General features: G+C 38.0%; 2 protein-coding genes across 2 annotated transcripts; one reads left to right on the top strand and one right to left on the bottom strand.

Moving 5' to 3' along the window:
• The first annotated feature begins 24,300 nt into the window (after positions 1-24,300).
• Positions 24,301-93,487, top strand: col8a2.S (collagen, type VIII, alpha 2 S homeolog). The gene is made up of 4 exons (XM_018249496.2): positions 24,301-24,515; positions 57,085-57,133; positions 81,064-81,238; positions 90,172-93,487. The coding sequence occupies exons 3-4, from the start codon at positions 81,076-81,078 to the stop codon at positions 92,076-92,078; spliced, it is 2,070 nt and encodes a 689-aa protein (XP_018104985.1). The 5' UTR covers positions 24,301-24,515; positions 57,085-57,133; positions 81,064-81,075; the 3' UTR covers positions 92,079-93,487.
• A 25,905-nt stretch (positions 93,488-119,392) lies between these two features.
• Positions 119,393-131,595, bottom strand: trappc3.S (trafficking protein particle complex subunit 3 S homeolog). The gene is given in 5 exon segments (NM_001087052.2): positions 119,393-120,216; positions 122,040-122,222; positions 123,938-124,037; positions 127,524-127,621; positions 131,453-131,595. Coding segments are annotated over 5 exon segments (543 nt in total). The 5' UTR covers positions 131,495-131,595; the 3' UTR covers positions 119,393-120,096.
• Between the last annotated feature and the right edge of the window lie 12,584 nt (positions 131,596-144,179).

Raw genomic sequence — 144,179 nt, 5'->3', positions numbered from 1 at the left:
AATTGTGAGAAATGTAAGCTAAGAAGGGGCTGAAGGGTGCTAGCCTGGGCACAGCAGTATCATGTCTGAATCAGAGGAAGTTGGGATTAAAAACCCAGAATGAAAAAGGATTGTTAAGAATTTGTTTAGGATGTGGAACCAACCCTTCCTTTCTGAAATACTGGCTTAATAATCACCTGTTGTTAATAGTAGCAGATATTCCAATGTTGGAGTTTTCAAAACTAACACAGTTCCAGCACTCATAGATATCACATCATATAATATTGGAAATGCCACCTTCCTTCCAAAATTTAACCCCTCGTCATTCAATGAATACCAAAAAAAACCTCCTGGAATAGACAGATAAGAACTGCTAGGTTTGGAAATGTAATGTTTTTTAAAAGTGTTAACATGAGACTGACAGGACAGATGGTTTTTAGTTGTCAGTGGTTCACCGTGATTAATGAGTCTAATAATTTTTATGTTATGTGAGGGAGGTCTGAGTGAAAATGTGTACAGTATACAACAAAGCCAAGAATTCAGAATGAACTAAAACATGTGTCTGTTTTCTGCTGAGCACAGCCTATCTATCTTCCTCACTTTGCGGCATTTTTTCAATGAGTGATTGAAGTGGGATAAAGTTCCCTGTGGAAATAACGTTAAAGTTGGATTGGTTAAGCGAAAGAGGAAAAAAACGAGACCAGAAATAAATGGTGGTTGAGAAATGTCATGTTTTCCAGGCATGCTAAATTCGGGTCATTACTGAAATGAAAGAAGCAATGTATAAATTCCTAATTCTTTACGTGGAGAAGCCGCCCTAAGGCAGTAAGGAGGATTTCCCTCCTGTTTATATTGCAGCACAAAAAGAACTTTCAAGATTATCAATGAGTGCACAGAATAGGAAAAACAGAAGAGAATTGTTGATAGCTGTGTTAAATGTTAAATACATTTTCCCTGCCTGTGTAAACCTTTAGTGTGGTAATTTGCAACAAGCCCCAAGGGAACCCTTAGTAGGCAGAGCTTTGTAAACATTCCTGCTGAAACACAGGTGGGTAAATCAAAGGTCAATCAAATAATAAACCTACTGACATCTATGCATGTAACGTCTACAATCTAAACTGTATCCAGTCCCCCTAAAAGTGAAATCATTTCTCTATAATGTCTAGTTCACCCATGCAACCTGAGTCAGCATGAGGCTAGGAAGTTAGGGCTAGCAGTCAACTATTATGTTGAAAACGAACAAGAATTATGTGGTGGATTTCAATGTTTTATTGCCATTGAGGGGATTGGCATCTTGGTAAATATATTGTTGCCCAATTGGGGGTTCATTAAAAAGTAATGAGAATGTATGTGAAAAAAATATCACAGGTTATACAAGATCATTGGAAAGTATTCTTCGATCAGGAGTGTGTAACTGGTGAGACTGATGCAGAAAAGCAAAGATGGGCCTTGTCATAGATTTTGATGACTTGATGTCAAAAGGTAAATTATGAAATGATCTGTCCTATCTAGAAAGTGAATATTTCAATGACAATACAGACTTATTTTTCTGAGTTTTATCATAAATGATAGATGTGTCAGTGAGCCAAATAGATGGGCCTGATTCAGATTTATTGTGCAGCTGGAGCGTTAATCCGCCTTTAGCCTTTAGTTTCTAACAATCATTCTAACACAAATGTTTTCCTTCTCATGAGATCTTCAGTCTTGTGCTTTTTTATTAAGCTTGGTTCTGGAGTATGTGGACACATTTGCGTCTGGGCAGTAAACCATAGCAACCAATCCGTGTTTTTTTAGCCAGCTGCAGTAAAATCAATCATCTGATTGGTTGCCATGGGTTACTGCCCTGGTGCAAATTTGCCCATTGTTTATAAATGACCACCACTGTCTTATAAACTTAATGCCTTGAGCAAATTGGACCAGCCAGGCTGGTGACAGGGGCTCCACACCAATGAAAACAGATGAAAACAGACAGTTGGTCCTTCTTGGTATCTTGTGTAGTCCAGGATGTTGCTTTAGCAGATTCATTAGATACAGTAGCTTCAAGAATGGGGTTGGATGGCTTTTTGGCAAGTAAGGGGACACAGGGCTATTGAATAAAGCTCTCAGTATAAGTTGATCTAGGGAATGGTACTAATGCCACCTTGGCTTTTGGATCAATTTTTCTCCCCCTGAGGAAATTAGAGATGCTTTAGATGGGTTTTTTGTGCCTTCCTTTGGATCAAGTAGCAACTAGACAGGTTTTATTTAGACATAAAGCTTGATTATGATGGGCCTGTGCCTTATTTCAACCTAACTTAGTATATTGCTATGTTTAGATATACAGGGTGAGTTTTTAAGTTAAGTTATTATATAGAAATACAGTAGTGTATGATTGAAGCACTTTGTCATTTTGGGGAAGAGTTATTACAGAATTATTTCTGTTGTTGTACAGCTTCATACGATTGACCAATGGGTGACAAAAAAGTTGTTGGTTTGGTTATTTCAAAGCATTGGTTAAGAGTGATCGAGATTATTTATTAACCCTACTCTAGGCGATCTGTGCTTAAAGTCAGGAGTCTGCAAATGAGCTGAAATCAAGGCTAATAATAAAAGGGCCAGTATTATTTATTGTTATGACAACAGCCTGCCCATCTTTTTCCATGCGGTGGCTGATTTTCCAATATACTACTTCAACCTCATCAACATTATCATTATCTTAGTGAATTCATGGTAAACTACAATAAAGCCTATAGAGCCTAGCCTGGACAGCTATTGGTACAACTTAAGCAGCTGCCTAATAAATCAAAATATACATACATATATATATATATATATATATATATATATATATATATATATATATATATAAAACTGAAGGATGGCACTTCGTTTCCACTGTATGCCCAAGTGCAAGGTAAATTTCATACATTCTCCATGAAGACCAGCAACACCGGGACTTTTGTGCAAACAATGAAGATTATATTTCATGCGAGCATATAAACAGCCAACGTGACGTTCCGGTTCATTCCAGGACCTTTCTCAAGGCAACCACACCCACATTTCATCAGGTATAAATAACCAATGATAACCAACCAAGTAAGGAATCACATCACCACATTAAAGTGACTAGTGCATTATAAATTACAATAAAATCCATATATGAAAGTGCTAGCCATTAAGGCAGGGGTGTCCAAACTTTTTGCAACGAGGGCCAGATTTGGTGAGGTGAAAATGTGTGGGGGCCTACCCAGAGCTGGGCCAGAATGCCCAAGCACCCTAGGCAACCGGGCGGGAATGCACGAATTGGTGAGTTGGCACTTGCGTGCATGCGTGAATTGGCGTGTACGCATGGGCAGAAGCACAGAATGATGGGAAAATACCACACAGTCGGGGAGAGAGGGGACCGGACATGGGGGTAGGCAACAGACCAGGTACATGCCTGGCGCCCCCCCAGCTTTGTGCCCTAGGCACATGCCTACTCTGCCTACCCCTTATTCCGGCCCTGGGCCGACCATTCAGCCTGACATCCTTTGAACCATTAACATCATTTAACTCATTTAAACAAGCAATCACATAGCGGTAGCAGTAATATTTGGGCACATTAGTGAAATGATCTGCCACTTGGTCTATACTGCTGCCTGTTTGCTGAAGGTGTTAGCAATAGACACGTACTGGCATGTAGTGACGCCATACTTCTTTAGTTTACTGTACTGGCACGTCAGTACGTCTATTGACACCTTCAGCCCTAAAGAAGTATGTGAGAGCGGAGCGTCACTACGTTCCAGTACGTGTCTATTGCCAAAACCTTCAGCACACAGGCAGCAGTATAGACCAAGTGGCAGATCATTTCACTTATGTGCCCAAATATTACTGCTACAGCTACACGATTCCTGATCGTACTGTGCTGGGGGGGGTGACATATTTTATTAATTCACGGTGGAGGCTGAGGGCCGCTGTAAATTTGAAAAAGGGCCGCAATTGGCCCCCGGGCCTGACTTTGGACAAACCTGCATTAAGGTAATTAGGATACAGTCTAATGTTGCTCCTAAATTATCCTCTGTAAATAAGTTCATATTTTAAAGGTGCAATAAATAATAAAGTTAAAAACATATGCTATCCACAAAGCAAGTAAGCATATCATTTACAACTACCTCCTAGCTCTCTAGCTCAATATTTTGCCCCCCCCCCGTCTGAGTTAGTTGCTTATTAATTAACCTCTATATTACATCAGTCATATAATTACCATTACTATTATTAACTCGATCATTCCTAAACATAGATACATAATTAACTGCTTTGAGGTTCAGATATATAGCAAGGTCGCGAAAAGCGGTATATACATCATCCCTCCCTGTCAGTATACCATATGATTCAATCTGTAGACAGAAAGCAGTTTAGCGCTATTTAGACCCCTAAGGGCTACACAGTCCAATTCAAATGTCCAAAAGCCTCTCGTTGGAGTAGCATGCGATCAATATTTCCCAGCCACCTGAAACACCTCCTGGACTCGCTCCCTAGATCCCTAATTTTACGGGAGGTAAGAATAACGAGCGATGAGCAGGAGAGACGGATAAAATGGCCACACAAGTTTTGGAAAGGGGCCACACGATGAAACTTATAAGTGAGGTTAAACATTGGGCAAAGTCCCTTGATCGTGTTGAGGTATTAAAAGGTAATGTGAACCGGAAGGAGATAGCGTATTTTACCACCACATACAATGTCCGCTCCCCTCTTATTAAGAACTCTGTTTTACAGCATTGGCCGATCATAAAAACTAATATGGAATTGACTGCAATCAACATGAGTAAGATCTGTCTTGGTCATAGAAGGAACAAAAATCTTTAAGATCTACTATCACTTGCAGATCCGGTAAGCAAATACAATAGCCCGCAGAAGGGAATACAGAAAATGGGATTGTTCAAATGTGGAAACTGTGTAATGTGTAATACGCTTATCACAGGGGGCAGAATTTTTCATCCACATACAGGGAGGAATTATTTCATTAGACAGAGACTCAGTTGTACGTCCCATAATGTTGTTTATATAATTAAGTGTCCATGTGGACTAATTTATTGTGGTAAAACTAACAGGCAATTGAGAAAAAGAATAAGCATGCATCGAGCCACAATTAGAGCTGCTTTGGACCCAAAACCATAACAGTATGTCAAACAGGACATATCCAAGCAACCTGTAGCACAACATTGGTTGCAGGCTAACCATCCGGCATCATCCTTTAAGTGTGTGCCAATTGATTGTATTCCGGGATACCCTAGAGGGGGAAACATTGATCGCTTGCTACTCCAATGAGAGGCTTTTTGAACATTTGAATTGGACTGTGTGGCCCCTAGGGGTCTAAATAGTGCTTTACAATTGAACTGCTTTTTGCCTACAGATTGAATCATATGGTATACTGACGGGGAGGGATGATGTGTATACCCCTTTTCGCAAGCTTGCTATATATCTGAACCTTAAAGTAGTTAATTCATACCTATGTTTAGGAATGTTCAAGTTAATAATAGTAATGGTAATTATATGATTGATGTAATATAGTGGTTAATTGATAGGCAGCTAGAGAGAGAGGGGGCCCCCAAAATATTGAGCTAGAGAGCTAGGAGATAGTTGTAACTGATATGCTTACTTACTTTGAGGATAAAATATGTTTTTAACTTATTATTTATTGCACCTTGCACTTTTAAAAGATTAACTTATTCACAGAGGATAATTAAGGAGCAACATTACACTGTATCGTAATCATCTTAATGGCTAGCACTTTCATATAGGGATTTTATTGTAACTTATAATGAAATAGTCACTTTAATATGGTGATGTCATTCCTTAATTGGTTGTTTATCATTGGCTATTTATACCTGATGTCCAGTGCCTGCTAAATTCTGCTGATTCAGAAGCCAACTAAAGTCAGCTTTTGGAAAAACTGCCAGTATTGATGGCAATATGTCTTACATGATCATGTACAGTATGCATATATTACTATGCATATCTAAATTCTTTAAATTAATATATGATGTGCTGCCAAGCAGTCTGTTCTAGTTACTGCTGCCCTAGTACATGATGTATTTTAATAGAATTGTCTTATTTTAATCCATTATTCTGCTGTGTATCATGTAAATCATGTAAATTCACACATTAAATCCACAAAATAAAACCCACGAAATCTGTAGTTGAACTGTATAAACATTAGGACGAAGGATAAAGAGGTTAAGTGAGTCATACATTTTAAAGCAGTTCAAAGTGTGGGATCAAAGAGGTGATGTAGATATGGCCAGTACATACAGCTTAATTTTGTAAAATATCAGTTTCATGTCATTAAGCATTTGACAGTTAGCAATAGATGGCCTTATATTACCAAAAGTTAGGCAATATGAGTTGTCAAAACGAAACCTGTTCTAGACTGTTACATGGTTAAATGTCATGGCACTGTAATTATAAAAAGTAGGGTAACCTGTATAAATGAATTTCCTCTAAAAGAAACCTGGCATCATCCACGCACAAATGGTGCCCACAAATGTGTGCCTTTGTTACTCTCTGTTCTCTGAAGAAAGCAACCTTCAATTAGCAATTATGATAAAGAACAAGGACACCTTTCTCTTGCACCAGCCTATGGAATGTTACATATGTTTTACATATACCAGTTGACATTAAGTTGTTTAGCTGACTGCTCTCCAAGACAAGGTAATAGCTCACTGTTACATGTAAAATAGCCACTAGAGGCAAAAGACTAGATACTAAATTTACACCTTTGCTTTTTCACCTGCAAATGACACACGTCCTATGCAGTCAGCAAACACCTGCGGTTGCAGATTTAACTATGGCAACAGTCTTAGTCCAAGAAACTGCTGGTAGGTAGTGATGGGAGAATTTGTCCCGTTTCGCTTTGCCGAAAAATTCGCGAAATGCTGCCAGCTCATTTTGGACACTGACGTCCGTTTTTTTGGACGCCGGCGAATTTTCACGGCAGTTTCGCAAATTTTTCCACCAACGGCGAAATGCGGGAATCTGCAGCGAATTTGCACCTGGCGAATAAATTCGCCCATCACTACTGGTAGGCAAAGGGTTGAAAATGTTTCTTACAGAGTTTGTTTGATGCACTACACATGCACCTGACTTAGTGAATCATATTTTAAAGGAGAACTAAAGCCTAAAAGTGAATGTGGCTAAAAATGCCATATTTTATATAATGAACTTATTGCTCCAGCCTAAAATGTCAGCTTCTCAATAACATCAATGATCCAGGACTTCAAACTTGTCACAGGGGGTCAACATCTTGAAAAATGTCTGTGAAACTGACATGCTCAGTGGGCTCTGAGCAGCTGTTGAGAAGCTAAGCTTAGGGGTCATCACAAATTATCAAGCAGAAAATTAGGTTGGTCTGTGATATAAGCTGATGGTACAGGGCTGATTATTACATGCTGATGCTAATTGTACTGGTTTCTGAGCTGCCATGTAGTAATTATCTGTATTAATTACTAATCAGCCTTATATTGTGCCATTTATATTCCATGTGTACTGTATATTGTGAGTCTGCCCCTAAGCTCAGTAACTGACAGCAGCAAAGAGCATGTGCAGTGAATCAGCAGAACAGAAGATGGGGAGCTAATTAAAAATAATTTTAAAAAGCTATAAAAATTAATAATGAAGATCAGATGAAAAGCAGCATTGAATTGATTATACCGTAATAATACTCAAAAGCCATGAATAATTGTAAATGATATCCGTTGACTAGTGATGTCATCAGTTATAAACGGTGAGTAGTGATGTCATTTTTGTCATATGACTCACTAAAACTTGTTAGTTAAAACTTTAAGTTAACTTTTAGTATGTTATATAGTGAATAAAGTACCCCTTGTTGGAAAATATGAGGATATTAGAAATCACCTCGGAGTGCCAAGACCTGTATAAGGTATATGGTATATATGGTATATATGGTCATGGAACTTCTCTGTGACTTCTAATATCCTTATATTTTACAATAGGGCTACTTTATTCACTATATAACATACTAAAAGTTAACTTAAAAGTGAACCGCCTCTTTATTGCTGTTTCTGTCTTCTCCCAGAGATACACAATGACACTGACATCGACTGACTAATTAGTAGATAGTTAGTAGATAGTTCTGTCCATTGTGTCTGATTTACCAACATACAGTAGAATTTATAAATGAGCCATATGATTTGTAAGACAAACTAAAAGCAGAGAGGATCGTCATCATCTCCATATAATATACAGTGGATCTTTCAAAACTTTTTAGTGGCATATACTTTTTAACAATTCAAAAATTAAAGTTCAGAAATATACAGTGCATGGGATAAAGAGGACATGGGAAAGCCAGGTGCACCACTTATGGCACCAGATATCTGTTGCTCTTCTATCTGTGTTTCTAGCACACTTTCTTGGAAGTGACATATGGCACAGGTACCTTGCTAGTTTTAATTAAGTTGTTAAAAGAAATAAGTTGACTGGTACTATCTACTGTATATATGGTGTATCGTTCTGATTATACATATACTATTTTAAAAGTTGGATGAAGTCTGAATGGAGGCTTTACTGTAAAATACTACCAAAATACTACTAGGCTTCTCTTTGCCCCTTTATTATTGGCCCATTTATGAATTCATGTCTCTATGTGTGATAAACTACTTGGCTAGTGGGTTGAATGATTCTGATGTGTTAGTTCAGGTGAAGCAGTCAGACAACAACATGAACTTTTGGTACATTTATTAGAACATGGCAGGTAACACTGGCCTGCTCCATGCTGCTCTCGGCTTAGACAGGAAGATGAGTAAACAGGAATAAGATTCATACAGCAATGGCAAAACAGCAGGAATGCCCTTAACCAAAATGTCCACACAAGCAGATTACTACACCATGCATATCACCGTATATGGTCAGGACTGACATTAATCAACCTCTTTCATGTACCATTTCTAACATTCATATAGACAACATACATCAAAGCTGCTGAATGGACCAAATGCATTTGAGAAGATATTACTGTATGTTTTACTGTATTAGGACTTTTTATTCTAAGTAGAATAAATATTGTCATGATGCTTCAGGTATCAGCATGCAGAATATGCTTTTACTACTGTGAAATTCCATCCTTATTTTTATATATACACTATTCCTACCTACCTTTAATCCTACAGTTGGGCTTAAATGGATTTATAAGGCCTTCTTCAATTGAAACAAAGTTTGTGAAACATTTAAGTGAGGATAAAGGAGAGTATGCAAGTAGAACAGATGGCTCACATAGAGGGATTGAAAGCCCCTAGATCAGAACAGCATATAAGCCAAGTATTATGCCGATAAATAATTACATTAAAGAAGTCTTTTATAAAGTTGTCTAGGCAGCCTATATAGGTGGAAGCCAATATTTTTCCTATGAAAAACACTTACAGTCTTGACTTAGCAGAGGCAATGTACAGTTCAGGATAAGCAAAACAATATGAATTTGGGATTGTAGACTGGAAGTAAACAAGAGCTGTACTTTGCCCAAGGTCTTATTTTATGGAATCTAAAGCTCCATGGTATAGACATAGATACTGAGAAGTGTTTCCACTAGTTTTCTCAGCTTGTGTAAAGAGCCCCAGAATGTGAAGCACGTAGGAACGCGCTAGAGGCCAAATACCTGTGTTTCCCTCCAACCCACAACTTGGGGCTGATTCCTCAGGGTGTGTCTAACACCTGAGGCATTTCAAGGAAAGTGCTATTCTAGCAGTCTTTCCTCTCTAGTGTGGTTCATCTTAATGAAGTGGCAGTGATAGAACGAAGAGATATGAAGTTTCATTTATGATTGCTCCTAGCAACATGTGGCTTAAGCCTGTTTTGAATTATACGCAATCGCACTCATTGGCAAAGAGAACCCTGGAATTACAACAAGCTTGGTTGTGGCAGAAATCCTGGGGTTCCGCTAGTGACTTGCATCAGTGGCAAATACTAACTTGCCCCAAATTGGACACTAATGCTTTTATCACTGATACTCCCAGAAGTGTAGCTACTCAACACAAATACTGTGGAACTTGGCAACAACTTGTCAAACATATTTTTGTTAAAGGGATTCTGTAACAGGAATACATGTTTTTTTTTAAAAAAAAGATGCCCGTTAATAGCGCTGCCCCAGCAGATTTCTGTACTGAAATCTGTTTTTCAAAATCATGACATGTTGTTGGTTTCCCAGGTGCCCTCAGTCGTGTGACTTGTGTTCTGATACACTGCAAGTTTAAATTATATCAACACCCCTTCCTTTCCTTTCTTCCTTCCCCCCGCCTATTGAGAGAATGGTGGGAGAGTTACAAGATAACAACTCCCTGGTAATAATGAGAATAGCACAAAATAGTAAAGATTCAAGTCCCACTGCAACTGCTCCAGTTACATTGAGTAGGAGAAAAAGTAGCTTATTGTGACGTGCTGGCTCAGAAAGCAGAGAATTAGGCAGAATGATGTGAGATGAGTAAATTATTTGTAATTTAAACAGTGTAATTTAGAAATAAAAACTATAGCATAAAAATCTATGGGTTGGGAACAAATACCTTTGTCAATGGAATCAATGCACACTCATGGTGCATGTAATTATGATGGCAAGGTTTAGGCACCTTACCTAGAATGACAATTCTTTCTACACCGATAGCGCCACTAAGATGAAAAATGTACCATCTGGTACTAGCATTAGCAATGCTCCTCCCTGCCTGGTGCACATCATTTGCATTGCATTCCCACCTGTCCACCCACTCGCCATTCATTTGCGTCAGGCATCAAAACATCAGCTGACAGAAGGGTCTAGGGAGAGGACTGACTACCATGAACCTGACTTAATTAAGATGGCATGTCATGGAAAGGCACTGAACTTATTATTTTAAAGGGAGGGGGAGGGAGTTGTAGCTATGTGTGTGTGTGAATTTTTCCATCCACATTACAAGTCCATGATCTGGTGCTACTTTTTAGCTCTTATAATTTTTAATTGCAGATTTTATAAACCAAATAAAATTTTTGTTGCATGTGTAAAGGGACTCATTACTGTTAGCAAGTTTTCATGGGCCAAGATACCATACATATGTCATTTGCACCAATGTCTTCTCGTATTTAGTGTCAATACACCCATTACAATGATTATTACTGAGACCGATTTACAACTGTTTGTGTTTGTTACAAACCTTGTGCCTATTGTCTCATGCAAATTTTGCAATGGCTCTCAGTAACATAATTAAACCAGAATCCCAGGAAAACACTGCATTGGAGTCAAAAAATAAATATGGTGAATTTTTGCACTCATTACTTTATCCCCATTGATTAACACAGGCTCAAAGGCCCAAAGTTTAAAGCAAAATGACTGAATGCTCTTAACCAATGTGTTCATTAGGAGAGTAGAGAATGAAGATGGATGGATGGAAATTTTCACATGACAACGAGGTTACATATGTTCAAGGAAGGAATTATTATAGGAAAAAATTAACCTTGATTGGTGTGTGCCTTTTTTAATTCAGCTGGCATGTGATACTTTAAATCTCTTCTCTATGTCCAACAAATATCATTTTTTGCACTGGCAGCAGAATGATAGATATTCCCTAAATATGATAAAGTTCACAGGCAACAGACCAAGGAGGAGATAAGATGGATAAGTTCCTAGTGAAGAGTCAGCCACAGGTCTGTAATAAATACAGGCCAAAGTCATCTAACAGATGTAGCAGACACTAATTGAGTCATTAGCTGTCATTACCTGCTTTGCAGACTGCTCATTGCAAATGAATACAGGGGTTAATACGGAGTGCATTAAAGAATGACAGATGTGTGTGTATGAGGATATCTTTAATACCTGCAGTCCTGCCGGAGTTTGACTCATTTAAAAAAAATCACTGGTCTTTGGGGACAAACAATTTCCTACAGTGGAGGCATTGCAAAATGACTAAAACAACAGTGCAGTCATGATGATAACATTTCTGGAAGCTTTGTTAGGAGCCCATATGGCTTCTCACCATTGGATGAAACATCAATGGGCTTAGGAGTTTCTGACCACATGAATATGAGATGGTGAAGGATTAATCTACATGGACAGCTTGATCCCACAACCCTCCTGCACGTGCAGCTACGTCCTAGACATTTTATTTTATGACTGCCATGAATTCCAACAGTAGAGTTGGACTCATATTTCTCTTGATTAGTGAGTTTGTACCCAGGGGAGGTTTCAATCAACGAGAACAAGAGCCAACTCCTCGCAAAGGCTGCCAAGACCTGTCTGTGGAGGAAATCGGACTGAATTCCCTTACAAATTAAAGCCGACAATTAAAGAACAATGGGTACTATTTAATAGTTAACCCACTGGTTTTATAACTGCAGAAATGTGAAAAGTGCTTTTATTCTTGATCATAAATTAGAACCCTAATTTCGGTGACAGTATTGTGTACCAGTGATCTTCCTAAAGCATTGTGCTGTCCTGCAGTGGTTTGGTGATAATATCTTACAGTGAAAATTGATATTTAAAAAATTTACAATTTATTTACTTAAAAGGCATACTTTCCAAGCATAACAAACTAGCTCTTACAAGAGATGCAACACTAATTAAAAACATCTTCTTTTTCCTCCTGTTTCTTTGTATAGCATTTGTGTTTCTTAAAAACGTATAAGAAACAAATGGTGGCCCACAGTGTTGCAACACAGTAGTTCAGTACAGCTGCCATTAGGTGGTGCAGATTACACTTCTTTCCAGGCTAATATGAATGCATCTATTGGCTACCTAAACCTAAACTGGATGCTACTGTATATACATTTAAAACGCTTAAAAAACTGCAGCCAATAGCGTTTATAACAATTATAGCCTTGAGGTGGCTATTTGGATCCCATAAATATAAACTACCTAACTAGTAAATTATGCTCATGACACTATTATACTTTATATTTGCAATAAGAAATCCTCCCCTAAATATAAAGCAACCAAGTTCATTTGACAATGAAAAAGTATGGCCTTGACTTATAGACTTGTCGAATAAATTTATTCAGAAACTTTTGATAGGGAGGATCAAATACATTTGAGATGACATTTAATATATAAACATTTGAGATGACATATTAATAACATATAGTTTAAAAGCAGATGTTTGAATAAGAAACCTCAGTAAGATTATTCAGTCTTAATAATGTAACTGGGACTAATATACAGTCCACATAGACAATCTGTGGCCTAAGCCATTTTTTCAGTTTTTGTAAGCTGTGAAGAAAACTCCATCCTATGCATGTGCTCATTCAGACATACAAATAGGTATTACCATGGGTAGCGTTGTACATTATTAATTTCTCTTTGGGTGGCAAACAATATGTCATTTAGCCATCAGTATAGCAAATATAAGAAATCCTACCATTCCTACCCTTTTTACATGGAGAACCTACCATTATATCAGTTCTGTAAGAATCATGGTAAATTCGACAACAGGCAGGCACCACTCCAGAACACCAATCGTGAAAATAGTAGAATCCAAGAGCCAAAGTTCAAGTATACAAATAAAACATTTCTTTATTTTACATTATGTCTAAAATATAAAGCCTTACGCGTTTTGTGTCATCCAGGGACACTTAATCATAGGCACAGTGTCCTTGGATGACACGAAATGTGTAAGGCTTTATCTTTTCGACATATACTATATTCGGTATATTTATATAAAATCCCATTAGTAAATAATATAGAAGCATGTTACATGGTAGCTTAGCAACCAGTGCCTTCTGCATTAGAAGTGATTAATAATAAACTCGGTAGCATCTACTTTCTGATAATGTATTGATGATTTCCCACAAACCCTAAGCATAGTTTCTCCAACAAGAGTTCAGAGCACACTGTGCAGCGTCGTTGATACTCAAGAAACAGGAACCTTTCTCAAATCTTTCCTAACCAAAAGAACATCAGAGCAGCCTCTTTCTCCTGACAACTTCCTTGAATATTTGATGGTCAGAATGGTCAGAAAATGACCAGCAGGTGGTGCTGTTGTAACAAAATTCATTCATGTTAACCGTACATGTTTGCCTTAATATCTTGGAATGAAAATAAAATAAATAATGAATAGAAAATACAAAAGTGCTTAATAGCACTCTCATCAATTTTACATTCATTAAAGGTTTACTTATCCTTTAAGGCTATAATTGTCCTTTAATGTCATTGCTAGTACGCAAATAAATATTAATTCTTATCAATTGCTAAATTTAGCATCAACTGGGCAACAATGTTTGCTTGATAGCTGGTCTGCAAGGTTGAATACAATGTATCACAATCACCAAAATAACTGAAGTGAGAGTGGCTTCTTCAGGGGCATAGGTGGCGCAGGGTCGTGGTCCACAAGTTTAAATAGCCACAGTCAGTACCGCACGACCTCGCACTTCCGGCGATCATACGTCACATACGATCCTATTTTCATTATCAATAGTAGGCTGCTTCTATCGCTAACAATTTTTAATCTGAACTCAAAGAGGCTATTTATTAACCCTATATATATAAAAATACACCATAAGCAATTGTACATTATAGAAATGGGGAGAATGTGAACCCCTCATTGAGGCCCACTGGAGATCTACTATTCATTGCATTTATCCACCTGGCCTCAGTTTGTAGCAATTTCTTATTAACATTGCCCACCCTCGAGGTTTGATTCAGTTGTTCCACTGCCATGAACTTCATTACAATTGTATTGCCATTATGGCATTCATTGATATGGACTGCCACTGATGCATTGCGTTTATGCTTGATGTCCCCTACATGTTCTTGAATTCTCCTGCGAAATTCACGTAATGTTTTGCCCACATAATGTTTTCCACATATACATTGCATGATATACACTATGCATGTGCTTTTACAGTTCATGTCATTTTTAAGTTTGTACTCAATATTGTCCCTTGTTAGGACAATCGTGGACGTTCTTTCAATGAGTGGGCATGCTATACAGTTTCCACATTTGTAGCATCCTGTCATTTTAGATGTTAGCCATGTAGGTTTAACAGAATGTGTATAATGACTGTGGGTTAACTTGTTATGTAAATTTTTGCTTCTCCTGTATGTGATCAACGGATTCATTCCAATTACAATATTCTTCCATCACTTCAGGACAAAGTCATACAACAAGCTGGCAAGTCACAGGGAAGTCAATGTATCCCAAATTTTGACCGTTATCAACAAATCACAAGGACATTCCTGCAAGATATAGTCATAAAACTAAGGACAATTTGGAGTTATTCTTTTCAGTTCCAGGCCATTATTGTTACTTTTTGAATATGCATGTGAGTCAAAGGACCCCAGAAAGTTATTTGTATTGACCTTTTAAGATGTTTGTGTATACTTATCGTATTTCATTTAAACATTTATTTTCCATTGACTATCCAGTTTCAACATTCTTTTTTCATAACCAGAATATTCCTTTCCCATTATTCATTTACAGACCGCCACTGAGGTTTTTTTCCACTTGAGCGTTACATTTTGTGAACTTTTTAGCATAATTGTACTTAATGTTCAAGGTGAGGTCTAATAAAAATTTTACAAAGAAACAAAATTATATTTACACATAGTAACAGATTTCTGGCCTGTGCTGCACATTTTTGTCACTGTGGACTTCTATAATACAATGCATATTAAAACATAATTTTAAACTGCTGTATTCTACAGTTTGATTTTATAGGGGAAAATATGATTTTTTAGAAGTTTGGTATGTTAAAATAAATGCATTAAAAGCACAAGTCGGAACTACAGGACTCAATTTGAAACGAACATATTAAAAATATGTGTAACATAGGGGTTGAACCCTCAGCTTTCATCAGTAAGCTGACAGAAGGTGACAATGGCAATATGTATGATTCAAATGTATGTCTTTGCATGGCCAGCATAAGCAGACTCTGCCACAGTATTAAAACTTGGCACCATGGGTTGATTTTCTCAAGAAAACAGGATCGTCCCTTTTTCTCGTCAATCCATTATCATGTACAGTGTACAAAGCTCTCAGTAGTAATGCAACAGCTTAAATTTTTTTGTGGTCAAGATGTCCTATGTTTCACTGCCAATCTGGGGCGCGCCGCCAACGAGGCGAGTTGAGAAACTCGCCTCAGGCGGCACGCCGGAGAGGTTTCCGGGGGCGGCAAAAAGCTTTACTAATGCGAGAGAGCGCAATTGCGCTCTCCGCATTAGAGTTCCTGCCTCCCCTCCCGACTGGTAAACCGGGGAGGGGGGCGGCATTGCAGGGGCTGCCTCAGGCGGCGTTTTCCCCTGAATCGGCGCTGCTGCCATTGTTCATATAGTATTGAATAAGTTTTTTGATATTTGCCTTATTTTTTTTTCATCTGCCATATTCTGAAAATTGCCCAATAATTTGCAAGACATTAAAGTGCAATCTTATTTATTATAATTGCCTTTTTTTATTTTTAATATTCACGTATTCTCACCCTTTATTATGCTTAATATTCACTTTCAATAACTTTCCACTAAATGGAAAAAAAAGTACAGTTATGGGACCTGTTATCCAGAATGCTCGGTTTCAGCATGTTCATGTGCTTTTTTCCATTACTATTAGGAATGCCATGGATTTCATATGCACAAATGTATATAGTCCTATCAGATTAATATGGAGTAGGGATGGGCGAAAATGACGCCCATAGACTTGTATGGCGGTGTGCTTCAAAAAGAAAGACACGCGTCAAAAAAATTTCGCCGCGTGACAAACTTGTTTTGACGCCCATAGACTTTAATGGGCATTGGCGACAATTCGCTAGCGCTAGACAATTCACCCATCCCTAATATGGAGGTGTCTCTCTCCACCATGTACTCTATGTCTATTCCCCAGGTCATATATGTCAGTTGTATTTTTTTAAACTTATTTTCTAGTAACAATACAGTATTTTAATTTCCCAGTCTGGAGAGCAGGAGAAACAAAAAGATAAATAATTTCATAAGCACAAGATAATGGTGATCAAAAAGTGACTTCTAACAAGAAAGTCCTCTTTAGGCCACAATTACTAATTATTACTAGTACTAGTATTAAATATGAAGATATTTACAGGAAGATCACTATGAAACATTGGAATTTCTTTTGTTTTTCTATTAAAATCAGTTACTCTAACTGAGCCTGTTGAGTGCCGTATTTTTTGCTACTATATATTTGCTAATATATATATTTCTATGTATATATAGATATATATATAATATATAGGTATATGTATGTGTATATATATATATATATATATATATATATATATATATATATATATATATATATACAAGAGCCACAAATAACCTGTAAATATCACAGTGCATAGTGATGTCATCAGTTAAATGGTGCTTAGTGATGTAATTTCTGTCACGTGGCTTTGTTGAACAAGACAGACAAAAAATAAATTATATAGAGTACAGTAGAACCCCCATTTTCAGAGGACCAGAAAAAAATGGTGTAAAATCAAGAAATTATATATACAACACAAAGAAAACTTAAACTAAGAGGTTGTAAAGGTTTCACTGTATTGTATACATTTCTAGCAGTAATCGTGGCCTAAAGAGGACTTTCTTGTTAGAAGTCACTTTTTGATCACCATTTTCTTGTGCTTATGAAATTATTTATCTTTTTGTTTCTCCTGCTCTCCAGATTGGGAAATGAAAATACTGTATTGTTACTAGAAAATAAGTTTCAAAAAACAAACAATTGCAATAAAAATGCTTTTTCAACCTGCAGCAGCCTAACACATTTTATAGTGTACAATGTGAGGCAAAGCCAAAATATACAGTATTTGTTCATCTAACATGGAAGCCAATTGAGTCGTATAGTGGCAAATTATTAATTGTGGGATTAGTTTTCATGATTTTTGGCAATACTAAAAAAGAAAAAAATGAACCCAACCAACACAAGAAACAAATACAGGCTTGTTTCAATTCTAAAGGCAAGATTTTACCTTTTCACTGTTAACAACTATGTACAGTATAAACCAGAAGCAGATGCAAATTCTAGCAGAGTTGGCTGGTGCTCTCACATATGTCCCAAAGCTCTAGGAGGCCCATTACTGTAGATCTAAACTCTGGTATGTTGGGAGTTCAGATAGTTGCAGGGGGTGATACCATGGCAGGATACAGAAGTCCTTCTAGACTTGGCAATTGAACACATTCCTGGAGAGCTACTGGACGCCCCCCTCAGCTCAGCCACAACTAGATTAGTCTTCTGAATTGGCATGCCTCTGTTACTGGCAACACAATGCTATATCTACAAAATGGTTTTAAGGACTTTAAAGGGCAGCTAATAGCAATTAATTGGAATGTATTTTCTATTTTGTGTAGTTTTAGATTTTAGATGTCTATTTGTCCTCTTTCCAAACTTCAATTGTAAATGCTATCAGGTTCAAAAAAACAAGGAGAAAGAGAAAGTACCCCGCTTAGACAATCTTACTTGGCAGTTACTTATATGAACAATTTCAATACCTGTTAATTGAAAACTTAATATATTTAAGTGCAATCCCTCTGATTGTCGTTCGACCAATCACATGAATTATAAATTCTAAAGTGCGGTGCTAAAAATTAATTACACAATTAATAAGAATTATACGATTAAAATGAATTGAAGATAAGGCGCAGTGCAATGAAATTCATTCAATTAAATAGATTTACAGAGTTTTTAAAAAACTATTTGATAATTTTGCCCACAGTAGAATCAATTATAAATTGTGGCAATATTATTTGATGAATGATTATACCTGTGTCCAAATTGGACTTGAAATTAATTAATAAAGGTTAAAGTGCTTTCCAGTGCTAAATCAATGATTTAATATAACTCAGGTGAATTGATTATAAATTCATTAAGGTAACTGCATTAACTAGGATAAATACTAAAAAACAATACTCAGGTTCATGAATTGAAATAGGAATATGGAAAAAGAGAGAGATGGAGTTGTCCCAAATCTACTGCCTAAATTATTTCTAATCCCTGGGATACCACAAAGGCAAAGAAGGCAGAGCAACCGGGACTGTGGTCTTGAATGTTAATCTAAGCCCTAAACTGTAGAGAGCTATAATGGCCTAAAACCCACAAATCCACGGCCTCCTGTAAGTTTAGTATTCATATAGAAGAGAAAAAGTGAACCGAGTACTTAATAAAACCTCCACCACCCCTTCAATTACTGTTTGACCCAATTTATAAAATTATTGTAAAAAGCTAAGATCAAGTGGATTCAAAACGCTGACGCGCGTTTCGCAATACTGGCTTTGTCAAGTCGTAATGTATAAATCCCCTAAGAGGCGTGGTTTAAATCACTTCCATGTTGTGCGTCATTAATTAGAGTATCGCAAGGCTTGATTCCGCACTTGTACCGGCTCCTTCCTAGAGCGTCTAGCTCTCGCAAGAGCTTGCAGCAGACAGATCTTGTTTATATGTTGCCATGGATACCGCGCAGTATTATTATATTCTTTAGAACGGGAAATCCACCAAATGGCCTATATTGTACATAATGAGAGTGTTTATATGAATGTATTCTATTTTTCATGATAGTAAAATGATTAAAAAGGATCTGATTTTGTTTCTGTTTTTAAATAAATTATGTAAATAAATTGTTCTAATTTATTCCATTTGGGGACACCGTGTTCATTTTAAATATCCAGTAACTCTCCCGTTTTAACAGGGCTTGTTCCAGGTTTCCTTTGCGTATTCCCAATTCCACCTTTTCCAATGCCCAGAATTTCATTCTCGCTGGATCCCTATTGTGTGATTTTTTAAAATGTTGTGCTACAGTAGAGATAGTTTTGTCATTTCTATTTTCATTTCCTGTATAGGGGATTTTGGAAGGAGTTATTGCAAGGGGTTTCTGGCACAAAACATAATGGTCAATGTCAGTTCCATTGAACTATTCAGGTAGGTGTTAGCTGAAACTGTGAAGGTGTAATGCAGTCTTTATGGGACCATGGTGACCAGGTGACACTTTCACGGTCACCCCTCTGTGAGTTTCAGGCAACGCTGACCTGAATAGTTCAATGGAACCATTGTGATTGGGTGGCTGCCTACCAAATAAATATGCCATTCTTTCTTACTGGAGTGCTGCCTTCATTTGTATCACATCTTAAACTGCAGCATACATGCCTTTACTGTATTTCCCCCTTCCTCTGGGTCAGCTAGCAGATCAGTTAGACTACTTTAGTTTTTTTTTTCAATCTCATCTACTATTATATTGTATTACTTTGATACTGCAGTGAAAAAAGCAGGACCAAAATATATCTGCATTATACCTTCTGTATGTAACATGTCTCATAAATGACACAGTTAGCATATCACTTGTGTTTTATGCGAAAGTATACCTGTTTCTCCAGCAGTGGAAAGTCGATGGTGAAGAAACTGTTAGCAGGGCCGGATTTACATAGCAGAAGCCCCAAGGCCCACTGCCATTTGTCGCCCCTGTCCCCTCCCCTTTATTCGTGCAAATTTTCATGGAGATTGTATCTCCTGTGCATCCCTAGTGTCTTTGAACCAATGTGGGTGTGGTTGGGTAGCATGCCGCCCCCCTAAAATCCTGCCACCCTAGGCCCGGGCCTAGGTGGCCTTCCCACAAATCCGGGCCTGACTGTTAGCCTACCCAAATAAAAAAATCACCCTCCGCCTATGTCTGTGCTGCTGTCGGTTACTGAGCTTAGGGACCAACTGAGCTAAGCTGCTAAGAGCCCACTGAGCATGTGAGTGTCGCAGAGGTTCCAAGATGGTGACCCCCTGTGACGATTTTAAAGTACTGAATCATTTCTTCTATTGAGAAGCTGAAACTTTAGGCTGATGCAATAAGTTCAGTATATAAAATATAGCATTTGAAGTAATATTCAGTTTTAGGGTTTAGTTCTCATTGAATGTGAATAACTTCTTGGAATGGAACGAATCGTGTCAAATCCATTTGTTGTGTTTACATAAAGTTAGGAAATCCTAATAATTCTGAACTACTCAATTTCATTGATGGTGACTGCACCCGCCAGAATTTTAAATGTGTGTTCCATGCTGGCATATTTAAATAATTGGCAATGCAAGACATGATAGAATCATGTGTAAGCCCTAAGGAAATATATTTAGCACACAGTAATATTTTTAAAAACGCCCGCTGCGTGGTTCTCTGGCCGGCGCCATCTTGAATTATTAGGGTGCGCGCAGCGCGTAAGGTACAGGCGCGCTGGCGTGATTGGCGCATTGGGCACATTTTTGGCGCAAACTTTGTCTGTATATGAGGCCCATTCTGACTCCCAGCCAGTGCCCGTGATAGAACTCTGTTTCTTGTGGTTTCTGATGTCTGATCCTGTTATTCTGATTATCTTGATTATCCGTGTTTGACCCTGCCTATATCCTGACTACTCTGAACTCTGTATCCTGACCCAGCCTGAACTTTGACCACTCTCTTGCCTGATCCCATCTGTTTGATTACCCAGTTTTGACCCTTGCCTGCCTGACGATTCTTGATATCTGCCTGCCTCGACCCAGCCTATCTGACGATTCTCTTGCCTGCTCCATTTGTACCTTTGCCAGCCAGAACATCTCGCCTTGCACCTCTCGATAAGTCCATGTGGCACCCAAGTATGCTGAGGGCTCCTCCCGAAGCCCAACGGTGGTCACACTACTGGTGAAGCCGAGCCAAGACCAGGGTGCTTGGCACTTGTTCTGGTATTGAGTGCCGGTCGTGACACTTTTGATTAGTACAATATAAGGTCATTACACAAGGGGGCACATTTACTATAGGGGCATTATGGATGTTTAGCGAAAATTCTCCAAAAAGAGAATTCACCACAACATCTCTTTTTTTCTATATGGCGAAGAGGACAATTAGCTAGCGGAAAAGCTCAGCGCTAGATATCATTCACGCTGTTTCGCCAAGCTAATTTTCACTCAGGCAAACAATAATTAATCGAAGTGTAAACTTTTCAATACGTTATCCTTTTTGCCAAAGCCTGGTTCTACCTGGCAAGTTAAGATGATGCTACATCCTTAACATTACTATGTCAGTGACATCATATCCTGTATTAAAAAGCACTGGCGTTTTTTTAAATATTTTAATTTGGGGTTATGTTTAAAAGTTGTAACTGTTAAATATATGTTATTTACAATTTTTAACCATTTGAAGCTCATGCCACACGTGTTTTAGGTTGGTCTTATGTCTAGTAAAATAAAGGATCTCTTTTGTCTTTATTTTGCTTCCTTGGACATTTAAATAAGAGTGGCCACTTCCAGCAATTTCCCCATCACTAATAAAGACATACATATGACCTGTTTGTAGTCACCATATTTAAATTGACATAAGCGAAAGTATGTTAACGAAGCAAGAAAATAATGCTGGCAAAAATTTGCTGAGAAACTTTCATCCTGAGGATTTTTGCTAGCGATATTACACCAGCATTCATTTACCAAGACAAATTTTCACATTTTGATGAATACGCGTTGTCGTAGCAAGATGATGTCCAAAAATTTGGACCTAAGTAAATGTGCCCCAAGGAGTACAAAATATAGTAACTCTATTCAATTGCTGCTGGGTAGTGATGGGCAAATTTATTTGCCAGGTATGGATTAGCGGGGAATTTTCACATTTTGCACCTGCAAATTTTTCGAGAAACTGCTGCAAAAATTAGCTGCAGAAAAAATTTGCTGTGACAAAAAAATTGCACGTCAAAATAATTTTGACGCCCATTGACTTGAATGCAATTGGACAAAAGAGTCACGAGTGCAAAAACTGTCGCGTGTCAAAATTATTTTGACGCCCATTGACTTTTATGCGTTTGGACAAAAAAGTGTAAATTGTCCAGCGCATAAAAATTGTCTTGCGTCATAATAATTTGGACGCCCATTGACTTTAATATTTATTATAAATAAGTAAGAACTGTTCAGTTCTTTAACCCTGTAAACAATATCTGCTTACGTGATGAATGTAAGTTCATACTTGGATAATTTGTTCCTTGACTTATTGCATAATAATTAATGGGTACATCATTTTTGATTGGTCATTATTATTGTCTTCACTTATTTAAATTGATTTACTTACTAATAAACAACAATCTTGATTATTCACTATTATTCATTCTATAAAGGAGCAATGTGGAAACGGATTAACTTTGTGTTGGGGTCATTTGGGTATTTCAGAAGGCTGACGTAAAATCTACCTACGGTTCAATTGTGTTGCCCCCAACAAGGTGTGAGTGACAAAAGTGACTTTCTGGCACAGGCAAATTAAGCCTGTTTCTACTGACAATAACATAACAAATTTTCAGTCTGACCTGTATGAAAACATTAAAGAATTGGTCATTCAACCATAGTTTCATAGTTCCAAAGAAGTATTCCACCTCATTTTGTTCTACTTGACCTCCAATCCAGGAGTTACTAGGAGAACAAATATTCTTTCCAAATCTGTCACTAACTTCAGGCTGGGCTAATCCAGCTACAAATCTGAGCTCCCTAGGGGGTAGAAGCACAGTTTTGAAACCACTGTATTAGTGTAACTAACATAACATACCTAATGAACCATCGTTTCATGGCTTTTTGTCTAAGATCAAGTGTAGTTGGGATGTACATCCTAGCTAGGGATGCGCCCGCCCCATGAGGCAGAGAACCTTTTGACCCTCGGACCAAAGGACTACTGTATGCAAGTAATTGAGCCCAAGTAAGGGCACACCTGGGATGTCTGATGAATGTGGGGAGCAGTAACACTGAAGGACACTGGCACATGCACACATTACAGAGGCACTATTTTTTGTACTATGTTCCTTTACCCTAGTCTGTTGGGCACTGGACATCAAGGATGTTTTTCTAAATCGGCTGATTTTTAGCTATTTATTTATATTTACTCCATGTGAGTTACCTTGCAATTCAGGCTGGAGGTGGAGACAAAAGACCTGGAAAGCATACAGAAAACAAGTTTATTTTAATATTGTTTTTCCCTCCAACAGCTTGGTAGAAGGAGACTGCTAATTGGGGGGGGAATAGAATATTTTTTTGTCTGTGGCGGTTCCAGAAACCTCTGCACCCTGCCCAGGGGGTACATACGTTAAGCACTGGTGTGGGACTAATCTTCTTTTGAAACATTTCAGATATATAGCTGTCTCTCTCCATATCTCTCTCTCTCTCTGTATATGACATTCAGTATTTAAGCTGAAGATTCCCTTTAGAATAAATTAAAATAGAGAGCTACTTACCATCCCTGACCCCCTGTGTGGCAATTAAAGTCTTCCCAAACACTGTTCTGCTGTTGCACGCCCCTTCAATCAAAGCACACCCCTCTGTAGAAATTGTAAAGAAGAAATGCTGAAAAGAAAATACACTTGAAAAGTAATCTGAGGGCTGGAATTCACTCTTGGTCTCTCCCCCTTCTCTCCTTCCACTCACCGCCCCTCTGTCTTAAAGAGAGTTTATCCATCCCAAATACTCACATGTAAAACTCTCCTCAGTGGGACTCTGCACAGCTGGCTGCTCGCTGCAAGGTGCAAACAGTGAGCTGCCTGCTGAAGTCAGCCAGCTGCTCCTTCACCAAAGAAGAACAGTATCTCCTACAGGAAAGAGGGACACATCACTGAACCAGAGACAAGAGCTGAAAGCCAAATAGTGAGTCATTTAAGGCAGTTTTTGGAACTGTTGTAGTTTTTGCTTCGCTTTGAAGTGCAGAATTACTAGAAACACAGGCTTCTATTTTATTTGGAGGGTTTATATTAATTTAAAATAATGTATAACTTGTAAGTAAAATCAAAATATGGCTGTCATCGTAAAACAAATAATTTCTTAGTGTCTAGAGCTAATGCAAGTAAAGTACTGCAAAGGGTTAATGTCAGCTGCCGACATCTTCTTGCCCAAGTATGACATTCTGATTTCTTTAAAGTGATACAGATACATGGCCGTGCTAAGTGCTTAAATGATATAATCCAGACTATAATGCAACAGGTGCAAATCTGTGCAGGGATGCTGAAGAAGTGATTTCTATATGTAACATGCCCAGATGTTTGTGTGCTAGGTGAGAGGGATATATCCTGCTGAATCTGTAGCTGCTATATGTGCCATGTGCATTCTGAAAAAGTCAACTGAGGTGTCTATGGATTTAAAGGATGAGAGATATAAAGTGATACTAATAACTCTGTGTTAATGAACTTAGAGCAGCAGGAACCCATGATAAGTATATTTCCCACTGCTATGGATAAGTTGTGGATCCTAAAATTTGTGTTGGTATATTTATACATATACATAAGCATGTGGAGATGTAGGTATCATATATGTTCATATATTGCGCAGAGGTAATTCTAGGATAAATATTCTTATATTTGTAGGACATGCAGGTTACAGTATACTGTATGTCCATGATGTCTGCATTTCCAACAGTGAATCAGGCACATTCCTTTGGGGGCATGCTCGTAATGAAGTATTACGTACATATCCTACAACAAATATGCTCTGAAGTGATGCTGACAAAAACAAACAGTGATGTGGAGTGTGTGTGTGGGGATGTTACCTGAGAATTATCATTATCATAGCAGATCCTTCTCACTTAAAAGGGGTCTGCACATATCTTATAGCTGAACAACTGATTGTATTACTGTAGCACATCTCATCAGTTCTTCTAAAACAGCAATACGGTTGGTATACAAAGCTCTCCATAATCACTCATGTATTAACAGGTAATATAAGGGCACAAGCACATTGAACCAACAGTGGTGGGGTGCTATTCAAGAATGACTTACCCTCTCCCTGCCTGACTCCCACTCCAATATTGGGGTACCTTCTGCCTCCTCAGTGGGACCTTCCCCTGTGAGGTGCCTCTCAATGCTTCTCTGGCCATGCTGCAAACTGTTTTTAACCAGAAATGATTTACAAGGGTTATTCACCTGGGCCTACTTTTGAAGTCCCTGGTGGACCTCACTAGGGCACTTACCCCACTGAGCTGCTGTATGAGCAGACTTGTTCCTGCCTCTCAACTCAAAGGTGTCACTATTATGACAGCTAGCCTTAAAGTAGCAAGACCTAGCCTTGTTGTAGGTGGTTGTATCACAGGGTCCTTAAATTGTGCTTTTTTTGGGCCTTTTGACTCCTGGCTTGAGCTCCTCCCACAAAGAGGCCTGGGGCAGTCCTTTCCCACCCACTTGTGGTGGGACCTCCCACTTTTAGAACCTTTTCACCTATGGGAACTCTTTCTTGCTACCTCCTACTGGCTAGGAATGCTCACTAAGTAGGATTCCCTTTACTACACTCCCCTCTAGTGACAGAAAGTAATCATTACATATACTGTAACTAACCCTCCCCCATCCCTTAAAAGTGAATACAGTGATTGAAGTATTTCTGAGGAGAAAGTGCATAAAACAATCTGTATTATTTGGGGTTTAATTGATTCATGAAAAAAGCTGAATTGGTTGCAGTCCAGTTTTAAAATGACAACTTGCCATCAGGGCAATTTTGATAACTATCCAATCTCATCAACTGATGATAAGTAGAAAAAGTAATACATACAAGCAGAGATGGTATGGATAAATAGCAAGGTGTTAGCTAGAGGTTATATAATAACAAATGTAGGCAGTGTAACAAGGTGTAGCTGTATTAAAGTGGTGGTTCACCTTTAAGTTAACTTTTAGTATGTTACATAATTTCCTATTCTAAGTAACCTTTTCATTGGTCTACGTTATTAATTTTGTATAGTTTTTTCATCATATGTCTTCTTCTTTCCAGCTTTCAAACGGGTGTCACTGACCCCATCTAAAAACAAATGCTCTGTAAGGCTACACATTTATTGTTATTGCTCTTTTTATTACTCATCTGTCTATTCAGGTCCTCTCCTTTTCAAATTCCAGTCTTTTATTCAAATCAATGCATGGTTGCTAGGGAAATTTGGATCCAAGCAACCAGATTGCTGAAATCGAAAACTCGAGAAAAAAAACTAAATAACTCAAAAAACAACAATAATAAAAAATTGAAGTCAATTGCGAATTGACTCAGAATATCATTCCCTACATCGTACTAAAAGTTAACTCAAAGGTGAACAACCCCTAAGAGTTATGGAGAGAAAAGGAAAAGTGAATGATTATATGGTTCAGTCATGTTGAACCAAAGCAGTCAGCATGTGTTCTACCTCCTGCAGTTTGAGTAAATAACAGGGGTCTTTAATAAGCAGCAGTCAAATCATATTGCAGATAACATATTTGCCTGCAGCAGTGCACCCATTTAAAAGGATTGCAGTGCTAAATTATTGCTTCAATGGAGTGGGAAAAGTATTGCTTGAGGTGTACTTTAGTGCTACTATCCTCTCAGTATATAATGTACTTCTGTGGTAATATCCATCTCTCACTTTATAATGTCCATTGAATGTTCAGAATTTTTCAGACGAAGGAAGTAATTCTTGCATCAAAGATACAAAGTATGTATCTGCCTACACAAAGCATGATACCCGTACAAAATGCTATGCTTTAAGGTGGGTGTGGTTTTAAAATATTGTGATATTCCAAATGGGCTTGTCAGAAAATTGCTGCATGTTCTGCATTACCCTTCCCTTTATTTGCCTCCAAATTTAAAAAATACTATGGCTTTTATTGAAATGTGTTCTGTACCTTATAGGCTTAATGCCTCCCCCCCCCCTTAATCAAAGTGAGAAAACTGGCAGCTAAAATGTAAATTTCTTCGGACTTTAAATTCAAATCAAATTTAATATTTCTTTTGAATTGTATTTATTTATTTATATTTTGGAGGGGGTTTCTTCAGTCAAGGTAAGTTTTTTCATTCTACTTACCAAAAGTGTGTTTTAAATGTGTGTATTTATTCCAAAATTGTTGCACGTTTGTGGCATATTCTATGGTTATAGTAGATATACAGTAGTTGCAATATACTCACAGTGTAACTAACATCCCAGTGCAGAGCAATCTGATTGGAGGACTATGGGCTACATGTGGCTCTCCAAAAAATGGTATGATCCCAAGCCTGCCCAAGAGTTCAACTGACTTTTGTGTATGACATAATTGCATTGATGTCTGGCTTCCCAAGATGTAGTATATATAGTGAATAAAGTAACCCCCTATAAGGATATTATAAGTCACCAAGGACCATATAAAACCACGAGACAGAAAGGCAGAGTGCTTTTATACAAGTCATGGAACTCTGAGGTTACTTCTAATATCCTCATATTTTCTAACAAGGGGTATTTTATTTATTATAATACACAAGTTTTAGTGAGTCATGTGACAAAAATGACATCAACACTCACTGTTCACTGATCACCATTTATAAGGCTATAATTTACAAGATATTCATGGCTTCTGTGTCTTATATAGTGAATAAAGTACCCCCTATTGTAAAGGAATTCCATGATCATATAAAAGCACAAGGCCTAAGGCAGAGCTTATACAAGTCATGGAACTCCGAGGTGACTTCTAATATCCTCATATTTTCAAACAAGTGTACTTTATTTATTATAATGCACAAGTTTTAGTGAGTCATGTGACTAAGCTCCGTTTATAACTGATGGCATCACTAAGAGCCATTTTTAAGAATATAATTTACAGTATATTCATGTCTTTGGAGTATTATGTATTATATATATATATATAATATAATACATATTCTGCTGCATGTGTCAGAAACCTCTCCCAAACTATTCCATATTACCTGCCCTCTGCCCTGTACAAATGTGTACACTGAGTTCCTGTAGATCCACATGCACCACCCCTGAGCAAGCAGTGATCAGCACACGGTGTGAATGCTCAATGAGCACTGATAGAGGAAAGTCTACACTGAGTAGAAGTTAAAGGGGGCTATTATATTACTATTTGGATATGTGATTGAAATCAGTTGTTCATGGAGGAAGGAGAATTAATGTGAACATTTCCTGGTGAAGCAGAATAAATAAGTGAATTTTAATATATAAGAAAAGGAAATGATAGGGGGCAGCCTGACAAATATTAGCTGCTAAATGCACAGTCCCTTTAGGCAAACTGAAAATTCAGTTACAAAGAGTCTGGCTGATCCATGGAAAGAAGCTTATCCCACATTTTAACCTAATCTTCATACAGTAGCTACACTGTTCACCCCAGACTGTATTCCATGTGTTTTCAAATCCACAATATTAGGGCCATCCAGTTTCTTGGGTAGCAGGCCTGTTAGAGCAAGAGATTCATTACGACGCTGAAAGATGTCCCACAAAAAGAAAGCAAGAAAGAAAGAGCAAAAGAAATCACAAAGAGGGAAAGAGAATAGAAAACACATGTAAAAGAGAGATGGAAACTAAGAGAGAGAGCGATCGAAAGGAGAACAGATATTTTGGGCAGACACAGTGGAAATGTGATGATATAAAAGTTTGGGTTGTTTATCCCAGAGTCCTGCTGCTCTCTGCTTGCCACGTGCTTTGGAAGTGGGTCTGGCACAGCCTTGGCAAGAACATGGGAGGAGTGTTCATATTCAGTCTGGCAATGACATGAAGACAAAGCAGTTATACTGAGGGCGCTCTGTGTTTAGACTAGGGGAAACATGGTAACTGCCGAATGAAAATGTAATACCTCAGCGTGTAATGTCACCAATGACTTTCAAGTAAGAGGGATCACTATTTTTGTTTTCCTGTGATCTTAGTTATATAATATATTACAGGGCTTTGCACTAGATGTGCAACTGGTGCCAGGGTGCAAAATGCTCAGCCACAATCTGGCCCACTGATTTATTACGATACCTCTAACTAACTATACAAGCCGTGTCTCAAGGAATATATCCTATAAGAAGGAGTAAATTGCACATTACATAAAATAATGTTCCATGTTAACTGCATGGAAGACTTTCCATTCCACATGTGATGCCATAATGATTTATCTCGTCAGATCAGTTCTAACATGGCAGGCCAGCTTTGTTTGAATTACTATTCTTTTATTCTTTATTTACCACACTCACAAATTAAGAGGGTCGGTAATTTGATCCCAATGAAATTGGCGAGGGACTAAATAATGTAACAGTATGCTGATACTTTATCAATAAAGCAAAATAATACTGTAGCAGTTAAAATTGGTGACAAGTACTGACAGAAAACTTATTGGGGAAGACAGAGGAGGCACATCACTGTGCAAAGCGGTAATACGACTATAATATATAACAAACTATGAATTTTATTAATAATCTTTCAGACAGGTAAAAAGTACTTTGGTACTGTTTGCTTGTGACTACTGGCAAGCAATATCCAATATATTTATATTTTCCTCTTAGTCTAAAAATAAAAGTAACATAAAGAAAGATCTACACATTTTTAGTACCACTATAACCCACTCACAGGTGGTACATGCCTGCCAGCCACTCTGCCTGTACTTTGCTGCCCATTTACCTGCATCCCCATCACTGGTCCCAGATAATCTCTTGTTAGACACTGAATGAAATCAAAACTCACATAGTGCAGCCCTTTAGATTAGAAGCCAGTGCCATAGTTTAAGACAACAATGCAATCACTTCCATACTGGAACAACAGTAGCACAAAGATATTGTCCTGTATGCAAACCCTAGTAAAATGATCAACTCATTGAAGTAATCAGGGTGGAGCTTAGTGCATGCATTGGCACCAGGCCAGTGCCACACTAGTTATATGCTATATTGCAAAAAAAATGGTAACTGCAATGGCATACTACAAAATTCTAGGTGCAAGTGAAATGTAGGCAAAGTAGCATTTAATTAAACATAATTCTTGTGCCTGGTGCTATACATTATACATTACTGCAGTGTAATGAAGCCCTGTACACAATATTCGAATTTCAAGCTATTTTTTGTGTACTTCGACTAGGGAATAGTCCAAATTCAATTAAAATTTGAAAAAAATTCAGAAATTAGAAATATCGAAATTTATGATGTACTGTCTCTTTAAAAATTCGACTTCAATGGACGGGTTATCACTGTGATATGGGTTAGAGGCTGACAAACACGACAGTTAACATGTTACTTATGTTGTTAAGTTTACACCGCAACATACTGACCATTTAACAATTTAACATCTCGTTACATGCGAGACTGACTGGTGACTCGATTTATGCATCCAATTAAATTAGCGGCATTCTGTCTATACCTTATGTCGTGACCTATGTATGATTATCTTACCTTGTATTATTGTTGCCATGTACTCCTGATTGATACAGTGTACCGAGTTGTACAGGAACTATGTGTCACCACCTTGAGATGGATGTAATTGTATCTGAATGTTGCTCGAATAAAAAAATGTTTTAAAAAAAAAAAAAAATTCGACTTCGACCATTCGCCATCTAAAACCTGCCGAATGGCTGTTTTAGCCTGTTGGGGACCTCCTAGAACCTATTTGGAGTCAGTTGGTGGACTTTGAAAAATCAACGGTTTTTTGGGAAAAACTTTGGATTAAATTCGATTGAATGCTCTATTTCTTCAATTTGTACAATTCGAATTTGGCTGAATACGGACCTACTCGATTGAAAATGGACCTATTCGACCAAAAAAAACCTAAATTTCGGTTGGTCTTTTTGAATTCGAATTTCGACGTTTTTTCAATTCGAAATTTGACCCTTGATAAATATGCCCCTTAGTATATCTTTATAAGAGTATATATTCATAAGAATATTTAGGGGCATATTTATCAAGGGTTGAATTTCTAATTGAAAAAGACCAACCGAAATTAAGTCAAAGTTTTTTTTTTGGTCGAATATGTCCGTTTTCGATCGAATAGGTCCGTATTCGGCTGAATTCGAATCATACAGTTCGAAGGAATAGCGCAATTGATTGAATTCGATTCAACGTTTTGCCCCCAAAAAACGTTGATTTTTCAAAGTTCACCAATTGACTCCGAATAGGTTCTAGGAGGTCCCCCATAGGCTAAAACAGCAATTCGGCAAGTTTTAGATGGCGAATGGTGTAAGTCGAATTTTTAAAGAGACAGTACATGATACATCTAGATATTCGAATTATCAGATTTTTTTCAAATTCGAATCGAATTTGGACTATTGCCTAGTCGAAGTACACAAAAAATAGCCTGAAATTCGAATTTTTTTCATTCGAAAATTCACCTCGACCTGTGATAAATCTGCCCCTTAATATTTATATCTAACTGCATATGGAGTGATCTACATTTCAGTTTATTCATAGAACAGGAGGGCAATATAATTAATTACAATATAAATCAATATTTTTACAAATACATTCAAAATTCAGTGTTAAGGCATACAGGGGGGGGAGGTCTCTGTTCTGTAGAGCTTACAATTTAAATGATTCAATATCAGATACCTTTATCTTTAAATGAACTCTTGGTATTATGCAGACAGTGAAATTCTCGTATAATTTGTAATTTCTTTTCATTTTTTATTTTTTGTGTATTCTGAATTATTTAGCTTTTTTTCAGTAGTTTCCCAGTTTGGAATTTCAGCAGGTATGTGGTTGCTAGGGTCAAATACACCCTAGTAACCAGGCAGTGATTTGAATGGGAAACATGACCAGTATTAAGAGAAGTAATAAAATGTGACAGTAACAATATTGAAGCCTCATAGAGCAATGGTTGCCAAGTCAGTGACATGTTTGACAGCTTTTAAAAATGAAATAAAAAGTGCAAAGGATAGGTGCTAAGGATTCTTTAACTACAAGTTACTAGCCTTTAAGTATTGAACTTTGCCAGGAGGGGTACCATGAATAGACTGAGGCTGTATTAATGCTTATGAGAGGACTGTGGTGTTGACAGTTAGCCATTTTTATTGACCCACTTGACTTTCTCACCAGCTAAAAGTAATTCAGCTGCAGGTTGATCTTGAAGACTTTACTTCTGATCTCACGGTATTCCCTGAATTCATGTGTGCCAATTCCTGCCCAAATTAACTTTTTCATTTCTTTCTTTTGCTTAAGGGAAATCTTAAAGCATGGTCATTAACATTTTCCTTCAGCTCAGACACGCTGTCTGGTATAAGCCACGGCGTTCATGAAATAAATTTCATTTTAACGGCTTGTGTCACAAGAACTTAGAACTATTTCTTCGTGTACATGTTGCAAACATTTTCCATAGACTTAAACCCAAAGGAAAACATCTGCTCAGTGTTCTAAGCATTAAGATTGCATGGGCAGCCAAAACATATAAGTTATGTCTGCACTAAAATATCCCCTTCTGTGCGTAAATACCATGACGGGGGGGAAAGGTCAGTGCAGAAATACACTAGCAGTGGTGGGTATTTAGCAGTGAATAAATCAGCATGGAAAATAAGTTCAGATGTGAAGAATTGGAACCTGTGGGGCAATGCATATAATATGTGTTTGATGAGGCGCGTAAACCCAGCATGCAGCACTGTAACTCCATTTGAAAACTGCCTTGAACAGGCAAATTACATATACAGGGAGTCCTTGAGCTACATACACCAACTTGCATACAACTCACACTTGCAAACAGAGGCTTTTACAGTAATGTACTGTGGTTTGCTTGGCCTTTATTAGCATTTTGCTTTAATAAATCACCTGCCCCAATCTCCTCTGGTGTGTGTTGTCTACTGTAAAGCCAAGAAAGGTAAAAATACATATGCACAGAAAGGTAAAAATAAATACTATGTTAAGACAAACATCTGTCTTGTTGCATTTAATAAGTAAATGTATATGTTGTAACTTACATACAAATTCAGCTTTAGAACAAACCTACAGACCCTATCTTGTACGTAACGGCCCAGGGTTATACCAGTGAGCACCATGGAGTGCTTCTCTTCCATCTTCCGATTTCTTTGCGCAGCTGCGCATACGCAGTAGAAAGAAAAGCTGAACTTTAACTAAAAAGTTGGCTATTTCTTTCAACTACGCATGTGTCTGCAGTGGGAAATTCAAAGCAAGAAGAAATCGTAAGAGGATTAGGGATGGGTGAATTAGATCCGTTTCGTTTCGCCAAATATTCGCCGGCGGCAAAATATCGCAGACGCCCATTTAAGTCTATGGGCGTCGAAAAAAATTGTCCCGCGGCTTCTTTTTTTTTTCGCGCACAACGCCATACAAGTCATTTTTGTGGTGAAAGAAGGCGAAAAAATCCGCCCATCCCTAAAGAGGATCGCTCCATGGTGCTCACTGTTATAACCCCAGCCAGTGATAGGAGCACCAGCCTGGGGTTTCAGGGAAGTCAATGCAATCACTTGGGGGTACCTAACATTTGGCAGCCCCAAGTGCAGGATGCCTTTCCTTCTCCTTTAAGTACAGGACTTTGTTGTGCCAGACAATTCTGCATAGATCAATGCCCAGTTTGCTGCTTACACTTTGCAGTGACACAGTGTGTGCTCCTCTGATAATGCCTATATTACTGGTAAATAAGGCAGGCTTTAACAGTAGGGTTTCCTTTTGCCTGATAGCATTGATTATATCATTGATACATTGTATCATTGATACAATTGAAAAGGCAGAAATTAAAAGCAGAGTTCTGTTCCATGGCGCTCCCCAGTTTGCAAGTTCTGAATAACACACAAGCTGGAAGGCATTCCGGGGAACTCCCCCAGCTCCCTGCCCTTCTTTAGGTAATGCTGAGTGAGTTACAGATTTGAACCTCAGGGCACAACCAATATGTTTTAATGGGACAAAGTGGAAGAAACATGGTGTTCTGCACATGGTAGCAACAGGGCTTGATGGAATGTAGTTTTAAACTGCAGGCAAACTATTAAATTGGGAGCAGCATTTAGTATTATGTGACTGCAGGTCTGTTTGAGGTCACATATGTATGTTGTAAATGGAGCTTAATCTAAAGCATGTAAGAAATAAGTCGAAGTACAGATCATACACAATTAAATGTTATTCAGCGGCACTATAATGTTACACTGAAAACCTGCACTGTTGGGCTGTTGAGGAGTAGAGCTGGGAACTACTGATCATTTGTTTACAGGCAGCTCTGTAACCATGCCAGCTGCTGCGGTATTTGCTCTAACTAATAGAAAGGGACATTGCACGTTTCAGTGTGTCAGGTTGACTTTTGCAGAATAACACCTCAAGCACAATAACACCTATTCTCACAGGTTTGTACTGTAAGTCCACTTCTTTGAAATATTCATTGCAACTTTCAGAGAAGATTTTTAAAAAATATATCCAGTTGCTATACAGGTTAGTTATCTGCAAGATAAAAAGGGGAAAGATATATATATATATATATATATATATATATATATATATATACATATATATATATATGTTTAGTTAAATAATAAAGCTAATATCACTTGAAATGTATACAAAATCATGATCAAAACCTTAAATATGTTACAAAAAATTAAATAGCTCTCTATTTTTTAAAGACTTTGTCTACATGGATAAATTAACATTTTGTTTTAGTATTTTTACATTTATTTTTCTGCATATTATCTCTTTAAAATCATGAATAGGGGAAAAGGTTGTAGCATACAAAGCCACATCTCTTTTATATTACATTTACATTTTAAGAACCAGCATCACAGAGTTCGATGATGGTTAGACCTTGAGAGTAATAGGAGTGTTTATTAATAGAAATAAATCAAAGAGAGACTTTACTTCCATAGATGCACAATAAGAAGAAATCCACGTGGATAGGTTTAAGAGACAATGAGGCAACTTCAGACCAGGCGAAGCGCAATAAAGTAGATAGGGATTGCTTCAAAAAAAGTAAAAAAATTTTCTAAGTCCCAAAAAACGCTGGCGTTTTTTCTTTATTATGGGTTATAGGCTGAAAACTATCAAAACATTTTTTTGGGGCTCCCCTCCTCCCCCCACATTTCCTAACTCATTGCAACTTAACTATACAGTAGGCACATGTGTAGGGCAAAATAAAAATTTTATTTGCTGTTTTGAAGGTTTCCCAGGCTTGTGTAGTTCTGCTACAAATACTTCCATTGGAAATTGAATTTGGCGCCGTATGCAAATTAACCATTGCTAGCGTAACTTTGCTTCGCTTGGCGAATTAATGCTAGCACAACCTTACGCTACCCCTGAGTGCAACTTCGGATTTTAGGGAATTTGCGGAGTGCTGACGAAAATACGCCTGGCGAAGGCCGGCGAAGGGCGGCGAAGCGGAGGCCAGCATAACTACGAATCTTAGTGAATGTCCCACATAATACGATAATGTTCCAAATATACAAGGTGCATAACTTTAGGTCATTGTTCACATTTTCTCTGCTCATATACCTAACAATGCCTGGCAAATCAAAAGTGGAAAGACTCCATAAGGCAAAAACTAGTGAAAACCATATAAGACCTTGTAATATTGATGGGATCATCTGCTGTTCATTTTAGTTTAAATATAATGGTTAGAAATGCTTGGAGTTGATGGGTCTCAGGTTATGATTTTGAGTGCAGGGGAGATAGAGGAGGGGCTTGTCTGTTCCAGCCTGTGTGTACTGTTTTTTGTTATTCAGTACCATGGACAGGAGCATATTTGTTGAAGCTCTTTGCATGTCTCAGCTCCCCCAAGATCTCTTTCTATATAGATACCTTTTCTTTACATTCTGATTTTTGTCTAACAATTGCTGACCTGCACTAAACCCTGTAACAAATCACAAAAGTACCCTGTTTTAGACAGTTTGTTTTCTTGACAGAAAACCCACCAGCCTATACTGGCCCAATTTAACTTTATGTGGAAATTATTATTGGATATTACTTGGCATATTTAACAAAGTATAGCATTTTAACATTACAAAATCCATACACAATATGATAAAAGATGTATACAGATATGGGACCTGTTATCCAGAATGCTTGGCACCTGGGGTTTTCCAGATAAGGGATCTTTTTGTAATTTGGATCGCCATACTTAAATCTACTAAAAATAATGTAAGCATTAATTAAACCCAACAGGATTGTTTTGCATCCAGTAAGGATTTATTACATCTTAATTGGGCTCAAGCATAAGGTACTGTTTTATTACGACAAGAAAATAATTTTTAAACAAATGAATTATTTCATTATAATGGAGTCTATGGGAGATTGCCTTTTGTATATTTCAACTTTCCGGATAATGGCTTTCCGGATGCCATACCTGTAATAAGAGAAATGGGTATATAGAAATGTGTAAAAATAGATAAGCATTGAAGAAATAGCAGACAGAACTTGGCAAAGTTTGTTAGAATAAAATATAATATTTAGGAAGATAAAAAAGAACAAAATGGGTGTATAAACTAAGGAGATATAGTTCACTTTTATAAAACATAAACCGAATAACTGTCAAAAAAAGGGCTGTGCATCTTTTGGTTATTCTGACAACAAAACACCCTTTAGATTATACTAATATGCTTTTAGTTGAAAACAGTGCTTATTAGGATATCTGCCTTAGTCAATGCTCATTATCCTGTTGAAATACCCAATCCAGCATGTGGGTGGCCTAATCAGACTTAAGCGAGCAGATATTACAGTGTATGGCCAGTTTAACTGTATTATTTGTGCATTCACAGGATTTGCATAAGATACCAAACAAAACACAAGGTTATTTTGAATTCTTTCATAACTGTCTATAATTTAAAGAGTATTTTTTTTTTTAAAAAAACTCCAGCCTGCTCTCTGAATTTACATTTTGACTTTTTTAAACAAAGCTAGCCAGTAGTGATGGACGAATTTGTCCCGGTTTGCTTTGCCACGAATTTCGTGAATTTCCAGCGAAATTGAGAAAAAATGGCAAATGTTCATGTGGACTAAGAGTGGACAAACTTATTATTAATCAACTTTTTAAAGTAATGACAGCAGGAAGACATGTACAACAAATGTCCTTTAAATGTGGTTGGGAAAGGGGTTAACATAATGACAAGAGTGTAGAATTGATGTTTATGCATTCTGTTAGCTAGGGGAAAGCTGCATTATTACTGGAGTGGTTTAGTGGTTTGGAAGGCAAAGGGTTAAAAGATAAAATCATCCAAATAGAAGGCATGATAGTACAGCACTTACATTGTGTGGAGGAATATGCAATGGTGGGCTTAAAGCAGAATCAAAGACAGACAGGAGAAGGAAGCTTACTGATGGAAGGGGCAGAGCTAAGATGGAACTGCATGAGAATAAGCAGGAAACTTAGCTGAATAGATTTGCGATGGTCCATTTTTGAAGGGGTGCTAACCCCAGGATATATGCCTTGCTTAAACTTGTGGCAGCTCTTTAATAGAAATCTTGAGAAATGTACTTATATAACAAAGAACAAAACAAAAATATATATATATGGCAAGAGAATAAAATGTATCAATAAGCACAAATCTAGGGGGGAGCAAGTGCCCCCCTTGCCCCTATTTGTGGACGTCCATGGATAGGAGCCTGAATTGCAGACTATAAAATGTAACAATAACAATACAATTGTAACCTTGCAGACCAATAGTCTTTTGGCTGCATTTAAAAGATGAAAAGAAGTAGAAGAAGAAGGCCAATAATTCTAAATTTATAATAAATAGAAAATGAAGGCTAATTGAAAAGATGCTAAGAAAATGGCATTCTATAACACATAAGATATTGTCTGATTTTGGCTATCTACATGGCTGAATTGAACCACTCATCTGGGCCACTGACTAGCAGTGGCAGAACTACTGCGGACTAGTTGTGTTGATGCCTTCTATATTGAGGCTTTATTTATTTTAAAAAAAAGAAACTATTGGGGATCTCAAGGGCTTTCATCGGGCTTGTTACTTAGATGCCATCTATTGAGATTAAAGCCAACAATTTTTAACAGGAAATGGGTCTTTACAGTGAAAATTCGGAATTCACTACTAAGAAGTGGTGTTGGCAGACTTAGTCAATGCTGTCAAGAAATACTGGGATTTTTTCTAGCACATAAGAGTATACAATGTTACATCCATTAGTTTAATTACAGGAAAATGTTGATCCGGGGAAAAAACTGATTGCCAGTTGTTTGAAGTCTGGAAGTATTTTCCCATTGATTAATTGCAAAAGTCTTTGAGGATTTTTTTTTTTGTTTGTCTTCTAGCGGAAAGATATTATAAAAGGGCTTGTTGTACATTTGTTGGTTTTGATCTTTGTTATGTTACTAAGCAAATGAATAGAGCTACTATAATTATGAAGTTAAGAAACTTGTCAGATACCACAGAACAGGATCATGCATCAATGTAAAAACTACAAGGCACTATAGGCCAGTTGTATGTAAAGTACTGAATTTGTTAGAGGGAGACCAGGGCTATGGAAGTTGGTTGAACCACTCTATTCATATGTTCAAATTTCCATGAAGCTTGGAAAATATGGAAATACATAGAGGACTGGGTTATTTTAAAACTTCCAGTCAGCTGATACATACAAAAAATATTATTTGTAGCCACTTGCAGAGCTAAATCTCATCTATTCTAACTACAGTTCTGATTTGTGCTACAGATAAACCCTGATTTTGGATTTGAATAAATCGTAAGACATAGGGGGACCTTTATAGAGTAAGGATGGGGCAGTCATAGTTAAATTGAGGGTACTGGCAGACCACAGAATAATAGATAGAGCAATGTGCAGAGAGTTAGGCAAAAAGTTACAAGGGAGGTGCAGGAAGGGGAAGGTGGAGCCCCCCTCCAGCACTGACAGTTTTTCTCTGGGAAGCCAGATAATATAATAATAGAACCAGTTTACACTTTGGTAATCTTGTCAGGTGTTTCAATAAAACTGTAGCCTTTTAAATCCCAACCTGGCAGCCCTAATGGATAGTGGGGGAAAGCAGCTGTTTCATAAAGCCTTCCCCTTCACACTGCCCTAGTCATGACACATCTCTCTGAAACTGGTCATTGAAATATTTGTGCTTTAATTATGCCATAGCTCTACAGCTTGTTTTTGGAAAAAATTATCCCATAATTGACACATTTTATGATTGCTATAAATATAGTAGCAGTTCTTTTAATAGAGAGCCCATTATATTTTCTTGAATCTTGCGGAGTAGCTTGATTCCTTATTTGAATATATTCAATTTTGGTCATTAATTTACTTCTCTTGGTTGAATATTGGCTGTAGCCTATATTCACACAGTGGCTTTTTTATATACCTTTTTTCTGATATAAGGAAATAACTCACTATTTCCAATAACTATTTATGGACACCATTAAAAAAATTCCTCTTCATTCTATGTATACTGTACAGTGTTTTACAAGTAATAAACTCCCCTTCACTATAAAGAAAGTGAATAAATATTTTAGTTAAGTAAATTGTTATTCCATCTACTCTTGCCCCATAGAGTCGACATAGTATAGAGTCGACCACTTTCACAGAGTGGACTTGAAGTTGAAAAAATTGAAGGGCCACACAGTTTTGGAGATGAATACAGAAACAATTTATTTACAGTGACCAGTACAGGTATGGGATCCATTATCTGTAAACCCTTTATCCAGAAAGCTCCAAATTATAGGAAGGCTATCTCCCATAGGTGCAGACTTACTAAAGGGCGAAGTGGCTGTCTGTATCGAAAATTCGCCAAAATGACAATTCGCAGGGACATCGCCAATTTACTAACAGGTGTAGAGGACAATTTGCTAGCAAAAGAGCTCAGCACTAACGAAGTTTCACACCCTTTCACCAGGCGAATATTCGCTTAGGCAAATGATCATTAATCTGCAAATTCGTCAAAGTCCGAATTTTTCACTACGTCAAAAGAAAAAAAGATGGGATTTTTTTTATATTTTAAAGTGATTAAAGGATTAAGTTGTAACTGTTAAATATTTTTTAAATTTTTTACCCATGTGAAGGTCATGCCACATTTGTTTTAGGGCGGGCTCATGTCTAGGACAATGGAGGATCTCTTTTGTCTTTATTTTGCTTCCTTGACCATTTTTAATAGTAAGTGGCCATTTCCAGAAATTTCACCAACATCACTAAGACATTTATATGACCAATATGTACCCGTCCTATTCAAATTGACTTAAATGTAAAAGTGTTAATGAAGTTTTGCTAGGAAGAAAGTAACACTAGCGAAAGTTTGCTTTGAAACGCTTGTGCTGCCAAATTTTTGCTGGCGAAACTTCGCCAGCGTTCATCTGCAGAGGTGTAACTTCGTATTTTGTTGATTAATCATATGCTCTGCAAATTAATGTCTGATGAAGTTGCGAGAAGTGAGCCTTCCAAGGCGAAAATTCGACCTTCAATGTTTTTCTCATGTGAGATTCAAATTACTGAAAGATCCCTTATCTGGAAACCCCCAGGTCCCAAGCATTCTTGATAACAGGTCCCATAGCTGTGCAGCTTCTCCAATACTTCTGTTATACAAAATCCCAAGCAAATATATCAATAAATAGAACAAGGGTTCCCAAGCTGCAGGGCCAGTTAGATGCTTACTCTCCTGTTCCTCCTCTACAGGTCAAGGACTCCAGACACAGGAGGCAGTAGAGTAAAGGAGGGTGTGGCTGGTTTGTTATCTGCCTGGTAGATAGAGCTGCCTGGAAGTTATCCTTCATTCTCTATTCTTCCCTACTCCACACAGGAGACTTGCATCAGGGTCCTAAGGCATATCTAATTCTAGATTTCCTTTTCACTGGGTCCCTGTCTGGTGAGGTACAGTCAGGGCACTAGTCCCTTTTAATTCCATTTCGAAACACTAAAGGAGAATTCAACCATTTAGCCAAAAAACCCACCAATTCCTGGGCCTAAGGTGAAAAGCAGGTAAGTAGGTAGGGCTGCATATTAATAAAATACTCTTTTGTAGTCTTGAATCAAATCCCAAACTTGGGAGCCACATGGAGTTTCCACTGTGCCTCTGTTGCTTGCTTGCGAATAAGAGGAAAGGAAGGGGTAGGGGTGGCCATGCTATGAAATCTCCTGCTGACTGGTCCGTTACAGTCCAGTTTGTTCTGATTGTGGCAGTAAAGGACGAGGATACAGATCTGTCAGCCTGGAGGTGCAACAAACCTTACTCCAACTCTGATTTTAATTAAAATTGTAGTAACTTAAAATAAATATATAATAGTGCAGTCAATGCCAATACTAGGTCAAGTCTTCCTTAAATAACCTACCACAGTTTTCTCTGGGATTATATGCATGGATTTGTATGGAAATGTACACCAATGTGCCTCCAAAGATGTCCCCCTAGCTCCCCAGCTTATTTTCTGCTGATTCACTACACATGCTCTGTTCTGCTGTCAGTTACTGATCTTAGGGACTGTCTCAAAATATACAGTACACATAGAATAGAAATGCCAAAATATAAAGCTGATTAGTAGTTAATACAGATAAATGGGCCCTCCTGCTTCTAACCATTTGGCCTGTTTCGTGGTCATTACTTGTGTATGGGAACAAAGAGGCTAAATAGATACAAATAATAGATTATAGAATAGAAAGAAAAGAGACTTGGAGAATAGAAGTTGATTGAGTAGAGGAAGAGGAGAAATAGTTTGGAGAGTGGGCCCGTGGTCTAAGGTTTTCTGATGGGCCCTTGGCATCCCGACACTGTCCTTGCAGATAAGTTTAAGAGAGCAATTCAACTCTTTTACTGTAGGAATACAGAATCTTAAATTCATTGGAGCAAGAATTGATAATCAATAGCCAACTTTCTATTCTATTGTCTCTACCAAGTCTCCATGAATCTTCTGTGCATGCATTTTGTTTTACATTAGCACATCTGCTCTTGTTTTTACTCTCTCAGACTCTCTAATATGTTTCCCTCCTATAAAAGTGCAAGGGCTAATTTCCACTTTCTAATAACAGGATATAATGTGGTGCCATGTGATACGTTGTTACAAGTTTCCTGAGACTAAGAAAATGTACAGTACTTTATTCTCCACTGTAACAAGAAACACCCCAGCCTTAAAAGGCAAATAGCAGAGACTGTTTGTTGTTGGTGACTATTTTACTTAAAGACTTTGAGCATTTAGTTTAAAAACAAAAAAATAAATTATTTTGCCCTTAAAGGAAAAAATGCAAGTTTTCCAGGAGTCACCCTGGCTTCCCAATTCAGTGGCTAACAGTCCACCTCAAAGCCACTCCTGCTCCTTCCTGTTACATTCCTTTGTGAAATGTCCCTGAAGGAAAAAATGACTTTGTGCTGATTTGTCTAGGCTGTGTGCTCACCTCCAAATTAGTCTTTTTATGAAACAGCCTGACTCAGAAGACTTAATTTCATTAAAAACATTCTTTTCATATTTTTATAAAGCCCGGAAAATCCATGGTGCTTATGCGGGGAATGCAGTCGGAATGTAAATGGGCTTATTGTGCATTAGGTACTGTATGATATAAAGGAACAAAAAAAAGTTGGGAAGCCCAAGAAGATGGGGGAGGTAGAAATTAACTGTATGGGCACTTGAGGCAAATTTATTATTATTTATTATTAACATGTATTTATATAGCGCCAACATATTTTGCTGCGCTGTGTTTATAGATCAATATTGCACTAAGAAAGAATGGGAGGCATCATATCATTTTGTGTTTTACAACATTAACTTTCCTGCTACAACTGTTACTTGGAAGTACTCCCATAGGTGTGGGAGCTTGGGCAGTTTCCTCTATTTATAGCCCTGAAAGAGAACTTTTTTTCCAACACTATGCCACTGTTTTATATAATAAAGTTCATTCTTTCCCTGGCTGCATCTAATAATAGCCCAGCTTAAAAATGCTATCCCTAAAATTAGTTATAAGTAGCGTCCCAAAAAGCTTAAAGGGGAAGCCAACTTTAAATGCATTTTAAGAATGCCATAGACAACCCTATTCTATGCAGATTTTTAGTTAGTCTTCATTACTTATTTTGGATCTTTTTATTACATTATTAGTATTTTTATTCTGCTTATTTCCATCCTGGAACTAGAAAATGCTATCTGCTCTTTACTGTCACTGACCCTGTCAATGAAAATACAAATTGACTGTGTTCAGTTTTATTGTTATCCCTATTTTACATAGTCATTCTTTATAGGCCCTCTCCTGCTGATCAACCATTAACCAATCTGACCTCCAAGGTGCTATCTGGTTGCTAAGGAAATTACTCTATAACAGTTCGATGGCAGTTCAAGTTCCAAGACTGAAAATAAAAAATACCAAAAAAGTATATATTTAAAAAAAGGGAAACGAATACTGCTGTCTACATGATACCACATTTAGATTCTTGCTGTGTGACTGTCAAGCATGGGACTGGTTTCTAGGGATTACCCGAATTTCGGCCTATGGTGCCCCAGGACCAGGGAACTATCGTGAAAATGAAAATGTAATATAAGCTTCAGCTTACTGAAATAAGAAACTGTAAATACATTTGATTAAAAATTCTGTACCGTTTCTGAAATAATCAAGTTTATCTTCACTATCCCTCTCTCAGCATCTGTTTCTCTACATTCTCTCTTCAGTCAGGAATCTATTAAAATCACCAGAAATCCTGCCTCTCTACATGCAAAATTTGTGCAAAAGGCAGTTATTTTGTTAGATTTTGTCTGTACTGGAATCAGTTATTTGAGTGAGCTCTAATATATCTGCTAGGAAAGGGAGCGCCCCCTATAATATATATCTGCTGCATAAAGACAGAATGAACAGAAACAGATGCTGAGAGAGGAATAGTGAATATAAACTTGATTATTTCAGAAACAATGCAGACTTTTTAATTGATTGTATTTAGAAAGTTTTTTACTTCAGTAGGAGGAAACTTATAAAAAAAATCATTTTCACGATAGTTCCCCTTTAGTGAAAAGAAAAATGTCCCCTTTAATAAATTAAATTAAAACAGGCCACCTGGCTGTGACTATAAAATATGTCATGTGACCCCAGCACCATATAAACATAATTGACAGGTGTAATAAAAAGGTTCAAGCGTGTTTCCATAGAGCCCCAGTGATGTTGAATGGTAGCACCCTCTGAACAAAACTTGTTTTTATTAACTTTTAGAAAAGACCTAATAATTACAAGCAACTGTATAACTGTGTTTTTTTCATAGAAAGTACATTTTGCTTTGCACTGTTATAAATATGTGCTATCAGTTATACCTCAGGGTGTATACATTCAGGCTGAAATTTGTTGATTCAGAATATTTTAGCCCTGTCCTTAGTAGCAGATGCCAGAAGTAACATTTTTTGTAGGCTTGCTCTGTGAACATGATTTGCCTATGTTGGTTTTGGATCACTTGATATTTTCTGAAGCAAGTGCAAGTACTATGGGCAGTTTAGAGCATCTGTGATTCCTGCTTTGTTTTGCTTGTTTACTATTCCTCCTCTGCCATCAAGCAGGCCTAAATCTTTTATCCACTGGGACAGGGATATTAATAGTTTATAAAACTCTCAGGGAAGAGAAATCTATTCAGTTACTGCATTATCAAATGGAGCCTATAGATATAGGTATATGGGAACAATATTTGCTATATGAAAAATACAAAATTAATTATTTAATTTGGTACTCAAGACAAAAAAATATATTAATTACTTTTTGTCTAATGTCTAATACTTGTTAATTTATAACTTTATTGGGGGAATGTAATATGTTTTGTTAGATCAAAAAAGCTTAATCTTTATACGTTAACCATTGCTTAGCAATATAATATTCGCCAGCAAATGATTTTACATTGTGAGCAGTGTACACAAATATGCAGGTTCGGATTTGTGGAAAGGTCACCAAGGCCCGGGCCTAGGGCAGCAGGATTTTAGGGGGGCGGCATGCTGCCCAACCACACCCACATTGGTTCAAAAACACTGGGGATGCGCTGGAGATACAATCATTTTTAAAATTTCCTGTGCACCAATCCCCATTGCTACTGTCCAGATGATGAAAATTTACACGAATAAAGGGGAGGGGACAGGGGCAACGAATGGCAGTGAGCCTAGGGGCACCCACTATGTAAATCCGGCCCTGCAAACATGCTTGCAGTTTTTAATTACATTTCCCTTATGTGTATTTAGGACTCAAAATTCCTTCTATACCTGACTCCTCTGTGGGGTTGCCACCTGTCCGGTCTGCACCCAGACAGACGGTTTTCAGGGTGAAAACTGCCTGTCCGAATTTCCAAATTGGGAAAACCCGAACAGGGCTGATGACACAGCGATCACCAAACTAGACCAACCCCAATGTCATTGGACCCACCCCTGATGTCACCGGTCCTGCCCGGTCTGACACTTTGCAAAAGGTGACAACCCTACTCCTCTGTCTGCTTAGTGGCTATTTTCATACAGGCTTAAAACTGTCTAACTAGCACTTAATGGGCACCTGTTGCCAAAATACATTATCCCCAACCAAAGGTGTGGGTTAATAGAGCTGACACTCCAGTTGAGGTTAACCAGGGCAGGACTTTAGTGGTGGGCGCCCCCTAAGCCGTACGGTTCCAGCGCCGAGCCACACGGTCTTAGCACCCGCCGCCCGCACTACTCTTGCGAGAACAGGTTCACCAGAGCACTGGGGAGCTGCGCATCCCTAGTGCTCCTCAGCAAGCGGCTGGTCGGCATGCCTCGCTACAAATCTGGGCCTGAGGGTAACAATATTTTTTTTTTTAAATTGCCCCTGCCAGTGCATAATGAGTTGCGGCATTCACTCATCATGTTTGTGCTCCCTCCCAGTGTGGGTGGCCTATCGTTACCCCCAACTGGAGTGCGGCCCTGCCCCTCAGCAGTATAAATATGCCTAGATCTAGTAGGTGAAGCAACCACCTAGACCAGTATATGGTAAAAGGACAACCAGATCTACACTATATTTGCTCCTGGTAATTTGTTTCCCTCTACTCGGTGAGCAGGGCTGCAGCATCTTGCAAAATAGATCAAATATATCCCAACATTTTAGAACTGAAAATAATTGAACACCCTGATTCAATCACGTCCACTTCCCTGCCAATTTTAAGGTCAGTGAATCTTGAATGATACAGGCTTGTCAATGGTAATATCTACATGTACGCTGAATAAGCCAAGTTAATAACTAGAAGAAGCAAACTGAATTTTTATTGCATAGCAATATTTTTAGCCAAAATATTAGAATTGTTTTGCCCTTCAGTCCCACTACACTCTATAATCAAATTTCAAGGCAGTAAGGTAGTAACATGGGCATAGTTTGTCTCCATTTAGTAACACGTAGCAACCAGAATCAGATATTTACTTTCTTATCCTGACTGTAGTAACAGTAAAATCTGTTATAGGAAGGGTAGTTTACAAACACGGTGCATTGGGTAATTTTTGGATGCAAATTGTTTTTTTTAACCAATATGCATAGTTTTTCCCAGCTTCCCAGAGTAATTGATCAAGCAGGAAAATATGGCTGCTAAAATGATGCACCATTCGTCAAAACAAATGCAATTGCCTATGCACATTAGTAAATCGGGTGCAAGTTGTGGCTGACATTTTCAGAGTGGGGGTTGCATCACTTCAGCCACGTGATTTTACAATTCCATTTGCATGTTATTATTTTGGTGCATGTACCTACAGACAAAACCCACTTTGGGAATCCTGAAATACTACCAGCACTATGTACAGGATTCTGGTAGATCCAAGGCTTTTCGCAACAATAAGGGGCCCATTTACTTAGCTCGAGTGAAGGAATAGAATAAAAAAAACTTCGAATTTCGAATGTTTTTTTTGGCTACTTTGACTACGACTTCGAATCGAACGATTCGAACTAAAAATCGTTCAATTATTCGAAGTACTGTCTCTTTAAAAAAAAGAGTTTGCCACCTAAAACTTACCGAAGTCAATGTTAGCCTATGGGGAAGGTCTCCATAGGCTTTCTAAGCTTTTTTGGGTCGAAGAAATATCATTCGATCGATTAAAATCCTTTGAATCGAACGATTCGAAGGATTTTTCGTTTGATCGAATGAATTGCGGTAAATCCTTTGACTTCGATATTCGAAGTAGAAGGATTTCAATTCGGCAGGCGATAGATTAAAATCCTTTGATTTGAATGATTCGAAGGATTTTTTCGTTCGATCGAACGAATTGCGACTTCGATATTCGAAGTCGAAGGATTTCAATTCGGCAGGCAAATATCGAGGGTTAATTAACCCTCGATATTCAACCATTAGTAAATTTGCCCCTAGGTATACTTGCAAATGATTCAGCAGAAGAGGCAGGATGGATGCAATGGCACTTAATGCAACTATAAGGTGCAAGGAGCATGTTTTTACGCAAGTACCTTTAATGAATAATGTCAACATGAGCAACACTTGTGTCCTTTTCATAAATGACCATTAAAGTGTGTCAACACAACTCCGCAATTTGTTGCATTCAAGACAACCCTCCATCAATTACTTACTGTATGTATATATGTCATTTGTCTGCTTAGCCAAAGCTCACTTAATATTCCTTATTCTTTGTGCTTCTACTGGATGGAGAGCTCATCACACTCCCCTCAAACTAACAAAGTAAAATGAGCCTATTATTCGACTCTGAAACTGTTTGTACAGAAAACACAGTCGACTCCAGGCCTCAATTAAACGGTGAACATAGTTTTTTTTTTTTAAAAACATGCCCATTTTTCTTCAGCTTCTCCGACACCGCGCCCTGTGTTTGGCTTCCATTAAAAAAATATCTTTTTTTTATACAAAAGGAGAACTTAACAGAAAATGCTGGGTATTTTCTTTGCTTCTTTTTTTTACAGAAGTAACCAGTTGCTTATTTTGGCTTTTTCCCAGCTGGTCCTTTCAGAGTTACAATAAAGCCTCATTTTGCTGCTGTTTTCTTTTAATTCAAACCAGAAAACGCCAGTCTCAGACCTAGCCAAAAGGGAAAAAAAAGTAACAATAATTGATCGACTTTGCTGTTCACTAGTAAGTTTAACCCTGAGATTGCCATGTAGGAATATTACCTGGTGTTGTCAGACACCCAAAAAAGTACAAAGTGGAAAACCTGCATTGTTCTGGAGTGAGGTATTTCCTGAATATGAATCATGTCCCAGTCACAACTCAGATTGTTAGATGGCACAGGGGCATAAAATGAGTTTCTGGGCTGTGCTGCTGCATTCTATTACAAAAAAAGTAAAATGAGTTGTCCAAGGACCAGCTCTAGGTCTAGGCATCCAGTCACGGTCAATACTAGCTAAGCTCACGGTGTGATGCTGGAAGTTCTCTTGTTCTGCAATTGCTGGATCACCACAGATCAGTTATCCATGCTTTAGAGTAGTGACAAAATGCAATATCCCTTACAATAGAATAATAAATTATGGAAAATACATGCAACACAGAGGAGATTATTTGTAACTATTTTTTACTTTACTTCCATTCACAGAGATATAAACACTGTTCAGTTCTGATGATCTGTGTAATAACAATTATACATGACTGGCATCTGCCTGTCACTGCATGCATTTGGTGTGCATTCTCTAGCTACATACGTAGCTCTCATGTTAACTTTTAGAATTTTATAGATCGCCTTAAGCTTGCCGTACACTTTAAGATCATCTCGTTCGGTGGTGCCTCCAAAAGAGGGAATCTTTTATTGGGCTGATCCGCCGAGTCTCAGACCAAATGATAGGATCATAATACAGGCCATTGGGAGAGGACTATGTGATCCTCACCCTGATGGGATTTTTAAACCTGTCTGATAGATATCTGGTCAATTTTCAGGCAGATATCGTAAGCAGTTTTCTGTGGGTTTTAAATGATTAACCATGCTATTCTGGCCATTTCCAGTCAGCAAATGAAAATGCTATCTAGCTGTTAGAATTACTGACCCCAAAATTGAGGTTGACTGTTGATGTTTAGTTATATTATTATTATTATGATTTTTAATTGCTTAATTGTTTTTATCAGTCCTTGTCCTACCGACATTTCATTTGCTGGGTGGTTATCTATCAAACTAGATTTAAAGAAGCCACAGGTGTTTTGCACTCAACTCTTTATCAATATATCAAGGAAATTGAGACATTTTGCACATTAAGCTACTAAAAATGCCCTCCCAAACAAAATAGGGACACAATTGCAATATATTCTAAGCACTGGAGTCACTGGGAAGGCAAAATTACTTTCTGGTTTTTAGCCTTGAAATACCACATGCAGTGTTCTACATTGTTCTACATTCCCACAACTGTTTTTCATAGGAAAATAAGGCTCACATGTTGCCAGTTTCTTCCAAACACATTGCCCTGACAGCTTTCTTAGATAGACAGGGGGTGGACTCTGACCCCATTGTTGAATGTGAAAGGAAAAGGGCAGATAATAATTACAACTGTGTTTTTTCCTGGCAAAAGAGAATGCATGGCACAATTCTAGTATGGTTGAAAATATTTTTGACGCTTGCAAAACCATGAATTTTGGCATGAAACTGTATTGGGCAAAAATAGATTGCCCATAGCTGCAAACTCTTCTCAAAATATCTGTCTCAGTCACAGTTACTGCATCATGGTCATGCCTATCCATTAATACCCTGCAGAGCAGCAACAACAACAAAGAAATAGCATCAAGCACTAATGTAAGGGCAAAGGAGAGGTACAGAAACAGTGAGCCTGGAGGGGATGCTTTAACAATCAACCACTTTGTAGAATTTTAACCAGTCATCATATGCTATCATATTTGCATATGATGAGTAACATATAAGACAATTAGAAGTCACAAAGGACCACACCATGAAGGAATAAGTGTTTTATACAGGTCACAGAACTTCAAGTTAGCTTCTAACACCCTAGTATTTTTCAAGTAGTGATCAGCGAATCTGTCCTGCTTCGCCTTGCCGAAAAAGTCTGAAAACTGCTAAAAGAAATTTGCAAGATAGCAAAAAATTCGGAAAATTTTCAATGCACAACAGGTTTTTATGAACGCACCTTTTTTCTCACTCAAAATGCATTGCGTTTTATTCTTGAGTGACTTTTTACCTAAATACATTAAAGTCAATGGGTGTTTTTTCTAAAGTTTTTTTTCTCGCTCCAAATTCATTAGTCAATTGTCATTTTTTTCCTTAATCCAAGGCATTTTTTCTTATGGCAACTTTTTTGTCTCTGTGATATTTTTTTGTAGCAAATTTTTGCAGCAGTTTCACAAAGAAATTTGCAGATGGCGAAATTCGGAATTTGGAGCAAATCCATGTCCGGCGAATAAATTTGCTCAGCACTTTTTTAAAGGGGACAATTAAAACGGAATATAAGCTTCGTCATACTGAAATAAGAAACTTTTTAAATACAATCAATTAAAAATTCTGTACCGTTTCTGAAATAATCAAGTTCATATAAACTTGATTATTTCAGAAACAGGCACGAAACGCGCCAGGCCTTCGTTTGTATGTTTCTACTATGTACTATGCGTGATAGTTCTGCCCACAATATCTGTTTTTTTTGCTGCAGCTATCTGCATTTTATTTTTAGGCCATGCTTAGCTCCATATTTATTATATGACCCCCAACCTAAGAAGCAATTTACTAAGAGGGGGGCCATCTGGGTGGTGGGGGCCCAGGGGGGAGGTGCGGGGCCCCTCATGTGGCAGCTCCGTTGGGACTCCCAGTTCAACAATGTGTCTACTTCATGGGAGTTCACAGATAGGCTATTAGTTAGGATTTTTGGTTAAATTGATTGTGGTTAAGGATTTCCTTGCTCATATTAAATATTTTAAAGATAAAAATTATATGAAATGCTACATTAAATATTTAAGTGGAAAACTTGGTAACAGTTTTTGCTCTGTGGTAAATGTGTTGTATACAATTGCTTAATAGGCCCAGTGGGTTGATCAGAAACCCTGCGTTATGGTGATAAGCTCCATTGCCAACTGTGTGGATTTGCTTATAAATTCAAGACAAAATGGCACTTTCCAACTAGCCTGACATTTGTGCTCTTTGCTCTATTTTGCTGCATCTCTCTAGGGCTCATACTGTATACTGTGCTAAATGTAATGCAATTGCCAATAGCAATCAGAAAAATGCTTTATTAGAGTCTAATACAGTTAGAAAAAAACAGTATGAAAGCAAAGATCTGATTGGTTGCTAGGTAATTGCACTGATACATTTAGCACCTTTGTTGCATCCCTTTATGTGCACACATATTTTAATTTTGGGGCTTAAAGTTTGAACACATCTAGTAACCCATGTCAACCAATCAGCTTTTGTTACCAGTAGCCGCTATCTGCTGATATACATTGGTTGAAGAAAGAAGAAAAAACAAGACAATTTATTATAATATCTGCATGCATCTCTGCAGAGAGGTTCCCACGTTCCTTTGAGGAGCTCTCTGCACACTCTCTGTTTGTCTCTCTCTCTCTGTTTGTCTCTCTCTCTCTCTCCCTCTCTCTCTCTCTCTCTCTCTCTCTCTCTCTCTCTCTCTCTCTCTGTGGTTGACACACAAGATGATCAGTTGAGTTTCTGTACAGTTTGGCAGAATAGTGAAAATTATCATATATACATACGATACATACAGCTGTTTGTCATGTTTCCCTATGCCATGCCAAATATACTCTTTTGAAAAGTACTATACTCCTGCTGAGCTACGGTATGCCTAAATATAGAGTCTTATACTTCAGCAGAAAACTAACAGTGCTTGACTGAACTTGGCATTTACCCCTCTCTAGAAGGACCATTGCCATTCCATGAAACAGTTTTCACCACAACTTCATCATCACAGTTTTAACCACAACTTCATCATCTCTTTACAAGAGAGAAGTCTGGGGCCCCAAAAGGATTTTTTTGAAAACCAGCATAGTGTGTTTTCCTAGTTCTTTCCCACAAGTTTAGTAAACGTCTAGCTGGTTAGGCATCATGTAGTTCCGGTGGCCTTTCCGCATCCAGAAGCAAGATCATTACAATTATAATCCCTATCATAGCAAACAATCTCTAGGACAGCTGCCGCAGGAGTCCCCTGTAATATTTGGATGGGCATTCTCCCAATTCTTTCCTAATATTACTAGCTTAGAATGCTCTGCCTGTTGTTATGACCCCATCAAAAATAATAACAATCACTTAATACGTTTATTAAATGTTTGGCTTTAGAAGCAAGCAGATGGCTAAGAATTCTGGGAATTGCAGTTCACAAAAGCTGAGCGAGCATGTGTTTAATGTTGCTAACTTAGCATCACTTTGGTGTTGGTTCCCAATAAAACCTTGTCAGGTGTCCAGAGTCTAAGAATTAGCCAAGTGCAGTGTGGAAGTCAAGGTTTTGGCACCGAACAGGTCAGTGACCCCAACCACAAGAGGTATTGAGTAATCTCTGTCCTGCCAAAAGGAATCTCAGCTTCAAATGCAAGTTTGGTCTTGTTGACTACAGTTACCATGGAGTTAGTTAAATGAAAGGAACAAGTTTATTGTGCATGTGTTAACCCTATTTTGCCAGACAGCAATGCATTTGTGACTCTGAAGCACAAACCTGCTTTGTAATATCAGTGACTAAACAGTATTATTAATTTAATATTCATTTTAGAATGTAATTTATGTCAATTTGCTTAAAGGACAATGGTATGTATTATTGATACATGTATTATTATTAAAAATCGAATCTTTATCTGATCATAAGTACAAAACTTGGATCATGCAGGACTAAAAACAGCTTCTATAGTATTAATGTGCAAGTACAGCTAAATTAATAGAATTTGATACCCGAGGCAGTTGCACTTCCCTTTTTTTATTGCATATATTAGAGAAGGCTTACAAGAATCAGGGGAGGAAATTATATATTTTAGGGGATGATAATGTTAAAGAGTAGAGCTGCAAGCGCTAGACTGTTACAGAGAATGAAGCTAGGCAGCAGGAATCATCACAAATATACATGTGCCATCTAGTGGAGAGGAAAAGCAAAAACTGTGGGTGAGGTATAGAAAGCAGAAAATTCAAACTCAATATCTTTTGGCTTAGAAAGTCAATAAAGGTCTTATACTGTGAATGCACAAACTGAACATTCAACTGAAAAGGGCATTTTGACCTACTAAAAACAGGCCACAACATAATAATTTACACTACAACTCCTACTACTGTAACCAACCCCCAAATTCTGTATTTTATCCTGGCCCAAATTGTGCTTGATTTCTGATGGCATGTGGCATGCACCACAACATGGCAGTCAAGAAAGTGGCTGGGCAGGTTGCAAATAAAGTCTGTTTAATGGTTGTAGTTGTCCATGTCTAATATTTGTAGGTAAAACTATTACATTACCCTGAGAGGTGTTTACCCCAGTGCAGTACCCAATACGCTGTTAGCATTTGCAAGTCAAGTATAGATGGAATTAAAAAAAAACAAGACCAAGTCCAAGTGTTAATGCCAACATCCCTAGATTTGTTGGTAGATGATGTGATTTACTGCAATAGCTGAAAAGAAAAAAAGAAAAAGGTACTGTCTCCTGCTTCAACTAAAAACTGTGTTATAGCTTATAGAGCCTTGCTCTTGTATTGCATAGCCCTTATGCTAGTATGCAGACTACTCTAATCCACAGGAAAAACAATGATAAATGTAGTTCAAAAACTTATTTTTTTTAACAAAGAACATTTGTACGGGGCTTCTGTATAAAAATATGTTTCCTGCTTGTGAGGCTAACTCATTGGAATGTCTCCCAGCTCACTTGTTCTTTTTAACTCTTTTAAGGCCAAGTGAACAAATGCTGGATAATAAAAATGCCAGTTGGCAAAGATTCTAAGTCTATTTCTTAGACTATGGGCTCAAAAATTGGTCCCCATGCTGTTTAGGGTCTAATGCTCTGAAATGTTTTTCTGCACTAGACAATGGATTTGTTTATTTAACTTAAGATAAGGAGTATAGCAAATTCGTACACAAATTGGGCTCCCAGCCATTATTTTAGTTCCCTATGGTGACCCCTTTTTTTCTGCATTTATTTTAAAAATATGGCTTGATTGTATTTTCAAATTTCTAATCTTGAGATTAAACAATGGTTGTTTACTAGATCTGTTGCACAAATATTCATGTTTTAAAAAGGTCTTTAAAATTTAGGTTATACACCATACTGACCAATTGTTTGCACTGCGAATAGATCTGGTCTTGATAGTGACCGAGGGCAATGCAATCTTAAAGCGGAAGACGTTATTTCCTACTTGAACTGACATTATAAATGAAACCAAATTCCAATCCATGTGTATGTATTTAAATATGTGTTATACACATCTAACTTGTATTTATTACCTTCCCATAAAAATGCCAAATTAGTGGTATATGGGAATGTATGCTGTGATATTCATAATCATACTGGTAACAGTTTCCATACTTCCATGGAATTCAGAATACAGCCTATTCAGGAAGCAAGTCGGGCAGACAAAACAGCAACAAACACATGCTGAATTAAATGAAACTTTGCATTCTTTTATTTTGGGAACTTGTGCCTTAAGTATTCAAGCAATTTTGGCAGAATAACCATACACACCGACTTAAAGGGTGCATGACCTAGGAATATCCATTAGCCAGCTGCCCTTTTGACTATTGTGTTTTAATTTGAGCCCCAAATAACAAATCATAACACCAACTTTGAGTAATAAAGGCTAAAGTACATTTTATTATTAACAGGCACATACAATAAATGAAATAACATAACAACGGATACAAATAAACCCAAAATTATAACACTTTAAAATACATCAATAAGAACAGATGTTATAACTTGGATTAACCCTGCGATTCCCAATTCCTCAGACTTGCAGGTCCAAGCCAATCGCTGGCATCTGCCAACCCTGCTCAAGATCTTATTATACCCTGTTTCCTCCTCTGGCAGTCTGTTTTTAGACTTGCATCTTGCATTGTTACACTTGCATCTGTTCCGCCCCATCCCCTTTCATGAGAGATTGGCAGGTCAGATGCGGTTCTATGAATAATAACAGCTTGCTGCATTGGTTTGGGTGTGGGTTAGGAGTCGCCGGGTCAGGGTTGGTGTTGTACTGCACATCTGTGAGGGTGTGAATACAAAATTCATACAGGCAAAAACAAGAAATCCATTACACTTACCCATATGAATATATTTAAGACAATTATACAATTAACTGTATCATATAAAAGGGGTAAAATCAATGTCCATTTTCCAGCACATAGAAGCAAATAGCCTCTTAGCATTGGTGCATACGACCTACGAAAAGAGTTGGTTTTTTTTGAAGATCTCCAATGGACCACAAATGAATTATGTATACACCCTCAGGGAAACACTTTACATCTTTGAATACATACCTGATGACATAATGCTCATTTACATAAGTGTGGTGCTTAAGGAATGTTAAATGTATATGTGATGTAAGGAATACTGACTTTGTCCACCAGACATTTCAGTTGATGATTTTTAAAAAAAAAAAATCACGTCTTTGCCTGTGAAAACCTCTCGGTTAAAAAAAAGAAGTTAGTTCTGGAAGAAAGGAAGGATTTTTTCTACTTCTTTTCTTTTTTTTTTTATTGCGTTCCAGAAGAACACGGTATAGGTTTTGGCAAGTGGTTCATCTTTCCACGAGCCGAGAGGGAGAAGAAAGTCAAAGACTTGGATTTTTTTTTCCTTTTAACATGCTGATTGAAATTCCAGAATTTTCCAGCTCTACTTAGCTGTGTGTGTTGTGGTCTCTCTCTCAGACACATCAGAAGCTGCAAACGCAGTTCCGTGTTTTCGTGCTTTGCCTTTGAGGTCAATCCCAAAGCCTCTGGACAAAAATCTGTTGAACGTAGATGCAAAATTGTTTTAACTGTATAATCCAGTGGATAGCAAAGCGTGAGGCCCATGCTGTACTCTTTCTGTACAAGAGGCTTGCTTTTCATTTTGCATGTAAAGGCTTCATGGCCTAACATAGGTCTATACAAAGGTAAACCCTTTCCCCTATACACAGCTTGATATTTGTCTAACTTTTATTCAGTTGTTTTGGAAAGAAGGAAAAATATGACACCGATGGCGGTTGAATGACAATAATATAGCTACAGTATTGTAGCTGAAGGCCTGGATTTTGGAAATGACGTACAAATTTAGATTAAAGAGCATTTCGATTCACAATTCCAGGTTTACATTATAAGGTGCATCATTTAAAAAAGATTGGTTTTCATGGCAGGCGTAGAAGCTTGAATTTGTACAATAAAGACTCTATTTCATGCTGTATTCCATGCCAACTCTAAAATCCTACTAGATGAAATCAGCTGGCCTTAGGAAAGTAGAAATAGACATTGGGAAGAGTTAGACTGAAGCTGGTCAATAATAACTTGGCTGGCATATTTAATAAATTGCTAGTTTCAAGTTTTGGAACCCAAAATATTTAAGTTGTACAGCTTCAAGAGCCTGAGTGCAACTTGGTAATTTAGACCTGCTAAAAATAGTTGGCAATATACTGAGCTTTGTAGGAACAAGTGAAGCCTGCCTTTGCATTATGGTGCTTTCTTTCTGTATTTTATTTAAACATTATGATTTAGCTAACCTTGCTATAAACATTTTGTTTTGTACCAGATACACTGAGAATACAATCCTGTTTATTGGTGGTGACATCTTGTCTCTTACCTTACAGATTTTCACCCAGCCTGACCAGACAGCATTTTACTTACCATCAAGATCAGGTAGGAATAATGTTAAACTACCTTCTGTTAGCCATACTGGAGCAGATCGGACTAGTATTTGAACTATAAGGAGAAGCCATATGACAGTTTGCTGCACAATTTACCCCCAGTTTATTGACTCTTTTCACTCCATCCTGTGTAATTCCTGCTTGCATTCTTCTACACCATTTATGGCTCATTCTTCTTGTCTTTCTTTTATCAGCATACATAGGTCATTTTATTGTCCATGTTCCCTATACAATACTGTATGCCCAATTCTTGTTGACAATGCTGTTTACTATAAGTTCTGTTTATCTTTCATATATGCTGTACTTCCATTTTCATACTTCTTTTAATAGCCTTAAGGTGGCCATAGATGCAAAGATCTGCTCGTTTGGCGATGTTGCCAAACGAGCGGATCTTTCCCCGATATGCCATTAACAGGCATGGCTATATCGGGGGTAATCTGATTGTTCGGCCGTATGGCTGAACGATCAGATTACGATGTGCCATGAGCTCCGGCGGGATCGGTCGGGTCAAAATCAAACCTGACCGATCGACCAAACGACCGATCTCCGCCGGGCGAAAGATGTCGGCACACGCCACACACGATCCGAAAATCGTACGAATCCTCGATTCGTACGATCTGATCTGTGTGTCTATGGCCACCTTAACTCTCCACATTCACCATTACTTAATGGCTTGCAGACTTTTGGGGTTTAGGCCCCTTTTGTAGTTCAATGTCTTGTCTGCTCTTTTGTCAAATTTACAAAACAGAAAAATACATTTACCTGCAATTTATCTTTAACGCTATATTTAATTTTATAAAAAGGGTTATGTTTACCGTAATTATGTACAGAATACATTCCAGCCTTTTTGCTTTTAAATATATGAGTGGAAGTTATCTTTATTTCCTATTCTAGCAATGATAAGCTTTTTTCCAACCCAGAAAGACTTCTGAGTGATAGCTGAGGAATGGTTCTTAAAGATAAAGCACTGCATATCTTGACAGCACTATATAAATAAATGATGATGATGATGATGATGATGGTTCTTACTCCACTAAAGGCTGAGAAACCCTTAATTATTTCTACCCTTACCAAAATGTACCTCCTGTAATAAAATGAAAGAAGCCTCCATATTTGGATCAGCAGCCTTCAGCCATCCACCTATTACAGATCTACAACTCCCAGCATGCTTCCTCCAGCATACCTCATGTTGGTGTGTATGTTAGGTATTTTGGGAGTGGTAGCCTAGCAGCAACTAGAACCGGAACACCAAAGGCTGCCTATTCTTGTATCAAAGCAGAACACATTGCTTGTTGCAAAGCGGTGTTTTTGTTCCACCACTTTGATATTTGTTTCCCTCAGGAAATTTTTCTTATATGACACTGTGTGTATATTTTGTTACTCCTTGTCACACACCCACTAGTAGAGCAACCTTTCCTTGTTATTTTGCCATCTCCCAGAAGCCCTGCAGACTGAAATGTTCTCCCTTTGAAACACATTTGAATGTAAACTGGGTTCTGAGGCAGCTTTTTCTCATTTGAAAACTATTTTATATCAGTCCTTGGCCTGCCATTTGTTTTCTTTGAATTTGGTTGAGAAAATGGTCTACATTTCTAAGGATATATCAGCCTAGGAATCTTGGCAGACGGAGAGGCCTATATCTAAACACACTGCAAATCTGAAACAGGAGGCGCCTATTAAGAAGGAATAAACAAGATTTTCTTCTAGCCTTGGAACAGAAGCCGCCTGGAAATAGATGATTTTAAAGCAACATTAATGCCAAACTACAACATGGTTTTACTTGAAAGACTATGTGGTAACATATAGACCAAATGTGTTAACATATTCATACTTTGATTGAACTTCAGTTATTTTTTACAAAACTTCAAGTGCAGCTTTTGACCAAACTTGACAAGGGAAAATAATCCCATGGGTTGTATTTAAAAGTGTCTGGGTCCTGTACCATAATTTTTGACTGTGCCTTGCAAAGAAAACTGATTTGTTTCCTAGGGGTCTTTGTAGTGGGCCCTATAGGAAAAAATAACTTGTTTTTAGCATGCAGCATTCATATTGATTAACCTCCCAACTCAAAGGCATAAACTGAGTAGGGTGAACTGATTTGTTGACAGAGTGGGACATTCACTAAGATTTGTAGTTGCGCCAAGTGTAGTTGCGCCAGAGCTCAGCAAATTCACTAAAATCCGAAGTTGCGCTCAGGGGTAGTGTAAGGTTGCGAAGTTGCGCTAGCATTGATTCGCTAAGCGAAGCAAAGTTGCGTTAGCTATGGTTTATTTGCAAAATTTTTATTTTGCCCTACACATGTGCCCACTGTATAGTTAAGTTGCCATGAGTTAGGAAATGTAGAAAAAAATTTCGATCTTTTTCAGCCTATCACCCATAATATGGAAAAACGCCAGCTTTTTTTGGGACTTAGAAATTTTTTTAACTTTTTTTGAAGAAATCCCTATCTACTCTATTGCGCTTCACCTGGTCTGAGGTGGCGAAGTCTAGCATAAAAGGTAGCGTTCAGAACAATGCGCGCGTTAGTGAATTTGCGTAGTTACGTCCGTTGCGCAAATTCGCCAGGCGTAAGGGTGCGAAGTTACACTAGCGAAGTTACACCAGCACCCGTTAGTGGATTTGAGAAGTAACAAAATGCCCAACGCTAGCGAATTGACGCTAGCATTAGGCGCTTCGGCGCATAGTGAATTTGCCCCAGAATGTACTACAGAGCTAAGGCATAATCAGTTGGTTGGCAGTTGTTAAAACAATAAGGTACAGTGTTAGGGTTATATTGCACTGTAGGATTAGTAGCAGCGGCTACTTGGAGCTAGCTAAAAACAGGTTTCTTTGTTTGCTACATGGCAAGTAGTCTTTTATGCCTATTAGAAACAAAAAGTATCATTTACAACCATTGTACAAAGTCCATCACTTCCAGGTCTTATCATCAAAATCATATATGTGCACCTGATTCTTGAGGTGCACTGTGGCCTCAGTTTGAACCTAACTACTGCTATCTTCAGAGGTGGTGGTACCTGGAGCAATTCCTGCATCAACAGGTGCTCTGCACTCAATTCAGAACAGAAAGCAGGATGAGTCAAGTGGCACCAGGCGTTACAACACCTTTAATGACTGGGATTTTTTCATTCAGGGACTCCCTGAACACATCTGCTCTTGTGGTCTTAAATTACCCCTAATAAGGCCTATTTCTGTTTTACTTAAAACATAAGCCACTAATATTCCTATTTCAAATTAGGTATTTCAGCTGACCCTGAGTGCAGTGAGTGGGTCCAGTCCAAAGGCCAGTTACTGTGAAATTAGGGGATGAATGTATATTTACTGTACTACGTATCATTGGAACTAGTGTAGTGTGACTGTTATGAGAATGTTTTTAGAAATCTGTAGCATTTTGACAACCACAAGGTGCGGGAAGGATTGAATTCAAGAAATCTTACAATCTCTGCCTTAAAATGGCCATACACATTCAGAAATGTGTAATATATAACAAGAATATCTCGAAGATTTTTGCTTAACTGACCCTGTACTTCGGCTGATTGTCTGCATACTTTATTCTTCTGTCTTCAGCCATCATTTGACCCTCCTGATTAGAAGCAAACATCCATAACAAAAGCAAGTATATTAGAGTAACAGACTTGCAATCTTTTAGGCTTTAGTGTCCCATGAGGACTTTCACTTGCGATATGTACAGTATAGGATGAAAGATTATACCACAAATACATGGGATACATGCCAAACCACAGCATAGTTAAAGATCTCAAACCACATCTCACTCCCCATTCACCTCATCATCTCATGAGATCATGGTTTGTTTTCATTTACTGTTTTGTCTTTTCAGAAATAAATGTGGCTTTGAGATAAGAGATCCAGCTGCCTAATTCCTGCTAATAACCTCCATTACGTGGTGTCTTTTAAGAGCTGATGGTAGAAATGTCGTGCATCATTTCATCTATTGGTAGTTTAATGCATATATGCAGAACTAAGTTTAGATATTTTGCTCTGTAGAGCAATAGCATAGAGATGGGGAATTATAACATAATTTCAGGATTACCTGACAAAACCCAAGACCTTGTGACTTGGTCTAAGATGGAAATAGACATCCTTTGGTGCATTACTCCTGAAGTTTATCCTATGTAGGGATGCTGGAATCTGGTGTGCCTTCTCCAGGTTATGTATATATAGGTCCAGGTTCTGTATGAGTAATATTTTGTACAAGTGTGCAGACAGTACTCTTGCTTATATGTTGTTGGTAGCCCATTCAAGTTCTCATTACTTCATTACTGAGTCTATGACTGACTCTGTCTGCAGTTTCAAGATATAAATACAAGACTTATGGGAGTGTTACTATAGTTTTCTTGTGCTTTTTAACTACTGCATTTCTATATAGATATATAAATACAAGTATATATGCAACACAGAAGAATGTCCACTGTGATGTACCTCTAGATGGAAAGCATGTCAGGCATTCAAATTTTTGTTGTATTATAGAAGCATTTCATTTTTCCCAAGCCTAGACCACCATCTGTCTGAAAAGTGAGTGGGTCTAAACTGCAAACAGTGTAGAAGGAAGAATTGGATATTAAAGGGGACCCATCACCCAAAAATTATTCCAAATCCTATTTTATCATGTTAGTCAAGCAAAATGAACTTTAACTACACTGTATAAATTATTTGAATCTTGTTTCCTTCAGTCTGGGAACTCATAATTATAGCAAGCAGGCAGGAGCCATTTTGTGGACACTGTTATTAAGGCAAGCCTTGCATCATCTCAGAATCTTGTTTGTGCACAAGAATGGGGAACCTGATGTCCATCCCCATGCCCTGGCTACACAATTAAATGGTAAAGAGAATGGGGGAATGTGGGGAGAGCAGTGATATCTAGGAAGTGCTGAATGGAAAGTGAAAGTTATTGCTTGCCCCAGGCATAAAGGAGGGACAGCCAATATTTGATTGACAGCTGAGATATTTAAGTAAGTTTACAACAGCTATGAATGCTTTAAGAAAAAAAAAATTTAGATTTCATGTTTAATTTGAAAAGGACTTTTATTATACAGCTTTTTGTGAGTGACAGGTCCACTTTAATAAGTATGGCAGCCAGCCCTTTTCACTCAGTTTTTTTCACTACATTTTTTTCACCTGATTAAATGAAAAAAAAAAAATATAAACTAGGGAAAGTAGTGTTTACTATTATTCTTAAGCCTGGAGAGAACATGGTCACCTGTATTGAATTCTAACTAACTGACTGAATAATTTAAAATATTTAGAAGGCTATGTAGCTTTGTTGGTTTTCTTAAATGCAAAGGTATGGTCTGTTAGTTGACCTTTACTATAACTGTCTCACTCAGCTACTTGATTGTATAAAAGACTACTGTTATTTCATGCTCATAGAGTACAAGAGAAGTATTATGACACCAAAAGTAATACAACACATAAATTTGTATCGATCAAAGTTTAAATAAAAAAAAAACAAGGTTTGGATTAAGTACTTGTAATTATGCACAATTATGCTGAGAGGTGTGTGCTAATACTTAATAAAGTGACACTTTCGAATGCAGCTGATACACGAGTGATGACTCAATAAACACATTTGTTTGAAGACTATTGGAGTGCTGGCCCATTTGAATACTATATATATATATATATATATATATATATATATATATATATATATATATATATATATATATATATATATATATATATATATATTGGTTTTTTTCTAAATATAAATAAAAAAGATAGATATATATCTTTTAGTAAATATTGCCCTTTTACAACTCTTTCCTAGAGAGATTGTTCGGGGGTAGCAGCACATAATCACTCATTGAAAATGGGACATAAAAAGTCCTACTTTATGACGATGCAGAAATAAAGACATGTGTACATGATCATTTCTAAGTTTCAGACTGACACTTTTCAAAGGTGCACAAATTGTGCCTCACTTAAAAAACAAAGAAAAGCAGTTGTATATACAGATGGTTAATGCTAACCACTAATGAGGCTTTACGTGCAGACAACTGTTGTTTCTAAGACTTCAGTGGATCCAGCTATGTAATAATGAGACACAGTCATAAATGAACATTTATATCTCCTTGTATTTATATCTTAATCCACTTCTGTTTATTCCACCAGGAAAAACTCTCACATATGCCGTTTATTCGATACTAGCATTTACAAATCGCTAACATTTAACATGTTTATTATATTTACAGATGTGAAAGATTCCCATAGTCACCCCCAACACAAACTACTCATTGCATGTTAAGGTGGATAAGTGAATTCCTTGCAGTCTATACTCCCAGTTATGTTTTTTTTGGCAGTATATTGTTTTCTACAGCTTGCAAAAGCTATATACAACTTAATAAATCTGTGTAAAGTATATATTGCATACCTTACAACTGTGCACAAGATCAATGCAACCTAAATAGAAGCTGTATCAGGTTGCCATCTGTTCAGTATTGAGACAGACTTTACGGCTGAAGCATGTGCTGCTCCGATGTATAAGCCAGGCATGTAACAATAGGGGGAGCAAGCCATGTGACTGTTGGGGGGCCAAGGATTGTAGGGGGTCCAGTGGTCCTAAAAGATGTGCAGTTACAATGGATATTTGTTATTTAGCTATTAGGCTCGGTAATTTCTAGTTATGCTCCACTGTCTGGGTTTTAGGTCTGAAAATCAGGCAGATGAACAAATTTGACAAAGTTGTGTAACTACAGATCTTTTCTCTGTATTGCTTCTGTCTTTTTGGTGATACAGTGGACTCTGTAATGTACTTCTGGGTGCCATGAGATGTTTATTGCAGAGACCACAATGAGGTTTTATTATAATAGCAACAAAAGAACAATTCATTCAAGTTTGTCACTTGTTGTAAGGCTAATTAAAGATCTAACTGATTACTATGGGTTACTTTTGGACTAAAATGACTTTTTATTATTGTATTAACTGTATGAACTTGGATCCAGTGAAGCTATGCACTAGGGCCTTGAAAGTTGGTACAGCTGAGCTAGGAAAGATTAACTGAGAGCCTGGAGCTCATTTAAATCCAGAGACCTGTTTTACTGAAAATTGAGAAAATGTACTAAATATCACATTCTTTATAACATAAATTACATATTTTAACCTGTCGTATGCGTATATATAGAGACTCAGTACTTGTTCTAGCAGCACAAAGTTTAAAAAGAAAAAAACAAAAAAAGCTCATAAGAAAAACGCTGAGGAAATCTCTTGGCTGAATGAACCCTCCCTATGTAATCTGTGAATCATCGTTCTTTATTCAGAGACATAAAGACAGTTCCTTTCACAGTACAGTGGAATCTGTTCCACTGAAAACAATGGAAAATATTCTGCGGCTTTGTAAGACAGTGTAGATACAGATGTGGAATACAGGAAGGGGTATCATTCTGAGCCAAAGAGCAAATGAAAAGGAATTTAGGATCGAGTTGTTTGGCTATTTTTGAAACAAGAATGAGACATTATCATTTTTTATTAACCTGGAAAAATTGGCCAAAAAATTGCTTTCATAAAAAATCCCTGCAAATTGTTACATGCTATTGTATATGTTAAAAGGGCTATGTCGTAAAAAACAGGCTTTGTATTTGAAAGCAATGTGTGATGCTGAGTGATGCAGAGCAGCGCTAGGGAAAAAATGAATGTGATATTTGCTTGCCTGGACTTTTTTGGGTGGTAATTTCACAAAATGTACTTCCTTTCTGCCCTAAAACCCTTGTTGTTGAAACAAAGCATTTGTTACAGAAAAGTCACACTCCACACTGCCAGCATTGTCATAGGGAGGAGTTAATTCATTAGAGATAAATGCACTGGAAAGAAAAATGGCTGCAACTATATAATGTCTGTGTCCTCCTCGGCTGACTCTACCAGGAGGAAATAAAGGAATGAAGAGTTAGTGTAAATACATATATCACCTCTAATTACAAAAATAGCACAACATTTAATTGGTAAATGACATTTTAACATAAATCCTATTTTCCCAGATTTAGATACATGCTATGAGTAAATTGTCTTGGACAGTTGGGCATTCTGTTATTAGGGCATGTGTCAGAAAGAAATCTCATGATGTTCTGATTTTGATCATTCCTCCAGCAGTTGATGATATTCACTGCACCACATTCAGCATGAACGGAAAAAAATGGAAAGTTGCACCACTGCCGCCATCCCCATTATGATGGCTATGAAGTTCCTACAGTGAATGCCCGGCCCCAGACTAATATTTTAACAGCCCATACATCTTGGCTTAGTATTTGGAGTTCAGGTTTGCTGGCGCTCCTAAGCCACCTCCCAAAGAAATCCTTGGTGGTTAAGAAGAAATACTATAAGATGAGGCCCATAGCATTTTTGTGGTTGTTCAGACCTCCATGTGGTTTGTCTGCGGCTCTGCTCTGGCAGATGTGTTTTTTCATCCTGTAGTTACATTCCCAGCTCTTTATTAACCCCTCAGTTGTTGGCAATAAGCCCAAATAGATGGGCAAAAATAATGACTACATTGCTGGCCTAGTGCCTTAGCACAAAACTCAGCAAGAGGTTACACCCTTTTTCTTGCATATAATGCATTTACAATAATGGTCCAGTGGTTAAGACAACTTGTGCTGTATCTTGCAAGATTCTAAGATGAGCAAGAAAAAACTTGTCTGTGGTAGGAAAGCTTTTAGGGGGATATTAAAGGATACAATATTGGATTGAACTTAAATCACTGCACTACAGTATGTGTATAAGCCAGCATGGTTTTGTGTTCAGTAGATCCTGCCAAACAAATCTAATTGCTTTCTATGAGGTGGTGGGCACAGACCTAGACCTTGGGACATGGTCTACTTAGATTTTACTCAAGTATTTGAGGCTGTACCGCACAGAAGTTTGCTGATTAAATTAAGGAATATTTGCCTGCAACATAATATTTGTACATGGATAAAAAACTGGCTAAAAAAGGGGATGATACATGGAATGTGTTCAAGTATTATTAAGTGTACAGGGTGTAAGAGTACATCAAGGGACTGTCCCCTGACCTTGAGGTTGGTATTGTAAGTGCTCCCTCTGTGCTTGCTGATGATACAAAAATGTGCAGAGCAATAGGTTCCCTTAAGGGTGTTTCCCCTTTGACGAGCAATTTGATTAAGTGTGTGGGGGGTGTTGCAGCAATAAGGTGTGTATATAGTTCATTACAGTTTGGGCCAGCAGTCAACAGGATGGATATATATATAAACTGAGAAAAAGTACATAGACATGTAAGTAAATTATTATGAGTAAAGGGAGCTACAATAAAAGACTGTCAGGTTTGTTTTTCTCAAGAGCAATTATTTGCAAAGGGGTGGCAATAGTGGTGCTTTTTTCACAACCTAATATGGGTCAGTGATGCTTGGAGATAAATTAAAGAGCTGAACTTGATGGACGGCTTTTTTTTTATGTGAAATTAAATAAGTATGTTAATGTTCACGTGAATGCTGAAAATGTGTGCCTAAACCAGCATTTTGTAATGCTCATACCTGTACCAACTGCTTTATAAGTGATAAATATTATCAACTGCTAGGTATTACTACATGATAAAATGCACTCCTGCAGACAGCAACTTAGTTATCCTTCACAAACACAGAAAGGAGACCTTCCTCTATACCACACAGTTTTTGTACCAATGCACCTTCCTCTATATCACACAGTTTTTGTACCAGATTTAGAGCAGAACATTATGGCCTGAATAATCACAGTAACTGCAGCACTAAAATGCTTATTAAGGGTCTCTTAACGTAAAAAGGACATTTCCACCAAAATCATGGTTTAACTCATGAGTTCAGGGAGCAGCGCTTAAGCGGGTCAGGCCCAGTCCAACCCTGTATACAGACCTATCAATGCACAAACATATATAAAGTGAATTAAGTACGCCCTATTGTAAAATATAAGGATATTCTAAGTCACTGAGAAGTTCCATGAACTTATAAAAGGCCAAAGGCTGAGTGCTTTTATACAGGTCATGGAGTTCCGAGGTTACTTCTAATATCCTCATATTTTTCAACAAGGGGTACTTTATTTATTATAAAACACAAGTTTTAGTGAGTCATGTGACACAAATCACTACGCTCCATTTATAACTGATTACATCACTAAGAGCCATTTATAAGAATATCATTTACAGGATATTCATGGCTTTTGTGTATTATAAAAATATAAATGCTGGTGAAGACTCAATTTCCCTTCTTCAAATGAAAGTTCAGTTCCTCAAGTCTAAAATGTCGACTAATGTACTTTTAAAGAGTATTTATATCCCCGGCGCCTTTCCTCTAGAAAAAAACTACCACAACATGTCAGTCTTTCCTCATTGTTTAATTCTTCCATTTCTTTTACCAGTTTAGTTGCATGTCTCTGCAGTCTACCCAGCTCATTAATATCCTTCTTAAGGACAAAACCACACGGCATACATAAGGTGAGGCCTTACCAGGCTTTATATTTATAAAGAGGTACAATTATGTTTTCATCCTTCAAAACCCTTTATGCAAAACCATAATTATTTCCTTTGGTACCAACTATCTGACATTGTGTTACTGACCGAATTACACATATTATTATCCATAAAAAGCCCCAAATCTTTCTCAATCAAGGATGTCCCAAAACACTTCCAATTAGAGGTTAACTCACATTTATGTTTTTTGTTGTTGTTTCTAGCGCATAACCTTGCGATAATAATAACAGTAAACCTCATTTGCCAATTTACAGGCCAATTCTCCATTTTTATAAGAAAAAAATCTCTTGAAAACTTGAGATATTTAAGATCTTAATCTTAATGGCCAATACCTAAAGGCATAATGTTGATGCTTTGATACTGCTTGTTATATTGAGTTGAGTCAAACATTATGGTTTTATCTGGACTACAACTTTGGAATATAACCTTAATTTTATGCTTTTTCAATGGTTTAATATCACTATAAAGAAATTCTAAGTTTGCAGACATCATCCTAACAGTTATTTGGAGAGACAGACAGGAAGCTCCCCAAACCCCATAGGTTAAGCCATCACCTATACTACAGGTATAGGACCTGTTATCCAGAATGCTCGGGATCTGGGGTTTTCTGGATAACCTATCTTTCCATAATTTGGATCTTCTAAGTCTACTAGAAAATCATTAAATAAACCCAACAGGCTGGTTCTGCCTTCAATAAGGATCATATCTTTGTTTGGATAATGTACAATGTACTGTTTTATTTTTACAGAGAAAAAGTAAATCATTTTGGAAAATATGGATTATTTGGATAAAATGGAATCTATGGGAGAAGGCCATTCTGTATTTTCGACCTTCCTGGATTACATGTTTCCAGATAACGGATCCCATATCTGTATTTTAAAAACTGAAACTGATGTAAACTGAATAAAAACACAAAAGCATATGGAAAATTATGTAATGGAATGTTAAATTTAAATATACATACCTGTACTTTCATGTCAATTACTGGGGTTTAGCAAACACGGTCTACCACATATTCTGTTACAGTATATTATGCTGTTTATGGCAGAATGTAGAAAAGACCAGTGTTTATGGCAGAGTTTCTTACGTAGATTACTTTGGATATCGGGGCTATTCTCTATTTCTGTGACATACCAGATCTGCTTGGCAGAATCCCACACAGGAGACTCCAAATAACAGCTGTAGTGGCCTTTATGGGCTATGTAACCTCTGCAATACCTAAATAATAAACTAGCTCCTTTATCGTTTTGCACTTTTGCAGAATTATATTTCATAATTACTTTAACAGGTGATGGTATACATAAGCTTTCACATGTATCCTTCTTAAACTTTTTCTCATTAATGCCACACTGTCGCTAGACAATATGTTCTTAGCTTCCAGAGACCTACATGTGTGGTACTGCCCACAACGATAAGCAGCAAAACAGCTGGGGAGGAAAAAGACCAAGAAGAATCTTCTGGAATTACTTTTTATAAGAGGAAACAGATTACTAAGTACCTGAGGCCTGGGTAAACCTCACAATTGGTAGAGTAGAAAACCTCAGAATAGAAACAAAATCCTTTGATACTTCAATAGAGGCATTAACCTCATGTGGTCATGCTAACTTACCCCTGTAGTTTGCAATACATGTACTATAATCTGAAAAGTAATAATGTATCTTCCGAATGATATGACAGAAACAAACAGCCTTAGATTTAAGGAGGTGTAATGTCGTTCCATCCATTCCTGTAAGAAAGTTACATTTTATATCGATATGTATTACATACCCAAATTAGACAAGATCTTTTTCTGAATGTGGCATACCAGAAACTGTAAAAAACAGAAATAGTCCTTCTTTCAGTAGTACAGACTTTCAGTTGTTTGTCACCTACATAGGTTGTACCCACAGGAAAATGACTCTTACCGGTCTCAGGTCAGTGGTGATTTATGCAATCCACCAACAAAACTCAGGATTTGATCAGGATTGCTTCCAAAAAAAACAAGGACTTACAACAAGAATTATGCAAATACCTCAGACAGGACAACACCAACACCTTATTCTTCCATTGGCACCACCACCAACAACTATTCTTTAACAGATGAAAAGATATGCTGATCAGAGTGGGCATCATAGGCAAAGGATAACAATGAATGTTGTTGACTTGGTTCTTGTCAAGAGAGTGAGACCTGGTAGCAAGTTATCCTCACCATATCATTCTGCACACACTGTGTTATTCGAGCAGGAGGAACACCGCAGCTACTGCCTCAGGCCCCCCGCTCTGTCCATGTGCGCATACGTCCACACGCATGCCATCGCATGCTGTGTTCTTTGGGCCCTACTTTGGGCCAGTGACGGCAGTGTAGGAACGTAGAGTGCGGATCTGGGTCCAGTTTGACCCTGTACCTCAGAGACGGTTTTTCTGTAAAACATGATATAGTCTACCTTTATCTAATCTTTTGTAGTTCATTTTGTTGTTTTGTAATGAGGAGAGAGATTTAATGTTGTTCCATCCATTCTTATAAGAAAGTTGAATGTTTATTACAGTATGTTTTAGCTGCTTAGCACTAGGTGGAGTAATGAGAAAGGTTGTGCACACAGAAAGGAAAAGTGAAGAGGAGGAGTAGAATGTGTGGAGAGGACAACAAGGAATAAAGCAGAATAAAGCAGAAATCTACCCTGCAGTCTGCCATTTTTTCTCACTCCAAATGCATTAAAGTTAATGGGTGTTCTTTCTTATCGTGACTTTTTTTTTTTTGTCGCTGCAACAATTTTGTCGTGGTGACTTTTTTGTTGCAACTAATCCATGCCTGCAAAAAATTCCGCTCGTCACTACTCTGATCTTATCATTGGGGGTCATATTGCTGTAAAAAGTAACGAGGAACAGTGTCTCATAAAAGTGTGGTTTCTGACCATCAATATCACTGGAACTTTCTGTTCTGTTCTGAGCTCCCTAATTCAATCCAAGGAGGACAACTGACTTAAAGGGGTGGTTCAACTTTGAGGTAACATTTAGTATGTTATAGAATGTCCAATTCCATGCAACTTTGTAATTAGTCTTCATTATTTCTATCTTATAGTTTTTAAGTTAGTTGCCTCTTCTGACTCTTTCCAGGTTTCAAATGGGGGTCACTGACCCCTTCTAAAAACAAATGCTGTGTAAGGCTATAGGTTTATAATTATTGTTAATTTTTATTAATCACCTTTCAATTCAGGCCCTCTTTCATAAAATCAAATAAAATAGACCATTTCCTATCTCTTTAAATGTTTCTGAAATTGTATTGAGCATAGTAGTATGACAACTTCTGCTAAGTCCTTCTATAAGTATATGATGGGTTGCGTGTGGTACAGAAAGCATGAAGACTTCCAAGAAACATAATAACTAAAGTAGGGCATATAAGAGGCACTGGCTGTTTATGTTCTTTCTCACTGAACTCGTGCTTGCCAGATGATATCTTAAAAACCAAGTAATTAATGAACATTTAATTTAAGCAATTTACCTTGTTTGTAGATTCCAAGTCTAAAAAAAAGTCTTCCAGGGATCTTGATTGCTCGTTTAGGTTAAATAGGTTTCAATTATTTATAAGCAACGATTTCTTTTAGCAAACAAATGAAAGGTAAGGACTAATGACTAGTAAATGAGTCTGGACTCTATTTACATTAAGTTCTCAATCTATTTTTGATATCAAAGGCAAAGAGGCATAAAACACATTGTTCAAGGTGGAAAATAGCAGAAATGTGACAAAGATTCAAAGGACAAATAAATGTAAAGTCATTGTTGGTTGCCAATTTTCTTAAACAGCCCCAATGACTTTAATCTTTTGCCTTTTTGCCTAATAATCTTTCTGAAATTCCCACAGTAACAATGCTGTGATTATTTATTATTCTATTTATATATATAGCACCAACATTTTTACGTAGCACTTTAAAGACATTGTGCATCATTCACATCATATGTCATCTTAGAACTTACAGTCTAAAGGTCCCTATTACATTCTCACAGCACACTCTATAGACAGATTGATAAGGAGCCAATTAACCTCCCTCTTTGTTTCTATGGGAGAACAGAATCTATCCAAACATTGCCCAGGTCACATATAAATTCTGAACCCCAGCCAGTATTAATAACTGAACCTTTCTGCGTTATCTAATTAAATTAACTTTTGCCATGATTGCAATTGGTTTTCATTTTTTATTATTTGTGGTTTTTGAGTTACTTGACCTTTTAATCAGCAGCTCTCCAGTTTTATTTTTATTTTCGCCGTTTTTATATTTGTATAATTATGCCCATGATTATGTTTGACAGATGTTTAACTAATTTGTCTGCTGTCATCTGCTTGTTAAATAAGTTGCTAACATTTATAGCTTCAGACTATCTTAGACAGTGAAATAATATTTTTCTTTTTATTTGATATTGCCTAATTCCTTCTCTTTCCCCTGCTTCCCATTGTTTCTTCCTTTCAAATTCTTTGGCGATCTCTGGTTTCAGATAAATATTGATGTGAAATAATTTTACCATTACAGACCTCCTGCTTAAATTAAATGAGGCCTGCGTTTATGTTCTTACAATACACCTTTTATAATGCCAAATTAACTGTGTGGCTTTTTAACCCTTAACCTGCCACTGAATACTGCATTATAAGTAAATTGCTCCAGCAGAGACAGAACATGGCTCCTAAATGTCAGAATCATAGAAATATCATAAAACCCTGAAGCTGGGACATAAATACCGGTATGGGATCCATTATATGGAAAACCATTATCCAGAAAGCTCAGAATTTCACTAAGGCTGTCTGCCATAGACCCCATTTTATTCCATTTTTAAAAATGATTGCCTTTTTCTCTGTAATAATAAAACAATACCTTGTACATGAGCCAAATTAGGATATGATTAATCCTTATTGGAAGCAAAACCAGCCTATGGGGCTTATTTAATGTTTACATGATTTTCTAGTAGACTTAAGGAACGAAGATCCAAATTACAGAAAAATATGTTATCCAGAAAACCCCAGGTCCGGAACATTCTGGATAACAGGTCCCATATCTGTATTTGGCTTAGGAGAAAAAAGTGCATTGGCCAACACTTCTGACCTGGGGTTTGAAATGGGGCTTGTTTTACTTCATATTTTCAACTTCTGACCTGTGACAGGACATTGGAGGTTTATAAAGTAACATGCTACAGTAAGAGAACTGAAGTGCCCATGAGACTGACTTATACTTTTGCTGGGAGTTTAACAGGTCAGTGATTAAAGGAGAAGGAAAGGTGCTAAATGTTAGGCACCGGCAAGTGATTGTATTGACTTACCTGAAACCCCGGGCCGGTGCTCCTATCAGCAGAAAACTGCACTGGCCCGGGATTATACCACGGAGCAATCCTCTTCCGTCTTCCTCATTCTTCACGCGGCTGCGCATGTGCAGTAGAACGAAAAGCTGAACTTTAACTAAAAACTCGGCTATTTTGTTCAACTGCGCATGCGTCTGCCACGGGAAATTTGAAGAAAGAAGAAGACGGAAATGGATCGCTCCTTGGTGCTCACTGGTATAACCCCGGGCTGGTGCAGTTTTCTGCTGATAGGAGCACTGGCCCGGGGTTTCAGGTAAGTCAAAACAATCACTTATGGGTACCTAACATTTGACACCCCAAGTGCATGAAGCCTTTCCTTCTCCTTTAATCTGTTCCTCCTTTGGAGTTATATAATAAATAGATCCAAATTTGCCCTGGTTCAAAAATCCATAGCAAACAATCAGCAGGAAGCATTTACTGCTCAATTTCTTATTGGTTGCTACGGGTTTTTGTACTTGGGCCAACTAAATGCTTTTTAGGTTTAACTCTTTACCACTGCATGCCAAGGAAGGTTAACTTACATACCTCCCAACATGTGAAAAATGTAGAGGGAAAAAAAAAATTAGCCCAATTTTTTGACCATGACCATTCAAGCACTTCTTTTTGCCGTGCAAAATTAAAAATTTGCAGTGTGATAACAGTTTAAGGAAGAGAATTACATTGCGAAATGAGACTTTTTATTCTTATTTGTGCTAATTGTTTTGCTCTTTGCGACTTTTATTACATTCCCCCATTAATGCTTAGCTTTGTTTGTGAAGATTACAACATTTCCTGAAGAGCTGCAGTCTTTACGTGAAAGTAGAATCTCTGGGCCCTTGGTTCTAGCCGACTTCCACACAAGATTTCTTAATCCACCACTAATGATTAGAACAGACTAAAATCAAACCTGATGGGTTGGTTAAATGAAACCTTCGTCCACTGCAAATTTCAGTGAGCACATTGCAAAAAGTCCCTCCCTAGCAAATGTATTTCTAGAATAAGAAGAGTTGATCATTAACTGGTGCGAAACACACAGAACTCTGGATCCCTTTAGTAACACCAACTTAGGGAAGGCAACCTTGAGACTTGGGACCATTAAAGACGCAATAGGCAAAAAGTTGTAGAGTGCAGCTGATCTGCAGCAGCACTCAGCTAAGTGTATTGCAGATTAATCGATCATTGAAGTTTGCCCTCTATTAACATCCATAATGCTTGCACCTTTCTCTGGCGAATGAACCTACAAGTGTGCCAAAAGACCTTAGAAATTTAATTTCTGACTAATCTCTTTTTTTCTAACGAATTACAAGTTTTTCGCATGTGTGGTACTCCCACACTTAAAAACAGCTGTATTGGCTAAGGCCAAAGCCCACCTGCACCCCAGAATATTTTGATTTTTTACTGGGAATCCACTTCCCAGAAAGTGCTCTATGTCAGTTTCTGTTGGAGTTTTCTAGTAATGTCAGTATAATTACATACTCCTATTGCAGTAACCTATAGCAGCCAGGAATCGGCTGAACTGAATCCAATTCCTTAAATTCATGTGACATTTTTAGCTGTGTACTGTGCGCCTGGTTCTCCTTAACCCATTGTAGGGCTAATTTGCATATATAAATTAGGATTTAGATCGGTTTGGTATTCAGGTGAATTTTTCAAAAAGGATTCAGGGTTTGGCTGAATCCCAAAATAGTGGACTTGGTGCATCCCTTTATTTATATGTCAAATATACTGTGTATTATTATTGTTTCTGGCTTCTCTAATAAATGTTCCTAATCATCATTTATAGATAATGTCACATTTCCCATCCAAACTAGGTTCACCTAGCACAATATTGCCCATTGATAGTCTTTAGGAACTTCCTTTTGTTCAGTTCAGAGTCCACATATATTTTTGGACTCAGAAATTTGGGCTTTCACTCCAACAAATGGAGAGTAGTGGGGTAAGGTTTTGCTATAGTCCTAAATGGTAAGTAAGATCCAAAACTGTATGCGATGTTGGCTGATATGATTAAGAGATACAACTAATGAAAGAACAGAATAGCAGCTCACTGCATATAAGGGGCATAATGTACCTCCTATCAGTGGTCGCCAGGCCCCCAACGAAAAATAAAAAAAAGTGGCCGGGTGCACACTGCAAACTTTCTCCCCCTCCCACACCACAGCTCCCAACCAGGTAGGAGAGGGTCTGAGGAGGGGAGATTTAGAGGAAGCAAACCCCATAGTCCAGGATCTACTTCCTCCATAGTTAAGCCAATGCCTCCTAATGAAGAATATAGCTATATTAGAAGTGACAGGAGTGAGGAGGAAGCAAGGAGTTTCATGACCATATAGGCACAAGGTAACAGGCTGAACTCTTTATACAGTTCATGGAACTCTAATGTAACTTCTAATACCATCATAATTTAAAGTACAGGCTACATTATAGTATACAACTTTCAATAAGTCATTTGATACAAGTGACATCAGTAATTATACCTAGCAACATCACTATGCACTGTTTACAGGTTATTCATAGCTTTTTTTGCATTTTAGTGCTACAACTTTAATAAAATGAATAATGCACACATTATAAAGAACCAGCTTCAGCTTAGCGCCAGCATCACAAAGAGAAAAAGGTCAAACCAGGTCTTTTGTTTAAATATATTGCAAAATTCAGATTGAGATAGGCAATCACATTGTATTCTGGCTCACTTTCATCATTTTGTTCTTAATATATTTTCACAAAGAGATTTGTAGAAGTACATATTGAGCCTCCTCCTACTGCTGGTATTTAAGCAATTGCCAGCCTTGGCTGCTTACAGTTAACACACAATTTTTCCAAATGTAATATTTCACTCACTGCATGCATTTAAAAGTATATCATTAAATATACATATAGAAATACATTCTACCTCTCTTTCTGGGTTACATTGTAAAGGCGGCATTGCCACAGCTAAAAGTTATTTTCATATTTAAGCAATCAGGATTTAGGGGTTTTAGTTTATAAGCCACAGGAGTTTTTTAAAAAAAAAAAACAGCAGGAAATCCATTATATTTATTATTGTCACAGGGACCCAAATGTAGACAGCAGGATTAAGGATGAAGGGCTTGGGCAGGGCTAACACCAAAGATCTCACGAGTTGAACTTTGCTTTGTAGACTTATTTCAACACGTTGGATTGCTTGCAGTTTTAATTTAGAGACTGAACATTACTAGCAGTGTTGACTGCATATTTCAGGCTGTGAAATAAAAAGACAATCAGTTCCATATACAGAATGACAGCATAGGCCATTTAATTTAATTGGTAAATGGCATTTTAATAGTGGCAAGATAAATAAGAAAGCATAAGAAACAAGTTGCTTCCTTAGCCATAGACTCTAAAACAATTAGAACTCTTAGAAAGTATTAAACTCTTAAAAGTATTAGAACTCTTTAATTTAGCCAATTGACAACTGACGATCCAAACCTTTTAAAAGCGTCCTTAAAAAAAACCCTGCCCTCTTGTAGTAGGATTACCAGAAAATTAAGGAGCACATAGAGAAAAAACAGCTGAAAGGGCTTCACTGATATAATCTAAACATGCATTTATTAGATCTATCAATTAATTTTATCTCATCAGGTAAGCCTAGTTTGTCAGGACTACAACAGACAGTGCTGGCAGCTTTTTTATTTTTTCCCCCCAAAAATAAGAATTTGTTAGAAACAGGCCCTTGGGTGCCTATATATATATATATATATATATATATATATATATATATATATATATATATATATATATATATATATATATATATATATTTATATATAACAAACAAGGGAAAGTTATGCTCACCACTAATTTATAAAATCATATATTGCAATATATTTAAGCTGGCCAACTACGACAAAGTCATCCCATATCTGGCCAGTCCTATATTGCAATATATGGACAAACAATCGCTGTTTTGTTTAAAGGGTAAGGCATTTTTCAGTAGCAGTATGCACAAAATGTCTCTGTCTTAAATATATTGATAATGGGTTGAGTGCAGAGGAATCTTGTATTTGTCTATATGTATTTTGTGGTCACACCCTCATTGCACCCCCGCCTAATGGTTTTAAAAAATAGTGGTGAGCACAACTTTCCCTTGTTTGTTATAGTTTATACAGGAGCAGTGACCAGCTCCATGTTGTAGCTCCCACCCTTCCAGCTATAGTCAGGTGATCCTACTGGTGTCTAATAAAAGGGCAGCCAAGTTTGGGAGTTTTACTTTGAAAGCAGCTAGTAAGTTGCAGGTAGAACTTAGTCTCTTTGTAAAATATATAATTAAGCAATTGAATTCTTAATGAATCAGATGAAAATTGAGCATAGGACTGGCCAGATATGGGATGACTTTGACATAGTTGGCCAGCTTAAATATATTGCAATATATGGACAAACAATCCCTGTTTTGTTTAAAGGGTAAGGTATTTTTCAGTAGCAGTATGCACAAAATGTCTCTGTCTTAAATATATTGATAATGGGTTGAGTGCAGAGGACCTCTTGTAGTTGTCTATATATATATATATATATATATATATATATATATATATAACAGATATTTTTTCCACCATAATACTTAAATTGATAAAGCATTTTAATGTATATGATGTTAATGAAACATTTTAACAAATCTTTAGTATATAACTGAATATTAAAAAATTACAGTACCACAGCTTTATTAAAAAAAAAACCTTACAAAAACATCTGGCTGTAAGCAGTGGAAATGTTTTTTATAGGCATATTTGCTGCTGCTGTTGGATGCAGTTGGTGTCAACTTATATTAAATAAATTGAAAAGGCTGGAAGAGTTTTTAATGCTTCCAATTATTCTCTTTTATACTTTCCGGATTAGCCACTAACACCTTTATTGGAAGGCCAGATAGTACGTTTATTAATATTTATTGAAATGCATTTTATCTTCTCTGCTTTCATTACACTAAACTGAGAACAGAAACAAAAGTTAAAGTATATACATAACTTCCATTAGAGTTAAGGGACATTCCAGCAACAGTCTATAATAATATATTATATGTCCAATATATGCCTGAGAGGTATGGAACACTCTGTAAAGCCTGTTCAGTACTCAGGGAGGTTAGGAAACATGTCCAAAAGCTGATCACCAGTCTACAATTAAAGGTCCAGTTCCACAGATAGTTTACATAAAAAAACAGGTTAATAAGAAGACACTGCAGTAAGACTTCAGTAAGCAAGGCTCTCCCCCAAGGTGACCCCAATTATTAGACCACTGGTAACCTGGGCCCCCTGGATGGTGGACTCTACCAACCACCAAAATGGAGCCCAATAGAAAATAAAAAAAAGGAACAACCCACAAGCAAAGCCGTGCTCCTGATCCACCCCAGCCATGCACCAGTTATGACAAAACTCCACCTCTGACCTACCCAAATAATGCGCACCCTGATAAAACCTACTTCTTTTCCAAAATGATGTCAGAATTGTATGTGAGTGTGTATAATGAACTGAGGCATTGATCCTCAGTTGTGGTATCCTATAACCCAGGATCTTATATACCATAATCCAAATAGAATTCCATTTCATTTTTTATTTGATTTAAGGAACTCCGCACGAGTGTCCACAGAAAAATTTCCAGAGGGGAGTAAACTCATCAATCAAAAACAACCTATTTAACTAGGTGTACAATTAAAACATTTAAAAAAAAAATATTGGCATATACTGTATAACATAAAACAACTTAAGCAGCACAGTGGCTAAATAGGTAGCATGTCTGTCTTGCAGTGCTTGGGTTCTTACTCTTACGTTCAATTCTGGCTTGTGCTCTCTCTGCAAGTAGAGTTTGACCGGATGGTCTGAGGATCACAGCGGCCCCTGCCCCCCAGTCACTACCCCCTCCAGGCTCCCACCCCTGCCACAACCCCCTCTGGGACCCCTTGCCCTAAAAGCAACCCCCTCCAGGCCCCTGCCCCAGCAGCAGCCCGCTCTCTAGGACCCTTGCATTAACCTGTCCTGTAGTTGTGCCCACAATCAGGGCTTGAGGGGAAATCAGAGGATGACGTGGGTCCATCCAGGCAGTAGATCGGCATGGGTCTGGGTCAGTGGAGCCCACGAAGGCCAGGGCCCACTGGGCTTTTAGCCGGTGTCCCTCCGGCTCAGTCTGATCCTGGATAGATATAAAATCCCAGCAAGTCCCAAAATCGGGAGTAACGCTATTTCCTCTTTCCTTATAACATTTGATGTTCTGTAGCACAACCCAGACAGATCATATTTATAAAAAGAATCCATTATTCTTGACATAATTGTGGAGGGTCTCAGACAAGAAACTGCAGAGATCTTGGCACTACAACAATTACATAGAACAATTCATATAAAGGGTAGTTATGGTAATTATGGTAAGCCGGGATGAAAAAAGGACTTGATAAAAGCCAGTTCAATTTTCCTATTCCCTGAATGCGAATGTCCTTCCAGCTTAGTAATATACCACATACAATCTCTTGATACTCTTGAAACAGTGTCATGCTTTCCTTAGTCCAGTTCTAAGAACACTAACTTCTAAGAACACTCAGACCCCTTCTGTCTCTTTACTGCCCTGTCTCCCACTCTAAACTCTGCAATGTTGTCTTCTCTTGTATTACTTTCTTTACACCCATAATTTGCTGCACCCAATGCAACCCTGCATAAAATAACCGTATGTAACTTTGTTAATGATCTCCAGATTGCCAAGTCCAAAGGGTACTTCTCTGTTGACAACTACTGGATTTACCCTCTGTTTGATACTTTTAGCCATTCCAGTCTAATGCAAATTTTCAGTTCCCTTGATATTCACAATCTAGCCCTATCTGTCATTTATACTAAGAACTCTTCTACAGTTCAGATTGTAGTTGTGTGTCAATGTTCTGTACAAATTCTACAAAATATTTTTAACAGCTGAAGATTATGAAAGTGGTACTTTTTGTTCTTTCCTTGTAACATTTGATATGTGGTGTAGAACAATCTAGACTTTATATAAATTGGTTATAAAACCCCTTGCTGACCTCTCATATCCTTTATTATATAAGTCAGAGAATATATTATTCTTGAAATTATTGTAGGGAGGTCTCTGACTAGAAGAATTCTTGGCAATGGAACAATTACCTATCATTCATATACAGGGTAGTGCTACTCATGGAGTAACTAAAGCCTTAACTGTTTGTAACAATTAGGTGCAGATTCTGAAAGATAACAGTATGACAGCTGAGATAAAAAATTAATAAAACAAGTTGTGTAAGTCTTCATCAGTTCCCCAAAAAAGTTGTCAGTTTTCCCTATTCTCTGAAAGCTCAAGTCCTTCAATGCTCAATGACCACAGAAACTTCCAAATATGACCTCTCCCACTGATTTATTTACAACCTCGGCAGGTCTGAGATGCCGGATTTTTGGATTTGGACTTTTAGTATTGGTAGAGAGAGAAACTGAGTATCACCATTTTTGTAAAGTAGTATTCCCATAAGTATCTCTACTGAATTCTAGCCAATTTACACGGCCATGGCTTTGACTATGAAGTATTTTAAAGCAATAGTTCAGTGTAAAAATAAAAATTGGGTAAATAGATAGGCTATGCAAAATAAAAAATGTTTCTAATATAGTTCATTAGCCAAAAATGTAATGTATAAAGGCTAGAGTGACTGAATGTGTAACATAATAGCCAGAACACTACTTCCTGCATTGCAGCTCTCTTGGTTTTCACTGATTGGTTACCAGGCACTAACCAAACTGTTGTTTTTGAATCTCAGCTGCATGCTAAGGATCAATTGCAAACTCACTGAACAGTTATGTCCCTGACTAACTCAGAGTTAGAGAGCTCTACAAATACAATCTATTTACCCTGTTTTTATTTATACACTGAACTGTTCCTGTACAATGAACTGTTTTTGGGGGGGGGAGGGAGGTTTTAAAAAACTGAAACAGTATTAAGTAGAAGTTTCCTTACATTTGTGTATCATTTTGTGTATTTGCGCTTGTATTTATTTTTTTATAATAAATGCCAATATATGGTGTTGCACATAAACATTATAAAATGTTGTACGATAATAACTATAATAAATCTATAATAATAACTATTTAGCAATAGAATCAACCCATTCAATGACTGGTTATATATGTATTTGTTATTATAAATAAATTATTAATAATTATTGTTTGTTTCTTTAATTCCAGACTGAAGTCAGAATGTCCCTGGGAGGTGGAACATTAGTGTTTTTAATGGCAGCAATGGGTTCGGTATCTGGAGGAGGTCCAGCAGGTGGTGGTTATTACCAAATGAAATATGTAAATCCAATGGTCAAGGGACCTCTTGGCCCTCCATTCAGAGAAGGCAAAGGACAGTATTTAGGTAAGGAAAAACCCACATTAGAGATTACATTTTCTGTGATAGTTCACATCAGGTTAAATGGACAGTTCAGTGTAAAAATAAAAATTGGGTAAATGGATAGGCTGTGCAAAATAAAAAAATGTTTCTAATAAAGTTAGTTAGCAAAAAATGTAATGTATAAAGGCTGGAGTGACTGGATGTCTAACATAACTTAACAGAACACAACATTATGTTTTCAGCTCTGAGTTAGTCATCGACTTGAAGGGGGGCCACATGGGACATAACTGTTCAGTGAGTTTACAATTGATCTTTAGCATGCAGCTCAGATTCAAAAGCATCAGCTATGACCCCTGTGGCCCCCCTCAAGTCTCTGATTGGTTACTGCCTGGTAACCAATCAGTGGAAACCAAGAGGGCTGATGCCTATTATGTTAGACATCCAGTAACTCCAGCCTTTATAGATTACATTTTTTGGCTAACTAACTATATTGAATTTTTTTTTTATTTTATTATCCAGTTTTTATGTTTATACTGAATATTCCTTTAAAGATTAATTATGGCCATGGAGATCAGAAAATAATGCTCATTCAATTTCTTGTCAAATGCTGTTTTTTCTATTCCTGCAGGAAACATAATCTTGTTATTATTCATCTGTTGAGAAAGAACATCATGCTCTTAATTTGTTTCCTCGTGTAATTCGTTATCATTGCCAAATAATGAACCTTTCTATAGCCATATCAGTTTCATTAATTAATACATACAAAAATTATTTTGAGTAAATCATAACCATATGGTTCTTTACTTTTAACTTTTTGTTAGCTGTGTTATTCCGGGGCGTTTTTCTTCTGGTACTGTGGTGATAACTTTCTTTTTATCAGTAAATATAATTGCTTTCAGGAAGACTCAGAGGCCCTAATTTAAAGGATATAAAACTTGTGGCCTATCAGTAGTTATGCTCCTAACATCATCACCCAATTATTTGGTGGCTGTGGATTCTGGCATTTCTATTCCATATGGGCTGGAAGGCAGTAGGTTTGTCTAATAATGCTGTTGAGAAGAAATAACCAGAACTAGCCCCTAAGCACTTATTGCTTTGATATCACAAGGTGCATCAGAAACAAATTGTCCCAGTTTTCATTTGTTTTTAAATTAAATGGCATGGCGGGATAATAGGAGCTACCTAAGCTAAGTGTCTAGATCAGTGATCCCCAACCAGTAGCACGTGAGCAACATGTTGCTCTCCAACCCCTTGGATGTTGCTCCCAGTGGCCTCAAAGCAGGTGCTTATTTTTGAATTCCAGGCTTGGAGGCAAGTTTTGGTTTCAGAAAAACCAGGTGTACTGCCAAACAGTGCCTCAATGTAGGTTGCCAATCCACATACGGAATACCAAATGGCCAATCACAGCACTTATTTGGCACCTCAAGAACATTTCTCATGCTAGTGTTGCTCCCCAACCCCTTTTACATCTGAATGTTGCTCACGGGTTCAAAAGGTTGGGGATCCCTGGTCTAGATAAAGCTCACTATATTTTGCTATAGGTCTAGGTACTGTCTCTGATATGCAGAGCAATACAATAGGTAGAGAGTACATAATTTGTCATTATTAATCCATGGAAGGTTCCATAAAATCCCATCCTCACCTTTGCTGTGTCCCTCTCCTAAATTATAGTGATGAGCAAATCTTTCCTGTTTCATAAGACTGCAAAAAACGCATTAAAGTCAATAGGCGTCAATTTTTTTTTACTTTCGTCAATTTTTCTCACTCCAAATGCATTAAAGTCAATGGCCATTTTTTCTTGTGGCGACTTTTTTGCCTTAGATACTTTTTTGTCCAAATGCATGGAAGTCAATGGGCGTTTTTTTTGTTATGGCGACTTTTTGACTCAATGAAAAAATTGTCTTGGCGACTTTTTTGTTGCATCGAAATTTTTAGGGCCCGATTTTTGCTGCAGTTTTGTAAACAAATCTGCAGATCGTGAAGTGTGAAATTTCGCTATGAATTCATGCCTGGCAGAATATTCTAATCACAACTACATTCCCCTCTGCCGATACTCTTCCCTTTGTTCCCTTCTGCTCTTTCCCATTTCTTCCTCTCTATTAACTTTCTTCTGTTCCCTTTCATATCCCACCCTCAATCTGTCATCTTTGCACCCTTCTTTTCCTTTCCTGCTATTGCTCCTCCCCTTATGTTCCTAATTTATTTATCCAGCTACTAGTGATGTTTGGGTCGAAAAAATGTCACCTTCTTCCAACCTGTACCAGGGCCATCTGGCCAAGATGTCATACTTAATATACCTGTGCCTAATCACATTCTAAAGCCCCCAACGTGGGTGGGGCAGACACAAGAATATAAAAGAACAACAACAGGCAGTAGAGGAAGAAGTGCATGCTGAGGTCACAAGCAGGGAGGGCTGACCTGCAAATGCGCAGCAACCCATAGGCTATATTGGATCTGGCAGCATACAAGAGGAATGGGAGAGTAAGGGAGAGAATTGTGTTCCTTCACTTTCTGATTTCAGATAGCATTGTTTAGAAGTATGGCCCTATAACCAGTGCTTAGTGATGTCATCAGTTATAATCAGTGCATAGTGATGAAACACTTGTGCATTATAATAGATAATGCACCCACTGTTGTAAAATAGAGGATATAAGAAGTAACCTCTGTGTTCCATGCCCTTGTTCTTTTATATAGTCACGGATCCCTTAAAGCAGTATTCAAGAACTACTCTCATTTGTACAGTAGCTGCATTGTATTCTCATTTTCTCTTTCATACTTACTTTCCTACTTATCATAAGATTTTCTCTTTCATACTTATTCTCCTATTTATTGTTGCATTGTCATCACATTAAGTATTTGGACCAAGGAGGGAACAATATGGCTTCCTATTTTGCTATGTTGCATCTTCCTTTACTTGAGTCTACAATCACATCTGTAGTTAATTCTTTCATGAAGCTTAAGAAAAAATGTAAAATGCATTAGCAAAGGTGTGGTCCAGCAGGCTTGGAAAATGATGGCTCAGCTACATCTCCTACTCCTCCAGATTAAGTAAATAGCATGAGAATTATGAGTTTTTAAAATACATTGTTTTAAATCTCATTCACACCTGTGTACAGTATGCCAATATGATCCAACTAGTTGGACTTTACTCAGTCTGTATACCCCTTATGGAGTCCAAGTTTTCATAGCCAACAATATCATGGCCAATGTGTAAAACATTGAACATTTAGCCAAACAATACTAAAAGCAATGATAGCTTATATTGAAACCAATATTTCTGGAGTGGGTATGTGTAGTAGTACTAACTGAACTGATTTTTTTTCAAGCAATGACTGTAGCCAAATTTGTGCAACAGCAACTGTGTTTTTTTTATAGTAAACGACTCCCACGGAGTGCTATATTGTTGACAATAGTTGTGTATATATAAATATATATATATATATATATATATATATATATAACTTGATTTTAGTCAAACTAACAAACAGTTATCAATACGTTAATGGTAGCTTAGCTATAATACTGCCTAGCGATGAGCGAAATTCGTCCCGGCAAGAAAATTCAGGAAGTGCATTGAAGTCAATGGGAGTTATACACGCACCTATTTTGCCCAAATGCATTAAAGTAAATGGGCGTCCGAATAATTTTGACAATTTTATGCATGCGACTATTCTGATGTGCGCCCAGATTTTTTAGACACAGCATAATTATTGGCAGCAGTTTACCGGCAGCGAAACATGGAAATTCGTGCCTGCCGAATTTACTTGCCCATCACTAATACTGCCATGTGTAAGCAGACTCTGTTCCTGCTGGGGGGTTCAGAAGGTAGAAGCCATAAGGAATTCACATTTAATCCTGCCTCTAGGTGCTAGAGCGCAATACATTGCTTCTGAGAGACTAAGGGGCAAATTCACTAAGAATCGAAGTTTCGCCAGGCGCAACTTCGCCGCTCTTTGCCGCACTTCGCCCCACTTCGCCAGGCGAATTTTCGCCAGCACTTCGCAAATTCACTAAAATCCGAAGTTGCGCACAGGGGTAGCGTAAGTTTGCGAAGTTGCGCTAGCGTTGATTCGCTATATAAAGCGAAGTTGCGCTAGCGAAGGCTAATTTGCATACGGCGTGAAATTCAAATTTCAATGGAGGAACACGTATCAGCACTACAAATGCCTAGAAAACCTTCAAATCTGCAAATAAAAATTTTATTTTGCCCTACACATGTGCCCACTGTCTAGGTAAGTTGCCATGAGTCAGGAAATGTAGGGGGGAGGAAGGGGAGCCCCACAAAATTTTCAATCTTTTTCAGCCTATCAGCCATCATGTAGAAAACACGCCAGCGTTTTTTGGGACTTAGAAAAAATTTAGACTTTTTTTGAAACAATCCCTATCTACTCTATTGCGCTTCGCCAGGTCTGAGGTGGCGAAGGAAGTCTAGCGTAAAAGGTAGCGTTCGCTACACTGCGCAAGTTAGTGAGTTGCGTAGTTTCGTCGCTAGCGAAGATTCGCCTGGCGTAAGGTTGCGAAGTAACACTAGCGAAACTACGCCAGCGTTCGTTAGTGAATTTGCGCAGTAGCGAAAATGCCAAACGCTAGCGAATTAACGCTAGCGTTTCGGCGCTTCGCGCGTTAGTGAATTTGCCCCTAAGGGCATTGCACTCTAACACCATCTACAGGCAGGATTTAGCATTAAAAACTGACACGTTACAACTTGTGAAATCCTGATGCTTTCATCTATTTGGAGGGTCCTGTTAGAGGAAGCTGACCCCCTTGCAGGGGGGCCCAGGAGTGTAGGGGGCACAGGAAAGCACCAATTAATGAGCAATCCCACTATATCTTGGTAGATGATGTTAATTTACCAATCTTTTGGGGCCCTAAATTGAATTTACTACGTAACATCTAGTTATGCCACTGCACTCACTCAAAAACATTTTCAGAATATGTTCATATGTTTCTGAAAATGTAGGTTCCAAAATGACCACCTTAATTTGGGTCCAGTAACTTTGATGAACACAGTGAGCACTGCATCTCTTTCTGAAATACAAATTCCATTAGGAATACTGCAATTTTATATTATTGGCAAGAAAAGCTGGAATATTACAGGATTTCTTCCACGTTCCTGAAGCCCACAGATAACTGTATCCTAACCTGCGATGCTTTTATCACCTTGGGATAAACTCTCGCAAGACACAAAGGCACGTGGAAGACAAAATGAATATTTAAGAGATTATAATTCTTGAGGAATAAAGAAAGCAAAGGAAATTCCAGTTTTTCAGGCATCTGGTAAATGCTACTAATCTTCAAATAATGGAGGGGAGTGGAATCTGAAAAATGAGAAAAACAACATTGAGAATTGCTACTCAAATTACAGAGTTTATATTATGTTACATTCCCAATGTGAGCTGTCTGCCCATATGCTTCCCAAGCTGGGAAGTGTGGCTTATGGCTGTGTCAAAGTCAAGCACTCTATGGGAATGCATCCTAAATCATATTATATTTAGCAATTACAGCCAAATCCTTCACATATGTGAATATGTGGAGCGATGCTTGTTTGGAAAAAAACATTTTTTTTTGCAAACTGAAAACTTGGGGAGAAAGCTGCATCTTATATTTCCTTAAAAGGATAATGCGCCTAATATATGTCCCACATTCAGTATAAATTTCTGTATAAATATAACTGGTAGATTTACCTTTTATGCCACTACAGGTCAATTTTGATGGCACTTCTCAAAGTTACTTAACTATGGCCCTAACTCCCACTTTCTACAACTTTCTACTTTTATAAATTGAATGTACATAAATAACAAAGTAACAATCTACCCAGACAATTATAATAATAATAATTATTAAATTACAGGAGGAATAGCCTGCCCCCTAGTGAAGATGTGCCCACAGATTCAGGCCTAAATCCCAATTAAAGGGAGCTCAACTTGGAGAAATGTGCACTCATATATGGGAGGAAAATTAAGATTATATAAGTAGTGATTAGCTTCCATGTTTGGAGGTAAAGGTGATTGTCTTTACTTTTTGACATGTCTTACAGTGGTCATAGACAATAAGATTTTTAAAAGATCTTTTCATTATCATAAGACCAAGTTTATCTTGAAATGACTATTTGATTGTACAATTGGTCCATCAAATAAAAAAAACATTTCAAGCAATATTGTATAGTGGGAGGTAGGAAAATTGATGTTAGCGGCCTGCTTGGACCTGCAAACAATCGGACAATGGATACATTTTTACTGTGAACGATGAAAATGCTCTAAACCGTCAATTTTCTTACTGTTGAAGGGAAAGTCGTTAGATGCACAATCGTTCGGTGCCCAGTAACCGCACAATAATTTGACAGATTTGTCGGATCGCACAAAAATTGGTCATTAGGGAGAGAAAAAGCTTAACATCTATTAGTCAATTTTTTTTGTTGTAATGTGAGAAGCAAATTATGTCATGTGACCTCTTAGTGAATTAAAGAGGTGGTTCACCTTTAGATTAACTTTAAGTATGTTATAGAATGTCCTATTCCTAGCAGCCTTGCAATTGCTCTTCATTATTTATTTTTTTTATAGTTTTTGAATTATTTGCCTTCTTCTGCTACATCTTTCCAGCTTTCAAACGGGGGTCACTGGCTCCAGCAGCCACTATTGTTCTGTGACATTTTATTATTAAAGGGGAACTCCGGCTTCCAAACCAAAGTTTGATAAAGAGGCCCACATAACACAGAAACCCCTAATATATCCATGAATAAATGACATTTTCTAAGCTGAAATCCAGCTGTTTAACGGTTCTTTTCTTTCTGCATGTTTTAAAATCCTGGCAGGGAAGGAGGGAGTAAAACGCTGATGTTACAAATTGTAACAACTTCTCCACAGCTTACAGACAACATGCAGGTACTACATACCCCACAATGCATTGCACTATTATGTTCTTTTTCTTATTGAAATCACATGTGCAGAGAATTGTGGGGTTTGGAGGATGCATGCTAAGGACAGATGGCTGTTGATACAAAGTAACAGTAGTCAGCCAGCTCAGCAAAGTAGTCAGAGAGATCAGCAGAAGAGCAAGGGGGCTAGGCTTAGGGAACTGTCAAAAACCATTAAATTTAATCATGAAAAGTCTGGATATATTTTAAATGATGTATATTGCAAAGTTGTTTGAAATTATATTTACTTTACAAAAACCTTGTTATGTTTTTGTGGGGTTCCCCTTTAAGTACTGTTAATTTGTATTACTTATCTTTCTATTCATATCCTCTCCTATTCATATTTTAGTCAATTATTCAAACCACTGCCTTGTTGCTAAGGTAGGCTCCTGCGATCAGATCAGGTGCTGAGATTCCAAACTGGAGAGCTGCCAAACAAAAATCTAAATAACTGAAAAACACACACACAAATACCAACCCCTGCAAATCGTCTCAGAGTATCAATGCCTATGTCATACTAAAAGTTAATTTAAAGGTAAACAACCCTTGAATATAAACATCCATTTTATCATGCTTTATGACAAGCATTCACTTTACCAATGGGTAAACCCAATGACTAGTAGCAAATGAAGTGATGTTTACAAAACCCAGAGCCTAATCTGTGGCACACCCCCAAAAGAATTAAAGAAAACAACAACCCTAGCAAAATGTAATATATGTCAAATCCTAAAGCACTACTCTCCCACATTTCCCAAACATAATGGGTATGCACACGAGCCATCAAATATTGTTGCTAACTATGGTCCACATGCAGGATATTTCCCCCAACACATATGTGCAGGACATGCCCTGCTCACTGTTATTGCTGAAGTAAAATACAAAAACCTACAGACAATTGCAGTGGCACTATGCATTTTTGACCACTTGGGATATCAGGCACAATGAATCTATTAAAATGGAGGATATCTCTATAGAGCAGTGCCAACTGGCAGTCTGCAGGTCTATGTTCTGAGGGGTTGCTAGCCACAGGGATGCAGGAAGCATATGGGTCTAAGTGATGGGTGATATCTCTGCAGTGAGCATTAACCAATGTGGGTATAGTCTTTAAAGTTCTTGAGATAATATGGGTGCAGTTTAAAGTATGTGTGATTTATAAGTGGTCAATATTGGCTTGCATTATTACCTCTCCACCATGTAGGCAGGGTAGGACAGCAGCCTGGGACCCACCGGTCAGTGGCGTAACTACCGGGGGAGCAGGGGATGCGGTTGGGCCAGGGCCCGCAGCCCCTCAGGGCCCCCGGCAGCTTGCGCGCCACTGATTCTGGGTGGATTCCGGGCGCACGGAGGGGGGGGGCGGCTGCGCGTCCCGCGCCAGGGCCCGCCGCCCTCAAGTTACGTTGCTTCCATCAGTGCTGCAAAATGAACGGCCCTCCTGGCAGTCCCCAAGGTCCCCTTCTGACTTCCAAACATCTGCCCCTGCTGATCGAATGCGGGAATGTGTCACGTGGGTGTACACAAATTACGCACGAGTGAAAGATGCATTGTGCAGCAGCTTCTCTTCATGGGCCAACCAGGGGAGCAGGTCTGGTCTGGCGGGGGCCAATGAGGGCTGGGGCCCACCAGGTTTTTCCCCGATGTCCCACTGGCCCAGTCCAACCCTGCATGTAGGCCCTAAAAATTCTGACTTTGGTACCACAGAAGTTGGACAGTACTGCTATAGAGCATTTAAACAAAATGTGAAACTATAATGACCAAATAATTCATGGATATTCTCATTTAGAAAAAATTGGTATGGATAGGTATCTGTAAATGACAAACACCTTTACTTCTCTCACTTCTCTCAGCTGCATCCACTGCCATGATGGTCATAGATAATAATCTCACTTATTTTCGATAGCTGCATTTTTTTCATATTTAAATAGCAGGACAAAATAAAAATAAATATCTTAAAATGTATTGGATATTGGATGCATGTAGTTTAACTTTGCTTAAAATGTATTGGATATTGGATCCAGCAAATTAATTTTGCTTTGTCTCTCTACAGATAGACCACCCATCTCTCCAGACCTCAAGGGAGAGCCAGGACCAGCAGGGAAACCTGGTCCAAGAGGACCACAAGGACCACCAGGGCAACCAGGAAAGCCAGGGGTGGGAAAGCCTGGATTACAAGGACAACCAGGTCCTGTTGGTGCTCCTGGCCTTTCTGGCATAGGTAAACCAGGATTGTCAGGAATGCCTGGCAAAATAGGCCCCAAAGGACTACCTGGCAGCAAAGGAGAGCCTGGAATACATGGAGAACAAGGGCCTAGAGGAATGCCTGGACCTCCAGGTATTCCTGGGCCATCTGGCATTGCTTCTAATGGAAAACCAGGTGTTCAAGGAGCACCAGGGCAACCTGGTATAAAAGGTGAGCCTGGACCCAAGGGTGAGTCAGGACCACATGGTGAAAAAGGCATCAAAGGTGAAGCAGGCATTGGAAAAGCTGGAATACCAGGACCACGAGGAGCTGGGGGGCCACCTGGACCAATGGGACCACCTGGGCAACCCGGGAATGGAAAACCAGGACTTGTTGGGTTACCTGGAGCCCCAGGAGAAAAGGGAGTTGTTGGTCCCCCTGGGGGTCCAGGTATAGCAGGCCTCCCTGGGCCACAGGGGCCCCCAGGAAAATCAGGGGTGGATGGTGTTGGAAAACCTGGTTTAGATGGATTACCAGGTTTGCCAGGGCATTTAGGTCCAAAGGGTGAACCAGGGATAAGGGGTTTGCCAGGGTTGCCGGGGCCACCAGGTTATGGTAAACCAGGTCTTCCGGGTTTAAAGGGCGATCGTGGCCCCTCTGGAATTCCAGGAGGAATAGGTGAAAAAGGAGAGCCAGGTTTATTTGGGGAACCTGGTACTCAGGGGCCACAAGGTATAGCAGGTCCTCCAGGACTTCCTGGGTCAATGGGATTACCTGGTAAAAATGGTCTTCCTGGTTTAAAAGGTGATATAGGACCAAGTGGGCCACCAGGACCAGCAGGAGTTCCAGGAAATCAGGGCCTCAATGGGTTACCAGGTAAGGCTGGCTTTCCAGGTGAAAGAGGGCTTCCTGGCTTACTGGGGCACCAAGGTCCAACAGGGCCTAAAGGGGAAGCTGGGCAAATAGGGCTCCCAGGTATCCCAGGAAATGCAGGTGGTTTAGGATCAAAGGGTGAATCAGGAATGCCAGGGCAACCAGGTCCCCGAGGTACAGCAGGAATTCCCGGATTACAAGGGTCAGCTGGTCCTATTGGTCCCCAGGGACTTCCAGGATTAAAGGGAGAACCCGGTGTTCCTGGAGCTCCTGGCAATGGAATCAATGGTCAGCCAGGTCCCGCTGGGCCCAATGGACCACCTGGAGTTCCAGGTCCATCTGGGTTAAATGGGCCACCAGGGCTACCAGGGCCACCTGGCCCACCAGGACCACCTGGGGTTTATGGCAATGGTGAAATTGCAGGCCTCCACTTGCCAGATGGTGTTAAAGGTACATCTTTGGGGCAGGAAAAGCCCCAGTTTGGCTCTCCTGATGGGTCTATTAAAACATCTCCCGCATTCACTGCTATCTTATCTACACCATTCCCACCTTCTGGCTTACCCATTAAATTTGATAGGACTTTATACAATGGACATAATGCTTACAACACAGCCACAGGAATATTTACTTGTTCGTTGCCAGGAATCTATTACTTTGCTTACCATGTTCATGTCAAAGGCACCAACATCTGGGTTGCTTTGTACAAGAACAATGTACCTGCTACATACACCTATGATGAATATAAAAAAGGATACATGGACCAAGCTTCTGGAAGTGCAGTTCTGGAACTTAAAGAAAATGACAAAGTGTGGATCCAGATGCCATCAGACCAAGCCAATGGATTGTATTCAACAGAATATATTCACTCTTCTTTTTCTGGATTCCTCCTTTGTCCCACATAATGAGCATGAGCTTAGTCTCTTGCTTTAGCCATAAACAATCTAAAAATATCTTACAAGATAAAGATCAGCATATACTTATATATCCACTGGGAGGGAAAAAGCACAAAGAAGACAAAAATGGTTGCTTTTTTCCTGCTGAGAAATTAGGTGTGGAAGAATCTTTTTCTCAGCACAGTTTGCAAAATAAGTCATGAGACCATTTAATGACACTTAACAAAGCTGCAAGCTGCATGGCTGTCGTGCAAGACAATATTCTTGAGTTTGGAACCTTAAGTGAATCTTGAAGTTCCAGTTTGGATTTTAACGTTTTTTTAATGTTTTCTTTTTGTAATTTATCTTTTTATGCTATGTTGTTTTGCTTTAGTTTTTTTTAAACACTGCTCTGACACCCAAGTAAATGTGGAAATTAGAATTCTTATGGTATCTACCCTGTCAATATCTCTGCCAATCTATATGTTTTTAGTTTCCTATTGAAACCTACTCTAAAGAATTGTTAATGGTATAGATATAAAACAATTGTAACCATGTATACCATGTAACAATTGTTGGGATCCCTTAGGCCATCTAATTATTTCATTAAGCCATGAAAATAGTAAAGATTGGCCTACTTTTTTGTATTTCTTTTACAGTCCTTTTATTATTATTAATAGTATATGGGAGAGAAATGATTATCCCACCTTGGCTACTCTTCTTAATCAAAACTCTCTGCCGTGGCACAAGAAGCCAAAATAAATGTTTACCGTAAAAAATGTATTGATATTATGCAATGTTTTATCTCTAAATTGAAAGTGTAGAAAAGATACACTATTCTTCTGGTTTTTTATATTATTTTCTTTTCAATTTAAGCACAATACAGAACATAGTAGCATCCGGGTTCACAGGAGACATGTAACAGATATTGTTGATAAGCTTATATATCATAAATTAAATAAGAATGGTAAGCATGTGATAGGTGTATCCCAGCTGATTTCTATACTGGGTCCCAGGTCATTTGCGGTAAGAAGAGTTCTTCATAATTCTCATCATTATCCATAGTATTGATGCCTCAGGCAAAAAGTGTTGTCTTTATTTTTGCAAATTTATATCAATATCTTTATATTATTGACTCATTTAATGTACATTCGTTATGATATTGAAAGAAAATACTACAGATGCAGAAAAGTGTATCAGTGAACCCAGATCAATCCAGACGTTACAGTGCTTTAGTATAGTAATGCAATAATTAGTTTCTATCCATCCATCTATCATTCAACTAAGAGACTTAAAGGAGAAGGAAAGCTACCAAGGCAGTTTATTGCCAATAGCCACAACAGTGAAAGCTAGAATGCCATGTATATTCTTTAGAATGCTTTTCCATACCTGAGGATAGCAGCTGCAATATTAGCTTGCTGTGACATCACTTCTTGCCTGAGTCTCTCCCTGCTCACTCATAGCTCTGAGCTCAGATTACAGCAGGGAAGGGGGAGAGGAGCATACTGAGCATGCTCAAGCCCAAGCCCTGGAGGTTTAAGCTGAAAACAGGAAGTCTGATTCAGAAGCCCATATGTACACAAAAGAAGGAAAGTAATGTGGTGTTTCTTTTGACAAAGGACTCTGAGCAGCATTACTTTAATAATTGTATAATTAATAATTTAATAGTGTATTCATATAGACCTTTCTGATGAAGCTTACTTAGTTTTAACCTTTCCTTCTCCATTAAGTAGGATTCTAGAGCTGCCTCACCTACCTAAGAGAACGGGTAGTGGTTTCACAATTTGAAATTCTGCAGCATGCTGTCTGCTACATGGTACGTGGAATCAAAATTTTAAAAATGTAGGAATTTCATTGTTTAGGACATATGTAAAATACTTAATGACATCAAGAAGTCCTTAAGTAAGGAGAAAAAAAATCTCAATGCTGGAGGTAGCATTTGTTCATCTGACCAAAGGAGCACTAACTGATATTGCACAGAAAAGGGACCGAGCTTACAATGTATTAAAAGATTTTTCACATCCACTTGACATTAAAACATATAGCCAAACCAAAACAGTTATGTGAATTATGGGCAAGTTAGACTAATTTTATATGAAGTCTCCAGACATAAATATGTGAAACAATTTTGGATTTAGTAGACAATCAGTGGGGTGGATTACTCAATATTTCCATGAATACAACACAATATTACTTACCCAAATTATGCACTGAGCTTGGTCTGTTGTTTGTGGTACTTCATTTAGGTTATTGCTTTGATAGGCATGGTTCTTTAGAAATTGAAAGAATCCTCTGGGAAAACCTCAGGTCCTTAGCATCTTGGATGATAGATCCCATACTATACAATTTCCTAGGGTTCCTGGAGAAAGTTCTGGCCTTGGAGATGACTTTTAGAGTTTTAGCACATTAAGGGGCCCATTCATTAAGTTCGAGTGAAGGAATAGAAGAAAAAATACTTTGAAATTCAAAGTGTTTTTTGGCTACTTCGACCATCGAATGGGCTACTTCGACCTTCGACTACGACTTTGACTTCGAATCGAAGGATTCGAACTAAAAATCGTTCGACTATTCGACTATTCGACCATTCTATAGTCGAAGTACTGTCTCTTTAAGAAAAAACTTCGACCCCCTAGTTCGCCACCTAAAAGCTACCGAAGTCAATGTTAGCCTATGGGGAAGGTCCTCATAGGCTTGGCTATCTTTTTTTGGTCGAAGGATAATCCTTCGAATCGTTCGATTCGAAGGATTTAATCAAACTATTTGCGCAAAATCGATATTCTAAGTCGAAGGATTTTAATTCCCCAGTCGAATATCGAGGGTTAATTAAGTCTCGATATTCAACCCTTGATACATTTGCCCCTTGGTCTTATGGATAAGAATACAGAAGATACTATATATATATATAAAAAGGAGGAAACCTAGAATATTATGTCATGTATTATTAAACATCTTAATATCTGTTTCTCCATGTGTTCATACGATATCATTATCTGAAATACATATGTATCAAGGCAATGTTTGCTGAATTAGATACTGGGTAGAATAAGGTTTCTATTTACTGTAGAATGTCTTTTTCTTAAAATACTGTTCCATATTGACTTGTATTCTGTGATTTTGCAGTGGTGCTATGCCTTACCTAACAATGATACACTACATATTCACACAACATTATCCTCTGACTGCAAGTTTAAGGATGCTATTTCTAAGTGGTCCTGATAACGTCAACCATTGCTTAGATTGATTATGTTTTGTGGTCAGATTAGCCTGAACAAAAGCAATAACAAGGTGGACCATCTGAAACGTAGATCATGATGCCTATTTAAAGGGAGCATTTACAAAAATTGTCAGCATACAGCAACTGTGCCTTGTTGCTTTTCACCTTAAAGGAGAACCAAACCCTTGCTAATAAAAACCCCTACCCCCTGCCCTACATAGACCCCCTCCCTGCCCCCCCGCCTAAGTGGTACCTTTGGTAAATGCCCTACCTCTGTTCTAACCCCTCGGTGCAGATTCAGGGCATCAGAGTTCACAGGCGTCTTCTTCTCTTCAGTAATCTTCGGGTCTTCTTCCGGCGCTTTGACAATTTTCGTGACTTTCGGCGCATGCGCAGTTTTGCAAACCAGAAGGCTGCACCAACTGCGCATGCACCGATACACCGCTCTATTCCCGAAGATTACTGAAGAGAAGAAGATGGTGCCTGTGAATTCTGATGCCCTGAATCTGCACCAAGGGTTCCGTAAATAGTTAGGGGCATTTACCAAAGGTACCACCTAGGCTGGAGGGGAGCAGGGAGTGGGGTCTATGTAGAGAAGGGGGGTAGGGGTTTTTATTAGCAAAGGTTTGGTTTTCCTTTAACATCAAACATTATTTTTCACCTGTAAACATAGCAGAAATGTTAAATGTGTTACTTAATCTTGGAAAGATCTTGCTGCAGATCTCCCACGGTTCCTATTGGCAGCTTCTGCAACAGTTACAGTGTTCATGACTGCCTGTCATCTGTCAATATATGCAAATATGATGCCAAATAATTACAGGGGTATTTACCATCAATTTTTCTGATTAGTCTTCCTCCACTTTATTTTACAATGCTATTTGAAGAGACCAGCCCTGAAAAAGAGAATTTCAGATAGATACATGCCAAAGTCTATTACTTAATTTAGAGATACTATTTTGCCTACAAAGCTGTTATTTTTGTTCTAACAAGATAATTATGCATTCTATCTTAATGGGAACAACCAAATGAACTGTTTGGTTACTGATGAGTTCATAATTGCTAATAGAGTATAAAAGAAAAACACTGGCTTTTCACTACAGCATGCTCTGATCTGTCATTTAAAAAACTGATATATATATATATATATATATATATATATATATATATATATATATATAGATTTACTAGTCATGCCTCTATTAAACAATTTAGTAGAAGGATAGCCATCAAAACCAGTCAGAAAACGTACATTCAGACAATTTAGAGAATGTCTTTTATAGGAATATTTGCAGCATTTGCAACCAACTTTGAATTGCACCGCAATCTGTCATAGATGCATTAAGGATGCCTGTGTTTTTTTACTGTCAAATGCAATCCATTTTAATAGCCTATATTTGAAAAAAGAAAAAGAACAAAAAGTAATGGCCAAAGGGGAGAACAAGTTTTGTGATTTCCCTTCTACTGCTAACACCGCTTGTCAGTTTCCATGTTCTCCCATGCAGAGTAATTATGAAACAGCCATTAATCAAACAGACATATATATTACTTGAATCTGTTCCTGACATGATGCAATGCTTTCACAGAATACTTACTATAAGACATTTAAGGACTGTTTGAATATTGAAAAAATTACATCATGGTGCTCAGTCTACATAACAAATGGTCTTCTGGTGAAAACTGTCCTATTCTGCATATTATCTAGGGCCCCCAGTTTATGGGTGGCTGAAACGAGATTTATATTAGGCTGTTGTGTGCCTGTCCAGCCAAAGTTGACTGCCTATGTTTTTGCTGACTGGATAACATAGAGAGTTTCCAAATAAAATATCTGAACTCTGTCCTGTCTGCGGTTTCATTAGTAAGAATGAAGTGCGTGTGAGAGAGGCAGGCAGCCTTTAGGGTGTGTTGTAAGGATGAAAGAAAAAATGATTAAATATGAACAAACATATCATTTTAGAAATATTCCAGAAAAAGCTTTACAATTCAAAGGCAAAACTACTTACAATGTAACAGAAAAGCAGTTTGCAAAAATGATTCTTATTTCTGCAAATCAGATACAGAATTGATCTAACAGTGTGTCTCTGCCTATGTGTAAAAGCTATTTTGATGTCTGCCTTGGCACCTGCTGCCAGCACTGAAGCTCACATCACAGGCTTCTTCTTCGGTGCAGTCACAGTTGCTATGCAGTCAAAGTGATTACGATAGGTGCCATATAGTGCAAATAGTCTATGGGAGTTGCATGCATATTCCATGGGGAAAGGTGCAATAAATGAGGCCGAAATTGTTAAAGGGTTTATTTACCGTCAAACACTTTTGGTTGCAGATAGTTCACCAGAAATAAAGACTTTTTACTTTCTATTTCCTATTTTATCTATTAACTGTTCTAAATTGATACATTTAATTGATACATTTGTTATATTTGTCCCTACTGAGCAGAATCCCTGAGTTTCATAAAATACAGCTGTTACAATTTATGCAATAGTTGTTCATATTCCAGATCCTGCTGAGAAATGTATCAACTAGTTTTATCAACTAAATATAGCAAATTGTAACAGTTCTGAATGCTTCTAGATCACTGAGCTGCCAGACTGATACACTAGAGACAGGAACATTAAACTGTAAAGTTACGTTTTGGGAAAACTGTCAAAAATAAAAGATGAAAAGCAACCAAAAAAGTCTTTGTTTATTGTGAACAATCTGAAACCAACTGAACTGAAAAAGTGTTTGGAAGGTGAACAACCCCTCAAAGCTAATGCAGCTGTGTTCTAGCTGAATTCCAAAAATCAACTAGACTATACAGTATATTTTTAGTGTACTGCTATATTCATTTCATCAGGTGTGAGTAACCCATTAATGCTTATAGGGTAATATTTGAAGGTGGATGTGCTGTTTAGTTATTGATAATTCCAGGCCTGGAGGAAAGTTTTAGTTGCATAAAAACCAGGCGTACTACAGATGCTGAATACCTGAAGGTTATACAATATTCAATATATATATATATATATATATATATATATATATATATATATATATATATATATATATATATATATATATATATATATATATATATATGTGTGTGTAAGGTGAGCTACAATGGAAGCAAAGTTAGGCACAAATTTACAAAAATAGCCTAATATCTCCAGGAAGACTCTGACTTGCTTCTTTTTAACTGGCTGGGACCACTTTTGTATCATCTCTACTTTATTTATTTGAGGCTGGTCTACACCTCTTCCAATAACATAGCCTAAGTAATTGCCTTCTATGATTCTTATAGCACACTTTTTAGAGTTTGCAGTAAGCAAAACCTCTCATATAGTCTAACACCACCTGTATGTTTAAGCGAGACTTCCAGTCAGGGCTGAAGATAACCACATCATCCAAATAAGCTGAGCCATAGTGATTATGTGGTTTAAGAACACTGCCCATTAACCTTTGAAAGGTAGCTGGGGCCCCATGTAAACCAAGAGGCAGTACATTGTATTGGAAAAGACCCTCAGGATAAATAAGGCTGTCTTTTCCTTAGCTGATTCAGTTAAAGGTACTTGCCAGTACCCTTTTGTGATCTAGAGGAGTGAGGTACCTAGCAGAACCTAGTTTTCTATGAGTTAATCTACCCTAGTCATGGAAGACTTCATTCGGTTTACAGAGGTCACTATAAAACCTTATACTGCTGTCAGGTTTAAGAATCAAAACAATTGGGTTACACCAATCACAGTGGGACTCCTTGTAAAAAATGTTTTAACTCATCAGAGAATGTCTCTGTGCCTCAGGGATTCTATATGGCTTAACCTTTACTTTTACCTGATGGGCAGTAACAATATCATGTTCAATTAGAGAAGTCCTCCCAGGAAGATCAGAGAAGACAGCCCTATTTCTCATCAATAATTCCTTTTTTCTTGTTTGGTGACTTTGAAAACATTTCAGCGTTTTGCACCTGTTTCCTCTTATCAGGTTGCTGTCCCTTACTTCACCAACTTTTTCAATAATTTCATAAGGCCCCTGGCACTTGGCCAGGAACTTACTTTCAACTGTCTTTGTCACCAGAATTAAAGGTCCTTATTGTCCGTAACGTTTGTAAATCCTTCTTTGGGCCTCCTGGGCTTGGGCCATGTGTTCCCTTGCTATAGGTAATACAGCTGCAATTCGATCCTGCATTTCAGATATGTGTTCTACCATAGTTTTTTAGGGGGTAGCCTCCTGTTCCCAAGTTTGCTATGACTAAAAGACCCTTGGGTGTCTACCATACAGTAGCTCAAATGGGCAGAGCCCAGATGAGGCTTGTGGCACCTCCCTAATTGAGAACAACAAGCATGGCAATAAACGGTTCCAGTTTTTCCAGTTTAGCTCCCTAGTCTCGGCTCTCACTTTTGCCTCTAAACGCTGCCTTTCACTTTGGGAGGAGCCCTCAGCTAATTGGATGGCGCCAGGTCTTATTTGAGAGAGGAGCTAAGCTAACGGTTCTGGGCGAGCAAAGGGGCATGATCGTCTCACCAGGATACTGGAAAGAAGAACACCATCAGAGGCCGGGTCAGCACAAGCAGAGAATCGTCAGACAGGCCGGAATCAGGATATAGAGCGTAGAATAGTCAGTGGACAGGCAAATGGCAAAAAGGATTGGAGAGTTCAGAGTTAACAGGCAGGCAAGGATCAGGAATGGAGAAAGAGTATTTACAGACAGGCACGGGTCAATACACAGTAGATCAATCAGAATTCATGAAGAATATACACCCAGGAACTTACTAACAACGAGCAATGTGTAAATTGCAAAAGCCCCTTTAAATACTTTTTGAATTTTGCGCCATTGCGCGTGATGTCATGACGCCGGCAGATAACCCAGGAAGAGCCATAGAGGGGCCGGGCACAGAGGAGAAAGGAGCAGCACAGCGGGTGTCCACGCCAAAGGAGTGGTGGTGGACCCCGCTGCCCACTAGACCACCAGGGTGAGTCCTTACAAAAGCCCATCAGTTTACATAATAAAAGAAAAGAATTTTTATTACATTTCATTTCATTTCAACAGGTATTCTATCACCCTCCTCTTCACAGCCAGCTAATACTTCTAGGGGTGAGGAAACATCAGGGGTCACACCTTTCCAGCATTCTTACTATGTGTAAAAGGTTCTGGGGATAAGCATGGCTCCTCTACCTTGCATGTGGAGCCTTTTTGAAAGTTACACTTCCCACCTCACAGTTGCCAGAACAATGAAAAATCTCTTTCCAATATAGTAGCATGCATTAATTACAATCCCCACTTGATTCTTTAAAGTTCCATATTCAGCTTCAACCACAACCAGGGCAGTTGGGTAGTCTTTAGTGTCCCCATGTATGCACACCACCCCAACCCGAGGGATTAGAGAGTCAATTGTGTCCACCAAACTAGCTTGAAGTAATGTTACTAAACTCCCTAAATCCAGAAGAGCTGTTACCCAGTGTCCTTCTATGACTACCGTGTAAAATTGTCTCTTCTTGTAGAGAGGCAAGACACACAGGCTGAGCATATAGTGATTTCTGTCTCCCCCGGCTACAATCTATAAGCTCTGATGTTAAAATGCAATTAGAAGCGAAATTACCAAATTCTCTACACCGTCAGAATTGCAAATCCCATTTCTCTCTATGAGAGGCCTCCAGAGGTCACATCAGAGTTTTTGTCCCTGTTCCTCTGGGAAACCACCACTTTAATAAATGGAACAGTCTTACCAGGATTTTTCGGCAGTCTCTGAGGCTTGCTATGGTGCTGTTCGGAAGTAACCTCTCCAAGGTAACCCTCAGTAGCCAAGCACCTCTCCACAAAATCCACCATCTGTGTCATGTCCTTGGGGTCTGCCTGTCCAACCCATCGCTGAAGGTCCCTGAGAAGAGTTTTCCGTTACCATTCTATGACAATCCTTTCCTTGAATTTTCATGAACTGACAAAGTGACTCCAAGATGGGCCAAGATTTCCTCTTTCAACTTAGTATAGTTATGGGAGTCCTGTTCTTTCAGGTCATAATGCAACTTTTGAGGTTCATCTGTCAAGTACAGGGCTAGCACCTCTGCCCATTTCTCGGGGGGGGGGGTCTTTTTCCCTTGTTTCCACTCTTTCAAACACAGCCAGGTAGGCCTCAGCATCATCTGCTGCTGTCATATTTTGCAGAGCTATTTGCACCACTTTCCGGGAGTGGATATTTATAGGTGCTTGTACCAGGGCCGCACTACTCTGTAATTTCTCAGGTAAATGCAGGTTAACACACTATTGTTGTTCTGAGGTAGCTGTACTGGCTTACGCTTGGGCATTCGTTAGTGTAATCAGCAGCTGATTGGTTTGCTGTAGGGCCCTTAAGGATTCTTGATGGATTTGTTGCTGGTCTCTTAAATCTTCCTGGTAGTTTCTATTTGCTTGCTGCTTGGTTTTCAGCATCACCTTTAATACTTCCTCCATTTTAGTATCTGTTGAAAGACTTCACCTTTAAACTGTGTCTGTCCCTTTAATTTTTTGTCTTCAGTATTTCCAAGTTAAAATTCTGCCCGCATCCTCCGCCAATTGTGAACAGGATCAGATGAACAGACAGTTTTTTTCCAGCAGGTTAAATTCAGTTTATTTTTCTCATTACCAGACTCTGTGAGCAAACAGGTGCAAAACAAAATAAAACAAAACCTTTGCCACTCTTGGGCTCTAATACTATAACTATAACTAATAAACCTAGCTTTTTCCCTTTCTAACACTGGTCCCCTACTGGAATTTTAGGTCAGAACACAAAAACACAACTCCTTTTCCTTTTGAAGAAAAACAGCACTCCACACTGTGCAACACAGGCTGATTCCTTTCTGAGCTCCTAGCTCAATCTATGACACCCTCTCTCTGAGTAGCTAGCAGATATAGCCTCTTAATTATTCCCCAGGTAAGCCTTCCTAGGGGAATTAACCCACTCAGGTCTGCTGTACATAGGGGGTAAGAAATAAATCTAGTGCCAAAATGTCTCCCTTGAAACTGTTATCTACCAGATATAATATTAATGTATAAGTTCATCTATTTTTGTGCAGCGTTCCACAATAGAAATAAAAATGATGCTTATGAATATGAGTAGTATATAGAGGTTTCTATCCTATGGGCGTATAGAGTGTCATGGAGGGTGAGGGTTTCATGATAATAACTTTGGGCTTCTGACAAAAATCAGATCAGAACCCTTGCCTTCTGTAGGGTCCCTTCCCCCCATGCTCTGCATGTAATTCATTTTAGTATTGTGCCACCCAGGCCTCTAAGGATAAAGGGGCAAATATAACATCTAACAAGTGAAGAGGGTTGCCTTTTCCTTTAATGAAATGGTCTTGTATGCAATAGGCAGAGTTACTCAGAAACAGCAACATGAGATGCAGATCATTTTAATTGCAAGACACCTTTAAATACCCACAAGTTGCCAGGTTATAAACTTGCTAAATTGACCTTTGAGCTGCACTATATTGGCAAGATGGTTTAGTTCTATCAATTGCCAGATTAAAAATAAGTCCATAAAACGTCATGAAACCATTTTGGCCCCTACAAACAGCAGGGCAAATGTGCAGGAGTAGAAAATTGGTGTGAGTTACTGTGTCCAGTGTTTGGTTGTCCAAGAACAGAATGGCACATGGCATGGCTCCCAGAGCCTGGCTCTTCTCCATTCATATCAAAAGCTAGCAGGAAGCCGGCAGTGAATTCTAAAATAAGATGACTTTAATTCCTGTTGGTATGACACAGAAAAAGATAGGTCTATCAGAGAGAAACAAATGACATATTAACTGAGACATCATATACAAAATATATTCATAGCCTTCATTTGTTTTTAAATACCACTGGCGCCCAAGTTATTTGTGAGTTCAAGTTCTATGTGTCCTCAGTGTGGTTAACCCTTCCTCCACCAGTATAGCAAAGGCCCACATGAGAAGAAAAGGTCCATGTAGGCTTGTGCGCTACCAGAAGTTGCAGGGAGTTGAAACTCGGATAGTTCCATTTTTGTGACCAAGGTGGGTTTTGGGGCGAAAGAAATAACACATTTTCTAAATAGTGTTACATGAGAGCATAAATAAGTAGCAAGAGAGATGCTCATGAAGAAGAAAAGAAGATAACAGAAAAAAACTGTTTTACAGATGATAAAGTAAAAATAGGCTGAAATATATAGATCTTACCCAGGGGTGTAACTACAGAGGAAGCAGACCCTGCGGCTGCATGGGGGCCAAGGAGGTATAGGGGCCCTATGAGACACTAATTCATATACATTTTCAATAAATACTGCTAAAACAAGACAAGACAACTAGACATTTTGGGGATTGTGGGGCCTATTAATATCTATTTACACCACTGATCTTACCATTAAATGTCATATAAAGAGAACAGTGTACAGAACCATGCTTTAATTAATAATGCAAAAATAAGGGAGCACTTTACAAGAGTAAAGTACAAAAAATGGGTGTAATTTACCAGTTATGGGTTTTTACTTTATGTAGTTTTGTTTCAAAATATTATTTTCTTGGAAATACACAGACATTAACTTTCCCAAGCATAGAGCCAAACCTCTATTAGTAACCATTCCCTTCATGCAATACAATTCAGCATATTATGGAGGCACCACATGGTCAAGAATGGTATTGCAACTACAGGAAAATAAGATAATGTGCGTCAAAGAGGGTGACTATTAGAGTAGGACTATTTAGGCGATTTAGGCGCAATCCAACGCGCTGTGCAAAAACGCAGGCGTCAGGTCAGATGCAACAGAAATAAGGTAAGTAATAGCATTGTCGGATGAAGTCTGCGCTGCACCTGCATCTGACAGTTGTGTTGCGTTGGATCAATGCTGCAACTTCATCCGACAATGCTATTACTTACCTTATTTCTGTCACATCCGACATGACGCCTGCGTTTTTGTGCAGCGCGTCAGATCGCGTCGAAATTGCCCGCGGAGTCCTTCCCTAAATTAGGGCTGAATTATTGGAGGGTAGAATCAAAGGAATTCCATTTGACCCACATTATCTTGTGCCTTATCTGCTTGTTTCTTGCAGATCCCCTCATAAATGACTTTGAAACCGTATACACAGATTGATATTTCTTTTCGTTGGTCATTAGATTTATGAGCTGAATGTTGTATATAGGGATGCACCGAACCCATTATTTTGGATTCGGCCGAACCCCCGAATCCTTTGTAAAAGATTTTACTTCCTTGTTTTTTGATGAAAAGTCACGTGATTTCCCTCCCCACCCCTAATTTGCATATGCGGATTCAGTTCGGCCAGGCAGAAGGATTCGGCCGAATCCGAATCCTTCTGAAAAAGGCAGAATCCCGAACCGAATCCTGGTTGTATATATACCAGAGAACACAACAGCTTCATTGTAATCAGCTTGAAAAAGGAACTAAAATGTTCTGAAAGCTTGCTATGATTATATTAGTTCAATAAAGATATCACCTTTATACTACTTTTGTTGTTTTTTATTTCAAACATGGAACAGTAAAGGGTGCTACCAGTTAATAGTAAATCAACCTATTGTCATCCAGGAGAACTTTTACTAATCAGTAATATTTTTAGTTTAGTGATGAGCGAATCTGTCCCATTTTGCAGAAAAATGTGCAAAACGCATTGAAATCAATGGGCATCAAAAAAAAATGTTGTGTGTAACAATTTTTACACACATGACAATTTTTTCTCAATCCAAATGCATTAAAGTCAAGGTGGCGTTTTTTTCTTATGGTGACTTTTTTGTCTTGGCAAAAAACAGCGAATTTTGCAGTTTCTCGAATAAATTTGCAGGTGGCAAACTACTGATCCATGCTTGGTGAATAAATTCGCTCATTACTAAATATGTTCAAATAAATATATTTTCATGCTGAATAACCAGCATCACTCAGACAGGCTATGAGTACATTCTGAATACGATACTGCACTGACCTTATTACATTTAGCCTAAAGCAAATGTACCTCATTCCTACTTCATTAGTTCAAAAGACTACTCAACAATATGCTCCGGGTTACTCAGCTTTCTCCAGTGCTGCCACTGAAAGTTAATGGTTCATATGTAGAAAAGTTGCCACATTTACAGAGTGGCAAATGCTAAAATGAAAAATACCAGATTAATTGGCTCCATCTGTAGGTATAAACCCTGTGTGGATCTTGATTGCTTTGACCCAATCTACTTATTGGCCATGGAGGAGCATTCTTTAGCTGGTTCCTAACTTGCTATGAACTCTATTAGGAACATGACATTTTTTCAGTATAGCATAGAATAATAATGTACTAATAAGGACGAGGAGGTATAGCTGCCATGAATCTTTCAGTTACAGCTGCCTGTTGCTCTTTAATCAAGAACTGGCTATTTGGAAGAAAAGTAAATACTTCCTACATCTAACACTGGCTCAATTCCATCATGGAGAATACCTTCAGTGCAGTGTGAAGCAAACCAGTGTTATCTGACTACAAATTTAATATAAAAACCTGTGAGCAACCACAGGCACTTAGGCACACAATTTATCATTTTCCAGTCTCTCTGGAGGACAAATGCTCCTTGAAAACGACCTAAAGAAATAAGAGTGACTTGGCCATAAATCTGACATTGTTGAGTAAGCGCTTCTGTCATTTCCAGATCTAGAATACAAGCCCAGAACTAATTACAGAACTTGTGTAAATGAATCTGGTGAGCACTGCCAGGAAACTGTGATTATTTTGTTGGGTGAAGTTTCATAAAGTTACAGCCCCATTCCAAGAATCGTAGAGGCTAAAAGAAAATGAGTTTCACAAATATTTAACATAGTCTAACCTCTCTGTCTCCCCCTGCTCTCTGTAGATTTAGCAAGCACTGAATCCCAAAGGCAGCTGGCCCAGCTTTAATTTATACATTGTATTCTTTGGTATTCTTAGTTTTGGAGAATAAATGAAATGTTTAAGAAGGAATAGATTGAAATGTTACTTTACAGTATGCATTTGCTACATTCACAAAAAGGATACTTTGTACTCAAGGTCACAATGCTGTTATTATGGCAATTTAAGAAATTCTATGGGTGCTAATGCCCAGCCATCTGCTGCTGTATAAATGGCAAATCTAAGAGTAGCACAGCTATGTAGTTTAAGATAATAAAGTGGTTTGGGATGTGTTTATTTTACTCAGATTGTCCAAACGTAGCAGTCAAGTGATAATCAATTAATTCCAGCAAACAGGACAAGATTTGGCTGAGCAGGGGAGTGTCCGAATCCTGCAAACGAGGCTGTGAACATTTGTCACAGGCAAGTTTTAAAAATGCCTAAATACACCTTTTCTGCCCAAATAACCTTTTGCCTCCTCCGGCCACAGATTGTTCAGCCAGCTTTGCTTGTGTATACACAGTTGTGCTCAGAATAGTAGCAGTGTGTTAAAAAAGGGAATAAAGCTCAAACTTCTTACAAAAGCTTATATTTTCATATACACAAATGCATTAGCTGTATGAACTAAAAATGTCTAAAAAATTTTGCTTTGCTTTGAATCACTGAACTAATATTTAGTTTTATAAGCAGTGTTTCTGAGAGCTGCTGCACATCTGTGTTACATGGAGTCGACCAACTTCTGGCACCTGTTACATTCCACAATTCTTCTGTATTTAGTGGTTTTGCCTCAGAAACAACATTTTTGACCCACAAGTTTTTTATTGGATTAAGGTCCAGGGATTGGGCTGGCCACTCCATAATGTCATCTTGTTAGTCTGGAACCAAGATGTTGCTTGTTAACTGTTGTGTTGGGGTCATTGTCTTGTTGAAAGGCAACATTTCATAAGGCAACATGATCTTCAAGTATTTTGATGTATTGAAACTGATCCACGATCCCTGGTATGTGACAAATAGGCCCAACATCATAGTGTGAGAAACATCTCCATATCATGATGTTTGGGCCACCATGTTTCACAGTGTACTATGGCTTGAATTTAGTGTTTGGGGGTTGTCTGCTAAACTGTCTGTGGCCCCTAGACCCAAAAAGAACAATCTTGCTTTCATCAGTCCACAAAATGTTGTGGACTGATGCTCAAGCACAACATACACAGTAGATAACAGATAAGTTCTGAAGACCCCATTGTATACTACAGAGCTTATCTGTTATCTGCTGTGTATCCTGTGCCTTTTCTCCTTTTTCAGCTTTGAATGGCTGCCCCCATGGCTACACATCAGCTTGTTTATATAAACTATAGTAGAGTTTCTGAAGCAAACGCTTTAAAGGGGACCCATCACCCAAAATAAATTATTCAGAATCCTATTTTAGCACATTAGCAAAATGAACTTTAATTACACTGTTTAAATTATTTGAATCTTGTTTCCTTCAGTCTGGGAATTCATAACCTTAGCAAGCAGGCAGGAGCCATTTTGTGCACTGTTATTAAGGCAAGCCTTGCATCATCTCAGAATCTTGTTTGTGCACCAGAATGGGGAACCTGATGTCCATCCCCATGTACTGGCTACACAATTAAATGGTAAAGAAAATGAGTGAATGTGTGGAGAGCAGTGACAACAAGTGTGGAATGGAAAGTGCAATCAATATTTGATTGGCAGCTGAGATTTTTAAATGCGCTTACAACAGTTATGAATGTTTTAATAAAAAATAGAAATTGGATTTCATGTTTAATTTGAAAGGACTTTTATTATACAGATTTTTGTGCCTGGGTGACAGGTCCCCTTTAAGAGGTCAGTGCAGCCATTGAATGTTAACAACAGTTAGGGGCCCATTTACTTAGTTCGAGTGACTTCGACCTTCAACTACGAATCTAACGATTCGATCTAAAAATCGTTCGACTATTCGACCATTCAATAGTCGAAGTACTGTCTCTTTAAAAAAAAACTTCGACCCCCTAGTTCGCCACCTAAAACCTACCGAAGTCAATGTTAGCCTATGGGGAAGGTCCCCATAGGCTTTCTAAGTATTTTTTGGTCGAAGAAAAATCGTTCGATCGGCGGATTAAAATCCTTCGAATCAAACGAATCGTTCGATCAAACTATTTGCGGTAAATCCTTCGACTTCGATATACGAAGGATTTCCATTCGGCAGTCGACTATCGACCATAAGTAAATTTGCCCCTATGAATTCAATATACTCTTGGCTGCTGAAAAAGAAACATTTCCAAAACCGTTATGGTCAGTGAAGTCCTTCATTGAACTCTTACACTCCACAGAACGAAGGTTGACTTCAAAGCAACTGAACACATTCTGATGAACTGACACCTTGATTAAAGCATTAAATAGTTTAGTAAATGTGCCAAATCACTTTACAGTCTGCAACGTTCTTATGACCCTCAACAAAGTGTTCAGAAACTTGCTGAAAATTTGAACTGCTGGGAATCCATCTGGATTTCCAAATTGGAATTTTAATAAATCTGCCCCTTAAGATCCTAATTTACCACCAGATTTTCTGTACGAGAAGTTAGTATACTGGGCCTGACCGAATATATCAAAATAAATGTTATTGTAGGAGTGCAAATTGTATTTTTACTTGCTAGAGGTAAAATGCTTGCAGTGTTTGCCTTCTCTCTAGTTTTGTTTTTACAGCCTTAGGGGTCCGTTTACTAAAGTGCGGTAAATCCGCATGTTATGGCTGAGAATATTTTTCCGCCAGAATATTTGCAGCGGAAATAAACAGCGATGCGCTCAGAAATCATTGCGATCACTTGTGGTAACTACGTTAATGAACCAGCTTACGTTAGCGGTTATTTTAGCGAGTTGCGAATTTTCTGGCGACAAATTAAATTTTTGTGAATATTTATGCTATAAAATAGTCTTGTTTTTTGACAGTTATTATGGCAATTTTTACTGTGACATTTATGGCCCGAAATGCAGCTTCAAAACTCAAACTTTATTGACTGATGATTATACAATCCAACAACATTACCAGAGTAACACCAATCAAACATGTATGCATCATATAAACCCTTCTGCCAATAGAATCACATGAACAAGAAATGATACCAGTCAATCTCTTTGCTTCATAGAAATGCACAGTTTAATGTAGCCAATCACAATGAAACCAAAAAAGCGTAGAGGCTGACGAATCCTTGGACTGTGATGCCGCTGCCAATAATACGACTCTGAGCTGAAACTGCTGCTGTAGCACCAGATAGAAGCAGAAGCCAAAACATCCTGTCAGCAATAGCTACAGATCTGTCTCCTGTCAGCAAAGAATGATGGGTAAAAAAAAAAAAAAAAAAGTACTATGGGATATTTCCTGCCCCTTAAGAATTTTCTGGCGAAAAAAATACTTTTACGCCACTACATAGGTGGCAGTAAAATTTTACGAATATTGTTGCGTAAATTTTGTCTTTTGCACATTTCGCTGTTTAGTAAACCAGGCGTTAATGTGTACGTAGCGTTATTTTTATGAAATTTGATAACTGGCGAAAACATATTTCTGCGGAAGCAAATTTATATTTACCGCAGGTTAGTCAACTGGTGAAATCATATTTAGCGTAAAATTTTTTTAGATTTTGTGGCCATATTTTTACCGCGCTTTAGTAAACGGACCCCCTAGTTTAAAGATTCTTGTTAGTTTTAGCAGTATATGAATGAATGGTGCCCAAGAGACAAAAATCACACAAGATACTGAAATTTCAGCACATTTTTTCACATTTCATAGATGTCAAATGGAAGTTGCTCCTGACTTAATTAAGGGGTTAATAAGAGCCAGCTGGATACAATCAGGCTTGATTTCTGAAAGCCGTGCTGAAAATCTTTACAGAACTCAAATAACATCTGCAAAATTCTTGAGTGGATTTACCTGATCTGTGGATTCCCACACTGCACCCGACTCCCCAAATCCTCCCCCATTGTATAACCAAATAATGTAAAGGGGGCACTTTCTTTCCAACATCCATTTCTGAACATTATTATGTTCTATACCAAGGAAATTATGGGGGAAATTAAAACTACCAGGTACATGGAGGCATAAAGGGAAAACAATACTAATGTTATGTCTTTCTCTTTCAGGTTCTATTGATATACTATGATCTGGTTAACGTTAGAGGCCAATTTATCAAAGGTCAAATTTAAATGGTTTTAGAGCTTTTTGGACAATTTAGTAAAGGGGTTGTGCTCACTTCCAATAATGGGGTACAGTGTGGGGATAGAGATGGTATCCAATTTATACTCTTGCTAGAGGATCCCTCCTAAATGTCCTGTTTTCTGTGGGACAGTCCTGATTTATATTATACATCAATTGGGAGTCCACATCCAATTTCCATTTAGTTAAGCCTATGACTAAGCGCCGGAGGGTGCGAAACGCTTAAGGTGGGCCTGGTGGGGTTGTTTGTAACTGAATTTTAATGCTAATTTAAATAAAATAACATTTTTTATGGAAAAAATCCTTGGGACAGTTATCTTTGGATAAAGGATTCTCTTAACAGTCCTGATTTAGCTCAGCCTGCAGTCTCGGATCTTTATTCAAAAGTCCAGAGTTTCCCTTTGATCTCCTGCACTGACGTCAGAAAAAAATGTTTCTCAAACGTAATTTCGGCAGAGCCCAGACTCAACACCTGCACTTAGATACATTTCTAACAATTTAAGATAAGCAAAGAAATATTTGTAACAATTTAAGCTAAATGGTCTCTGCGATTGGTTTCCGAAGTCACCCAAAGTTTCCTCGTGAGGCAACTTCGGGTGACTTTGGAAAACGAAACGCTCCGAGTGCCATCCTGCCGGCGATTTACATTTTAGCCGACAGGAAGGCAGTTCAGGGAAATTAGTCGCCCCGAAGAAGAGGAGATTTGACTAATCTCCACAAATCTGCCTGTGTGCCCTAACCCTAAAGGTCTCCATAGACGCAAAGATTTCTCTTGCCGAATGACAGTTTTCCGACCAATCCTTCGAAATTAACATGCGGTTAGTGGGATTCGAACGATCGAACATCTTACGATTTTTCGGCCGACATCTGTCAGGAAATTGATCAGCCAGGTCAAAAAATCTTTGTCGGTCCCAGTGCAATCTATCTATGTTTGCAGGGCCAAGCAGGCAGCTCCCCTTTGTTTTCCTGGCAAATTGGTCTTTTCAGTTGATGGACAATTCGTACGATCGTCCCGAGATAATCGTGGTCTCACGATGACGATCGGATCTTTTAAAAATCTCACATCTATGACCAGCTTAACTGTTGTACTGCAAGTTTTCCCCCTCAGCAGCCTAACAACAGAACAACGGGAAAGTAACCAGATAGCAGCTCCCTGACACAAGATAACAGCTGTCTGGTAGATCTAAGCCTAAGCACCAATATTACAACTAAAAGAACTACACTTGCTTGTTCAGGAATTACATTTTATATTGTAGAGTGAATTATTTGCAGTGTAAACTGTGTAATTTAGAAATAAAAACATCATAAAAATCACGACCCTTTAAAGGAGAAGGAAAGCTATGGAGGCATTTTATTGCCAATAGATGAGCTGCAATAGTGCAAGCTAGAATGCTATATTTATTCTGTAGAATATTTTACCATACCTGAGTAAAAAGCTCTAGAAACTCTCTGTTTGTTTAGGATAGGAGCTGCAGTATTAAAGGGGTTGTTCACCTTCAATGTACAAATCTTATGAAACCACTAACAATGCTCTCAATGTGTTAGAAAAACCATTTTCCATAACAAAAAGTAAAAATGCCATTGTAAAAGCTAATTTCTATACCTATTAACTCAGCCCTTCTCCTGTCTCTCTGACCAGTTTTCTGAAGTGATGGGAGTGGCCTATTTTGAACCTGACACACCAAGAACTTCCTATATGATGACATCATCATGCCCAGGCTTTGCCCTTACTTGTTTCCTACTGGATGTTGATACTGCCCTCCTCCTAGTAATGTATTGGGTGCTTTATCTTTTAATACCTTTGGCATTAACCATTTAAGTGCCAAGAACGTAGCTCCTACGTTCTTTTAAAAAAGGCTTTAAGTGCCAAGAACGTAGGAGCTACGTTCTTTACTAAGTCAGCGCTCCCTCTGCACGCGCAGCAAAAACAGCGTGCAGAGAGGAGCGATCAGCGCCACAACCCCCTAGGCAACGAGCTTACCTGCAGCAGATCGCCGATCCTCGCCGACCCCCTTCTCCAGGAGCGACACAGACGCAGCAACAGCTTCCTTGTCGCAGGACCCGGACCTCACGTGTTCCAGCGCCGCCCACGCACTTCCTGCTGCTCTGACTCATCGATCCTGGACCCTACAGCTCTGAAAAGGACCCCCTTCATCTAGATTCGGTAAGTGCCCCTTTTTTTTTTTACTTATTTAGTACATTTACAAGCATTTACATGTACACAATGCACATATTAGTAAAAGTAGTTTTTTTTTTTTTTTTGCTTTTCTGACTTTTCTGATTTTTTTGATTTTTCACACTTTGGCACTTATTTACACACTCACATACACATATGCACAAATGTATACACTTTTTAGAGCTGTACATCCATGCATACACAAACACACACTTATAGGGATTTTTTGTACTTTTTTTTTTTTTTTAGCTCTTCATTTTCAAGTTTCCCTCTTGTTATTTCCCCAAAAAACGTTAGATTTCATAGCGTGACTACTGGATCAAGCATTCTGACCACTAACCACGCTGTCAGAAAAGTTATTTTGTTATTTCGTTGATTTTCCTAATTGTATTTGATTTTTTGTGATTTTTATTGCAGTTTTATGCTTGCATTATTTTTCCTTGTGTCATTTTTTAGCATCGTTTACACTTTGATCATTTGGGGTAGAAACACATTTTTAGCAATTCTGTGTTCGTCAGAATGTGTACTTTCCAAAAATATATGGTTTTGGGGGGTCTTTGTACTGTTAGGGGGTCTTACGGCACATTATATGCAGTCAGTGTGCTATGTTCACAGAAGGCGAATTGACAGGCGAGAAAATTCTTATGCACTATTTTCATTTGGGGTCCGCACGTGCCCACCTGCTTTGGTATATCTATGCATAATGGGCATCAAACTGTTCAGTAGACCCTTGGCGTCAATATTTATGGTGTTTTCTAATTGTATGTAAGAAATTGGGTGAGATAAATGCGACCAACTGCAATATTTTTAGGCGATTTTCAGAAATATCATAAAAACTGCTGCCTTTAGCGTTGCTTTGCAGTATGTACGTTTGGAGTAGAAAGACAGTTTTAGCAAATTTTTATTCGGCAGAATGTGTGCTTTCCAAAAATATATGGTTTTGGGGGGTCTTTGTACTGTTAGGGGGTCTTACGGCACATTATATGCAGTCAGTGTGCTATGTTCACAGAAGGCGAATTGACAGCCGAGAAAATTCTTATGCACTGTTTTCATTTGGGGTCCGCACGTGCCCACCTGCTTTGGTATATCTATGCATATTGGGCATCATACTCTTCAGTAGACCCTTGGCGTCAATATTTATGGTGTTTTCTAATTGTATGTAAGAAATTGGGTGAGATAAATGCGACCAACTGCAATATTTTTAGGAGATTTTCAGAAATATCATAAAAAACGCTGCCTTTAGCGTTGCTTGCAGTATGTACGTTTGGAATAGAAAGACAGTTTTAGCAAATTTTTATCCGGCAGGATGTGTACTTTCCAAAAATATATTGTTTTGGGGGTCTTTGTACTGTAGGGGGGTCTTACAGCACATTATATGCAGTCAGGGATGCTATGTTCACAGAAGGCGAATTGACAGCCGAGAAAATTCTTATGCACTGTTTTCATTTGGGGTCCACACGTGCCCACCTGCTTTGGTATATCTATGCATATTGGGCATCATACTGTTCAGTAGACCCTTGACGTCAATATTTAGGGTGTTTTCCATTTGTATCTAAGAAATTGGGTGAGATAAGTGCGACCAACTGCAATATTTATAGGCGATTTTCAGAAATATCATAAAAACCGCTGCATTTAGCGTTGCTTTGCAGTATGTACGTTTGGAGTAGAAAGACAGTTTTAGCAAATTCTTATCTGGCAGGATGTGTACTTTCCAAAAATATATTGTTTTGGGGGTCTTTGTACTGTATGGGGGTCTTACAGCACATTATATGCAGTCAGGGATGCTATGTTCACAGAAGGCGAATTGACAGCCGAGAAAATTCTTATGCACTGTTTTCATTTGGGGTCCGCACGTGCCCACCTGCTTTGGTATATCTATGCATATTGGGCATCATACTGTTCAGTAGACCCTTGGCGTCAATATTTATGGTGTTTTCTGATTGTATGTAAGAAATTGGGTGAGATAAATGCAACCAACTGCAATATTTTTAGGCAATTTTCAGAAATATCATAAAAACCGCTGCCTTTAGCGTTGCTTTGCAGTATGTACGTTTGGAGTAGAAAGACAGTTTTAGCAAATTTTTATTCGGCAGAATGTGTACTTTCCAAAAATATATGGTTTTGGGGGGTCTTTGTACTGTTAGGGGGTCTTACGGCACATTATATGCAGTCAGTGTGCTATGTTCACAGAAGGCGAATTGACAGCCGAGAAAATTCTTATGCACTGTTTTCATTTGGGGTCCGCACGTGCCCCTCTGCTTTGGTATATCTATGCATATTGGGCATCAAACTGTTCAGTAGACTCTTGAAGTCAATATTTAGGGTGTTTTCCATTTGTATGTAAGAAATTGGGTTGGATAAGTGCGACCAACTGCAATATTTTTAGGCGATTTTCAGAAATATCATAAAAACCACTGCATTTAGCATTGCTTTGCAGTATGTACGTTTGGAGTAGAAAGACAGTTTTAGCAAATTTTTATTCGGTAGAATGTGTACTTTCCAAAAATATATGGTTTTCTGGGGTGAACGTAATTTTTTGTACCTTTGCCTGTCACAAAATCCTGTATATGTGCTGATTTTGCAGTATCTGGAATTACAGAACTCGTATGGGGTGTCTTCTTTCTGGGGCCCCTATATGCCACATACTTAGGGGTACCTATGCATATTGGGTATCAAACTGTTCAGCGGACCCAGACTTTCAAGTTTAGGGAGTTTTATCTTGGTATATAATGATATGTAGGAGATACAATGCTTTAGAGTTGGAGTATTGAGGAGATTTTTGTATATGTCATAAAAACTGCGAAATGTAGGAAAGCTTTGCTGCTTGGAAATTTGGAGTAGAAAGACATGCATACCCATTTTTAGATTCGTCAGAATGTGTACTTTCCAAAAATATATGGTTTTCTGGGGTGAACATGCATTTTTGTACTTTTGCCCCTTGAGAAATGCTGTAAATGTGCTGATTTTGCAGTATTTGGAATTCCAGAACTGATAACTCATATGGGGTGTCTTCGTTTTGGGGCCCCTATGTGCCACATACTTAGGTGTACCTATGCATATTGAGCATCAAACTGTTCAGCAGACCCTGGGCTTTCATATTTAGGGTGTTGTATCTTGGTATATAATGATATGTGGGAGATACGATGTAGACTGGACACTTTGAGGTAATTTTTCAAAAATGTAACACATTTTTATAAAAACTGCTAACTTTAGGAAAGAATTGCAACTTGGTAGTTTGGAGTACAAATATATATTTACCCATTTTGAACTCATTAGAATCTGTTCTTTCCAATAAGGTGTAGTTTTTTTAGGGTAAACCTACTGTTAGTGGAATGTTTGGTCTTGAAATCAGATGTATGCAGTTTTGTAGAGCAGTGCTTTGGAAATTTGGTAGTTTACTGCTTCGAAGTTTTTGATCTATAGAAGTAAGAAATCTCCATAAAACTATATATATTTGGTATTGGCGCGTCCAGGAGACACAGAACTTTCCAAATCTGCCATGCTCTCATGCATAAAATAAATTATGCTTCTGATATATGTGTTTTTATCATGTGAAACTGTTTTTTTTTTTTTTTTATACATTTAGAAGCCCATATCTTTTTACTGGAGTGGAATGACAACAAAATACTAGCATATTTTGAAAGCTTAGGTTGTCCTGAGAAAAACGATACCTTGTTTTCGTGGGTAAACTAAAAGACCACCCCAGGCAAGTCCCCTAAAGTGAAAGAGCAAAAAATGTTCAAAAACGGTCTGGCAATAGAAGTTTCAACTTGGCCAAATTGGCTGGCAGCGAAAGGGTTAAGCATAATGTCAGTTATTTACAAAATTGCAACAAAAACCAGCACTGACTTGCTTAGAAACGTATGTAACTTACACATCTAGCAGGGACAGTAGGGCTGCCACCTCACCCTTTTAAAACCAAACACATATGAAATCCACAGCCTGCATGGCTAATTATCAACTCATTTAGATGCTGCAGACTGAACTGATTTCTGTGCAGCCATGTATCATGCATCTAAATTAATTGCTAATTAGCCATGCAGGCTGTGGATTTCATATGTGTTTGGTTTTAAAAGAGTGAGGTGGAAACCCTAAGTGATTTTGTGCGCTCTCCCGGGGGGGGGGGGTGTTAATTTACCTAGGAAAACGATACCTTTTTTAAGTGTTTAAGTGTTCCACTTCTGGAACAAGATTTAGAGCTCTAAATACCAAAAAATTAAAAAGTTATATTTTTCATGATATAGGGATCTATACCAGAAAAATATTTTACTTTATGCACAAAAATTCAACTCATTTGGAAAGCCTCAAGCTCATACAAATAGTCAGCTGCTGAATAATGATTTTTTATGAGGTAAATACACAAAATAATACATGCCCCCCTCCCCAAATAATATATTTCTGGAAAGTACAAGTGTCATCTCCCATAGTATCCATTTTAAAAATGATTTCTTTTTTCTCTGTAATAATAAAATAGTCGCTTGTACTTGAGCCCAGCTAAGATATAATTAATCCTTATTGGAAGCAAAACCAGCCTATTAGGTTTATTTAATGTTTATATGATTTTCTAGTAGACTTAAGGTATGAAGATCCAAATTATGGAAAGATCCATTATCCATAAAACTCCAGGTCCCGAGCACCTCGATCCCCCCCATCTGCACAGTTGAAGTCTCTGCAGCACACAGCCCACACTCCCCCTCCCTCTCTCTCACAAACTTGTAACAGTTTCTCTTCAGTACCTGAATGCTGCTCAAATTCCCCAGCACAGCCCAGCACAGGAAGCAGTGGCAGATTGACAGCAGACATAGCCAATAGGAGTTAAGTTAGCTGCCAGTACAATGTGTGATGTCATATAAGGAAGAGGAAGTGAACACTGTAGTGTTTTTGGGGGTCAGTGACCCCCTCCCAGCACAGGGTCTGTGTGGAACTGAAGGATTAGTACAGGGACACTTCTGAGGTGAATATCTCTTGAACTGTACTTTTTCTGTTAACTATTTCTATGGAAAAGTTTGTTCTATTCATGTGAACTGTTAGATTTGTAATTTTGTTACAAAGGTGAACAACCCCTTTAACATGGTGTGACATCACTTCCTGCCTGAGTCTCTCCCTGCTCTGGGCTCAGATTACAGTAGAGAAGGGAGGGGTGGGGGGAGAGGAGCAAACTGAGCATGCTCTTGCCCAGGGCAATGAGGTTTAAGCTGAAGGCAGGAAGTCTGATACAGAAGCCCATGTGTACACAACAGAAGGAAAGAAATGCTGTGTTTCTTTTCACAGGGTACTCAGAGCAGCATTACTTTGGGGATTTACTGGTATATTTAGATGGACCTTTCTGATAAGGCTTACTTAGTTTTAACCTTTCCTTCTCCTTTAAAGATTTGAAAGCTCTTGTTGAAGCCTCGATAAAGTTAATTTAGAGCGGAATGAGCGACACTGCATTATAGTGAACAACACACATACACAACAAATACAAAACGGAGGTACAATCAGTAACTATGGGAATATCATTTAGAGTTTATTTATTAAAGTATATCACCATGGTTCACTACACTATACAACTTAAAATGAGACAAAACAAGAGATGTTGCTGTTTGAAATTCAGACAGCTTAAAAAGACCCAAACACTTGTAACAGGTGTTGGATGTTGACATAATAATTCTCTCTCTGCATTGGTATTTCAAAAATACTCATTATGCTAAACATACAAGAGATAGAACTAGGGGGCACATACGTTTAGATAATTATCCACTCCTTCAGGATAATTTACATTAATATTTGCCAGACCTGCTCAAACTAGTATCTTGTATAGTAGTACTCTCTATCCCACACCTTGTAGGTGCTTGGTACATGAAGATCCAATAGCCTTCTTGCTTTTATTTGAACTTATTTTTAACACAGTTAAACATTTGCAAATGTGTGAAAGTATTGGAGGCATACCCGAAAAAATATCCAAATCAAACAAAAGCAATTGTATTCATTACCTTGAAGAACTGGAAGAAAATGTTCCCCACACTGGTGTAAATACATGCAAATATACAGAAAGAAGTAATCTAATGCATTAATAAAAGGCAAACGTTTAACCATGTCCATGGGGTTATACATGACTACAATATAGAACAGTATACATCAGCCCTGTGACAAAGAATAACATAACAATATTTCCCCTTTACTAAGATCTGATTTGTTACAAGCACACACATAAGCAGACACATACAGTAAGTGTGCAAGCTTATATGGGGGACAAAGAACTTCATTTATGTTTTACAGACAAGACAATCCTCCTCCGACTGGGGAGGATTTTAATTTGTGTCTTCTTATCAAAGGCCTGCTTTACAGTTTGTTGCCCAGCAGTCAATATACTGGGGAAATAATAATTTAAGGTCCCCATAGACGCAAAGATTTCTCTTGCCGAACGACCGACTTTAGGGAAGTCCGACCAATCCATCGAAATTATAGTGCGGTTAGTGGGATTTGAACGATCGAACATCTTACGATTTTTCGGCTGACATCTGTCCGAAAATTGATCGGCCAGGTTAAAAAAATCTTTGCTTGTCCCAGTGCAATCTATCTATGTTTGCAGGGCCAAGCAGGCAGCTCCCCTTTGTTTTCCTGGCAAATTGGTCTTTTTAGTTGATGGTCAATTCGTACGATCGTGGTCTCACGATGATGATCGGATCTTTTAAAAATCTCAACATCTTTGGCCAGCTTTAATGCCCAGGTGTAAATATCTGTAAGAATTTCTGCACTTCCTTGTTATAACACCCTTTACTTCCTCATAAATTGTTAGATAAAAGGAGTGTATCAAAATATTCTTCACACAAAATTTGTGCAGGGAAAAAACCTCTATAGACTTGTTTTAAGTTGCTAACACTAGCAAATCACTTAAGAATTTAAAGGGGATGTACACCTTCAAGGATACCCTCTCAAACTATAGGACTTCCAAGAGTATTTTTTTTTTACTTATGTGATTGATTTTAGAAAAATCCCTAATAAATCCTTAGGTGATTTGGTTAATCACATCATGACTGGGAAACAACCCTGATGCAGATTTACAAAAATAAGTAAAAGCAGATTTTTTAAACGAATAAACATGGTAAAAGTCCTTAATTACTGAACTGAAGGTGACACCCCTTTTCAGTGGCCCTGTGTTATTTTCTTTTAATTCAACTGAAAATATAAAATTGATTTCATGTGACTATACTTCTCACTGGCTGATAGACCAAGAATGGAGTTTACGCACCATGGGACGATAAACCATGAGATGACAATATGATTTTATTACTAAATAAGTAGCTTGGGCTTGATGACGCTGTAATAATAAGAAGCTTGAGTGGAGGATGGTAAATCATAAATCTAAGTAAACAAAACTAGTACTTCTGAGAAATTAAGATTTTTCTTGAAAAACAGATAGAAATAGTTCAGACAGGGTTGCAATAATTTGCAGTGAAAATCCCATTTCAGTCAGTCCTAAAAATGTACACGTGCACCACAATTCCAGTGCAAGAGAATTTACAATGAAGTCTGTAAAAAAAATAATAAAACAAAAACGTTAAGAAGTTTTGCAGAATCCATATTTTTCACCCAAATGCCCTATATTCAAGGGCAAAAAAAACAACTAAATCAGGAAATGTGACTTTTGTGATGGTAACAGTTACTTTTCCAATTACTCTTCCCCAGCTGGGAGGTTATCCTCAATCCTTTTGATGAACTTCATTCTGATTTCTGTCACGCTATCACCTTTCAGTGTATCCTGCACAAACTTCACATCGACTGCCATTTGAACCTGTATGCGAGTTAATGAAAAAATGAATTAAGAGGTATCGGGAATGTACAAAGGCACAGACAGTGTGAGGCTACAGGTACTCAGGTATTAGCAGCTCTGGTGGGGGCTTAGGCCATAGGTGTAACAGAAAAATTAAAATTTTTTTCTTAAAGGGATTATGATGTCGTTTTTATTTCTAAATTGCACTGTTTACACTGCAAATTATTCCTAACCCAACAAGTATATTTTCTTTTAGTCATTATATTAGTTTTTAGGCAGCCATCTGGTCATTTAGCCTGGTCATGTGCTTTCAGAAAGAGCCAGCACTTCAGGATGGAACTGCTTTCTGGCAAGCTGTTGTTTCTCCTACTCATTGTAACTGAAGGTGTCTCAGTGGGATATGGATTTTTACTATTGAGTGCTGTTCTTATATCTACCAGGGAACGGATATCTGGTTACCTTCCCATTGTTCTGCTGCTAGGGGGAGAAGGGATGATATCTCTCCAACTTGCAGTGCAGCAGTTAAGAGTAGGGATGCACTGAATCCAGTATTCGGCCAGGATTCGGACTTTTTTTTAGCAGGATTCGGATTAGGCCGAATCCTTCTGCCTGGCCAAAACCGAATCCAATTTGCATATGCAAATTAGGGGTGGGGAAGGAAGTAAAAAATATTTTCACCTTCCCACCCCTAATTTGCATATGCAAATTAGGGTTCAGATTCGTTCTTGGCCGAATCTTTCGTGAAGGATTCGGGGGTTCGGCCGTATCCAAAAAAGTGGATTCGGTGCATCCCTAGTAAAGAGTGACTGAAGTTTATCAGAGCACAAGCCACATGACAGGGGCACCTGGGAAACTGACAATATGTCTAGCCCCATGTCAAAGTTCAAAATAAATCAGTTTGCTCTTTTGAAAAAACGGTTTCAGTGCAGAAGTCAGCTGGAGCAGCACTATTAACTGAAGCGTTCTGAAAAAAGAAAAAACAGGTTTTCCCATAACAGTATCCCTTTAAGTCAAGTTCTATGTTTAAAGCCCAAAGGTATAACACAATACATCAGTAGTTAAACTCAATTAAAAAGATGATTGGACCTGAGCACATAATTTCAATTTAGGATAGCGCTGTCCAGGTGGCAGCCCATGACCACACAGGGCCTGCAGGTACACAAGGACGCAGATTTATTAAGGTTCGAATGGTAAATTCAAATTTTCTATTTTTTTTTTTTTTTTGGTGTCAAAACTCAAATTTGAATTTAAAAGCACGAAAATTTGAATGTACATTCAAATGTGAGATTTATCATGCCTCGACTATGGAAACAGTTCTGATTCGAATATTCGCCACCTAAAACCTGCCAAATTCATTTACAAGTCAAAGGCAGAGGTCCGTTGACCCATTTGAAGATGTTACTAGCCTTTCTGACTTGAGGTTTTTTTTTTCCTAAAGAAATTTAGATTTGAGTTTTGTTTGTATTTTCAGATCGTTCCCATTCGATCTAATTTTAGATGGTCACATTTTTTCATAAATAACCTTTCATTCGAGTTGTGAGTACATTCGAATTTATTAGAGTAACAAAAAATACACATCAATTCAAAATTCGACCTTTGATAAATAGCCCCCCAAGGTGTGACTTGCAGCTCCCCCCTTGTATGGGGCAGTGGAACATACTATCATTCTGTAATAAAGTAAACAGCTAATTGAAGTGTGCTAATGACAGAATCCACATTTCCAGGTTACTCTTTGCCCTATGCCATTACACATATTTACTGGAAAATCAATATGAACAAATAAAAGAAAGCTGGCACATAAAAAATTAATCTACATGATTGTATAAACGAAAGTTGCTACTTGCCATTTCCAGGGCTCCCCTCATTACTCCACATAGCAGGTTGGAATAGACCAGAGTGGAATGGTTGTCTGGCAACTCAACAAAGTCTACAAGAGGGTTGTTCTCCAGGATGAGGGAGAATTCATCTCCTGCTGGACTCCAATTTGTGATAGTAGGTGTGACCCCCAGGTACATTTTAAAGGCCACCTGTTCAAAGGATGAACAAATAAGAACTAAAGCAATAGAGTATTTCTAGAAATCCTTGTAGTAGTTGGCATGAAGATACTAAAATGCAGACAGAGTTTTCTTTAGATATTTGTCTACATGCCTTACTATATCCCATTATGTTAGTACATTTAAATATGATTGGAACATGATATCTTAAATTTTTAATTATAAAAGTAAATGAAATTCTAAACAACTTTCTAATATACATTCATTACAAATTTCTTTTGATTAAATATGTTGCAGTAGTATCTCTACTCACTCACTCCTCACTCAGTCAAAACCGTGGTCCCACCCCATGAAATTTTTGGCTAGAGAACGGACTTGCTACCTTGTTGGAAATGGTACAAAAATCTGAATCAGCAGTGCAGTGCAAAGCTAAACACAGACATTTAACTTCATCATTACCACACTGAAAATGTGTAATTAATATACAGTGAAAAGTTGCTTGGAATGACATTTGTTTTCTTTATGTAAAATGTTATATTTGAACAAGTATCATTATTATTCTCTTGAGAGTCTCTTGCCATGTGATATTAAAGCTGTATAAAAGCTGCCTTTGAAAAATATCAGGAAGCTTCTTCTAGCATGTAATGGTATTATTACACTTGCTGTTACATAGTTCTGTAAGACAATAAATATATTTGTACTACCGACACCTCAATCATACAACTCCATCCTAGAAGATCACCCTAAAATGTACTTGGCCCTGTCATAGCTGTATTTGAACAATCTGTTTCTTCCTATCCATAATCCTCAGAGTGTTGTTTTTAAAGGAGAAGGAAAGTCGTGAATGTATTTACTTACCTGAAACCCCAGGCCGGTGCTCTTATCTGCACTGGCCGGGGTTATTCCAGGGAGCACCACGGAACTCTTCTCTTCCGGCTTCTTCTTTCTTCAAATTTCCCAGGACAGACGCATGCGCAGTAAAATGAAAGAGCCGACTTTTTAGTTAAAGTTCAGATTTTCACTCTAATGCGCATGCGCAACAGCGCAAAGAAAGCAGATGCCAGAAGGGGATTGCTCCGTGGGGCTCGCTGGAATAACCCCGGGCCGGTGCCGTTTTCTGCGGATAGGAGCATCGGCCCGGGGTTTCAGGTAAGTAAATACATTCACTTGGGGGTGCCTAACATTTGGCACCCCCAGGTGCTACACGACTTTCCTTCTCCTTTAAGGGCCAAAGATCAAAACAATAAACAGAAACAAATAAATGAATGAGTATTGAAGAGGGGTCCAAATACACTGTCATTAGACTGCCCAATGTATGTAACGGTTACTGAAAGTTTAGCTTATATTTGACTTTAGCAACTGTAATTGTGAGGCCCTTAGTCAGAACAAGTGAGAAGAGGGTAAGACAGGACAGGAGAAAAAAAAAAAAAAAAAAAAAAAAAAGAGTGGGGAATAAAATAATGACAAGAAACACGGGTGTTGAAAAGGCAGACAACTGGGGGGAGAGAGGTCTTTCAAGGAAAGAATGAGATGAAAGAAGCGATTATCTAGAAATAGAAGGGAGCTCAGGAACAGGGGAACGATGAGGTAAATCACAAAATGCCATAGAGAATAATGTGGGCAAAACAAGGCATTAGGCAAGTTAAAGTGGATGGAAAGAGTAAGAGAAGCCTAGAACACAAATTTACCCCTTTCGTTGCTTCTTCTTAATTACCTCTGCTATAATCAGTTTTTCCTTTCATAATTACCTTTGCTATAACATCAGCCGTTTCCCGAAAATCATGACACCTCCCAATACTTGACCGTGCCAAAAAATCTTCTATGAGTCTCACACCTATGTTGTATCCCCTGAGGAAGGAGACCAAAAAAAAAAAGTTTTGCATTAAATGCATAGGTTGCAGTGCGTCTACTAGCATCCTGTTTGATTAAATACCTGTTTTAAAACGCCAAAACAACTGCGGTTTTGTAAACATGCATTAGGTCAAACAGAGCTGAATGTGAGTCCAGCTTTGGGGTTAGGTTATTTATATCAACTGTAGCTTCTGAAGGAAATATGAAGCGTTACTAGATTAACGGCACATTATAATTAATACATATACGGTAAACCACTTTTGTTTTTTGGTGTTACTGTTCCTTTTAGTATAGTATGTTATTGTGTGGGCGGGTGCATTACTTATTCGTTTATAAGCTTGGCAAAATGTTTGGTAAATTTCAGAATTTGTTGTAATGGTTTCTGAGGTTTCCAAGAAGACATCTTAGAATGTTTCTGGGGAACCAGCATTATTGCTATTAAGGATTCTGTGGCTGTTGCTACTTTTGCCAAAAAAGTTTTTTTTTTAAGTTTCCTGGGCATTTATAGGCGACTCACTGCAGAAGAAAAGCATTTTAGTGGTGGGCTTGAATGCTATTTTAGAACAAAACCGCAAAGAAAATGCCAACTTGGCACACTTTAAAGATTCTTCCAGCTCAGGTAGTGGAGACTTGCATAGTAAGGGAATTAAGCAATACTGAAAATAGATTTATGCTTACCCTATTCATAAAGGTACCCACACAAAGGCAGATAATGTACTTCTCCAGTCAGCACCGAAAATATCAGTTAGCAAAGTAAGCTAATGCAACATTCCTGAACACCCAGAAATGCATTTATAAGATAAGTAAATGTGCCATACCTAAAGCTACACCAGCAATTTTGGGTATCTGGAGTCAGAGTCAACAAAAATGTACAAACTCTGACTCCTAATAACTTTAGATACAAGCACTGACAATAATCAAATCAGATTTAAAAGCTTCTATAAAAGGATATGGAAGAAGCAATTCTATTTCTAAGAACAATACTTTACTTAATTTTGGATTGGATTGTATTTAACAGCTATATGCCAGGTTCAATAAATAAATATATAAGTTGTTTTGGGTTTTACAGTTGTTTTTGTCTTTGGCACTGATAAAATGCCATGTGTACCTATCTTTCAATCAACATGGAAAATATATTGGTATATTAAAGGAACAGTAACACCAAAAAATGAAAGCGTTTTAAAGTTATTAACATATAATATACTCTTGGTGTGCACTAAAAAGTGTGTTTGTTTCAGAAAGACTACTATATAAGCAAGCTGCAATGTAGCCATGGAGCTGGAAACTGAAAAAAGGGAGAAAAGGCACAGGTTACATAGCACATAACAGATAATCTAATTACTTAAATATTTTGTTTTTAAAGAAACAGTAAAACTGAAAACAATGGAGTTGGAGGTACAGGTATAGAATTCATAATCCAGAAACCCATTATCCAAATTACAGAAAGGCTGTCTCCCAAAGACTCCATTATAATCAAATAATCCTAATCTTTAAAAATGATTTCCTTTTCTCTATAATAATAATAATAAAACACTACCTTGTACTTGATCCAAACTAAGATATAATTAATCCTTATTTGAAGCAGGACCAGCCTATTGGGTTTATTTAATGTTTACATGATTTTCTAGTGGACTTAAGAAGATCCAAATTACAGAAAGATCCATTATCTGGAAAAACCCAGGTCCCGACATTCTGAATAACAGGTCCCATACCTGTACCATAAATGGAAGAGTCTGTGCATTTATGTACCAACTCCACAGCCTTGTTTTATTTATAAGGGAAACTCACAACAACGAGAACATTTCCCCAGCCCACTGCTCTTACAGCAACAACCAATAATGTACTGCAACATTTTGCAGGTTTTACACACCTGAACAGAGGTAGAAATTGTTCTGACTTAATAAAATGGACTACTTGTACCTGAGCTGACTTATAGCTATTTGAATTGCATACTAAATAATTGCCATTAGATGATTTCAGCCTTACCATTTAATACCCCATTCTTTCCATTCACACAGTTGAATTATTTAGCTATGACTGCACAACAGTGACTGCAGCAGTTTTAAACACTGACATCATCTAGATTCATAATTTGGTACTGTATCAATGGATTTATAATATATGACTTATAGGGATTGCAATCACACTCATCCTAAAATGTATTCAGCGATGCTCTCTTATGGCAAACTAGCTTTCCGTTTAGCTAAGTTACTCAGTCTTAGCCCCCAAGTAAAAGCCAGTTAGTTGATCTTTGCAGACAAAATGTCAAGTTTTTGGCAGGGCTGTTTTTTTCCACTAAGCAGGTGTCAACAGTGTAAAGACATTAAGCATTGAAATGGGGTAGTTCACCTTTATGTTAACTTTTACTATCTTATAGAATGGATCATTCTAAGCAACTTTCCAAATGATCTTAACATTTTTAATACTTTCTGAATTATCTGCTCTCCTGTTCGGAGAACTACTGCTCTGTGTGGCTAGTTTTATTGTTTGTTACATATCTTTCTATTCAGTCTTCTCATATTCCAGTATCTCTTCAAACCACTGCCTGGATGCTAGGGTAATTTAGACCCTAGCAACCACATTTTTGCTGAAATTTCAAAATGTAGGGCTTCTGAACAAAAAAAGGTAAATAATTTGAAAACCATAAATAACTAAGAACAACAACTGCAAATTGTTTAATACTCCAAAAGTTAATTTAAGAGTGAACAACTCCTTTAAAATGTATGGTCAGTGCTGATTGATAAGGCACAGGGTATACAGTGCCTAGCAGTATATATAACTTACACCTTGTCTATACAAAAAATACAAGTAGTCAATTATTAAGTTATAGCTATAGCATGTAATGTCTTATATGAATTGCAATGTAAATGTACTCATTTCCTGCGTATTCATGCCTAGAAAACTGTGATTTAAAGTGAAAAATATACCCAATTTGACATGAGCTGATTTGGCTTATATAGAAAAGGTGCATAAACAATATGAGAACTGCAAAAATGAATATATATATATATATATATATATATATATATATATATATATATATATATATATATATATATATATATATTGTATTCTATTTCATATCAATGTTCAGATCACTTGGATCAACATGGAACAAAGTGATGGAGGGGTTAAATGAATGCCAGTGTAAATGGGGTGAGCAAATGGTCTGTATGAGAATAAGTCAGACTATTTACACAAAAGCCCAACCAAATGAAGTCAAAAAGATGGTTTTTTTTTTCTACTTTAAAGAAATAGAGCAGCCCAGGACAATCAAAGAAAGTGCAAAGTGCTAGAAGGAAGTTCAAACTGTGTAAAACACAGCTCTGTATAATTGTGTTGGCACAACTGATAAGAATATTATGTTTATGGACTGGATACAGAGGCTGATTTTTTCTGAAGCACTCTTTCTGGGGAGCTTCATTAAGTACACAACTTCAACAAAAACATCTTGCATAACTTATTTTAAAAATCTAAACTTACATTTTTTCCAGCTGCTTGTTGACATCTTCATCATTTTCATAGTCTTTACACAACTGGGTGACGAGTGCACCATATGTCAGAGTGAAGAGCTCAGAGTTCTAATGGGAAGAGAATCATGCATTTAATGCTGAGACAGCCACTGGAATTATGTGCTATAATAACAGATTCAGCTACTTGGAAATGCAAGAATTTATGAAAGAAAAACACAGAAATGATGTGGAAACCAGGCATGCAGCGACAGGGTCAATACACATAAACCCAGCTGTAACACTAGTGCTGTGAACTGCTAGAAATAACTCTGGTTGAAAAGGAAAACAGAAATTAGAATTAAGCATTTTTTTTCTAAATAGACAGTACAATGCAAAGACATTGCTTCTAATATTTGCCAGACATTCCTTATATTTAAAGGACAAGAAAAACTGAACTATACTAACAGTGAAATACAGCTTCCTTTGTCCTTTAAAAGAAAACTAAACCCTAAAAATGAATGTGGCTAATAATGCCATGTTTTATATCCTGAACTTATTGCACCAGCCAAAAGTTTCAGCTTCTCAATAACAGCAATAATTCAGGACTTCAAAGTTGTCAAGGGGGGTCACCATCTTGGAAAGTGTCTGCGACACTCACATTCTCAGTGGGCTCTGAGCAGCTGTTGAGAAGCTAAACTTAGTCGTCATCACAAATTATCAAGCAGAAAATGAGGTTGGTCTGTAATATAAGCTGATGCTACAGGGCTGATTATTAAATTCTGATGTTAGTTGCACTGGTTTCTGTGCTGCCATCTAGTAATTATCTGTATTAATTACTAATCAGCCTTATATTAAGGCAATTATAGTGTATGTGTACTGTATATTGTGAGTGGGTCCCTAAGCTCAGTAAGTGACAGCAGCACAGAGCATGTGCCGTGAATCAGCAGAAAAGAAGATGGGGAGCTACAGGGGCATCTTTGGAGGCACATTTCTTTACTGCTACAGGACTGTGGTTGCCTTGGGCTGGTACAGAAGCCTAAAACATAATGTACCACATTTCTAGCCTACTTCTTTCGTTAAGTTTTGGTTGTCCTTTAAATATATTCCTAGCAGTAGCTCTCATATTGCTTGCATCTGCTTTTTTGCTTTGTTCTGCTGAGATCAATAAATAATGCCTCAAGCAGGCAACAACATATGGCAGTTTTTACTGCTATTGCAAACACAAGAGTTGGGGTTTTCTGTATGCACAATAAGCTTTGCTCTTATATTCTGCTGCCTATTTAAAGGGGGTAAAGTAGGATATAATGTGGTGGTCCCCAATCTTTGTTACCCATGAGCACATTCAAATGTAAAAAAGAAGCTGGAGAGCAACATAAGCGTTCAAAAAGTTCCTGGGTTGTCAAATAAGGGCTGTGATTGGCTATTGGTAGCCCCTATGTGGACTGGCCGTCTACAGGAGGCTCTGTTTGGCAGTACACGTGGTTTTTTTTATATCCAAGAGCTTGCCCTCTAATTCTGGAATTAAAATATAAGTACCTGCTTTGAGGCCACTGGGATCAACATACACTGGGTTAGTAAGCAACATGGGCCACTGGTTGGGGATCACGGATATAATGCCTTCTTTGAGATCAGTTTCAACAACATTCCACTGTATGACCACCTTTTTCAACTTATTACAGCCATAATCAATTCCTGTTTTGGGGGCCACAACTTTTAGAATATAAAAAGAGTCTGTTTTCTGGCCTCTGTGATAATTAAACATAAGAATATAATACAACATGCAAGAATGAATCTGTTTCGATTAGATGTATGCAAAATGTATGATTTAAACCTGTCCTGATTTTCGCTAGAATATAGTCATTACATAAGGTTTGACCATTTAAATGCCATTCCTAACCTCAAATGATGGTTATAAGACAGCGTTTCCAAGCACTTCTGTTAAGAAAACATTATGCCTCTCTAATGTCTTAACTTATTAAGCACCAACTCAGGAACATCAGTACTCACTTCCAGCAGTCATATTTTTTATTTATTTAATTATAAAACGCCCGGCAGTTAGAATAAGATGTGTTTTCCCATTAAGATTGGACTTTATGGAAATGTAAGAAGGCATGATAGAAATAGAGTGAGTAAGCATATGAGGAAACGTACCATAAGATGCAGAGATGCAGTAGGTGAAATGAATGGCAAATACCAATACTACAGAATGAAGGCAGGAGGCAGATGGAGAAAAGGGAAAAACACAGTTAAGTGAGTCAGGTGTAATGGCACAAAACAGGAGACTGCCAAAATGCAGGAGACCAGGAAAGAGTGCAGTATTGACATAAGAAGTGGGTAGGTATCCTATATATGTGTGAACTAAGGGTGGGGATGCTCTACAGCAGGGATCCCCAACCTTTTGAACCCATGGGCAACATTCAGAAGTAAAAGGAGTTGGGGAGCAACACAAGCATGAAAAATGTTCTTGGGGTGCCAAATAAGTGCTGTGATTGGCCATTTGGTAGCCCCTATGTGGATTGTCAACCTACATTGAGGCTCTGTTTGGCAGTACATCTGTTTTTTATACAACCAAAACTTGCCTCCAAGCCTGAAATTCAAAAATAAGCTCCTGCTTTGAGGCCACTGGGAGCAACATCCAAGTGGTTGGAGAGCAACATGTTGCTCACGAGCTACTGGTTGGGGATCACTGCTCTACAGTAACATGCAGCAACTTAGAACTACTTAATGCCAAACCTAAATAATTCCCCAAAGGGCATAGTACTGCCTCACCAATAGCCTGCAAATAGTCCACCTCAAGAATTAAACACTTTTCCAGCAGGATAAGTCTACTTGATAGACCTACGTTTAAGGTGGTTTACTATGTGCCCTGGAAAAGGAGTCTGTGATGACAAACACTTCCATATTTTTAGCCAATTTGAAATCCATACCACTTGCCCCCTGCACCTTGTTAATCTATAGAACATTCTTGTGGCCAGTGCTCAAAACTATTAGTTAATATCTCCATGATATACGCTTAACCGAAGACTTTAGGTTAAGTGCCCTCATCATTAGAAAACCAAATCCATTTCTAAAAATGAGGACAAAGCATAACGTTGCAGGAGTTCCAGGAGCATAAAAGCGTGAGGTGGAGTATTGGAATTCCAAGGTAACTTCTAATATATAGTGAATAAAGTACCCCCTCTTGTAAAATATAATGATATTATAAGTTACCGAGGAGTTTCATGACTTTCGGCCGAGTGTTTTTATACAGGTCATGGAACTCAAGGTGACTTCTAATATCTTCATATTTTGCAACTGGGGAACTTTATTTCTTATAATACACAAGTTACAGTGAGTCATGTGACAGAAATGACATCAGAACTCACCGTTTATAACTGATGACATCAGAACTCACCGTTTATAAGGATATAAGTTACAGGATATTCATGGCTTTTGTGTATTATATCCCTATATTTCCATGTTGACAGGAGAACAGGACAAGTAGCCCAAGAGTATGGCAGCAGTCAAAGGATGGCCTATTTGTACTGGGCCTCACATACAACTAGATTGTATGAGCTTTGAGTAATCAGTCTACCAGCTTGTATGAGTACATCTGCCAGCGTCATTGTATTGACATTATTTAAAGCTGGGCCCAATAGGCACACTTAATACAAAGATAACTAGATGGTATCAGTGTAGGACTGTACAGGAATCCTCTTAATTACAGTATACAGATAATCTAACCCCGTTACACACACAACTCTCCTGTGCTCCCACCAAAATTCCCATTACTCAGTCTGCACAGAAAACCCGTGTGTTATTTCTTCAGAACAGTAAACATCACTGGCTGTAGCGGTACGTGAAACCCAGTATGAAGATCCACATTCCCATTGAGCTCCCGGCTTTGCTGGCAAACAAGGCCCTACTTAGCAGGATCTTCCCAGCCCAGTAAAACTGTCCTCTCGGCACAAGAGCCCTCACCATCTTTTTGCTCTCGGTGCCTCTGTTGGTTTGTCGGGACATGTTGCCTCACTGCCCCTCTTCACAATCGCACGATAAAAATCCTTGAAGCTCGGTTCCGGTTGCTCTTCCACTGACAGCTTAAATTTGTTCAATGCGCCTGCGCGCCTTGTCGCTAAGCCACATGGGAAACATAGTACCGCTCCACCAAGGGGCCTTTGACTGCAAACAGCACACGACTACAATACCCAGAGATACACGCGTCATAATAGAGTTGAGAACGTAGTTTCAGCCAAACCTACTGATTCAGGAACTACAGCCTTGCCTGACTCCTCCCATAGCGATATAAGTAAATCCCGTGGTTTATGCACAGTACTACAGTTATCCACAATCACCACTGAATGGCAGCAGAGACTCAGAGAATATCTTACAGTTAAAATCATATTTGTTAAATTGTGCTGCGGAAAATGACAGTAGAATTATTTACGATGTCAGTGTTTATTTCTCACTGTATAATACATTATATTGAAGTTTGTATAATTCTATTAATGAGTGATCAGACTGGCGTAACTAGATGTGATTGGGCCCACCAGCAAATTAATTTTAGTGCCCCCAACAAAACCAGAGGTTGTCCTTTTTTACCTATATATATAAATATATATATAGGTATAGGTGTCTAATAAAAGGGCAGCCAAGATTGGGAGTTTTACTTTAAAAGCAGCTAGTAAGTTGCAGGTAAAACTTAGTCCCTTTGTAAAATGTATAATTAAGCAATTGAATTCTTAATGAATCAGATGAAAATTAAGCGTAGGACTGGCCAGATATGGGATGACTTTGACGTAGTTGGCCAGCTTAAATATATTGCAATATATGGACAAACAATCCCTGTTTTGTTTAAAGGGTAAGGCATTTTTTAGTAGCAGTATGCACAAAATGTCTCTGTCTTAAATATATTGATAATGGGTTGAGTGCAGAGGACCTCTTGTATTTGTCTATATGTTTTTTGTGGTCACACCCTCATTGCACCCCCGCCTAATGGTTTTAAAAAATAGTGGTGAGCACAACTTTCCCTTGTTTGTTATATATATATATATATATATATATATAATATTGAAATTGGCCATTATTTAGGACCTCATGATGGGCCCTATATCTCCTAGGGCCCCTATATCTCCTGGACCCCCCTGCGGCCTCTGTAGTTACTCCCGTGTGAGTGATTAACCTTCATTGTTTTAAATATGAACACCGCCATACCTGTTACTGGCACCACCGTGTCCCACCCACCATAAACACACAACATGGATAACCATTTTGCCATGGCCTTCCATTGCCAGATATTCCATAAGATCCCAAATAAGCTATAAGAAGCCCAGTAATGCACGACTTACCCATCCTGAAGCGAAGGGCAGTGAGCACTATAGTTAGGGTTGAAACCCAAACTATACTGAGCAGCATTCACAGACTGGTAATGTCAGTGGTGTCAGACTGGTCCATCGGGATACCAGGAAAACTCCCGGTGGGCCAAGGTGTCAGTGGGCCCTCCTGCTTCTAACCTTTTGGCCTATTTCATGGTCACTCTCTATGTCTTTATGGGAATAAAGAGGCTTAATAATGGAAGAATAGAGGATAGTATGTAGAGAAAGACTAGGAGAATAAATAGGTTGAGTGAGGAGAGGAGGTATAATAGTTTGGAAAGTGAGCTCTCAACCTAAGGTTCTCTGGTGGGCCCTTGGTATCCCAGTCCGACACTGAATGTCAAAGTGCCAGATAGGTTTGCTTTTGATGTTACGCATTTCAAATGCAGTTTAGATGCAAAATTCTGGCCTACAAGCAACTCTTTTCTCTTTCAACTGCTGTAAGTGCAATTTTATTTCATTGGGATTGTTGCTAACATTTCAGTTTTTGAAGAAAGAAATGGGCGGATAACCTTATTTACTTCTTTAGCAGAAATCTTATCCTAATAGTTACTGCAGAGGTCTGACAATTGTCAGAACTGATAATTTGCAACAAATATTTTGAGAGAAAAAAGTACCCCGCCTGTAACTAGTATATCAGATATCAAGTAGTCCCTAAAGTGCTAATTTATCGCCACTCAGTGATTAAAACAGTATATACAGCTATTGCTGTATGTTTGGTATTTCTCATATATAGGAGAGTTGAACTAAAGTGCAGTGCAATTAATTTAGTTCATAAATAAATAATTAATTAAACAGGACCAATTAATTCAGTGTAAATTGCTAATTAGAGCATATATAGATTAAATATAGTGCATTCAGTATTCACCAGAATTATAAATTCTTTCAAAATTCATTAATTTAGATGAAATTCATAATAAGGTGCAGTGCAATGAATAGAATTAATTTACTTAATAAAGTATATATGTGTAATAGATTAGCTAAAAGAGATTGTTGTCTTAAAAAAATTGTGACCGTTGGGTAGGATAAAATTGGAAAATTATAGATGGTGGAGTTGTCCCAAAAGCTTACTACTTGTTGTTTTACTAAACCTGGGACACCCATTTTCTGCTTGTAAATTAGCGATGACCCCTAAGCTTAGCTTCTCAACAGCTGCTCAGAGCCCACTGAGAATGTGAGTGTCGCAGACACTTTCCAAGATGGTGACCTCCTGTGACAAGTTTGAAGTCCTGAATCATTGCTGCTATTGAGATGCTGAAACTTTAGGCTGTTACAATAAGTTCAGGGTGTAATTTTTGGCATTTTAACCATATTCATTTTTAGGGTTTAGTTCTCCTTTAACAGAAAGGGCTGAGATTCAAGGAGAGGTGGGTAAGAAGGCAGACTTTTACTGAAGTAAATGAACTCCCTCTGATGGAGAGTATGTATGTATGTATAACTTTATTTGTAAAACGCTGTTAAAGAGCTGCATCGCTGTACAGTCCATAAAAGTACAATATAAATATATATATATATGTATATCTATATATATATACACACACACACACACAGGGAAGACAAATCACATTATAAATATATACAGAATCATATCAGGACAAAGAGCTATGTGGTAAGAGACATAATGAGAAGGAGATCCCTGCCCAGTAGAGCTTACAGTCTAAGTGGATGGGAGGCTAACATACAGGCACAAATTGGAGATGAAAAAGTGCACAAGGTAAGGCATAGTCAGTAGGCACAGGACTAGGCTAATGTTCTAGTAATCAAAAGGGGGGAATAGGTGTGCTAAAACAACAGTGTTACGATCTTCAAACCTAAAATGAAAAAGCAATCCCAATAGTGCAGCAAGCCTATAAACAACGAACGCAGTATGCAGATATAATACACAAAAGCCATGAATATCCTGTAAATTATATCCTTATAAACGGTGAGTAGTGATGTCATCAGTTATAAACGGTGAGTAGTGATGTAATTTCTGTCACATGACTCACTAAAATTTGTGTATTATAATAAATAAAGTACCCCCAGTTGTAAAATATGAGGATATTAGAAGTTACCTCGGAGTTCCATGACCTGTATAAAAACACTCGGCCTTCGGCCTCGTGTTTTTATATGGTCATGAAACTCCTCGGTAACTAATAATATCCTTATATTTTACAAGAGGGGGTACTTTATTCACTATATATGAAACTACTCACAAGCAACTTGTGGTGATCGTGCCTGTATATGTTATGGGCTTTATCCGGACTTGCGTCTATTTAGGTCGTGCCTGAGGGAAAAAAGCTAAAATAGTGCAATAGAGTGGATATTAGGTTCAGACGGCAAGATACCGTCTGCGCTTACCCCTCTGTAGTGTGTTAAGTGCACTTATGCGAGTCGCCGGTCTGATCTCCCAAAACTGTCACTCTCCTCAGTGCCGTGTCTGTTCCCAGGTGCTGTGTCTTGAAGCGGCTCCTCCAGTTAGCGGCTGTGGGTATAGCAGGCGTCTACGGCTATCGAGGTGGTCGCCTCACACGGAGAATCCCTGGCGATGTGATGGACGCTCCTATATGCACCGTCCCATCTCGTTCTCTGGAAGGGGCCCTCCTCAGCGTGGTGTAAGTTCGGATTCGCTAAACTTCAAAAGCGGCTTCCTTGGTTTCAGTTGTTTTTCGGTCTGGAAGAATGTTTGCGGCTAGAGAGGTAGTTCCATCATACAGGTGTAATACTAAAGAAAGTATACACTGTGAAGCTATTCTAGTGTTAAATAATGGCTTTATTTAAGGCAAAAATATTACAGCCCAACGCGTTTCGTATTGCATAATACTTCCTCAGGGGCAAAGGTCAAATCCCACCTTCCTTTTCGTGGTTTTTATTTGGTTGGTGGGTGGTTTTCTCAATTAACTTAATTAGTAGACAATAATTAAGCAAACCTGGATAACAAGTCTACAGGAATACTATTCAAAAGGAACATATATAGTATTTGAACGTTTAAAACTTAAAAGACAATTAGTCAGTTAAAAAGTATTTAAGATCAATGTCAATATTTAGTCCTCTGGGTGCAAGTGTCTTTAATTTATGGACCTGACAAGTGGACCCACATTATATAGGTGCTGCTTGGATAGGATATAAGGCACGGTTTCTTCAACCTCCCTTTACACTAATGTTCTAGTGCTCCAAAAGGTATGTTTGCTCTTAGTTTTTTCTTGAAGAGATTGAGAGAGGATTTCTTATGGAGGAATTCAGGGATGGAATTCCAGAGGTAAGCAAAATAGAAGGGTTTGAGACAAGAGGTGGCAGTGGATGTGTAAGGTGTGAAGAGATGGTGGCTCTGAGAAGAGCGGAGAAGACGAGAAAAGAGAAGGAATGTAGTGAGGAACAGAGGAGTGAAGGGCTTTGAATGTTAGTAGAAGGATTTTATATGCTATCCTTTGCTTAACAGGCAGCCATGCTAAGGATTTTAGTTGGGGTTGAGCAGGTTCCTTTTAAGGAGAGAGCAGAAGGATCCTGGTAGCAGAGTTTAAAATTGATTGGAGGGGAGAGAAATGGGAGTCAGGGAGACCTGTTAGGGCTAGTCCACACGGGGAGATAGCCACGCGTTTGCGGTCGCGGCGACAAAGCGCCGCGCCAGTCGCCGCGACCGGCGCAGGCGACAGTTTTGTATGGGCGCCTATGTAAAAACGCCTGTGCTAACCACACGAGGCGATGCGCTTTTCAACAGTCGCCTGAAAATGCCTCGCCAGGCATTTTCAGGCGACTGTTGAAAAGCGCATCGCCTCGTGTGGTTAGCACAGGCGTTTTTACATAGGCGCCCATACAAAACTGTCGCCTGCGCCGGTCGCGGCGACTGGCGCGGCGCTTTGCCGCCGCGACCGCAAACGCGTGGCTATCTCCCCGTGTGGAATAGCCCTTAGGAGGAGATTGCAATAGTCTAAATGGGATAAGATAAGGGCATGGATTAGTGAATTGGCTGTTGTTTGTGAAAGAAAGGGGTGAATCTTGGCTATATTGCGGAGGAAGAAACAACAGAGTGCCTGTCATATAAGGGCTAAACAAGGGCTCACCTACGCAAGTGTTTTTTCAGGTGTTTACTGGATGGTAAAATCAGAAAGATAGTAAATTTGAATGATATGTGTTACATTAGTTTCTGCCTGCAAGTTTACAGTGATGGCAGGAAAAAAAGAAATCTGATACTTTTATAACTTTCCACAGATTCCACCCATTACAGCACAGCTGATTTTCCAGAAATTGTGCTGTATCTAATTATTTTTTTATATTCTTGTTTCTCAGCTTGTGGTATGTGTACCCAAGGGGTATGCGAGAATTATGTGCTTACACAAATCTAAATCACACTTGTGCTTGCTGGAATAGAATGTTTATACATAAGTGATAAGGTTTGTAGTCCACCAGTATCCTATTCTCAACTGTGATTTGCCATCAAAGCAGAAGATAAGGCTAAAGTCTAGAAATATTTGAGGAGAGAGTTCTTTTACTCATGCCACTGTTGTTGCAATTCATACCTAGCAGGGATGTAACAGCACGCTGGACTCCCCCTGCCAGAAAAATATTCAGAGGGCCATAGGGGTGGGCACAGTTGACCAAAAAACCCATCTTTCGCCTAAGAAGTATTCTGCTAACATAATAATACCCTACTGAAGTATGGAGACACTGCCCCCCATGTTTTTACTTACTGGTTTTGCAGTGACTAGTGACACTACTGTAGGTCCAATTTCTGGTAGTTTTATTTCATAATGATATACAATATATACAGTATATATATATATATATATATATATATATATATATATATATATATATATATATATATATATATCTGCTTTGATATATGAATGTCTTAGGATTAGTCAGTACAGTAAATTCTAGAAACCTAATGAAGATTAGGGGAGTCCAGTGTCCTTGTATGTGCCTTGCTGGGTAAACAGTCATAGCCATTGTTTATTATTATATAGTATGGATGCACCAAATCCAGGATTCGGTTCGGGATTCTGGCAGGATTCTGCCGTTTTCAGCAGGATTTGGCCCAAATCCTAATTTGCATATGCAAATTATGGATGGGGAGGGAAATTGTCACAAATTTGTCACAAAACAAGGAAGTAATAAATGTTTTCCCCTACCCACCCCTAATTTGCATATGCAAATTAGGATTCCGTTCAGTATTCGGCCAAATCTTTTACGAAGCATTCGGGGGTTCGGCCGAAGCATCCCTATTATATAGTACACATAGGTATTTTTTCCCACCAAATAACCCTAATAATACCAAGCAGACAGCAGGCAGACAATAGCCTTATAAGACCAGTTTATTTGATTAAGACCTGGCTGAAGAGGCATAAAGTTCTTAAAACAATGGCTGAGTATTTGCTGTTTTGGAAACAATATTGCTTATGTCAGCAGTTGGGGGTTTCCCAACCATTTTGGGCATAAAAGCACAGCCTTTACCTTAGGCCAGTAGCTTCACCTCGGACCCGACCTCTGGCCGATGAAATGATAATGACAGGATCAATTTCCTGTCTCTGTTTCACAGCACAATATAGCGCTTACATGGTAAATATACAGTAACACCCAAAAAAGACATTTAAGAAACTTCATGTCACCAACACAGCCTATCCTCCATTGCTCCATATTCTGCTTTTAAGGTAGTCACGCGTCAAGTTTTGAAACACTACTCTTTGTGGAATGAGCAGCACTATACAAAATTATACAAAATGACAAAAATGAAGAGTGAGTATATAATTGAATCATTGACTGAAGTTTGCAGAAATACAGTATGATTAGAAATAGGCTTTACTCACATCCAGAGTTTTAATCTTGGTTTCCGCCTCTGCCTAAAGTAATTCTTATCTTTGTCAGTGGCACAGTCTAAAAGGAAAGGGCGTGAGCTGCGACAGGCTTCAGAGCTAGACCATGGCACTGTCACACTTTCTAAAATAGAAATCATTGTAGCCTGTTTTATAGCAGCTGTCACTAGGGTTTGGCAGATTATGTTTTAATTTTTTAGTATGTAGGATAAGGAATTATCAGGGAGCCTCTTTAAAATCACTAACTGGAGGGCGTGCATTTTCACTCAGTAGAAATCAATATCAGAACAATGTCACTATCTTAATTAAAAATAGATTGTATTGCTATATGGTTGGACCTCTTATATATTACTTTTTTCTTGATTATAATTTCTTCAGATTATTTAGCTATCAAAGCATTAGCTATCAACCATTAGTTTTCCAGCAACAATGTGATTGAACAGTAAGGTTTATGGCACATATCGTCTTTTCTCAGATTAGGCCTCTTCTCGTCCTTTATGTGTATGCTTTGACAGAAATGGAATACTTTCTCATTATGCATAGGAGCCGATCTTAGACAAAACTGCTCTAGTGTGCTTTTCACAAGTTTCAGGACATTTATAAGGCAGCTGGCTTGGGGGAAATTATAAAGAATAATTACTTTGTATTTTCACCACTCTTTGCCTTGGTTATAAGTACCTCTTGGCCCAGCACTGTTCTAGCATCACCTGAAATATAATAGATTATATTAACATTACACATCTATTTATATCCAATATGCACTAGAAGATGATTACTGTAAGTGATGTAATTAAACAGTGGTCATTTTCATATTCTATCTGCGGTATAAATAGAAGTTTCATTAGAAAAAAGAAACAGTTAGGTCACTAGAATGTTATCTTTCAATTACAGAGCAATATGTAATGGAGCATTTCCGAATAGCCAGATGTGACTCACATTACTTGTTGGTTTTTTTGGTGTTTAAAGCTTACAGTTGCTCCGTGCACTGATATCTGTATAATGCAGAAGGTGCTCTGATGTAAATTTACTGTTCTTTGGATTTTTGATACTTGAAGGAACTCTTGTGGTATTGTAGTGAAATAAAGATAGCACTAAATAGAATCAGTGACAACTAAGGTTCTGTACCCACTGGTACTTAAAGGTTTACGGTTGGCCATGTTGTTCAGTTTTGTGTGTGTTTTACTACATGGCAAAGCACAAGAACAATTTGATAACAATTTACATTGGTGGTCTGTACCCCCTGGAGCAGACCCAAAAGCTGAAGGGTGAAGATGTCTTGATCAATTTTTATTAATATTTGTCCTTTTCCAGGGGGGTGAAGCTGCATATGAGAGAGAATGAAATCCTATAACACTTGCATTGATGGTTAAAAGTAAAATGCAGGTTTAAACATATGTGACTAAATAGCATTAAGTAGCTTGTTCCATTCCAGATGTCTGGTCGTATCAGGGAACTGAAAGAAGGGTGAATGTAGTGTTTGAAGATCCCACATTTGTCATCCATGCATTTTCAACAAACTGTAGGCCTTGCATGTCTTTTTGCAATACACTCAGAATTAATTTCATACAGATGTTGCTCTGGGGTTGGGTGAACATTGCCACTAACAGCTAGAAAACAGAACAATTCTATTAAAGTAACAGATATTAAATAGATGTATACCTAAAGGTAGACATAATGAAAACCAACCATATTAGGGCAACAAGGACATTTCACAAATATATATATATATATCTATATACTGTAATATGAGGTTTATGTACAGATACCAAAGATGTGTTAGAGTAGGTGCATTATTAACTAGAGGAACAGAAAACAAATTTGGCACTTGTGTTGGATAGTGGGGGTTCCAAAGTTCCAAAGGGATATTATTTAAAAAAGGATTAACTAGAGCAAAGCCACTGTATGACTCTGACCTAAAATAAATGGTAACTTAGATAATGGCATAAAACATCAATGATTGCTCACACAAGTACAGGTAAGGCATCCGTTATCCGGAAACCCATTATCCAGAAAGCTCAGAATTTTGGAAAGGCTGTCTCCCATATACTCTATTATAACCAAATAATTCAAATCTTAAAAAATTATTGCGTTTTTCTCTATAATAATAAAACAGTACCTTGTACTTGATCAAATGATCAAAACTAATATAATTAATCCTTATTGGAAGGAAAACCAGTTCATTGGGTTTATTTAATGTTTACTTGATTTTCTAGTAGCCTTAAGGTATGAAGATCCAAATTATGGAAAGATCTGTTATCCGTAAAACCACAGTTCCTGAGCATTCTGGATAACAGGTCCCATACCTGTAGTATTTAAAAATGAGATACCTCCTATATAAACAAAAATGTGGACTAATGTATTCAAATTTCTGTTAAAAATAATCTTGCATTTTAGGTACGACATAAATAAAACGAAACGTGATATTGTATCTTTAAGGTGAAATTAGAAGCAAATGGTTGTGTTGGGAAAAGTGAAGAAAACACGTTTCATGATGACAGATTAATGAAAAGCCTCTATCACAGATGATAAAGTGTAACATAAGCATTGCATTAAAGAGTTTGTGACTAGTGAATGCATAAAACTGGATTGGATCTGATTTTAACCATTGAAAGAAGTGTTGAAACTGTTTAATAATACGACAAAATGAAACTCTCATCGTGCATTCCTGCCTGTTTCTTGCAGTGCCATTTAGATACATCGGATAAAATAGTTAGTTCATACATAAATGCTCTGCTTTTTTTGCATTACTGTTTGAGCCTTGAGTTTGTGCTGTTGGTGTAAATAGCTCAGGAGAGGTCAGAGCTATTAACGGCTTTCAGCTTGAACAAATCTATGGCTAATGTGAAGTCGGAAATGTTTTCTGCCATCAAACTTTGTTATGACGTGGACATTAAACAGACAATACAGCGTAGTTATAACCTTAAAGGAAAACTGGAGCCAAATATATTGCTAATAATTCTGAAGTTTGTATGCTAAACAGCATACATACTCCTCTGTACATGCGTAGTACCTGAGATTGCTTGCTATTGAGACGCTGAGATTAGGGGTTGGCAGAAATATTCAAAACATTAGCAAAAAGTAAAGTTAGTTCTGTCAAAGAAGCTGATCTACAGTTCTAATTATTAATTAATTTGGATGCACTGGTTTCTGTACTACCATATAATCTTAATGAATTGCTCATCAGCCTTGTATTGTGAATATTATACTAGATAGGGAAGCATGGCGGTGCAACTTGGGTTAGGGTCGACCCAGCATACAATCTGCAAAGACTTTGTATGTTCTTCTTGTGCTTGAATGAGTTTCCTCCCATTTCCACCAACACCATAAAAACATACAGACAGATTATTTGGTCCTAGTGAGTGTGGCTGTGACAGGGACCTTATATTTTAAGATCCACAGGGGAGGGAATGATGACTAATCTCTAATCTCTATAATGTGAAATATGTCAGCACTATAATAAATATAGGATAATAATATACTGTATATTGAGAGTTGATTCCTAAGGTAACTGAAAGCAGCCCAGAGCATGTGTTGGGAGTCATCAGAAAATAAGATGAGAAGGCACTCCTGGCATCTCTGGAGTCAAGGAAATTTACTTAAGTTGTTTAGCTTTAGTGTAACTTAAAATCATTGTTTGGATTGCATCAATGCAAGACATAGTCCAAATTGCTCCTAAGGGTTATGGTTTGGACATTTGGAGAAGGCGGACTAAAAATGAGATAAAATTTGTTCTTTATAAATAAACTCAGTAAAGGCCACTTAAAAACAAAATAAAATAGCATTCCGTCATAACATTATCTCAGATGAACACCATTATCTGTCTAGTTTTGAAACATAAAAATTATTGTGTTAAAACACACGAAACACTCGATTGCAATAAGTCTGCAAAATTTCACCTTTTTGCAGCTTGTAGTTTGAAAATACACTTCCCATCGAATCATAAAGAAGTTTATAATAAACAGTATATAAACAGTTTTTAGTTGCCTAATTTTGTAAAAAAAAATTCCCATGGATAAATCAAGAAAAAATTAGATTGGAAAACCTGAATCTGAAAATTATCACAGTGAAAAACTGAAATTGCAATCCTGAATTTTAATAAATCAGTGACTTTGTGTTGCGATAGACCTAGCGGAGAAAAGTATTATCTCTTATAATTTTCTTCAATTTGTGTACATCTCTCATTCATTTTACTCTTGAAAAAAGCTTGGTAGCTCAAAAATATGTTGCCCTTAACCCATTGTCAGATCACCTTCAAATGCATTTTATTTTAATATTTATTTTATTATTGATAGAGTGATCTAATTGTCACACAGTCGTAGCAACCCCACTGGGATTGATTTGTGATGCAGATAAAATGAGCCAATGTCTGTAATAAAAATAACATTTGAATGTCTCTACAGCATAAAAAATATGTACTGTATACATCTCTTTTAAATCATAAGTGGCCTGTTTTTTTTTTATAAGAATGGTGACATCTTCAGCTTCTCTCCAGAGAGGATTAACTTGGGATCATTTCAGAGCCTTTAGGTATATGATCCACATATTTGTAATTCCAGCTCTTACACCATAAACAGTACTTGTTTAACTGTACGGTTAGCAACTATTTATTGCAAGAGACCAAAGGTTATTACTATTTGCTCTATAGAGTTAAACAAAACAATTTTTTTTTCAGTGAAATGTAACAAGGCATCTTTACACAATGGATCATGAAAGTAGTACCTCTGTCTCCAAGAATTTTTCTTTAAAAGGTAATTTGTATAAAAACAATAGGAAGTACACTTTAGGGCTAAAAAAAACCTCATAATTTTGCCTTGCAAACAGCCGATTTTTAGTTGTGTTTATCAATCCTTAATGTCAAACTGACTGGAGCTCAGTTGACACAATGCACTGGTTTTTTTTCCATGGGTGGTAGATTTATCAGAAAATAGATTAGAACAATATTTATATATTCTCTGACTTCCTGTATTCGGTGATGTGAGGTGTACAATTCTGAGGTGCAGGAGGAATCAGATCTTTCTCTTTCTGTAGTGGGCAGGCACCACTCCGGAACACCAAGAATTAGTCAGTCAGTAGAATCCATGAGCCAAAATTTTCGAAATTTTCGAAAGTACAAAAAGTCTTTATTTACATCATGTATAAAAGATAAAAGCCTGACGCGTTTTATGTCCCCCAAGGACACCTAATCATAGGCTATGATTAAGTGACCTTGGGGGACACGAAACGCGTCTGGACCCATCTAGGAAAGCGGTAAGCTTGTCCCTTTATTCATAATATCCATGCTTCCTAAGGTCTCTTTCTGTGCCTTGCAGTGTTCTGTGTCACAGGCTTAATACGCTGAGCAATTATTAAGTAGATCTGCAGAGGATTTTCCGCCCCTTCTGAAATGACAATGTATAAAGCTGGCTATAGACGCAAAGATCTGATCGTACAAATCATCGTACGATCGGACTTTCCCACCTGCCACTAACCATTCAGATCAAATAAAGTAGAAAAGAACAGATCAGCCGATGTTCTGCCCCTGACAGTAAATGTACGAAAGTT

This window comes from Xenopus laevis, chromosome 2S, assembly GCF_017654675.1.
Source record: "Xenopus laevis strain J_2021 chromosome 2S, Xenopus_laevis_v10.1, whole genome shotgun sequence".
Lineage (NCBI taxonomy): Eukaryota > Metazoa > Chordata > Amphibia > Anura > Pipidae > Xenopus > Xenopus laevis.
Note: the sequence above shows the minus strand (reverse complement) of the source record. Positions and strands in the feature narration are given on the sequence as shown.

Excerpts from the sequence above, each read along its gene's own strand:
- col8a2.S (XM_018249496.2), top strand. The coding sequence starts at position 81,076 with ATGTCCCTGGGAGGTGGAACATTAGTGTTTTTAATGGCAGCAATGGGT. Across the intron at positions 81,239-90,171 it reads AGGCAAAGGACAGTATTTAG|ATAGACCACCCATCTCTCCA; the intron begins GTAAGGAAAAAC and ends GTCTCTCTACAG.